We start from the raw sequence: 108872 nt of genomic DNA, 5'->3' as shown, positions 1-108872 counted from the left end.
AGGGGGACAGACAGCTGGACGTTTGCACACACACGGTCACAGGCACATGTGGACCCCCACACACAGGCTGGGACCTGAGCAGCCAAATGCACACTTATCCTGCTGCTGAGAGGGACTCAGCCCACCCTGGACTCAGAGAGTGTTTGGTGGGCAGGGCTGGTTTTGGTGCTGGGTGACCAGGGGGGTGAGACACAGATATACAAAATGCCCCAGAGAGACACCCAGTGGGGGAGGCAGACACACCTTGCTTGTTCTCAATCTGGCCCCATGGAGTTCCCATCGTGGCTCAGTGGTTAACAAATCTGACTAGGAACCATGAGGTTGCGGGTTCGATCCCTGGCCTTGCTCAGTGGGTTAAGGATCTGGCGTTGCCGTGAGCTGTGGTGTAGGTCGCAGATGCGGCTTGGATCCCGCATTGCTGTGGCTGTGACGTAGGCCGGCGGCTACAGCTCCGATTCGACCCCTAGCCTGGGAACCTCCATATGCTGCGGAAATGGCCCTAGAAATGGCAAAAAGACAAAAAACAAGCAAAAAATCTGGCCCCAAAGAGAGCGGCTAGAGAAAACGAAGAGGATGCTGGGAGAGGTGTGTGTGTGTGTGTGTGTGTGTGTGTGTGTGTGTGTGTGTGTGCGCGTGCGCACACAGAGAGTCTCAGAAAGGATACCCTAATCTAGGGCCCTCAGCTCCTCTAGGCTGCCTCACCGGTCCCAGTTCCCCTCACCACTGCCACCCCCTGATGACATGAGCCTTGCACTGTCCCCAGCCCCAGAGGCTGGCGGGGTCCTTCAAGGCCTGCTTTGTCTCCCACCCCTACCTTGAAAGGGCAGCGGCAGCTCTGTCAGTGACCCCTGGCCTCTCCCTGACCCCCTCGCTGATTCCTGCCCCCCACCCTCATTCCATCCCTGGCCCTGACCTCATGTCTGCAAGGCCTGGGTGGCGGCGAGATAAGACGGGCATTGCACACTGCTCCCTCCAGGGGACCGACAGGAAGGGCGGGCCAGGCTGCCAGCCTCGAGAGCACCCATGACTCACCAGGTGGGCAGGGCTGAGGCTGGCATCCGGGAGGAAATGCCACTTCCTCTGGATAAGGCTGGTGGCCCGCCATTTTCGCCTTACGGTTTGTGCTTTTGGGGTTTTGTTTTAAGAAGCCCCTCCCCACTCCTATGTTACAGAGATTCTCCAACAGTTCATTCTAGCAAGTTTCGAGCCTTACTTTCTATGTTTAGGTCTGTAATCCACCTGGGGTCACCTTTTGATGAGATATTAAGTAGGGATCTGGCTGTCATTTTCCTCCATAAAGTAAGCCTGTTTCCTCAACCCTGTTAAGCAGCCCATCCTTTCCCCGGGAACTGCAGTGTCTTAAGCCCTGGCTCTGAGCTTGCTGATCTGCTGTCACCCATTTGTCTGTTCTTGCACCCACACCACACTGCTTTCTTCCCAGTGACTTTGTTTTATGTGCTATTATCAGGCACGGCAAGTCCCCCTTTCTGGTTTCTTCTTCAAAGTCATCTAGCCATTCTCAAATCTGTCTTTTATATAAATTTTAGAGTAAGTTCATCTAATTCCTTAAAAATACTCGGCTGGAATTAGGGGTTTTGGTTTGATGCAGGACCCCATGGATAAAGTGACAGCTGGGAGGGTGTTTGATATTTGTGATTTTTAAGCAACAAGCAACTACATTATGGAATATACAAGGAATCCTACAAAACAAGGCGAAAAAGAAAAATGAGCTGAGGGTATGAACTGACAATTTGCCAAGGAACCAAACAACTAACGAGCATAGGAAGAGACTCAAACTCACTTATCATCAGAGAAATGCTAGTGAAAACAATAATAAGTTTTTTTTTTTGTTTTTTTTTTGGTCTCTTTAGGGCGACACCTGCAGAATACAGAAGTTCCAAGGCTAGGGGTCGAATTGGAGCTACAGCTGCCAGCCTACACCACAGCCACAGCAGTGTGGGATCTGAGCCACATCTGCAACCTACACTTCAGCTCACGGCAATGCTGGATCCCTGACCCACTGAGCGAGGCCAGGGATTGAATCTGCATTCTCATGGTTACTAGTTGGGTTCTTAATCCGGTGAGCCACAATGGGAATGCCATACAATGAGACATTTAACACCCATCAGACTGCCAGGCATTAGACAGTCAGGTAATGCCAAATGGCAGGGATGTAGGCAGAAGCATCCAGCCCTGCTGGAGGGCCATCTAGCAGGGATTTGTTACATCAAGCGCACATGAACCTTCAGACTCTACAATTCTCCCAGCTGTACCCTCAAGGCACTCCCACACAGTCCCATAAGGGGCCATCCATGGCCACACTGCTCATGGTGGCAGGGAGGGGGGCCCCCTTGGTGCAAATTGCTGGAGTGCGGATGTACCACGTGGCCAGCCCCCACCCCCAGGGGTCACCAAGTAACTGTGAGAAGCAACTAGCCTGATGGAGAGAGGGCTATGCTGTTAGATCTTAGAAACAGAGTCCAGAGTAGAAAAAAATATAGCCCGTGGCCAATTCCTCTCATATAACTAAAAATCCCCCCAAACAATGATACACATTTTTTAAAAATTGAGCTAATATTCACCTAACATTCACCATTTTCCATCTTTTTCTTTTTCTCTTTTGGCTGCCCCATAGCATATGAAGGTCCCAGGCCAAGGATCAGATCCGTTGCGACCCAAGTCACACCCACAGCAATGCTAGATCCTTAACCCACATGCCAGGCCGGGGATGGAACCCACATCCCAGTGCTCACAAGACGCCGCAGATCCCGTCGCACCACAGTGGGAATGCCACCATTTGCCATTTTTGAAGTGTGCGATCCAGTGGCATTTAGTTCATTCACAATGTTGGGCAACCACCCCCTCTATCTAGTTCCAAGACAGGTCACATACTGCAAAAGGAATCCCTGTACCTGTCAAGCAGTCACTGTTGTCCACACTGCACAAGCACACCCATGAACAAAAGGACAGGCGTTAAGACAGGGAAACAGCCTAAACATCCATCAACAGATGAATGGATTAAGAAGTTAAAAAGATGTGGTACATGTACACAATGGGATACTACTCAGCCATAAAAAAGAACAAAATAATGCCATTTGCAGCAACATGGATGGAACTAGAGACTCTCATACTAAGTGAAGTCAGTCAGAAAGAGAAAGACAAATACCATATGATATCACTTATATCTGGAATCTATTATACGGCACAAATGAACCTTTCCACGGAAAAGAAACACATGGACTTGGAGGACAGACTTGTGGTTGCCGAGGGGGAGGGGAGGGAGTGGGACGGACTGGGAGCCTGGGGTTAACAGATGCAAACTATTGCCTTTGGAATGGAGAAGCAATGAGATCCTGCTGTAGAGCAAAGGGAACTGTATCCAGTCACTTGCAATGGAACATGATGGAGGATAACGTGAGAAAAAGAACGTATGTGTGTGTGTGTGTGACTGGGTCACTTTGCGGTTCAGCAGAAAACTGAGAGAACACCATAAACCAACTGTAATAGAAAAAATAAAAATCATTATTTAAGAAACAAATGGGCAGGCATTAGATGAGGACTGCGGGGGCAGGGCACTGAAAGAGACATGCTTGAGGGCCAAACAGAAATTTAAAACGTCAAATACCAGTTGGAGGTTCAGACGCCCTCTACTCTAGGCACTCAGGGAGCAGAGACACTGGAGAGACTCTGGGGCCCCCTGGGAGCAACCCTCATCCCTTCCTGACTCCTGGCACGTGTGGAGAATAGGCTGAAGGCGGTCCTGGGGCCTGGGAAGGAGACGGCAGGGAGGAGAAGCAGGCCAGGTGAGGCCGGGGCTGAGGGCACAGACCCAAGCAGAAGTGGACCCCTGGGGGCGCTGTGTGGTGCTGTTGGGATGGTGGCTGCTGGGGGAGCAAGAACTGAGCGCTGAACGGGCCTGGCTGGTCCCTGGGCTCCAGGGCAGAGCAAGGCCTCATTCTTCAAGCAAGAAACCCAGACATATGGTTTGCCAGAGGTCTGGGTTGTGTTTGGGATCTGAGAATTTATTTATATGAAAAGTCTTACCAAGGTATAAACATTCTGGGCCTTTGCACATGCTGCAGACTTGGCTGGAATGTTCCCTCTAAGCCCCTTTCCTATTCTGTGTCCGCCTGGTGAACTCTGGCCGCCTCCTTCGTGATTTCTCTGACCGATGTTGTTCCTCCCAGCCCTGGGTCATTCGCTCCTGGGGGGGGACCCACAGCCCCTCACGTGCTGGTCACCCCCCATTTCCATGCCAGCCTTCCCTTCACCCCCACTTGGAGGTGTGACTCTGGGGCAAGATGCTACCCTATTCTTTCTCAGGTCCTGGCCCTGCCAGGGGGCTCCATGAGTGGCAGGTGTGAGGGTGACACATGGATATTTAAACTCTTGGGGGCTCATGGCTGCGGGGGGGGGGGGCTGCCTTGCCAGCATAAGTCATTGGGGTTCAAATCAAGGTGGTCTCCAGGCCTCTCCTCACCTCCGCTTGGCTACCACAGGGGGCTGGAACAAGCCTGTCCTGTGTTGTCAGAGTCCAGGGCCACAGCCTGTGACAGGGAGCCCTGGCCCCAGGCACTGGGTGTTTACTGTTGGGCAGGCAGTCAAGACCCAAGACCCAAGATGGCAGAGGGGAGACTGTGAATCAGGCTTCCACCTCAGGGGCCTCTGTGACAAGGCTTAGGGCACCTCAGCTGCCCTTGGTTGACCAGGAGAGGGCACCAAGGGTAGCTTGCTACCACCCCCTAAGACCAGATGGTCACTGCCATGCTTGGGACCCAGCAATGGGGCTACGTTCAAACCCTCCAAGGGCCCAAGAGACCCCCTCCCCGGCAGCTTCACAGGTTCTGTCTCTGTGAGGGGATCATCTGGGCCAGGCTGGGAGACCTTTCTTGAGCCCCCCTTTTGGGAACGTGAGGGAGAGAAGAGAATTTTTTAAATGCATGTACTTTGGTTTTCTGGGCTCCCCTCCTTGCTTGGCAGCGCTGCCCGCCTCGTGCTGTTGACCTTGGCTGTGGGTTTGCGGGGGCTGGAGCTCTCACACCATAAATTCCTGTCTTCTAGGAATCCAGCCTGGGAAAGAAAGGAAACACGGAGGAGAATATTTGATTAACATTTTTCCAACGTGACCACATCACAGAGACGTGTGGCCGGAATTCTCACCCTGGATGGGGCCGGGCAGGACTCGGCTCGTGCCCAGCTGTGGGGAGGGGGGCCCTGCTGGCCTGAAAGAAGAGTAGGGTCTGGGCTGGCATCGCCCCTTGGGGTGGAGGGTACTTGGATGGGAGCCACTGGGTCAGACACCTGGAGTTGGAGCACTGGGGAGAGCTCACCTTTGACCTTGGTGACTCCTGGGCTGCACTCTGGGGTCTGGATGAGCCCCAAGGTGCGGGGCTCTGATGGTGTTTTAACCATCTGCTCCTCACCTGGACAGAGTCCTCTGTGCACCTGGACTGAATCTTGACCCTAACTCCAGACTCAGACTTGGCTCAAAGTCCCCAAAGACCTCTGACCCCAACCCCAGGCCAATTTGGGGCTCTTCTCTGTCACTGAGCTCTTACACAGAAATCCCTCCTGCCCCCTTCCCGGTCCCCAAACTCCAAGCCTTCATCCTCAGCCTGAGGCTAGGTCTGTGGGACTGTCCTCCACCTGCATCCCTACGCTTTTGGCGGTCTGCCCGCCCTCCTCCTCCCCGTCCAGTGGAAGAAAGGCCATCTCTACCAAGGTGCGCCCACTGTGCCTGGCCCCCTTCCCTCCACCTGCTCTGCATCTTGGCCCATCCACCACCCTTAGGTTTCCAGCACTTCTCTTTTTATCAGTCCCTTCTCAATGGCATTTAGACATTCCATTGACAAAAGAAAAAGAAAACCTTCCTTGAACCCCACATCCACCTCTGGCTGCCCCCTATCTCTTGCTTCCCTGTCATAGCCAAACTCTCCAAAAAGCTGTCTGCACAGTTGTTTCCACTCCTCACCTCCCTCTCTCTCCTCAGCCCACTCCTGTCTGGCTCCTGCCCCCACTGCGCGCCCAGACGGCCCTCACTGAGGTCGGCGGTGACCCCACGGGGCCCAGCCCCACAGGCAACATTGTATTTTTCAACTTACTCTCCATCTCAGCTGCATTCAACACTTCGGACCACCTGTTCTCCAAGACCCACTCCTTCCGGGCTCCTAGGACCCCACTCTGCCCTCCCTGGTCCAGACAGGTAGTGTCATCTTTGCCTGGCTGTCCCTCAGCCCCTCAATATCAGTGGTCCAAACCTAGACTCCTCCTCTCCTCCCAAATTGCTCCCCCTGCAGTGCTCATGTCCCAGCCACTCAATCCCACCCTTTTATTTCCCACACTTTCCAGGTCCAAACCAGGATGTGCCCTGGAAATCTGACCTCTTGAGCACCTCTTGCATTTAACCGTTTCTCCTCCACACCTACCCCATCACCACGCCAGTACTGTCTCAGTAACTTCACTCACCCCACCCCATCACCGCCACCATTCCCACCCTCACTTACCCCGTCACCACACTGTGTCTCATCACTCCCAAACCATCCCCATTATCCAACCCTCACCATCTTCCCATCACCACTGCCCCTTCACCACCACTGCCATCCCCCTGCCCCACGCCATCCTTCTCTCACCTCCCCATCACCACCATCATCCCCTTCCTCCCCAAGTGGGTGAGAACAGAGGTGGGAGAGCAAAGAGGAGGCTGATCCAATTGAGTGGCAAGAGCAGGTCCCGGCCTGGCCCAGAGTGGCAGCTGTGGAGGCAGGGAGGGGATAGGCATGTGTTTTGCTGTAGAAACTATGGATTTGGGCATGGACTCAGTGTGGAATATCAGGTGGGGGAGGGAAGATGAAGAGTCCAGAGTTTCTCCTGGATTTGTCTCCTAGGGTGCCATGGCCTGCTGTGTTCCCTCTCAGGCAGACCCAGAGTCCTTGCTGACCCCAAGGTGCCACTGCGGAGCCTGGCCCCTGCAGGTATACATCATCACGCCTAGAGGGACTGACTCCTCCTGCCTCTCTGGATCCTGAAGTTTGGATGGTGGGATGGTGTGATGGACCCAAAGTCTAAGCTGCCGCCAGCTTCCCCCGCCTTACTAGGAGAGCTTTCCAACTCATCTACTGTCATCCACGTCTGCCTCAGCTTGATTTTTTTTTTAAATGCCAATCTTATCATGCCACTTGCCTAATATTCACCCAGAACTTCCCACCACTAGTAGGAGAACCTAAGAAATTCTTTCCATGCCCACAGGCCCTGAGCTATCAGCCTTCAGCCTTCTGTACCCGCCTCACCTTGGACTCTCTCGTTCCAACTCCACCGCAGCCACCTTGAAGGCACCCCAGCGTACAATGCTCCCCTTTCTGCCAGAACTTGGAGACCCTCTCCCTGAAGCTGCCTTATCTCCCACCACCTCTACCTCTGACTGCCCTGCTGCCCACCCCTGTCGTGTACCTGGATTAAGCACCCTCCCCCCAGGATCATTTACATGTTGATGTGGCAACAACTGAAATGACAGGAGTGGGGCAAGAGTTGGAGGGAAGAGGTTTTTTGTTTTGTTTTTTTCCCTTTTCTTAGAATACCATCAAAAGATTCTATATTTCATCTGGAAAAACAGACAGGTGACAATTTTTTTTTAAAGCAATTCAAGATGAGAGAAGTGAAATGGAACAAGACCCATGCATACTGATCACGTGAGCAGCATTTACCGTGTGCCAGGCGCTGTGCTGAGCGCCTCATGGCATCTCACCGCATGACCACTCAGACTCCCGTGAGGCTGTCACTGGAGGAGCCTCCAGGATCACCCCACCTCGTATTTCTATGTGAAGGGACTTCGGCTAGAGGACGGCTCAGTCCTCTCTCCATTCACATTTCTCCTCCCTCGGGACACTTGTATTTTCTGTTCTGCTCTATAGTAACTTTATAGGGGAAGACTCTGCCCAGCAGACACTGAGGGAAAACCTCGGGTGTCTGGCACGACCTATGATGGGGGTTCAAGTCTACCTAAGTCAGGGAGGAAGGGTTAGGATGCCCACTAAAAGGCTGTGTTTGGGCTTTTTTTCTAACCATCACACCTTTTGTTTCTTTCTCTTGCCTTATTCCAGTGGCTAGGCCCTTCAGGACAAGGCTGAAGTCAAGTGGTGACAATGGACACCAACCCACAGTAATGTGGGCAATTTTGTGTCTCTGACCGACTCCTGTAGCTCTCTCTCAGTTTGTTCTGAATTTGGAAGGGAGATTTTTTTTTATAGACATCCTAATACTCCATTTTATAGAGGAGGAACTGTGAGATAACTTGCCCAAGGTCACACATCTATTAAGTGCCAAAGTTCCTATATAAATCCCAGTCAGTCTGACTTCAAAGGCCATAGCTCAATTACTATGCTATAAAGCCTTCAATAAAACGTGTTCTGTAAGAACAATAACTTAACAGTGTGGCACTGGAGTAAGATCAGAAACATGCACCATTGGAATAGAATACAAAGCAGTGATTATACAGAAGAAATAATTATATGTAAAAATACAATACATGGTAAAGCAAGGATCATAAAAAGAAGGGAAGGGGGTCAGCACCCTGGGGTGGGCAGAAATTAGTTAACATTTTCTATTTAACACTAAAATCATCTCCAGGCAGATGACAGAGTTAAAACTTACATAAATAGGTAATAAAATTCCACAGTAGCTAGTAGGAAATATTGGAAGATTTTCTTACCCTCTGGAAAAGCATTTATACGTTTTCCTTAAATTCTTTAACTTTTCTTAAACTTCCCGAAGGGTTTATAAGTTTCCAATAGAAGAAATCACAAGGAAAAAGATGAATCTTTCTGGCTACGGGAAGGGTGGTGTGGGGGGGAAGGGCAGAGGGCATAGCCCTGGGAGTGACCAAAGGGGACAAAGCCACAGTGGCCAGGAGGGTAAGGCATCTGTGAAGACTGAGAAAACAGACCGACACGTGGCTGCTATGTGGCCGGGCCTGGAATCCTACAGCCACACTTGGGTGTTCACATAGGCCACACCCTCAGGGCACACTCACACCCTTGGTTGTACACTACATTCCCGGTTTGCACTCTCACACCCTTGGATTTCCTCAGATGCATCTCCTCTTGGCTTCATGCACCCCAGGAAAAGCGCTCCCTTGGGCACATGCATACCCATCAGAGAGATGCAGCCAGTGGCTGGACACAGACCAGGGTCCCATCTATCCGCACAGCCTGGGCCTCCCTGGGTGGTCACCTTACTCCAAAGTGTGGCAGCTGAGCGCCTGGTTAGACCCCTACCTGACAGGGAGGCTGAGGCCAACCCAGACCGGACAAGCGGAAGCCTGGGCCAACTCACTCCTCTGCTGTGCTCCAGCTCCTACTGCCCCCCAGTACCCTCACTCTGGACCTCCTCTTCAGCCCAAGCAGTACTGTGCATCTGTGACTGGCTCTCATCCGTGTCTGCAGGCCTTGAAGTGGCATGTTCCAGGCAAGGTCACAGGATCCCCTTCACCTGCAGGTTCAGTTCCACTCTCCAAGCCCTCCTACCTACCCAGGCCGGGAGTAGGCACTACCACCTGCTCGGGGGCTCCAAGGGAGCAGTGCTGACCTCCACCTGTGCTTCCCAGGTCTGCTCCTGCGCAGCAAGCCCCATACTACCCTTTACACTCCTCCAGTCAGCCTAGCCCCAACTCCCAACATCTGCCTGGGCTTACCCCCAGACTCAGAACTTCCCTTCAGAACTTGAGTTTTGCCCTGAGCTCTGTCTGGAGCTTGGCTGAGCCCTTTGTCCCATTTCTAGGCCCCTGTAAGCCCCTTGTCTGGAAAGCCAGGCCCCCCGCTCCACTTCATGCAGGGCGATTCCAGCCAGGCTGGGCACAGCACCTGGCACATAATAGGTCCTCAGCAAATATTGATCAAATGAGTCAATTCCTCAACAACCCCGTGAATACTAGTAATCTCCTTGACTCATCCCCTCAGCCTCAGCCCTTGGGGTTCCTGCTTTGGGCCAAGAAATGAGAACTTGCTTGTTGCAACTGTTTAGGCCTCCTCTCCACTGTGCACACACATGCACCCTGTTTGCCTCTCCCTTCCCTGGGAGGGTATGTCCATTTTGGTTCAAAGCGCCTTCTCTTGGGCACACAGAGCAGAGCCCTAGCACAACAGGTTCCCCAGACATCACTCCTTCTGATGCCCTGGGCTTTTCTGGAGTTGTCTGCAGGCCTAGCTCACCCTGCGCTATGATCACTGTTCCATTTGGAGGCCCAGGCCTCCCACCCTGCCCCTCCTGTGCCAGGCACCCTCGTGTTTCCTCTGAGTATGTAAATTTCACTCTCATAGTTTGACCAAGGGGTTCCAGGCTGCCCCAAGCCCTCGCCACAGGTAGTCAGTCTCTCTGGACAGAAGGACAGGTAACAAAGCCCAGGGCACCTGAGCACCTCCCCTTCTCAGCCAGCCCTCCACTTCCCCTGCCTGTGATCCTGCAACCTCATGGTTAGAAACAAATGAGGCGGTGCAGCGGAGGGTTCATCCTGTGGGTCAGTGTTACTTCAAGACTTACAAAGGGTGTTAGTCTGGGCGGGACGGGACCCAATCTCCAGATGTACCACTGAGAGCCTCCCAGCACTGCTGCTCCATGACCCCTCCAGGCCTCCCTGTCTCCCCTTGAGCTCCAACAAGTGACACTCTGTCCAGTCTGCCAACAGCTGGACAGAGAGCTCTAGGGAGCTGCCTGGCATTGGCAGACACCTCTACTCACTGATGGCACCCCTAAAACCTTCGGGCTCTGCGTCCCCAAAGTGGATGGTTAGTACATTCCCTCACCCAGGGCTGAAGATGCAAGTGGGGTTCAGGTTTTTTCTGGGCTTCACATGCATGGATGTTCCCAGGGACTTGCCCCAAAACTTTAATCTCACGAGCCTTTGCTCTGGTCCGACTGGACAAGTAGCTGGCTCTTGGGTACCCAGCCTCGTTGCTGCCCAACTAAAGTCTTCACAAGGGAAGAACATGTTTTTAAAACACAAAAAAACCCATCCTGTCTGAACTGAACATTTTCTCCTGCTTGTTCAACACCACCATTTACATTCTTGGGCCAGTCATCAGCCAAGATATTTATAGCACTGCCCTGGCACTCCATCTTGCCTAATTGGCGTGGCCTGACGGGGCCCCTATCTGTCACGGTAAGTGGGCCTTTCACCGGCCTCTAGTGGGCTCTCAGCCGGCCCGGACATTCCCAGGCCTTGGGGGAGGCTGCCCCCTGCTCCAGCCTGCTCCTTGTGCCCCTCACCAGTGGGTCGGGCCCCAGCCAGAGGAGCCCCCAAGAGTGAGTGTGTGAGTGTGTGACACAAATGCCTGTACCGTCCAGCTCCAGGGTGGCGGGGGATCCTTGACAGCATCTTCCCAGACATTCCCAGGCCTCCATGCTGCCTTCAAGCCCCTCTCTCGCCTTCTAGCTTGTAAAGTTGACCCTGTCACCTCACTGCCTCGTGACTTCATGGGCCCCCTGTGTTGTGGGAAGAAGCCTCAACGGCTTCATCAGCCCTGCAAGTACCATCACCATTCACCCCGTGTCACCTGCTGCCTGTTCTTTTGGCTCCAGCCCCAGGGAGTTACATGCCATGTCCCATGAGGGATGGTGCACTCCAGGCCTTTGCACGGGCTCCTTCCTCTGGAGGTTGGCACACTTCCCAACCTCTCGGCCCCTCTGCTCCTCCTCCAGGGCTGCCTTAGATGTCCCTCCTCCATGAAACCTGTGTGCCCTTCCCTCTCCTGCGTCCCCAGCAGGGCTGGGGTCTTCCTCCTTGCACTCCTGCGGTGTCCTGCGCTTCCTGGTCACAGCACGCAGCACATTTATCAGGCTGGAGTGTCCTTGCTTGACCATGAACCCTCCGGGGCCAAGGGCGTGACGTCGCCATGCTCCCGGGTAGCTAGAGAACAACCCTCAGCCCCTGCTGAGAAATCCCTCTATCATTTTGTCCCTAAGGATTAAGCAGTTTTCGTTCCCAAAATACCATTATTTTATCAATTCCAGAACATCAAAGGCACTGTTTTCACGTCTTTGAAATTGGGATGGCGTGTCCTAGCTTAATTATCAGGCGTTTTAACCTTTCCTAATGGGCCATAAAATGATGGCTTGAATCAATGGCTTCTAAGACTTGATGGAATACAGCAAGGGCAGTGATTACATTATGCCACTGAGACAGCACTGTGGTTAGAAGGTCGACCTCTGAGTTGACTAACCTGGGTTCTGAGCTTTCCCTATTCTGGCAGTCCATAGTGGGTGACTCATCCTAGCTCCTGAGCCTTAGTTTCTACATCTGAGAAGTGGAGAAGCACTGATATCACCTCCCTCATCAGGTAGTGGAGATGATTATATTCCAAACGAGAGAGAAAGTGAAATGCTCAATTAGGAATAGCTGCTGAGGAGTTCCCATAGTGGCTCAGCAGAAAAAAAATCTGACTAGCATCCAGGAGGACACAGGTTTGATCCCTGGCCTCAATCAGTGGGTTAAGGGTCCCACGTTGCCATGAGCTATGGTATAGGTCGCAGATGTGGCTCAGATCCCGAGTTGCTGTGGCTGGCAGCTACAGCTCCCACTTGACCCCTAGCCTGGGAACCTCCATATGCCGTGGGTATGGCCCTAAAAAGCAAAAAAAAAAAAAAGAATAGCTGCTCTTTTCATTTCAGTCATTAATTCCTTCGACAGAGATCTATCTGAGTGCCAACCAGAAGCATTGAGCAAGACAGATGTGTCTCTGCCCTCATGGATCGTAACAGCTTGTTTCCGAGACAGGGTAAATGTACCATTGTAAATTAAGGTAAATTTCTATAAAGGAGACAAACAAGGGCTCTGAAGGAAAGACCTGTGGGATACCTAGTGGGGTGTAGTGGTGAAGAAAGAGAAACACAAGCCAAGACCTGCAGAATGTAAGTGGCCATCTGGCTACAGAACTGCAGGGAAGAGCTTCCAGGCAGAAGGAACAGTATGTGCAAACATGCAGAGAGAAGATTGCACTGGGAAAGTGGAAGGAGGTAAGGTAGTGACAGGTCAGGAGGACCTCATGGCCCATTGAGGGGACGTCAGTTTTGCTCCAGAAGCAATAGGAAGCCATTGGGGAGAGGAGCAATGTAAGCAGAAGGGTGAGATCGGATTCGCATTTTAAGCCAATTCCTCTGGCTCATGTTGGAGAGTGGGCTGGAACAGAGGGGACGCGGGCAGGAGGCTGGTGTTGCTGTCCAGGGGAGAGCGGGTGGTGGCTTGGACACAGTGGTGGCAGTGGGAACAGAAGAAAGTGGATTTGGGATTTATTTTGGAGGTACAGTTGACAAGTCTTGGCAATGGATGGATGTGGGTGGTGAGGAGCAGGAGGATTCAAGGATGCCTCCCAGTTTTCTGGCCTGAGCAACTGGGTGGATGATGGTGCCATTTCCTGAGATGGGGAAGACACAGGGAGGAGCAGGTTGGGGAGGAAATCGAGAGTTTACTTTTGGACGTGTTAGGCTTGAGCTGTTATTTGTCTTGCCTGGTTAATTGCTGACAGAGCTCCATGAACCTCGGAGCTGCAGAGAGGCCAGAAATAGGGACGTCTCGGGCCCAGAAGTGCTCTGGCCACATTAGGTGTTTCAAAGTGCCGAAACTGTTCAGGCATCCTTTATCCTGCCTTCCAAGTGCTGGAGGCCAAGGAGCCTTCCCAGTCCCTACCAGGAAAAAAGTGATCGGCCCCACCCTCTTCCTTCTGCAGCGAAGAGGGACCACGGCCTGGTCAGTGGGGAGGTGTTCAATCTGTTGGGACTGCTCATCCACTGTGAGCTCCAGAATCCGAACCTGTCCCTTCTCTGTCCTCCCTGTCCAGCCCCCACCTACACATCTTGGGTCCTGTCTGCAGAATTCAGTAAACCCACACGGATGGCAGTGCAAATTCCACCTCTTCCATCCACATCTACCAGTTATGAGCTGGGTGGCCCAGGAGAAGTATTCTGCATCTGCAAAATGGGGGTGATGGCATGAGTACCCCCATCAGGGGTGCTGTGAGCTTTCTTTGAGCTGATGCTTGCAAGAGATTCCCAGTAAAGCTGATGAAAGGCAAGCACACATGTTGCTGTCCTTCTGATTTATTACTGCCCGACCCCTCACTCAAGCCCACTGTAACGCTCTGAGTGTGGGAACCCCAAGCCAGGACCCCCAGATCATTCCCTCCTTTTACGACCTGCCCCTTTGTGCACCCCAACAAAGCTTTAAGGGTGGGATTCCAGGCAGAGGGAACCAATGGGAAGAGAGGGGGCACTGAGTCACCCCCTGTTGGCACAGGGTGGCCTCTGGGGCCTGCAGGCAGGGCTGGCCTTGTCTGGTGACTGAGGCGAGAGCTGGCAGGGGGCCGGGGAAGGGGGGACAATGGGCCCTTGTCTTTGCCGAGCTTTTTCCTTCCAAGATGCTTCAACCCCTAGACAAATATGACCTCATTCCTCTTCAAGGCTCCAGGACGAAGGGCAGAAACAGGCCTGGAGTTGGACCCACCCACCCCATTTCACAGACTTGAAAACCAAGTCGCTGGAGGAAAGAAGACAAGAGGGCACAGGGGCTCTGGCTAAACTCATGCCCTCCTGGGTCTTGAGTACAGGGACCCAGCCTTCTTGGGTCCTAACCCAGAAGAGGGCCTTGGCCCAGATCAATGGTGGGTAAGCTTTTGGTCAGACAGGCATGACTGGACCCCAGCTCTGCCACTCACAGCTATGCACCCTGAGCAACTCAATCAGCTTCTCTGGGCCTCAGTTTCCACATATGATGGGGTCCTAGCAGTCCTTTCCTGGCAGAGTGTGTCCTTGGACATGACTGACCGAGGGCAAGGCTGCAGACTGGCCTGCCCAAAGCCAAAGAGGGGAAGACCTTCTATGGCAGACAGGTTTTCTTGGCAATGAGAATTAGGGCGCACCTAACCTAAGCCCCCAGGGCCGCCAACGCCCCCATCCTCCCCCCTCAGCCACAGGCACTGCAACAGGAGGTGTGGTGGGGGCCTGGCACATCCCTCTGACCAGTTTCTAAAGGACATTTTCAGGTACTGGCCCTGCTGGGTCCTCATACCCCTGCTCGAGGCTGTTCTGACCTCCCATGCTGCTCCCCAGGCCACCCAGAGGGTCTCCCCAGCCTGGCCTCCACCCCCACCTCCACCTGGGGATCTCCCCGGTAGCCCAGCGCCCCCTCTAAAAGTGGGATCGTGGTAATCCACAGAGATGTGCAGCTCAGGTGAGAGCAGGGATTCTCCAGAGCCAGCACAGGAGGGGCCAAGGGTCGGGGCTTATATTGTTCATGGCAAGAGGCATTCTCAAAGGTCATTTAGGACAACTTCCTACTCAGATGGAGAAAGTGAGACCCAGAGACAGTCTGTTCTCAGCCTGGCCACAGAGCTCAGCCATGGTAGGGCCCAGCCCAGAACCCTACCTCTGGGCTCTGTGTTAGAGGCTGCTGAATCATGTCCCTCCCTGTGTGACTGGTGCCTAGATGGCTGTCCCCGGGAGCTCAAGGACCTAGGTGAGGGATGCAGGCGACTGGGGCTGGGGCCCTCCTGGAGGCGGCCCAGGCTCAAGCCTTTTCCTTGGCCCCAGCTTTCACCACGGCTATGTTCCCAGTGAGATAAACAAGGGATCAGTGGGAGCAAAATGAATGAAGTAACAGGGAAGATATGAGTGGCCTCACCCAGCCCCCAGCCCACCCCGCCTGCTGCCCAACAAGGAGGGCTTTGGAAGAGACCGGACCCACCCACACCCCCAGCCTCAGCCAGTGCCAGGCACCAAGGGAGCTCAGCCCCAGCCAAACCTCGGCTGATCCCCAGCTCAGGACATAAGCTCCTCTCAGAGCCCCCGGCCCTCCCTGGGCTCTGTCCCTGGGCCCCACCCTCTTCCCTGGCCTCCTCAGCCCCTAGCCCTCACTGAGCAGGGATTATTTCAAGTCTGGATCCTTGGTGATTCCTTGTGCAAACTCATGGAGCCCTCGAGCTATCTGGGCAGCGTGAGGTCTGCCGTCCTGGTCCAGCTGGGTTGGGGGTTCGGCCCAGTACAGCCCATCCATGTCTCGGGGCACCCACTGAGCCTCAGCCTGTGAGTGGTGGAAAAGCCCAAGGCCTCTCCAACCCTGGTGCCAGTGTCCTGAGTGGAGCCTTGGAACTCTGGGGGCATCTCTGGGGCCAGATGGGAGGTTGGCGCTGCTGACCTGGCCTGGACACCAACCAAGCTGGACACCGACCCAGGCACCCTCCCCTGCTGGGATGCAGACAAAGAGTGAGTGTCAGCTGGGCAGGGCTCTGCCTGCTGGCTATGGAGCCGGGCTTCCTGCTGCAGGGATCCAGGCCTACAGCCCCAACCAGGGACCCCACAGGCTCACCCAGTCCACAGATGGCCTTGAGGGGGAAAAACTACCGCAAAAAGGAAAAGTTAAATTCTGACGTCAAAGACTTGCCCAGAGCCAGGGGCCTGGACATTACCTGCCAGAACAAGGGGATGGAACACAGGATCACAGGACACATGGCCAGTCCTGCATGTGTGGCACACCGGGTACACAGGTGTGAGAATTGCCAGCTCTCTCTGGAACCAGGGCCCAGAGCCCCTCTGGCCAGCAGTTTATCTGCCTTGTGGGGCTGCTGGTTCCCCAGGCTGCTCTCCCTGGAGAGTAAACAGGCAGGGGCTAGATCTCAGAGTTGATGCTAAACACACCCCACCACAGCAGACAGACGTGGGAGGCGCCCTGAAGAGGCCAGCTCTGTTTGAGCAGAGTGGCGATGAGGTGACCTCTGACTCCCTGCCAGAAAGCCACTTAGCGGGAGCTGCAGGCACACCGGAGACACCCAATCTATCAGCACCAGCCACGTGATGGGCCGGCCTCCAGCCATGGCCATGAAGGGAGCCACCAGAAGGGGGCCAGTCTCGGCTCAGTGCCCTAGCTCTGAAGCAGGAGGGGGCTAAGTTCACCATCCTAAGGGAACCACCTTGCTTGGTGACAAGCTGGAGTCTTCAAAGCTGGTTCACCAGCCACCCCAGGCTGTCTTCTCTATCCTCTGCCCAAGGAGCACCTGGGGAGGCTTACCCTGAGCATCAAGGTCAAGGTCCCAGGCCTGTGCCTTGGCCACTTATCAACTGTGTGGTGGCGGCAGGCAGCTCCACTCACTACTGACCTTGATTTTCCTTCCCCACAAAATGGACTAAAAATCACCTCTTTGAGGGATGACGATAGAGTGATACACTGAGGGGCTCCTGGGAGGAGGGCAGGAGAAAACTGGGATGTTTATCCCAGCTAGCTTCCTGCCTGGTCCTGACTTTGCCAGAGTCTGAGCTCCGGCGTGGGGTAGGGGTTCCCATGGCATGGTCCCAGCTCACGGCTGACCTTCCCTTCCCGTGCCGCTGCAGGCCTGGGGGCGGCGGGTAACATGTCGGGCCTCTGCAACCCTCTCAGTTTCCTTGCCCCACCCCCACCTCTTTCTGCACACTCTTCCTTAAAGCTGCTTCTATTAATCCCTTTGGGTGTATCACTGACCTCCTGCCAAGACCTTCCTGGTACAGAACCCAATACAGAGCCCAGGGCCTGCAGGACAAATACTGTTTACACCCAGAACCTTCCTCACCTCCACCAAGCTGGGAACTGGGTCCTTTAGCCCTGAGACCCTACGACCAGCACAGAGAGGGGACCCTGCCATCAGAGGACGACTGAGCCTCTGCTGCCCACCCTGTGAGCTGAGACTCGTGCTGGCTGCGCTGCTGGCCTTGAAAAGGATGGCCCAGGGCAGTGCTTTGTGACCTCAGGGGCCACAGGCTGATGGGATGGAAATGGAAAGAAAGTGGGGGACAGGAGGGATGTGAGGGAAACGGGGACTGTGTGGCTTCAGGCAGCCATTCCCAGCTGTGCCCTCTGGGGGAGTAGGGGCACCCTGGCCTTGGAGAGTAGCATGTCAAAGCACCGTGACTCCTTGTCAACATCAAGCCCCCTTCCTCCCAGCTGTGGGAAAGAAGGCCACATCTACACTTTCCTGAAAAACCAGAGCCCACCCTCCCACTGCTGTTTCTAACACCTCTGGGAAGCAGTTTGCCGCTGGGACCTGCTTCCCTGGTCACACCTCAGAATCTGGCCAGCGCAGACCTCAAGTCCTTGCTGCCTGCAGCTTCCCAACTCATGTTCTGGTCCTGCCCTGAGCATCTGGTCCTGCCCTGAGCCCAGGTCATCTGATCCCTTCTGTCCACCTCATATCACTCTGCACCTTCTGGCCTAGCACTTCACCCCTCCCACTGCTCCTGCTCTCCCAAGCCTGGCCTCTGGGCTTCTGGAATCTTGGTCCCTATTTCTAGCCTATTCTGGTTTCAAAGGAAAGCTGGTTCCTGCCAAACTCCTGCCTCCCAGCTTCTCAACCACCGCTTCAAACTAGAAAGATGGAGTACGCAATCTCCTTGCCTCCTGATGCCTTTTCCAAGCCATTCTTCCACCCTGAACCCAAGGCTCAGGTCTTCTGGCTAAGCCACTCTCTCCTTTGCCTCATCTCCCAACCTCCTGGTCACCCGCCCTTCCCAGGAGGTGATGGCTTCTAGTTTGCATGCTTCACCTGTGGCCCAGGCCCCGTGTCTCCTGCTGCCCAAGGACAGGATGGACAGCGTGCAGACTTCTAATCTATTTCTGCCCCCTACTCCCATCCAACCCTGGACAGTGTCACCACCTACACTGTTCCCATTCTGTAACTGTCGCCTTGTGACACAGCATCTTGACCTCTTGGCTTCCACTCCCACTCTCCCCCCATTGCATCAGGATCTGCAGTCTGTGGACTCGAATGTTTTCCACCATCTTTGGCCCTCACCACCTTCCTTCTCCGGACCAGATTCCACCTCTCCATTGCTGTATCAGACAGGAAAAGGCTGGATCATGAGTGATGGAAAATCCAAAATAAAAGTACATCAAACAAGCAGAGATTTATCTCTAAAAAGAGTTTAGAGAAATATATTCAAGGGTCACAGGGGAGCTTCAAGAGTCATTAGGATCCTTCCTTCTTGCTTCCCTGCTATCTTTAGCATCAACATAAGACATCCATCTCACAGCCCAAAATGACTGTCCAAGCTCCAGTCATCACATCCTCATTCCAGTCATGAAGACGAAGGAAGCACATCTCCTTCCACTTCAATCACCACTTCTGCTTTCATCTCTTTTTGAACATTACAAAAATGGAGTCACATAGTATATATATCTTTGTGCCGAGTTTTTCTCAGTAACATGTTTCTGACTCATCCGTGTTTTGTGTGAATCAAGAGTTAGCTCTCTTTTACAGCTGTTATCAATTCCATTGTATGGATATACAATTCATTTATCTATTCTCTGCAGATGGACATGTGGGTTGTTTATGGCTTGGGGCATTACAAATTAAACTGTCTTGAGTATTCCTTTTTTTTTTTTTTTTTGCTTTTTAGGGCCATAGGTGCAGCATATGGAGGTTCTAGGCTAGGGGTCGAATCAGAGCTGTAGTGCTGGCCTACACCACAACCACAGCAATGCCAGATCCAAGCTGTGTCTGCAACCTACACCACAGCTCATGGCAATGCCAGATCCTTAACCCAATGAGCGAGGCCAGGGGTTGAACCTGCATCCTCATGGATCCTAGTCAGATTCGTTTCTGCTGCACCACGACGGGGAACTCCTGTCTTGAGTATTCTCATTCAGGTCTTCTGGTTGGACCTGTAAACTAACTTCTCATGGCTATACACCTAGAAATGAAACTGTTGGGTCAGAAAGGAGATGCCGTCCGTGGGTGTGGCCCTGAAACGTAAAAAAAAAAAAAAAAAAAAAAAAAAAAAAGAAGAAGGTAGATGCATGTTTAAATTTATGAGAAACTGCTGAAGAGTTTTCCAAAGTGGCAGATCATTTTATGCTTCCTCCAGCATCCTGTGAGTATAAAATGCCCCATATTCTGTCAATACTTGGAATTATCAGGATTTTTCATTTTGGCCATTCTGGGAGATATATGGGAGGGTCTTGTTGTGGCTTTAATTTATATTTCCCTGGAGGCTTGGTCCCTTGTCCTCTTCTCACTCCACACACCCTCCTCTGGGGAGCTCATCTTCTCCAAAAATGTCAATTACCATCCCCAGCGATGGGTATCAACCCTGGCTGCATGTCAGAATCCCCTGGATGCTTTAGGAAAATTCCAGTGCCAAGCAGAATCCTTCCTCAGAGATCCAGCTGCTCTAGGGGTGGGGCTCAGGCATCAGTATTTCTTAAAAGCTTTTAATTTTACTCATATTAATATAAGCCAACATTGCAAACCACCAGGAGAGATGCTAGTGACTCCCAAATCCTGTCTGTCTTCACATGATGGCCCCCCAGCACCACAAACTCGGCACCCCAAGTCTGAATGCATTTTGCTCTCTCCCTTGAGACCTGCACTCTGGCAGCATTTACTTGAGCTGGAACCACAGTGGTCATTTTCGGTTGCTTAACCTCCCCCACCTCAGATATCCTCAGGGTCTGGCCACCTACCTTCTGAAGTCCTCCTGAATCGATCCACTTTTCTCCACCCCAGTGCCTCCAACAACGTGGGGTACAGGGAACTTTATTTCTCCCTTTATGGGGCTTAAAATTTAGCCAAAGATGAGTGAACATGGGCGTAAATGAGTGAACAAATGATGATGGATTTACTACTCCATCCACAGTCCTGGACATGACGCCTGGACAACACCTCTCTGGTTGCCTGCTATAATCTGTATGTTTGTTTGTTTTACAGCTTTATTGAGGTTCAACTGACATGTATTAGCAGCAATGATCTGAAATGTATGATTTCTATGTTATGAGGTACACACCCATGACACTGCCATATTGAAGATATGAACACACACATCCATTACTCACTGGTGTCCCCCTGCCCCTTTTCAGTCCCTCCATCCACCCTTCCACCCAAATAACTCGCTTTAAATTTGCTGCATTTTCTACAATTTTGCATATTCTTTTTCTACCTGGCTTCTTTTACTCAGAATGATTATTCTGAGATGGGTCCATGTTGTAGCTTGTATCAAGAGCTCATTCTTTTTTATCGCTGGGTCTTACTCCACTGTATAATTATATATCAATGCGTTTATTCATTCATTCACCCATTAATGGACATTTGGGTTGCTTTCAGTTTGGGGCTTTTACAAATAACGTTGCTATGAATACTTATGTATAATTTTTTGTGTGGATAGATACATTCATTTCTCTTGGGAAATACCTATAATTGGAATAGCTGTGTCATGAGGTACGTGTGTGTTCAGCATCTTAAGGAACTGCCACTCTTGTTTTCCGAAGTAGTTGTTCCATTTTACAATCCCATCAGCCATGAATGAGGCTTCCTGTTTTGGTCTGTTTTTCAAATTGGATGTCCGTCTTACTACGGAGTTGTAAAATTTCTCCAAATATTCTTTGTTGGGTATATGGGGGTTTTTGTTTGTTTGTTTGTTTTTGTCTTTTTGCCTTTTCTAGGGCTGCTCCCACAGCATATGGAGAGTCCCAGGCTAAAGGTCCAATCAGAGCCATAGCCACCAGCCTACGCCAGAGGCGCAGCAACGCCGAATCCGAGCCATGTCCGCAACCCACACCACAGCTCATGGCAACGCCGGATCCTCAACCCACTGAGCAAGTCCAGGGATTGAACCCGCAACCTCATGGTTCCTAGTCGGATTCGTTAACCACTGCGCCATGACGGGAACTCCTGTTGGGTATGTGTTTTTTAAAAATTCATAGTCTGTATCTTGCCTTCATCATTGTCTTAGAAGACTTTTGCATTTTAATGAAGTTCAATTTATCCTTTTTCTTTATTGTTTATGCTTTTTGTGTTGCATTTCAGAAATTTTTGCCAAGTCCAAGGTAATTAAGATTTTCTTCTAGAAGTTTCATAGTTTTAGCTCTTACAGGTAGATCTGTGATTCGTTTTGTATTAATTTCCATATGGTAGGAGGTAGGGTGACTTCTACTAATCTTACTCTTCTTCCAATAGACTCCTCTCATCGAAGGATGGTTTTTACCAAAATTCAAATCTTATCATATCACTCCTCTGCTTAAACTATTTTCCACAGGCCAACTTCAGCTTCTCTAGCCCAGCTTCATAGGTACCTTAGCTCACAGCTGGCCCCAGACAACTTCTCCGGCTTGTATCTCCTGTTCTATCAACCCCACAAGCAGTTTCTCAAATATATCAAACACCTCTCTCTTGCTTCTGAGTTTGAACATGTTGTTCCTTCTGCCTGGAAGTTCCCACCACCCCATCCCCTCTGGCACCATAAACTTTGAGAATTTCCTGCGGTTCATTAGGGACTGGCAGATGTTGCCCCTCCCCCAGGAGCCTCGATCCAGGGCAGCTGGTGCCTCCGAGTACCCATATCATGCTGAACACCTAGATCATCATTATCTAGTTACCTGCCTGTTTCCCCCTCTAGAACCAGCTCTCTCCAGGCAAGGGCAACAGCCCCTCACTCTGGGCCACCATCAAAATATTTAGCGATTTGTGCCACCTTTCCAGGAGAGACCAACTGAAAATCAGCCTGTTCTTTATCTGTGCCCTCCGTGGCATGAAGGAGGCCTGGAACAGCTGGGGAGTGAGTGACCCTAAGTGTTACCCCTGCACAGCTTCCCCTGAACCTGGACATTTAGTTTCCAGGACCCAGTGACCTCAGGTCTGTTTCCTTGGGGGCATTTGGGAAAAGGAGGAGCCAGGCTTGGGAAGGAGAGAGTAAAGGGAAGCAGAAACTAAGGGTTTGGCAAGGCAGGTTGGGGAAGTTGAGGACAAACGGGCCCAGGGCCTTAGGATGGGGTAGGTGGGGGCCTGAGGAAGGGTTCAGGGGGCAGCCCCCCGGTCAAGGTCCCCCAAGAGTTCCCACGTGAGGCCACAGGGCCCTTGGGCAGCTGCAGGACTTTTACATGGTCTAGGCTGCTCCGGCCAGGCGAGGGGGTGAACCTGAGGTCGCCCCAAGCCTCTTGCCGCACTCTCAAATAGCCAGCTGCTTGCCCCAGGAGACCTGGGAAGCCAAGTCAATAACTTGAAACCATAAAATCTCGAAGGCGTTGAATGCTTGGACGGAAGAGCAGACGCAGCAAATGGAGCCTTTTCCCAGGCAGCTCGTGTGGAACCAGCAAAACAGATTTATGAGCGTCTGGTTGAAACAGGGTTGTGGGGGTTGGGGCTAGTCTGAGACGTGAATGTTTCTAGTGCACAGGAAAGACGATAAGTGGAAATTAATTGCATGGTCCCCAAGACCATGATTTAAGATGCGTGAAACGCTGCCTCTCTTTCGTGTGCTTTGTTACGGTGTCATTTGGAGGAACATAAATGCATTTATTGGTGATTTTATGGGCTCTCCCAAGACCTTCAACCCTCAACCCTCTGTTCTCTGAAAGGCGGGTGATCAGAGAGATGTTGGCCTCTGTGTGAGTATGGGGTGGGTGGGCAGAGAGCCCGTCCTTGGCCAGGACCGCGGACTCCCAGATGGATCCGCATGGCCTGCCTTGGAGTCACAGGGCATGCTAATTGTCTCTGTAGACTCTGGACAGACCTCCAGGCTTCAAGCATGCATGGATTCACACACGTGCACAGTGCAGCCTTTCCTGAGTGGCCGGCGTGACCACAGGGAGGGATGAGGAGCTGAGCTCTCCAGAACCATCCCCGCCTCCAACCTGGATCTTGAGGAATCGGCTCATTTATGGTGACAGGGGACCCACTACAGAGCCTCCCATCCTCCACGTACCTTTCAGCACCATCCAGGAAGACGCTGACTCAATTCCTCAGGCAATCTCGGCTGGTGTGGCACAGGCAGAAGCTTCTTAGTCCAAGGCAGCCTGGGGTGGATGAGGGGAGCAGAGATTATCCAGGCCTGATCACCTCAAGCTCTGAGGGTGCCCCCTGCCCACCCAGGTTAGTGGCAATGGGTGAGCTGAGGTCAGAAGGCCCAGGAGATCCCTGTCCCCTTGGAGGCTCCATATTCCTGGGGGTGACCCTTCTACCTCCCCAGGGCACCCCTGCGCTGCCCCTGCCTCAGCTACAACCACCCAGTCTGTCAGTTTCTCATTCAGCCCCAGAGGGCTGGTCCTCAGTCTCCAGATTCCTGGTTCTGGTGCCAAGGGGAGCACCGGGGAACACAGGAACACTGCTGCAGCTCTCAGAAAGGGAGACCCTGGGAATCCAGCCATGTTGTGGGGCAGGAATCCTAGGCAGGTGGCATTGGGAACTGACGTCTCCAAGGAGTTTACAAACCTTCCAGGCCTATTCTTGGGAGCCCCGGGCAGTGGTCATTCGACCGCCACTGTCAGCCCCTAGGGCTCCAGTCCCGAGGGACAGGGGTGTGCTTGGGAAGTGCTATGCAGTGCTGCCTGGCTGTTGGCAACCCATAAAGAATGAGCAAGATCAACAAAGCTCTGCCGTCTTACACACCACCCACCTCGATGCCTGGCCACGTCCTCCCCTCATGCCTACTTCCTGGCCTGGAGAGCTCCAGGCCACCGGCCACAGTCTCCCCTGGTCACAACAGGGAGGAGGCTGGCAGGAGGCCTCAACCCATGGCTACACAGCTACATGAGCACTCCGGTACCCCCAGTTTCTAGAGATGGGGGCGCCAACCTTTGTCATCAAAGAATCCAGGTCAAGGTGTGACCTCAGGTTATCAGCTGTACCTGGCCTCAGGGTGTCTGAGATCTGCCCCCTTATTTTGTTTCTTAGTAGACAGAAGAGATGGGCCCGAGTGGCCACCTGGGTCCCTTGTTCACCTCTTGGGTCCTCGCAGTGATGACCACTCTTAGTGCACCTGTGATGGAAAACTAGGCCTGCTGGGGAGTGTTCTGTCCAGCCCTATAGAGAAGCTTTTTCACCAGAAGATGAATGGCGGTACTTCAGGGGACTCACTGAACTTTACCTGCATGTGTACGCGTGTGTTTTTCTGGGAAGAGCCTCAAAGATTAACAACTACAGCTCAGGGAAAGAGGGACAGAGGGACAGACAAGCCTTCTAGATGCCCAAAGGCATGCTGTGAGGTCAGTATCAAAATAGCCTCCCTTTTGCCCACAAGGAAACTGAGACCGAGACAGATGAGGGACTTGACCTGTGAGAGAGGGGCAGCCTGGGTGCCCGGTCTGGAGGTCTGTGGGCATTCACATCCTTAGCTCTCCAGGTCCTAGCATAACAGCAGAGACAGGGCAACAGCTGGCAGGCTCACGGGGTGAGTGAGCGTGTAAGCATGTGTCTGTGCACACACCCTCCCCAACTCTCAACACACAAACACAAGCATGCAGGTGCACGCACACATGCATATACTCAAATGCACAGAAATACACACTTCCCACCCTGCTCCTCCGATGAGCCCTTGCTGTGGGTGATAAGCCCTCCCACCGCTGTTGCAGATGGGCAAGTTTCAAGGAAATGATGGATGAGGAGCCCAGGGCCCAGAGCCTGAGCGATGAGAGAGGCCTCAGCAGGATGGCATGCAGGCCCTGTCCAGACTGGGGCGTCACCCAGAGTAAAATCATGAGGCAAACACAGTGAGGCTGTAAACATGGGCAGACAATAGGGGAGACAGGCCCTGGGGTTCCATAAAGAGCGTCCGGCCCGGCCCGGCTTGGCTCAGGGGCGGAGAGGACTGCAGGCGGGGGGCTGCTCTGGGCTTGGCTGGGACGGCTGTCTCGGGCCACGGCTGGCCGGTCCAGCTCTGAGTTGGCTGGGAGGCCTGGCCTCCACACAATAAACAACAGAGAAAGATAAATCGCAAATGTGTCTGGAACTGGTGGGGAGTGGGGAGAGGTACATGGGGGTCACCAGGGGGGCCTGTCTCCTTCCTTGGCTGCCAGCGTTCCCCCCCCCCCCCCCGCCGGGAGGAGGGCCCAGGGCTCCAGGGGAGCCTTAGTCCCAGAGCCCAGAGGACTGCTGGGGGTCAGGGGTGGTGGGACCAGAGAGAAGACGTATTGAGTACGTGGGGCCAGAGGACCTTTGAGGCGAATTTCCACCTGGAAAATTCCAAAGGCGTGTGAGGGCTCAGTGTTGAGTGGAAGGGCCGGAGGCCAGGCTGGAGGCTTCAGGTTGGGGCAAGGAGACCTTAGGGAACCCAGAGAGTCATCTGAGCCATCGGCCACTTTGGGCCCCCTACCCCAGCCAGGCCAAAAGTGTCCTTTTCCCTGCCAGAAAAAGAAACAAGCATAGCAGCAGAGACTTTCCTTTCCTTTTCTCATCCCTGCGTCCTCCCAACACAACCTTGAAATATCTCCCTCTCCCCGGCCACTTCACACACTCATGACAACTCCACCTGCTACCCGACTCCTCAGACTCAAACTTTTGCATTCTGAAGTTTGGTGTATAGTCTGTACGGTCTCTGGGCACCTCCTAAGTGCAGGCCCCAAATGGCTATCACCGTGGTTCCCCTGCCGCAGGTCCCACCTCAATTGCCCAAGCCAGAACTCAGGGGCCTGGGCCTGACTCCCCATCCTCCCTCCTCCACCAGGCCCAGCAACTCCACCTCCCCAAACAGCCCCACCTGTGCCCTCTCAACCACCCACCGCCACTCAGCAGGCTTCTGTCCCTCGTGGTCCGCACAGCAGCTAGAAGGATCTGTGAGAATCACCCATCTGACCCTCCTGCTCTCCTCTCCTACTTCTCACAATCCCCAGGACAAAAGCCCAGGCTTAGGGTGTCACAGGGCCCGCCACAACTCATCCATTATTTTCCCTCCTCTACCATTTGACATCCACCACCCTCGGGACCATTTGTAGCGTCCTTAGTTCGCCATGCTTCCCTCGCCATCACGTACTTCCAGAATGTTCTTGCAAGCATCCTCTCTCTTAGTCTGAGCAAGAGTCATTGCTGTGCCTCGTGAAGGTGGCATGAAGGAGGAGACATGGACCCACCCTGGAACTTCAGTTAGTCTGATGGGGGGAGACAAAGACTTGGCTCAGAAAGTCTAGTGTGGGGGCTGTGCAAGGTCCTGCTCTGAGAAGCCCCAGTCAGAGGAGGGAGATGTCACCTTGCCCTGGTTGCTGTGACCTGAGGGGAGAGGTAGCCCTTCTCTGACAAACCTCTATTCATCAGGCCTCCCTCAGAAAGGTCAGCAGGAGTGGGCCTGGCCCCAGGTACCTTTGGCTCTGTGCAGGACCTGCCAACACAGGGCACAAGCCTGCATCCGCCTGCAGGAAGCCAGTATCCAGGCAATGCCAGAGGGATGCCAGGCACAGGGCCAGGCCCAACGACAGCCTTGGCCCTGCCAGCAGCTGCAGGGCCAATGCTGGGCATACCCAGTCCAGGCCCTGCTGGGATGCTGAGGAGTGTAGAGGGCAGGAGCCATGGCAGCTGGTGGGCAGGAAGGGCAGGTGGGCACCCTTGGGCTGCCCCTTCTCCCAGGGCAGAGACCTCTAGGACCACTCTGCTGCCCTCACGTTCCCACCCAGGATGGCTTCTACAGGCTGAGGGATCCCAACTCCCCGATTCTTTGAGAATAGGTCCCAAATGTCCCACATAGAACCAGAAGCTCCCCAAAGAAGGAAAGGGTGGAGAGTAACCATCTATCGAGCAGCCACTATATGCTTTACCAGCACCACCTCATCGCCTAAAAACTCTAAAGGAAAATGTTATAGCTCACAGCACGTGAGCGGTTTACCTGGGACACATAGCCAGGAAGTGGGAGAACTTACAGTCACTCCCACGCTGTCCCATGCACTAGGTAACGCAAAACAAGTCTCCCTGGGATGAGAGCAGGTCTCTCCATTCAGACACCAATCATCTGTGCCTCCTTCCCCTTGCCTCTCAGGTCCTGTCAGCTGCCTCCAAACACTGCGGTTTTAAGCATAGCTGCCCACGGCTGTCCTGCTTGAGAATGTTGTCCAGTCTTCCAAGAACATCTCAAAAGTGTACGGATGGATGAATGGATGGATGAATGCACTTCCTGCATCCTCTCTCTGGCGCAGACCCTGAGCCGGGCACTGGGACTACAGGAGGAAAGAGGGTTGATTCCTGCTACTACAACGGAATATTCCTACTACAAGGAATATTCCGTTGTAGTAGGCAAGGCAGGCTAAGACCCAAATCAGTGCCCATGAGCATAGCAATAAGGGTGGCACATGAATGCGCCACATCACGGCAAGTCCCCCAGGCCAAAGGAGTCAGCAGGAATGCTTCATGAAGGGTGCGTGTTTTAGCCAAATCTGTGGGAAGAACTTTCTAGGCCTGGGACTGAGGAGGTGCTACTGAACGGGGATCAGAGACATTGCACCTGGAAGGGAGACTGGGGCCCAGAGAGCATGGATGCCTGGGACACCAGGCACCTTGACAACTGGCTAAGGAGCTGGAACTTTCTTTGCAGTCACACGGAGCCAGGGAAGACATAAGGCTCGGGGTGACATGGCCCCAAATGCCACTTACACAAGCCTACCCTGACTACCAATGGGGCTTGAGAGGCAGGTCTGGGGGAAGGGGGTAGGTCTCTGGCAGAGGCTGGTGAATGACTGCACAAAGGATGGAGAGGTCTCTCCGGGAGCAATGACCATGTGGCTGTCATTAGAGGGCTGCCAGGACTCTGGTGGGGACTGAGGAGCTGGCAGGTTCAGCCACTGAGACAGGACCTACAGAGGAGGACCAGGGGAAGCAACTGGCAGCAACCCGGGGGCCATCCAGCAGGGGATGGTTAGGTATGAGGACCTCAGACTGCCTTTTACCTGGAAATTCCCTCCCCAGGTGCCCAGTCACTGCCTAGGCCCCAGCCCCCCATTCCACCTCAGATAGCTTTCCCCTGCATGGGTGGTGGAAGGGGGACACTCCTTTGCCTAGGCAGCCCAGAGCCCAATCCTGGCCAGTGGCAGGCCTAGAGGCCCTGGGCCTCCAGTTCAGTAAGGCCGGGTGTCCATGGCAGATCCCATGGCTGGCCACACTGGGCTATAGAACTGGAGCCCGCTTGTGGATGGCACTCCAAGCATCCAGGCCCACTGGCGTAGGGAGCTGTGCCAGGGCCTCGGGGAGAGAGGGTGGCGGCCCCAGGAGCTTGGGCGTTCTGGCCGCCGGCAGTGCAGCAGGCAAGAGGCCCTGGCGAGGGAGCAAGCTGGACTGTGGGTGGCAGGGAGCCCTGGCCCGCACGCAGCTGGCTGTGGCCACAGCTGCTCATCCTGTTTTCCACTCCTCCCCAAATCACCATCCAGCTCATCCCTTTCCCCCACAGGCTCTGGTCAAGTACATGGAGACAGGGGGCTTTAGCATGAGTCTCACAAGGGGGTATCTAACAGACACCCCTTGCATCCAACTCCAGCCCTGCTCTAGCAAAGCACCTGGGTAGGTGATTTAACTTCACTGAGCCTCAGTTTCTCCACTAAAAAAATGAGGATCCTAACCTGACGCAGTGCCCAGACTCTAGCTGGGCCTCACTAAAGGGCAGATGACAATGCACCAGGCAGTGACCCCCAGAAGGATCATGGCACAGGAGGGAGAGTCTCCCGAAAGATCTGTGGCCAGGAATTCTCACATTGTTGGGTCACTCTCTTGATTGCTCTTTCTCTTTTTCTTTTTAGGGCCACACCCACAGCATATGGAAATTCCCAGGCTACGGGTCAAACTGGGGCTGTGGCTGCTGGCCTACATCACAGCCACAGCAATGCCAGATTTGAGCCGTGTCTGTGACCTACAGCATAGTTCATGGCAACACTGGATCCTTAACCCACTGAGCGAGGCCAGGGATTGAACCCACATCCTCATGGATACTAGTTGGATTTGTTACCGCTTAGCCACAATGGGAACTCCTCTTGATCATTCTCTTGAAGTCCTCGTCTAGAGAGGGACCCATAACAAGGACACCTTGTCCCTTTTGAACAACAAAGTCTAGGACGTCAGCCAGCACTTGACCACCAGACTTTGTGACATTCAACAGTTGTGATGATGATCAGAATGACCCCTCCCAATCCTTGCTCTGGCAGGAAGGAAGAATTCTGGTGACAGCCCTGATTCTGCCCTTGCCTGGCCCTTTGGCTCTGCTTCTCTTTTGAACTAGGTGGATACACTGATGGCCTCCAAGGACCCTTCGGCCCTCAGTTTTCAGGATCCAGGATCCTTTGTACTCAGTCTACCCTCTTTGACCAACACGGGCCATGCTCCCTCGAGTCTCCAATACTTGCTCAGTTTCCCTTAACTGGGATGCCATCTTCCTTGCCTCTGGTGGCCCAAGACCCCATGGCTCCCTAACATCTACCCAGCCTACCCTTTCTGGGGCACTTGCCCCAAGTTTGTCAAGGACTTTCTCCTGAGCCCTGCAGGCAGGCCTGGAACAGCACACACACTCTAGCTGGGCTCTCCTGCCAGGGCCCCGTCTTCTCCCCTCCCCAGCCCAGGCCATGGGCTCCAGGGCAGGAGACTCCATGTCCCTGTGTGGCCCTCACAGTCTGGGCAGATGCTCCCAAGTCAACAGGAACTCTGAAAAGGAACCAGAACGCCCGTGGCCTGGCTCCCAATCCTTGCTCTGTCACTTTTGAGCAATTGACCTCAGCAATTCTCCTTGCCGACTCCCCACCACCTACCCATACACTGCCAGCTCTGCATCCCCCACTGCAAAGTGGAGCAACAACACCCATGCAGGCCTCAGGCTCTGGTAAGAATCTAAACTAAGTGCTGTCCGTGGATGAGCTCAGTTAATCTTCACAGCAGTCTTAAGAGGTAAAGTCTAGAGTTTACCTCCGCTTACAGATGAGGCAATGGAAGATCTGCAGGAAGAATGAATGATTTCCTCAAGATCTCAGAACTGCTAAGAGGTGGAAGCTGGAAATGACCCAAGTGGGCTGGATGGGGTGACCTGCTGGGCAGCACACCCTTGGGGAAGCAGAGGCTGCAGACACATTTTGCATCTGTCAAGAGCTCTCCATGGAGAAAGGGAGGGTTGCTCTTGAAGAGGCGGGCCCAAAGAGAAGCAGTGACTTTTGGACGCCACGCTGAGTCCATGGCACAGCCAGAGTGCTTCCAGCTTCGGGCTCTTCCCCTACCCTGGGATCTCCTGCTGTCTCTGAGGTTACATGTGAGGACAAGCTCCTTGGCCCCAGGGCACATCAACCAGGTGGCCCTGACGGTAAGCTGCCCCTGGATTCTCAGGCATTGGCTGCACAGACTCTAGGCCAGTCAGCCCAGACCTCTACCATAACTGCACAAGATAAGAGTTCAACTCACAGGCAAATGTGAGCCACAAGGCAGCTGGGACCTTGGTTCTGGCCAAACTCCACCTCTCCAGACACAGGCCTGGTTGTTAAGAAATGTCTAGTGACATCAGGGGCCTAACCTGGGAGCTGGGTGGGTAGCAGTGGTGGTGATGGTAGAGGTGGTGCGGTTGGTGAAGGTGAAGATGGAGGTCAGGGTGGAGGAAATTACAGAGGTGATGAAGAAACTGGCACTGACGATGGTGGTGGTGACGACAGAGCTGGTGAAGACGGCAGGGATGGGGCTAGAGTGATGGTGATGGTAGATGTGGTAGAGAGAACGGAGGTGATGATGTTGAAAATGATGGGAATGACAGAGATGTGGTGGCGAGGGTGCTGGTAATGGGGATGCTGCTGTGGCCAGTGAAACTGGAGGCAAGAGTAGCCATGAAACTAACAGCCAGAGAACTGTTGCAAGGACTCTCCACCAAACACGCAAGTTCCCAGGACCCTCCACCAAACACAGAAGTTCCTCTAGCCATAACTTTATTATAGTTTCCGAAGCCCCTCTGACCAGTCAGTGTCACCAATGAGCATCTAGCTCCAGATAACAGGATGGGGAGGAAGGGGATCCAGTTGCCTCCCAAGAATTAGCTAATGTGAATGAAGCGTCAGGAATGACTCAGGCAGCTGACTGGGTAGGGGTTTCCAACTCAGTGAGAGGCCTAGTGACTGGGGTGCCAGATAGTCGGGAGGTGGCCTGGGGACAGGCCCTCCTGTTCAAGGGAGGAAGCAAGGCCCTCGCCACAGTCGGCAGGAAAGCAAAGGCTCTACTGGGTGAGTGCAGAGCAGCCCTGAGCCCCCAGGCCACTACAATGGGGAGACAAGAGCCCAGCAGAGGGTCTGCTGAGAATAACACTGGACAGGCAAAAGGGGCACATTGGGTACCAGCACTAGGTAGGTTTCTGAGCAGGCAGGTGTTGCCAGGAATGGGATAATGAAGTTGATGGAAGTATCTGAGACTGAGGGGCCTTGGGGGTCTTGCTAGCAGCAAGGGTGAAGCAATGGTGGCAAGAGGATTCCAGAAGCGGTCCGAGCATGTGTTCTGAGGCAGCCACTGGGAATTCCAGCATCTTTGGCAAAAGGTCACAAATTCCTCCTCTATTGTTGACATCAACACACGAATACTGCAGGCCCTCCATGACCAATGTTCTAGCTTTTCCATTACCCACAGGCTGTCTGCTACACCCCCACCCACGCCACCACCTCCCCCCCCTTCCCCGTCCCCCGGCGCGCCCACTTCTGGCCTCTGCCAGGACCCTGGCGAGGGGCTGGCCTGGAAGAGGTTGGCCGGGGTGCCGGCCAGGCTCCCCTGCGTGCTGCCTGGGCAGTGGGCCTTGCCAGGTGTCAGACTCAATTTCCCAACTCTTCTTGCTCAGAGAACCAAACATCTTGTCCCTCCACCCAAGCTGGGTCCTCCCAGGCCGCCTCCTTGGCAGCAAGAAGACCCCTGGGGCGGGAGTCAGACTCACCAGGCAGGCAGGGGAGGGGACAGAAAGCAGAAAGGTCATTCATATAATTTGTCACCCACCTCTCAGCGGGCCACTGGCAAAAGGAAAGGCAACGCTACAGATGAAGTGGCTCGGGAGGAGGCACCTACAGGCAAAGTGGCTGGTGGTGGCGGGAGGAACACTACACCAGGGAGTCCCGAGACCTGGCTTTAAGCCCTTGACTCACCCTTTCCCTGCGCCCCACTGGTAAACAAGGTGGGTGAGTGAAAGAACTCTGGAGGTCCATTCCACCTTCCATGAGTCACCAAAGTGCCCTCCCTCGGCCAACTCCACATCCCTTGCACAACTTTGCACTTACTGGTTTTTTTTTTTAAACAACAGCTTTATTGTGATATAATTCACGTACTATACAATTCACCCATTTGAAGTGTACACTCAATGGTTTTTAGCATATTCAGAGCTGTACCATCAACTCCACAGTCAATTTTAGAACATTTCTCATCCCCAAAAGAAACCTGTTTGCTATCAACCCCTACTCCCAAATCGTCCGGCCTCCCCCGCCCCCACCCAGCCCTAGGCAGCTACTTACCTACTTTCTGTCTCAATAGACTTGCCTACCCTGGACATCTCATGCAATCATTGCTTCTTTAAAGAAGCAGGGCACTGGGCAAACCGGATCTGCCTGCTGCCCCCAACCAGCTCCTCTCCAGGACCCATGCTGCCCAGGATCCGGGCTCCAGGCTGCCAGGGCTTTGGGCTAGTGACTCTCCCTGCCCTCTTCAATCAGTGACGCCCTCTCAGTGACTGCTGTCCTCTTCCTCCCCTGACACCCACCAGCTGAACCCCTCTCCCACAGTCCACTGTGACATCCCCACTTCTCACTGCCCCTTGGGACTGTTCTAAAGCGAAAATTCAATTAAGTCACCCTGGAAGTGTAACACCTTTCTACAGGTCCCTGTTACCCTCAGGGTTCAGTCTAGAACTTCTACTCCAAGAGTTACAGTCTGGATTCCCCCAAATGCAGTGCCCAGGTGAGGCATGAATTTGGAAGAGGATTCCAAGAGACAGGAGTGAGGAAAAGAGAAAGTACGCAAATCACCTAAGGATACTCTCTCAAGGTCTGCTGTAGGCAAGCAGGGGATCAACTCCACGGGAACCTCCAGGGCTTGTACAGAATGCTACCCAACTGCTCTGTCCGAGTGACAAAAGATGGGCATTTTCTCCTTGGCTGAGGGTTGCTTCTAGGGTAATTAACCTCCACCCGCACATCCAGAATGGCGCTTGCTGTCAGGCACACTCTGAGAAAGATGTCATGATCGAGGCTGTTGCAGGACTCCGCTCAGATCCCCTTTGTTGGCTGTGCACCTATACAACTGAGCTGTGAACATGGACTCACAGCTCCTGGCTCACAGCTGTCCCTTCCCCAGAGAATGGACTCTCAGCTGATGGGAGCTATTAGCCTGGAAGTCAAGCAGTCGACAGTCAATGACCAGCTGAAATGGGGGCCTTCTTGCCTCTAGGAAGTGAAAATGGTGGTGCAATTTATGCTCCAGAGCCTTCCCTGTAGATCAGGCCCCAAACACACTTTTCCTAAGGCCACATCCTGCCTCCCTCCCTCAGGAAATCATTGCATCTAATTCTAATAACAGACTCAGCCTCTATTTCTGGGGAACCCAGAAGGAAAACATGGCCCATAACCAAGAAAAAAAATCAATGGACTAGATCCAAAAATGACAAAGATAATCAAATGAGCTGACAAAACTTTTAAAAAGCTACTATAAATGTATTCAATATTTTAAAAGAAAAAATGAATGTAATGAAGAGAGACAGAGAGAAGACATAAAAGAGAACCAATGGAACTGCTAGAGCCGAGAATATGTCTGAAATGAAAATTTCATTGGATGAGCTTTGATGCAGATTAGAGGGGGGAAAAGATTTTTTTTAAGTTTAATAGATACTTGGAAACAACATTAATTCATTTATTACTGAAGAACCAGAGGGTTAGGAAATAAGAGCTGAAATTCTTTCAAATTTCGAATTTGATGTAAAACATAAACTGTAACATCCAAGAAACTCAAACAATCCCAAGGAGAAAAAATACAAAGAAAGCCACACCAAAGCACATCATAATCAAGTTGCTTAAAACCAATGATAAAGAGAAAATCTTAAAAGCAACTGGGGTGGGGGGGCATTCCCGTCGTGGCTCAGTGGTTAACGAACCCAACTAGTATCCATGAGGACATGGGTTCGATCCCTGGCCTTGCTCAGTGGGTTAAGGATCTGGCATTGCTGTGAGCTGTGGTGTAGGTCGCAGACGCAGCTCAGATCCTGCATTGCTGTGGCTGTGGCGTAGGCCAGTAGCTACAGCTCCAATAAGATCCCTAGGCTTGGAACTTCCATGTGCATAGGAGCGGCCCTAAAAAGACCAAAGACCAAAAAAAAGGGAGACAACCAGAGGGAGATATGATATATTATGCAGAGGAAATAAAGATAAGACTAACTGCTGACTTCTTACTGGAAGCAATGAAAAGTAGAGAACAATAAAATGGCATCTTTAGGTTCCTGACAGACTCAACCCAGAATTCTTTATTTGATGAAAAGAGACTTTCAAAAATGAAGATGAAAAATAAAGGAATTTTGGAATTAAAGGTAAGAAAATCCACTGCCAGTTTACCTTACAGTAGAAAAATATTTTTAAAGTTTTTCAGGCTTAAGGAAAAAGATACCACATGTAAATATGACATACAAGACAACAAAGAGCACCAGAAATGGTAAATATGTGGACTTAGTAGAAAATACATTTTTTCTCACTTTTATTTCCTTAAAAGATAACTGACTTTTGGAGTTCTCACCATGGCTCGGCGGTTAGCAAACCCGACTAGCATCCATGAGGATGCAGGTTCAATTCCTGGCCTCGCTCCGTGGGTTTAGGATCCGGCATTTCTGTGAGCTGTGGTATAGGTCACAAACATGGCTTAGAGCCAGTGTTGCTGTGGCTGTGGCATAGGCTGGTGGCCACAGCTCCGATTGGACCCCTCACCTGGGAACCTCCATATGCTGTGGGTGCAGCCCTAAACAAACAAACAAACAAACAAACAAACAAAAACACCAAAGGAAAAAAGATAACTGATTTTTTTTTGTGTCTTTGTTGTTGTTGTTGCTATTTCTTGGGCCGCTCCCGCGGCATATGGAGGTTCCCAGGCTAGGGGTCCAATCGGAGCTGTAATCTCTGGCCTACGCCAGAGCCACAGCAACGCGGGATCCGAGCCGCGTCTGCGACCTACACCACAGCTCACGGCAACGCCGGATCGTTAACCCACTGAGCAAGGCCAGGGACCGAACCCGCAACCTCATGGTTCCTAGTCGGATTCGTTAACCACTGCGCCACGACGGGAACTCCCAAGATAACTGATTTTTAAGGAAAAAATAACACTGTATTGTGGGGTCTATAACCTACAAAGAAGTAAAATGAAGGACTACAATAGCACAAAGGATGGAAAGCGGGAGTGGAAGTATTGTTGTAAAGTTTTTATATTATTCACGAAGTGTTAAATATACTTTAAAAGTAGAATATGATAAACTACAAATCCAAAGTGTAACTCTAGAGCAATATCACACACACACACACACACACACACACACACACACACACACGGGGGCGGGGGAAGAGAGAGAAACTAGCTAATAGGCTAGTAGTTTAACAGTTTAGTTTTCAATGGTTTAAAAATGATAACAATGTAAGGCAAAACCAAAAGAAACAAATAAACAAACATACAAATGTCAGTCCAAAGTAAGGAAGGGAAAGAAGCAAAAATGAAAAAAGCTGAGGGAACAAAGAGAAAAAAAGAAACAAGATGGTAAAGATAAACTCAAACATATAACTCTGTATTTAGCTACAAAGAGGAACAGACACTGGATTTGCCCTCCCATTTTAACAAGTAGAAAACCAAATAAAAGATATGACACAGAAGCTGTCCAACATGGACAAGAAGCAACACTGAATTGCAACCCCTAAGAGAAGGGAAACAAGGTGAATTCTAATATCTGGAAATTTTCTTAGGTATTAAGAAATCAACATACTTCTAAAAAATAACCCATAGGTGAAACAAAACAAAAAACCACATGGGAAATTATAAAGTATTTTGAACTAAATGGAAATGAAAGCACTGTATCAACACTTGTGGGAAGTAGCTCTAAAAGCAGTGCTTAGAGGAAAATCTACAGTTTTCATTGCTATACACAAAGTGAAAAGCATATAATCAATCTTCTACTTTAAAAAGCTATGAAATGAAACAGCAAAATAAACCTGAGATATAAAATGTGTGTAATAAAGAGTATAAATCAATGAAACAGAAAGTAGACTAACAATAAAGAAAACTGTGATACAAAAAGCAGTTGATTTGAAAAGTTCAAATTATTAAAGAATTTCTTATCTATTGCTATATAACAATATTACCCCAAACACAGGGGCTTTTAAGTGGCATACACTAATTTTCTCATAGTTCTTGTGGATTACGAGTCCAGGCAGAGATTAACTGGGTCTTTAGCTTTAGGGCTGCAATCAAGCTGTCTCATCTGAGACTCAGTTGGGGAAGAGGTCACTTTCAATTTACATGGTTATCGATAGAATTCAGTTCCTAACAGGATGCTGAGCTAACAGCCTCAGTCCCTGGCTGGCTGTCAGCTGGAGGCCACCCTCGGCCCCTTGGAGATAAGGCCCTTTCCAAATAGCAGCTTGCAACGTGGCAGCTTAATTCCTCAAAGCCATGGGGGAGGAGGGATCTCCTAGTAATGTGGACTATTATCTCATATAAAACAACTATATATACATAATCATGCACATTCCTTTACCTTTGCTATATTCTACTTATTAGAAGCAAGTCACAGGTCATATCCATACTTATGGGGAGAAGATCACCCAACGGAAAGAATACCAGGAGGTGGGGACCATAGATAGGGCTGTCTAAGTCTCTTGTCACAACTATTAAAACTCAGACTAGATCCCTTAAACAAAAAACAGTATACCACATGATCAATGTAAAGAAAGAAGGGCATAACTAAACTTTATATATGCATTAAACAGATAAAAAGGGGATATTATGAGCAATATCATGCCAATATATTCAATAAATTCAAGAGGAATGGACAAATTCCCTAAAGACACAAATTATCAAGACTGGTACAAGAGATAAAAGCTAAAAGGGCAAATTATAGCTGAGTAAAGAAATAAAGATGAAAGGAACATAAATAAAATAGAAAAACAATAGAGAAAATGAATGAAACCAGGAGTTGTTTCTTTGAAAAGATCAACAAAATTCACAAATCTTTAACTAGATTGAATGAGAAAAAGAAAGAACAAAGTCTCTGGGAGTTCCTGTCGTGGCTCAGCGGTTCAAGAACCCGACTAACATCCATGAGGACGCAGGTTTGATCCCTGGCCTCACTCAGTGGATTAAGGATCCGACGGTGCCGTGAGCCATGGTGTACGTCGCAGACGCAGCTCAGATCCCTCATTGCTGTGGCTCTGGCGTAGGCCAGCGGCTACAACTCTGATTCCACCTCTAGCCTGGGAACCTCTGTATGTCATGGGTGCGGCCCTAAAAAGACCAAAAAAAGAAAAAAAAAAGAAAAGAAAAAAGAAAGAGCAAAGTCTCAAATTACTAAAATTGAGAATGGACCTTACTATTAACCTTATAGAAGTAGAAAAGACTATTCAGTAATACTATGAACAACTGCATACCACAAAGTAGATAACCTAGAATAAACGGACAAATTCCTAGAAAGGTTCAAATTACTAAAATGGACTCAAAAAGAAACTGGTAGTTCCCTAGTGGCTTAGCAATTAAGGACTCAGCACTGCTACTGCCGTGGCCCATCAAAGGGTTGCAGATCCTAAACCACTTTGTGGGCTCCATCGGGAAGCCCACCCTTGATGCCCTTGGGACACCTCACCTGCAGACCCCCTCAACTGGCCCAAGTGTACCTCCAAAGCTCTACACATACAACTATGGCCGGTTCCCTGCACATGCCCGCACGGACACTGAGTATGAATCTTTGCAGACAACTTGCAAGCACATACAGAGCGCTGGCCTGACTCTAGGACTGAGGGGAAGCACGCAAACTTGAGCACTTTCAGGGTACAACCCTGGGAAAAACAAACACAACCCTCAGTTTCCAGCCTGTATTTTAAAGAATCAATAGAAGAATTCCCCTCTAAGGGAACAAGACATGTGGAAAAGGTCCGAGAGAGCCTCAGAATTCCTAACTGGGCTGACTGGTTAAAGTATCTTCCCAAAGCCAGTCAGTAAAGACTGGAGAAGGTGATTGCTTTTTTGAATGCGAAGACAGTGCAAGACATTCAAGAACACAAAAAAATCAAGGTGACATGTCAGCCACCAAAAGAATACAATCATTTTTTAGTAAATGAACCCTCAAAATATGAAGATTTATGAATTGCCTGGCAAATAACTCAAAATCATCATTTTAAAGAAGCTGAGTGAGCTACAAGAGAACACAGCTTTCTCAATGGCATAGAGGGCATTTATGAAAAACCCACTGCTAACATCATAACTGTGAATGACTGAAAGCTTCCCCTCTAAGATCAAGAATAGGACAAAGATGTCAGGACAATTAGGCAAGAAAGAGAAATAAGAACATCTAGGTTGGAAAGGATGATGTATAACTATCTCTATGTGCAGATGACAGGATCTTATTCACAGAAAATCCTAAGGAATACACACGTATACATCTAGTATTAGAACTAATAAACAAATTCAGCAAGGTTGTAGAATACAAGAGAAATATTCAAAAATCAATTGAATTTATATATCCTGGAAGTGAACAATTCAAAAATGAATGTAATGAAACAATTCCTCTCACAATACATAAAAATTAACTAAAAGAATAGACCTAAATGCAAGAGCTAAAACTATAAAACTCTTAGAAGAAAATGTTGCAAATCTTTGTGACTTTGCACTAAGCAATGGCTTCTTAGATAAGATGTGAAAAGCACAAGCAACAAGAGAAAGAAGTAAATCATATTTCATCAAAATTTTAAGCATCTGTATTTCAAAGCACTATTAAAAAAGTGAAAAAACAACCCAAAAAATGTGAGAAAATATTTACAAATCACATAGCTGATAAGGCACTATCAGCTATATATACATCTAGAATATATAAAGAACTCTTAAATCAACAATAAAAAGATAAATAACCCATTCTTTAAATTGGAAAAGGATTTTAATAGACATTTCCCAAGAGAAGATATACATAAAAATGGCCAAGAAGCACATGAAAAAAAGCTCAACATCATTAGTCACTGAGAAAAGGAAAATCAAAACCACACCATGATGTATCAAAACCACTATAATAGCTATAATAAAAAGAAAGACAATAAAAAGTGTTGACAAGAATGTGGAGAAATTGGAACTTTCATACATAGCTGGCAGAAACAGAAAATGGTGCAGCCACTTTGGAAAACAGTTTGGCAGTATCTTAAGAAGTTAAACATAGAGTTGCCAAAGGAGCAATTCTACTCTCATGTATATACCCAAGAGGACTGAAAACATATGTTCACACAAAAATGCACACCCTAATGTTCATAGCATTACATTATCCATAGCGGCCCCAAATCAGAATCAACCTTCACATCTATCACTGACGAATGGATAAATATAAAGTGGTATATCCACATAATGGAATGATATTCAACTATAAAAATGAACAAAGTATTTAACATGCTACAATATAGATGAACTTTGAAAATATTATGCTAAGGGAAAGAAGCCAGTCACAAAAGGTCATATGTTATAAGATTTCATTTACATTAAATGTCCAGGATAAGCAAATCTACAGAGCCAGAAAGTGGTTTGCCAGGAGCTAGGAGGAGGGGGACAATGAATGTCTGCTAATGGGGATGGGGTTATTCGGGGGGGGGGTGGATAAAAATGTTTATGAAACTGGAAGATGGTTGTACAACTTTGTGAACACACTAAAAAAACTGAATTGTTCATTTTAAAAAGTGAATTTTATGGTATGTGATTTATACCTCAGTACAAAAGAAAACAGAAAAATGTGAATGAGTCTATATCTACTAAAATTTATATTTTAGAGTTAAAACTTTCCAACAAGGAAAAATTCCAGGCCCAGATGGCTTCACTGGTAAATTCTAGCAAGCAATTAAGAATGAGGTAATACCAACCTCACAAAAACTTTTAGAGAACATAGAAGAGAATACTTCCCAACTAATTTTATGAGGCCAGTGTTACTCTGAGACAAAAACATTACAAGGGGGAAAAAACCCTAACAAATGTAGACAGGGACACAGCAAACCATGGCCTAGGGGCCAAAACCAGCCTGCAATCTGTTTATGTAAATAATGTTTTATGAAAACACAGCCACACCCATTAATTTATGTATTGTCTATTGCTGCTTTCATGCTACAGTGGCAGAGTTGAGTAGTTGTGACACAGATTATATAGTCTGCAAAGCCTCAAATATTTACTACTGGACTCTTCACAGAAAAAGTTTGCTGATTCCCTGTTATGGACCAAGAGTTCTCATGAATAAAGATAAAAAAATCCATTAGAAACATTAAAAAATCAACTAAGAAACATATAAAACAGACAAAACATCAAGCCAAGTGGAATTTATCCCAGAAATACAATGTTAGTTTACAAAAAAAAAAGTCAATGTAATACAACATATTAATGAATAAAAGTTAAAAATGACATAGTCTTCTCAACAGTGGCAGAAAAAAGCATTCAATAAAATCCAACATCCATTCATGTTGAAAAAAAAAAAACCAAAACTTTTAGGGAAAGTTTCCCACCCAGCATGTAAGAAGTTTGGAAGGCATCACTCCATCTTATTAATAAGTAAAAGGCTGAACAAACTGAAATAGCAACAATTCTTCTCAGATCTATCAGTGAAGCTAGGTCACAGGTATAACGGCTCTCCCCCCAAACTGCAGAGACAGGCAGGTGAATGCAGAGAATCACAGCTTACCCGAGCAGAAACTAATGGGAACCAAATACCGGGATAGGGGAACCTGAACTGCAACTGACAAACTGCTGAAGGATCAGGGTGGACAAGTCTGATAAATAAAAACTCCAAGGGATTCAGTCACAGAATGACCCTCCACACTTTCGGTGAGTTTTACCTCCTGAAGCTCTACCAAGTTCTCAGGATGAATATCAGAGAAAAATCCCCTAGTGCTTCTGGCAGGGGGAGAAGAAAACAAACCATTATGAAATATACCAGAGCATTCTGTTCTTCTTAACAAAGCCTGCACTCAGGAGCAATTCTCTAGCCAGAGCCTTACTTACAGGGGTTTTATCAGAGCCTAACTGACTTGGGGGAAAGGAAATACTCAACTCCAGCCCACTCAAGCCATCCTGTCCCACCTAAGTGGGGGAGAACAACTGATAAGCACTTGTGAAGTTCCTAGTTCAAGAGCATCGGTTCACTCAAAGACTAAGATCTAATCTGGATTGCTCCCCCACCCCCACCTTACCACTGTATCACTAAAGGGCTGTTTACAGCCATTCCTTTTACCCAGTACATCATGTTTAGCTATCAAGGAAAAAACTACAAAGCATATTAAAACACAAAAATACTCAGTCTGAAGAGACAGACAGAGCAAGCATCAGACCCCGCCTCAGATATGACAAGGATGCTGGAATTATCAAACCAGAAATTTAAAACAACTATGATCAATATACTAAAGGTTCTAAGGGATAAAAAAGACAGGATTAAAAAAAACAGATGGGCAATGTAAGCAGAGATATGGAAATTTTAAGAAAGAACCAAAAAAAAAAAAAATGCCAGAGATCAAAAGCACTGTTACTTTAAATATTTAAAGTATTTAGAGGAAATCTAGAATAACCAATCTAGAATTCTAGGTTGAGAGTATTCTTCAAAAGTGAATGAGAAATAGACTTCCTCAAACAAAAATTGAGAGAATTTGTTTCCAGTAGACCTGCCTTGCAAAAAATGTTTTAAGAATTCTCTAGAGAGAAGGAAAATGATAAAGAACAAAAACTCACTTCTAAATAAAGAAAAGAAATGCACTAGAGAAGGAATAAGTGAAGTTTACATAAAAACATTTTTCTTATTCTTAATTGATCTAACAGATAATAGCTTGTTCAAATGAATAATATCAACAATGTATTTATTCGATTAAATACATACACATATATGTATATTTATGTTTAAGTGAAATGAATGATGACAACAATACAAGGTATAGGAGAGGAAAATTAGGATTATTTTGTTATTACAAGGTTTTTGCACTACCTGTGAAGTGGTATAGTGCTATTTGAAAGTGAACTTGGATTGGTTGTAAATATATATTGCAAACTCAAGGGCAACCACTAAAAAAAGAAGTATAACTGATTTGCTAAGAAAGGAGAGAATATGGAATAACAAAAGTGTTCAATTAAAACCACAAAGGACAGGGAGGTCCCTGGTGGCCTAGCAGTTAAGCACTAGGTGTTGTCACTGCTGTGGCTCAGATTCAATCCAGCAGGCAGAAAATCAATAAGGACATGGCTGAACTCAACAACACCATCAATCAACCGGATATAACTGACATCTATAGACTACTTCACCCAACAACAGCAGAATATACATTCTTCTCAAGCTCATGTGGCACATTCAGCAAGATGGACCACATTTGGGTCCATAAAATACACCTTAACAAATTTAAAAGAACAGAAAATGTATGATGTCTGCTATCAGACCACAGTGGAATTAAACTGGAAATCAATAACAGAAAGATGGAAAATCCCCAAACACTTTTTGAGATTAAGCAATACACTTCTAAATAACAAATAGATCAAAGAAGAAATCTTAACAGAAAATTTAAAATATTTTGAAAAACGAAAATTAAAACAACTTATCAAACTGTGTGGGATGCAGCAAAAGCAGTGCTAAGAGGGAAATTTATAGCTTTTAATATGTTAAAAGAAAAGAAAAGAAGATCTAAAATCAATCATCTAAGCTTCCATTTGAGAAAACTAGAAAAAGAAGAGCAAATTAAATTCAAAGCTGGCAGAAGAAAAGATATAATAACAATAAGAGTAGAGGAGCTCCCTTTATGGCTCAGCAGGTTAAGAAGTGGCTGTGAGGATGGGGGTTCAATCCCTGGCCTTGCTCAGTGGGTTAAGGATTTGACGTTGCTGCAAGCTGCATCACAGTTCACAGATGTTACTTGGATCTGGTGCTGCTGTCACCATGGTATAGGCCTGCAGCTCTGATTCATCCCCCTAGCCCAGGGAACTTCCATATACCACAGGTGCAACAGTCAAAAGAAAAAAAGGAATAAGAGTAGAAATCAATGAAATTGAAAACAGAAAATCAATAGGGAAAGTCAATGAAACAAAAAACTGGTTCTTTAAAAAGAGCAATAAAATTCACAAGATTCTAACTTGGCTAACTAAGAAGAGAGAGGGACTCAAATTACTAACATCAGAAATTAAATAGGAGAGAGCTCTATAGATCCCATGGACTTTTTAAAAAGGATAGTAAAGGAATATTATGAACTCTATACCCACAAATTTGATAACCTAGATGAAATGGATCAATTCCTTGAAAGACACAACCTGGAAAATTCACACAAGAAGAAACAGACAATTTGAATAGGCCTGTTAAATTAAAGAAATTTAATCGATAATTAATAACCTTCCAAAACAGACAGCTCCAGACCCAGTTGAGTTCAGTGGTCATTTCTAACTATGAATTCAATTTCTTCAATCGATATGGAGCTATTCAGGTTAACTATTTAATCATTTCAGAAGTTTGCTGTTATTGAGGAATTGGTCCCATGGGCTCCACTGGGATGTCTCATACCCCTACCGCAGAGTTGCGTGGGGCTGTGGTGTGAGAGACTAGAGGAAAAAAAGAAGAAGAAAATTCCTCTCCTCTCCCTGAGCATTAGGAGGTCCCTTTCCTGCTCCTCCAGTGGGAACTAGGTTTCCCCTGGACTCCTCACTGTGTATGCCAACACCACTTCTCGGTTTCAGGCTGTGTTGTGCTCAGGCTGGAGAATACTGTAGGAAAAAAATTGGTAGACTCACCGCTGGTTTAGTGGTGCTCCAAATTCTTGTCTTCTTTTCCAATGTTCCTACTAATATTGACTTTTCAGAGTCCTCAGATAGCTGTTCCATGTATTCTGTCCAGGTTTTACAGCTGTATTCAGTGGGAGAGACAGGGTGGAGTGCACTTACTCCATTTTACCCAGAACTAGAGCCTAAAGATTTCTTTAGACATACGAAATTGAAAGAATTAATCACCAGCAGATCTTCACTTCAAAAAACGTTAAAGGAAGTCTTCCAGACAGGAGAAAAATGCTACCAGATGGAAATATGGATGGACATAAAGGGATGGAGAGCATCAGAAATGGTAAGTGTGTGGATAAATATAAAAAAGTATTTTTCTTATTTTTTAAATCTTTTCAAAAGGAACTTGACTACCTAAAGTAAAAATAATAACAATGTACTGTGGAGTGCATAACATGGAGAAGCAAAATATATGACAATAAAAGCACAAATGGGAAGGAGGGAAAATAGAAGTACAAGGTTGTAAGGTTTTTATACTGTATTTTAAGTGGTATAATGTTATTTGAGAGTAGACTAATAAATTAAAGTTGTACAAAGCACCATAAAACAATCACTAAAACAATAAAAAACTAAGAGTTATACCTAAGAAACTAATAAATGAGATGAAATAAAATTATACAAAGTATTCAATTAATTCAAAATACAGCCAAAAAAGAAGGAACAGGGAACAAAGAACAGATGGGTCGAACAGAAAACAAACATGAGGATGGCAGATTTAAAGCCAATCATATCAGTGATTATATAAAATGTGAACGGTTTACAGTATGGGTAGCAAACTATGGTCTGTAGACTAAAGCCTGCCTACACCATACTCTTACATGGCCCTCAAGCTAACAATGGTTTGTACACTTAAAGTGTTAAAAAGGAAGAAGATGGCCAATAATAACATTAAAAAATGCTCAACATCACTAATTATTAGAGAAATGCAAATCAAAACAACAAGGAGGTACCACCTCACACCAGTCAGAGTGGCCATCGCTAACAAGTCAACAAACAACAAAGGCTGGAGAGGATGTGGAGAAAAGGGAACCCTCCTATACTGTTGGGAATGTAAATTGGTACAACCACTATGGAAAACAGTATGGAGGTACCTCAGAAAACCAAAAATAGAACTACCAGATGACCCAGCAATCCCACTCTTGGGCATATATCCAGACAAAACTTTCCTTGAAAAAGACACATGCACCCACATGTTCACTGCAGCACTATTCACAATAGCCAAGACATGGAAACAAGCTAAATGTCCATTGACAGATGACTGGATTAAGAAGATGTGGTACATATACACAAAGGAATACTACTCGGCCATAAAAAAAGAATGAAATAATGCCATCTGCAGCAACATGGGTGGAACCAGAGACTCTCATACTAAGTGATATGAGTCAGAAAGAGAAAGACAAATATCATATATCATTGTATCTGGAATCTAACATATGGCACAAATGAACCTTTCCACAGAAAGGAAACTCATGGACTGGAAGAACAGACTTGTAGTTGTTGCCAAGGAAGAGTGGAAGGGAGTGAGAGGGACTGGGAGCCTGGGGTTAACAGATGCAAACTATTGCATTTGGAGTGGAAAAGCAATGAGATTCTGCTGTATAGCACAGGGAACTATATCTAGTCACATGTGATGGAGGATAATGTGAGGTGTGTGTGTGTGTGTGTGTGTGTGTGTGTGTGTGTGTGTGAGAGAGACTGGGTCACTTTACTATACAGTATAAATTGACAGAACACTGTAAATCAACTATAATGGAAAAAATAAAAATCACTTAAAAATTAATGGCACTATCGTATCTGGCACGTATCTTCTACTTAGTGGTAAAACAGCAAAAAAAATCCATAAATTTATTAAAAAGAAAAAAAGGAGGAATTCCCCTCGTGGCGCAGTGGAAACGAATCTGACTAGGAACCATGAGGTAGCGGGTTCGATCCCTGGCCTCGCCATGGGTTAAGGCTTCGGCGTTGCCGTGAGCTGTGGTGTAGGTCACAGATGCGGCTCTGATCTGGAGTTGCTGTGGCTGTGGCGTAGGCTGGCAGCTGTGGCTCTGATTAGACTCCTCGCCTGGGAACCTCCATATACCGTTGGTGCAGCACTAAAAAGACAAAAAGACAAAAAAAAAGAAAAAAGAAAAAAAAAGGAAGCAAAGGAGTATACAGCGAAGACCATATGCGGCCCACAAAGCCTAAATTATGTACTACCTGTCCTTTACAGAAAACATTCTTCAATTGTGGTCTAAATGCCTCAATTAAAAGTTAAAAGGCAGAGATTGTCAAACTGGATAAGAGCAAGACCCAACTATGCTGCCTAAATAAACCAAAATAGTAAAAGAATGGAAAAAATTTATATATATGTGATAATGGAAAATGTGTATATATATTGGTCTCTGTCCTTAGTTCCTGGCACAGAACTCCTAAAACCCTTGTAATTTCACAAATGACAAGAGTACTAGAAGTATCTCTTTAAAAATATTTAGCCTTTGGGAGTTCCCATTGTGGCACAGCAGAAACAATCTGACTAGGAACTCTGAGGTTGCAGGTTCGATCCCTGGCCTCGATCAGTGGGTTAAGGATCCAGTGTTGCTGTGAGCTCTGGTGTAGGTCGCAGACACGGCTTGGATCCTGCGTTGCTATGGTTGTAGTGTAGGCCGGCAGCTGTAGCTCCAATTAGACCCCTAGCCTGGGAACCTCCATATGCCGCAGGTGCGGCCCTAAAAAAAAAGACAAAAAAAAAAATGTTTAGCCTTTGGCCCCAGTTCCTGACACAGGCCCCTGAAACCACTGGAATTTCCCGTGTGATAGCAGTGTCTTTTGTCCTAATGAGGTGACTCCTGGATGGGAGCTGATCACCAGAAAGCCCAGGCCATGATTAGAAGTTTAGAATTTTCAGCATGCCCTCCTTCTCCAGAGAGTTAATAACTGGAAATGGAGTTAATAACTGATCACGCCTACCTAATGAAGCCTCCATAAAAACCCCAACAGTGTAGCATCCAGAGAGCTTCTGAACTGGTGAACACAGGGAGGGGCTGGGAGTGGTTCACCTGCGGCGTACATGGAAGCTCCTCACCCCTTCCCACATATCTTGCTCTACTCATCTCTCCCATCTCTGTGTCCATCTCTTTTATCATATCATTTTATAATAAACTAATGAACACTATTTTCTTGAGTTCTGCAAGCGGCTCTAGCAAATTAATTGAACCCAAGGAGGGAGCCATGGAACCTCAGATCTGAGTCAATTGATCAGAAGCACATGTGGCACCAGAATTTGCAACTGGCATCTGAGGGGGGGTAAGGGGGAACAGTCTTGTAGGACTGATCCCTTTGTTTGTGGGATCTGACTCTATGTCCAGGTAGACCAGTTTAAACTGTAGGATATCCAGCTAGCGTCATGAAAAATTGCTTGATGGGGAAAACTCCCCATGTATCTCTTGTTAAAAGTGTTGACTATGTTAGTATTATGAGAGTAAATGGAAGGACTAAAATTTTTTTCCTTTACTATCTCCTACCCTGGTCTCAAAGGCAGCCTCAAACCCAGAACTTCATACAGGATGCAGACAGAAAGAGCTCTACTTGTGGTCCAAGGAGTAGTAGAGGAGATGCCTACAGATCAGAGGATGGAGAAATTCTAAGATTTCCCACCCTACCCTCCATTTTCTCCTGGCCCATCTTTTAGGCAATACCACAGTGACAGTGGGGAAGTGGGCAGACATCACATTCTCTGCACAAGAGGAATCATCTCTATGGCAAGAGACTGTGGTTCCAAGAGTGTTGGGGCCATCTCTGTTGCTTCATCTCCTTGCCATTCAACACTGAAGGAAGACATCATCATGAGCGGTGCGTGACAGAGCAGAGAAACTAAAGCCCAGCTTTTGTTTTTCGGGTTTTGTTTTTTTTGTTGTTGTTGTTTTTTTTTTTTTTTTTTTTTTTTTTTTGTCTTTTTAGGGCCATACCTGTGGCACATGGAGGTTCCCAGGCTAGGGGTCCAATTGGAGTTGTAGCTGCTGGCCTACACCACAGCCACAGCAATGTGGGATCTGAGCTGAATCTGAGACCTACACCACAGCTCATGGCAATGCAGGATCCTTAACACTGAGCAAGGCCAGGGGTCGAACCCATGTCCTCATGGATGCTACTCAGGTTTGCTAATAACCGCTAAGCCACGACGGGAACTCCAAGCCCAGCCTTCTAATCAGAGGACTAGGAAGAGGGGTTTTGGGGAGCTGGAAATTATCAGTGAGATAGCTGAGAAAAAGGAACTCAAGGAGTTTCTGCTGAGGCACAATGGGATCGGAGGCATCTCTGGAGCATTGGGATGTAGGTTCAGTCCTCCGTCTGGTACAGTGGGTTAAGGATCCAGCACTGTTGTAGCTATTGCATGGGTCACAACTGTGGTTCAGATCTGATCCCTGGCCTGGGAAGCTCCACATGCAGCAGGGTGGCCAAAAAAAAATTTTTTTTAATAATTTCAAGAAAACAATTTGGTAGAGTTGCATGTATGAACTTCCACACTCACCTTTTAGCTCTGGGTGTGTGGAACTGGCCCTAAACCACATAGACTTTGAGGAATGAACTATGGCACAGACCACTGCCATGGTGTGAGGCTGGCCACTATGCTGTGCACACCTAGGATGTCTCTGAATAGCCCTGTAACCTCTTTGGAAAAAGAACTGTCATTGCAACCACAGCCCACAGAATATATTTTAAATGTGAAGGCATCTAACAACAGAACTTCAAATATATGAAGCAAAACTGACAGAACTAAAAGCAAAATAAACAAATATACAATTATAGTTGGAATCTTCAATGCTCCTCTTTCACTAATGGAAAGAATCAACAGAAAATCAGCAAGGACATGGAAGAACTGAACAACACCATCAACTAAAATTGATACAACTCTATCCACAATGAAATTATTTAGGAAATTATTAATTCTTATTAATGAAATTATTAATTATTTTTGAGAGCACATAAGAGTGTTCACAAAAATAGACCATAACCTCAATCAGAAAATAAGCCTTAATAACTGCTTTTAAGTTAACAACCATATCAACATGTTCCTAGATAAAAGAATTTAACTAGAAGTCAATAATATAAATCAAAGTGGAAAATACTCAAATACCTGGAAATTTAACAACATACTTCTTCTTCTTTTTTTTTAATGGCCACACCCATGGCATACGGAAGTTCCCAGCCCAGGGTAGGGTCAAATCAGAGCTGCAGTTGCAGGCCCATGCCACAGACACAGCAATGCCAGATCCAAGCTCCATCTGCGACCTATGCTGCAGCTTGTGGTAATGCTGGATCCTTAACCCACTGAGTAAGGCCAGGGTTGAACCCACATCCTCATGGATAAAAGTTGGATTCTTAACCTGCTGAGCCACAACAGGAACTCCCCATACTTCTAAATAAGCCAGTGTGAACAAGAAAATCCCAAAGGAAATTAGAAAATATCTTAATTTGAATAAAAACAAAAATACGACATATCAAAACTTATAGGATGCAGACACAGTACTTTTAAAGGGAAATTTATAGCATTAAATAATGATATATTAAATGAGCATTATATTAGAAAATAAAAAAGGTCTCCAATCAATAACCTAAGCTTTCACTTTAATAAATACTAAGAAGAGTAAAATAAATTGAAAGCAAGCTGAAAGAAGGAAAAAACAAAGATAGGAGCAGAAATCAGTGAAATTACAACTGAAAACAGGAGTTCCTGTTATGGCTCAGTGGGTTACAAACCCAACTAGCATCCATGAGGATACCAGTTCGATCCCTGGCCTTGCTCAGTGGGTTAAGGATCTGGTGTTGCCGTGCGCTGTGGTGTATGTCACAGATGCAGCTCAGATCCCACATTGCTGTGGCTGTGGCATAGGCCAGAAGTTGCAGCTCCAATTCAACCCTTTGCCTGGGACCTTCCATATGCCACAGGTGCAGTCCTGAAAAGCAAAAACAAAAACAACCTCCCCCCCCCAAAATAACAAAGAAATGATTAAGCCAAAAGCCAGTTCTTAGAAAAGATGTATTTAAAAATTCTTAGACTTCTAGCCAAATAACGAGAAAGAGAGAGAGAGCACGCACGCAAGAGAAAGGAAAGGAAAGAAAAAAGAAAGAAGAATTGGATTGGACCAACTTCTACAACCACAAACTACCAAAATTCACCCAAGGTAAAACAGATAACCTAAATAATCCCATGCTATTAAAGAAACTGAATTTTTACTTCAAACGTTCTAAAGAAAAAACCTTCAGGCCCAAATAATTTCTCTCAAGAATTTTATCAAAGATTTAGAGAAGAAAAATACTAATTCTGCACAATCTCTTCCAAAAACAAGAAGAATGATTACTCCCAAAACTGTGGTATATAATGTCATTACTTTTATACCTAAAAGCATAAAAGTATATGAATACTTTTCATATATAGAAGTATTCATATATACATATGAATATATATATAAAACACAATAACACAAGAGAAGTCTACACAGATAAATGGGCCTTATGAATACAGACATAAAATTTAAAAAAAATAGAAAACCAAATTCATCAATATATAAAACAATAATATACCACAACCAAGTGAGTTTAATCTTAGCAAAACAAAGACTGGCTTAAATAGAGCCCCCACAGAATGGAAAGCAAAAACTGAAAGAATGGGAGGGAAAAATAAACAATCCAACAATAGTACTGAGATATTTAAATATCTCACTTTTAATAATGAAGATGCTACCCAGAAGGTCATCAGGTTATAGAATATATATACCAACTAGGCCTAACAAATATCTATAGAACATTCGACCTAACAACAACAAGATACACAAGTGCACAAGGAACATTCTCCAGGATAACTGATATGCTGGGCCATAAAACAAGCCTCAAAATTTTTAACAGACTGAAACAAGGCAAAGCATGTTTTTTGACCACTAAGGAATAAAAATAGAAATTAATAATACAAGGAAATCTCAGAGTTCTCTTGTGGCAGAAAGGGTTAAGGATTTGGCACTGTCACTGCTATGGTGCAGGTTCTATCCCTGGCCCAGGAACTTCCACATGCCATGGGTGCAGCCAAAAAACAAACAAAAAATAACATAAGGAAATTTGGAAAATTCACAAATATATGGAAATTAAGCAACATACTCTTCAATAAAATGGATCGAAGAAGAAATCACAAAGAGAATTAGAAAATATTTTGAGATTAATGAAAACAAAAACACAACATACCAAAACTTCTAAGGTGGAATAAAAGTAGTGCCCAGAGGGAAACTTATAGCTATAAATACCTAAATTAAAAAGGAAAAAAACTTCAAATCAATAACCTAGTATTCTACATTAAGAAATTGGGAGGGGGAAGAGCAAACCAAACACAAAGCATGCAGAAGGAAGGAAATAATAAAGATTAACATGGAAATAAATGAAACAGAAACTAGAAAATCAATAGAGAAAATGAACAAAACCAAAAATTGATTATTTGAAAAGATCAACAAAGTTGACACACCTTTAGCCAAACTGATGAAGAAAGTAAGAGAGAAGATTCAGGAGTTCCTGTCGTGGCACAGCAGAAACAAATCCGACTAGGAACCATGAAGTTATGGGTTCGATCCCTGGCCCTGCTCAGTGGGTTAAGGATCCGGTGTTGCCGTGAGCTGTGCTGTAAGTCACAGGTGCGGCTCGGATCTGGCATTGCTGGGGCTCTGGCATAGGCCCACAGCAACAGCTCAGATTCGACCCCTAGCCTGGTAACCTCCATATGCCACTGGTGCGGCCCTAAAAAGACAAAAGACAAAAAAAAGAGAGAGAGATAAAGATTTAAATTACTGAACTCGAGACTGAAAGAAGGGATATTAACATGGATTTTACAAAAAGAAAGAGAATTATAAGAGGATACTATGAATAAGTGTATGACAACAAATTAGATAAACTAGATGAAATGGAAAAGTTCCTACAAATACACAAACTCACAAAAGTGAAAAATAAAAAGTAAATCTGAAGAAGCCTATAACTAGAAGCTGAGTTAGTAATCACAATAATTTCAACAAAGAAAAGCCCAGGACGAAATGCAGAACTGCTGCAACCTTTCTGGCACGCTGAGGGAAAATTGCCTAAGAATTCAGCTGGCACAACAGAAGGCAGAGTAGAGAGGTAGAAAGAAACTAAGTCTTTGAAGACTTTATTAAGCTGCCAAATCACACCAGACCTATGAACCTTCCAATTACGTGAGCAAAAATCCCATTTGGGGTATCATGGGATACGGGATTAAGATAGGGAGTAGAATGACTGGAGCTCATCTTCTCTCATAAAAGCAACAAAATTACAACCAACTGCTGAACAACCTTCAACCAAATAGACTGCAAACTATCAAAAAAGATATCCTACTTCAGAAGACAAAGAGGAGGCCACATCGAGATGGTAGGAGGGGCGATTACGTGATATAAGGAACCCCATACCACCAGGCAGGCAGCCCACAGACCTGAAAGTAACTGTATCACAGAGACTCACCTACTGGACTGAGAGTTCTGAGTCCCACATCAGGTCCCCATGCCTGGGGATCTGGCACTGGAAGAAGGAGCCCCCCGAGCATTTGGCACTGAGGGCCAGTGGGGCTCGTGCACAGGAACTCCATGGGGGAAATGGAGACCCCATTCTTGAAAGGCACACAAAGACTTTTGTGTGCACTGGGTCCCAGGGCAAAGCAGAGACTTCATAGGAATATGGGTCAGACCTGACTGCAGTTCTTGGAGGATCTCCTAGGAAAACAGGGAATGACTGTGGCTCACTGTGGGGAAGGACACTGGAGGCAAAGGTCTCGGGAATAATCATCAGCGTGTGCTCCTCTAGAGGTGGCTATTTTGGAAAAATCTGGCCCCATCCATCAGAGCTGAGAAGCCCCAGGCCAAACAATAATCTCAGTGGGATCACAGCCCCACCCATCAGCAAATAGGCTGCCTAAAAATGCCCCCACCCCACGCAGGCAAACAGCTGCCTCTAATCGCACCCACAGACAAAGCCCCACCCATCAGAGGGGTAAGAACCAGCTCCACCCACCAGTGGGCAGGCACCAGTCCCTCCTATCAAGCCCTCAGCAAGCCCCCCTATATCAGCTTCAGCCACAAGGGGGGTGGACATCAGAAGCAAGAGAGGCTACAACTCTACTGTCTGCAAAAAGGAGACCACACCAAAAATGTATACAAAATGAAAATGCAGAGAATTATGACTCAGATAAGGGATCAAGGAAAAAAAACAGAAAAACAGCTAAGTGATCTGGAGATTATCAACCTCCATGAAAAAGACTTTAGACTGATGATAGTGATTATGAGTCAAGATCTTGGAAATAAACTGGAGGCAAAGATTGAAAAATTACAAGAAACATTGAGCAAAGAAATAGAAGACTTAAGGATTATGCTAGGGAGTTCCTGTCGTGGCACAGCAGAAGCGAATCCAACTAGGAACCATGAGATTGCAGGTTCGATCCCTGGCCTTGCTCAGTGGGTTAAGGATCTGGTGTTGCCATGAGCTGTGGTGTAGGTCACAGATGTGGCTCGGATCCCACTCTGCTGTGGCTCTGGCGTAGGCTGGCAACTACAGCTCCGATTAGACCCCTAGCCTAGGAACCTCCATATGCCGCAGGAGCAGCCCTATAAAGGACAAAAAGACAAAAAGGATTATGCTAGCAGAGATAAAATACAATAAGTGAAATAAAAAATTCATTAGTTGGAGTTCCCATCATGGCGCAGTGGTTAACAAATCCAACTAGGAACCATGAGGTTGCGGGTTCAACCCCTGGCCTTGCTCAGTGGGTTAAGGATCTGGCATTGCCGTGAGCTGTGGTGTAGGTTGCAGACATGGCTCAGATCCCTCATTCTGTGGCTGTAGCAAAGGCTGGCGGCTACAGCTCTGACTAGACCCCTAGCCTGGGATCTTCCACATGCTGCGGGAAGCAGCCCTAGAAAAGGCAAAAAGACAAAAAAAAAAAATTCATTAGTAGCAATCAACAGCAGAATACAGGAGGCAGAAGAACAAATAAGCGAGATGGAGGACAGACTAGCGGAAATCACTGATATGGAACAGAAAAGAGAAAAAGATTGAAAAGAAAGGTAGATGGTCTAAGAGAACCCTGGGACAATGTTAACTGCACCAACATTCATAGTATAGGGGTACCAGAGGAGAAGAGAGAGAGAAAGGGCCAAAGAAAACACTTGAAGAGACAATAGCTGAAAATTTCCCCAACATGAGAAAGAAATCACTCACTCAAATCCAGGAAGCAAAACAAGTACCACATAAAATAAACCCCAGGAGGAACACCCCAAGACACATACTAGTCAAACTGACCAAAATTAAAGACAAAGAGAAAATCTTGAAAGCAGCTAGGGAAAAGAAACAAATAACATACAAGGGAACCCCAATAAGGTCATCAGCAGATTTTTCAGCAGAAACCCTGCAGGCCAAAAGGGAATGTCATGATATACTTAAAGTGATGAAAGGAAAAAACCTCCAACCAAGATTACTCTACACAGGAAGGCTCTCATTCAGATTTGAAGGAGAAATCAAAAGCTTTACAGATAAGCAAAAGCTAAGCGAATTCAGCACCACTAAACCAGTTTTACAACAAATACTAGAGGAACTTCTCTAGGTAGAAAAAAAAAGGCCACAAATAGAAACAAAAATATTACAAATGACAGGGCTCACCAATAAAGGCATACATATAATAAAGGTAGGAAATTATCCACAAATATGCTACCAAAATCAGAAAGCATGAGAAGAGGAGGGTACAAACTCAGGACACTGTAGATGCATCTGCAATTAAGAGACCAACAACTTAAAACAATCATTCATTTATATATATATATATATATACATACACAGACTCCTATATCAAAACTTCAGGGTAACTGAAAACCAAAAATCTACAATAGACACACACAAAAATAAGAAAAAGCAATGCAAATACAACACTAAAGATAGTCATCAAACCACAAGAGACGAGAACAAGAGAAGGGAAGAAAAAAGACCAACTAAAACAAATCCAAAACGGCTAATAAAATGGCAGTAAGAACATACACATCAATAATTACCTTAAATGTAAATGGACTAAATGCCCCAACCAAAAAAAGATAAAGATTGGCTGAATGGATACAAAAACAAGATCCACATATATGCTGTCTTCAAGAGATGCACTTCAGTTCTAGGCATGCATACAAATTGAAAATGAGAGGATGGAAGAAAATATTCTATATAAACAGGAATCAAAAGAAAGCTGGAGTAGCAATGCTGATATCAGACAAAATAGACCTTAAAAGAAAGAATGAGAGACAAAGAAGGACATCACATAATGGTCAAAGGATAAATCCAAGAAGATTATAACAATTGTAAATATATATACATCCAACATAGGATCACCTCAATATACAAAGCAACTGCTAACAACCTTCAAAGGAGAAATTGACAATAATACAATAATAGCAGGTGACTTTAACACCCCACTTACAGCAATGGACAGATCATCCAGACAGAAAATCAACAAGGAAAAAACAGGCCTTAAATGATGCATTAGACCAGATGGACTTAACAGATATTTATAGAACATTCCATCCAAAAGCAGCAGAATACACATTCTTCTCAAGTGCACATGGAACATTCTCTAGGATTGATCATATTCTGGGCCACAAATCAAGCCTCAGTAAATTTAAGAAGAGTGAAATCACATTAAGCATCTTTTCCGACCACAATGCTATATGACTGCAAATCAACAAGGAAAAAAAACTGCAAAAAATACAAACACATGGAGACTAAACAACATGCTACTAAACCACCAATGGATCACTGAAGAAATAAAAGAGGAACTTAATACCTAGAAGCAAATGACAAAGACACAATAATCCAAAACCTATGGGATGCAGCAAAGGCAGTTCTAAGAGGGAAGTTTATAGCAATACAAGCCTACCTCAGGAAACAAGAAAAAGTTCAAATAAACAATATAACTTTACACTTAAAGCAACCAGAGAGAAAACAGACAAGACCTAAAGTTAGCAGAAGGAAAAAAAGCACAAAGATCAGAGCCAAAATAAATGAAATAGAAACAAAGAAAATCATAGAAAAGATCAATGAAACTAAAAGCTGGTTCTTTGAAAAGATCAACACAATTGATAAACCCTTAGCCTGACTCATCAGGAAAAAAGAGAGGACTCAAATCAATAAACCTAGAAAGGAAAAAGAAGAAGTTACAATGGGCATCACAGAAATACAAAGGATCATAAGAGACTACTACCAGCAACTATACGCCAATAAAATGGACAACCTAGGAGTTCCCATCAGGGCGCAGTGGAAATGAATCCAACTAGGAACCATGAGGTTTCGGGTTCGATCTCTGGCCTCACTCAATGGGTAAAGGATCCAGCATTGCCATGAGCTGTGGTGTAGGTCGCAGACATGGCTCAGATCTGGCATTGCTGTGGCTCTGGCGCAGGCCGACAGCAACAGCTCCCATCCCAGCTTCCTAGCCTGGGAACCTCCATATGCCGCAGATGCAGCCCTAAAAAGACAAAAGATAAAACAAACAAACAAAAAATGGACAACCCAGAAGAAATGCACAAATTCTTAGATAAGCGCAATCTTCCAAAACTAAACTAAGATGAAATAAAAGAGATGAACAGACCAATCACAAGTACTGAAATTGAAATTGTGATTAAAAAACTTCCAACAAACAAAAGTCTAGGACCAGATGGCTTCACAGATAAATTCCATCAAACATTTAGAGAAGAGCTAACACCTATCCTTCTGAAACTATTCCAAAAAATTGCAGAGGAAGGAACACTCCCAAACTTATTCTACCATAAGAATAATCAGGCCACCATTATTACCCTGATACCAAAACCAGACAAAGATACCACAAAATAAAAAATTATATGCCAACATCACTGATGAACTGAGATGCAAAAATCCTCAACAAAATACTAGAAAACTTAATTAAACAATACATTAAAAGGACTGTACACCATGATCAAGTGGGATTTATCCCACAGATATAAGGATTTTTCAATATCCACAAATCACTCAGTGTGATACACCACATTAACAAACTGAAGAATAAAAACCATATGATCCTCTCAATAGATGTAGAAAAAGCCTTTGACAAAATCCAACACCTGTTTCTGATAAAACAAAAAACCCTCCAGAAAGTAGGCATAGAGGGAACCTACCTCAACATAATAAATGCTATATATGACAAGCCCATAGGTAACATCATTCTTAACATTGAAAAGCTGAAAGAATTCTTGCTAAGATCAGGAACAAGACAAGGATGTCTGCTCTCACCACTACTATTCAACATACTTTTGGTAGTCCTAGCCACAGCAATAAGAGAAGAAAAAGAGGGGAGTTCCCATCGTGGCGCAGTGGTTAACGAATCCGACTAGGAACCATGAGGTTGCGGGTTCGGTCCCTGCCCTTGCTCAGTGGGTTAACGATCCGGCGTTGCCGTGAGCTGTGGTGTAGGTGGCAGATGCGGCTCGGATCCCGCGTTGCTGTGGCTCTGGCGTAGGCCGGTGGCTACAGCTCCAATTCGACCCCTAGCCTGGGAACCTCGATATGCCGTGGGAGCGGCCCAAGAAATAGCAACAACAACAACAACAACAAAAGACAAAAAAAAAAAAAAAAAAAAAAAAAGAAATAAAAGGGATCCAAATTGTAAAGGAATAAGTAAAACTATCACTGTTTGCAGACAACATGATACTATACCCAGAAAATCCTAAAGACACTACCAGAAAACTCATCAATGAATTTGGTAAAGTCACAGAATACAAAATTAATACACAGAAATTGACTGTATTTCTATATGCTAACAATGAAATATCAGAAAGAGAATTTAGGGCAACAATCCCATTTACCATCACATTAAAAAGAATAAAATACCTAGGAATAAATCTACCTAAAGAGACCAAAGACCTGCTCTCTGAAAACTGTAAGATGCTGAAAGAAATCAAAGATGACACAAACAGATGTAAAGACATATCATGCTCTTGGATTGGAAGAATCAATATTGTCAAAATTACTATACCACCCAAGGCAATCTACAGATTCAATGCAGTCCCTATCAAATTACCAAGGACATTTTTCACAGAACTAGAAGAAAATATTTTAAAGTTTGTTCGGAAGTACAAAAGACCCATAATCGCCAAAGCCATCCTGAGAAAGGAAAATGGTACTGGAGGAATCAGACTCCCTGACTTCAGACTATACTACAAGGCTACAGTCATCAAAACCATGTGGTACTGGCACAAAACAGAAACATAGATCAGTGGAACAGGATAGAAAACCCAGAATTAAACCCACACACTTATAGCCAACTAATCTATGACAAAGGAGGCAAGAATATACCACGGAGAAAAGACAGTCCCTTCATTAAGTGGTGCTGGGAAAACTGGACAGCTACATGTAAAAGAATGAAATTAGAATACTTCCTAACACCATACACAAAAGTAAATTCAAAATGGATTAAAGACCTAAATATAAGACTAAATAGTATAAAACTCTTATCAAGAAAAACATGGGCAGAACACTCTCTGACATAAACCACAGCAGTATCTTTTCAGATCCACCTTCTAGAGTAATGACAATAAAGACAAAAATAAACAAATGGGACCTAACTAAACTGAAAAGTTTTTGCACAGCAAAGAAAACCCCAAACAAAATAAAAAGAAAACCCACAGAATGGGAGAAAATATTTGCCAATGAAGTGACTGACAAGGGATTAATCTCCAAAATTTATAAACACCTCCTACAGCTCAATATCAAAAAAGCACACAACCCCATCAAAAAATGGTCAGAAGATCTAAACAAACAATTCTCCAAAAAGACATATGGATGGCAAAAAAAAACCGTGAAAATATGTTCAACATCAGTAATTATTAGAAAAATGCAAATCAAAACTACTATGAGGTGCCATCTTATACCAGCCAGAATGGCCATCATCAAAAAGTCTACAAACAATAAGTGGTGGAGGAGTTCCCGTCATGGCTCAGTGGTTAACTAACCCGACTAGTATCCATGAGGACATGGGTTCAATCCCTGGCCTTGCTCAGTGGGTTAAGGCTCTGGCATTGCTGTAAGCTGTGGTATGGGTCACAGACATGGCTGGGATTCCACGTTGGTGTGGCTGTGGCACAGGCTGGCGGTTACAGCTCTGTTTGGACCCCTAGCCTGGGAACCTCCATATGCTGCAGGCATGGCCCTAAAAAAAAACAAAAGACAAAAAAATTAAAAAAAAAACAATAATAAATGGTGGAGAGGGTGTGGAGAAAAGGGAACCCTATTACACTATTGGTGGGAATGTAAACTGGTGCCACCACTGTGAAAAACAGTATGAAGATTCCTCACCATTTGATCCAGCAATCCTACTCCTGGGCATCTATCCAGAGAAAACCACGACTCGAAAAGATACATGTACTCCAATGTTCATTGCAGCACTATATACAATAGCCAACGTAGGGAAGCAACCTAAATGTCCATCAATGGAAGAGTGGATAAAGAAGATGCAGTACATATACACAATGAAATATTACTCAGCCATAAAAAGGAAAGAAATAATGGCATTTACAGCGACATGGATGGACTTAGAAATGATCACGCTAAGTGAAGTTAGACAGTGAGACACCAATGTCATATGCTATTACTTATATGTGGAATCTAAAGAAAGGATACAATGAACTTTTTTACAGAACAGATACTGATTCACAGGCTTTGAAAAACTTATGGTTTCCAAAAGAGACAGGTTGGGGGGGAGGAGATGGGTGGGGGTTTTGGATGGAAACGCTATAAAATTGGGCTGTTATGATCATTGCACAACTATAAATGTAAAAAAATTCATCGAGTTAAAAAAAGAAAAGAAAAGCCCAGGACAAAATGGTTACACTAATTCCAACAAATGTTTAAAAAAATTACCACTAATCTTTCTCAAACCCTTCCCATAAAAGAGGAGGAGAAAGAACACCCCCTAAGTCATGCTGTGAGGAGAGTATTTCCCAGATACCAAAACTAGAGAAAACTATCACAAGAAAATTACAGACCAATATTCCTTATAAAAACAGATGGAAAATCCTCAATAAAATATTAGAAAACCGAATCTAGCAGCATACAGAAATGATTATACATCATTACCAAATGAGGTTTATTCCAGGAATGCAAGCTTGTTTCAATATACAAAAATCAATTGATGAAACATACCATATTAATAAAATAAAGGGCAAAAACATAATCTCAATAAATGTAGAAAAAGTATTTAACAAAATCCAAAAAACTTTCCTGATAAAAAATACTCATCAAACTAGAATTAGAAGAAAATTTCCTCAATCTGATGAAGGCCATCTATGAAAAACCCAGAGCTAACATCGTATTTAATTGTAAAAACTGAAAATTTTCTCCCTAAGATCAGGAACAAGATAAGAATATCTGCTCAGCATTGTATCAGAGGTTCTAGCCAGGACAATAAGGCAAGAAAAAAAGATATAAAAGCATCCAGATTAGAAAAGAAAAAGCAAAACCAGATGTATTTGCAGATGATGTGATGCTATACACAGGAAACTCAGATCATCAAATTTACAGGATACGAAATCAATATACAAAAACCAACTGTTTTTCTATATACTAGCAATGAAAAACCTCTAAATTTATAACAGCAACAAAAAGAATAAAATACATAAGAATAAATTTAACAAAAGAAGTATGAATCCTGTACTAAAACTAAAAAACATTGCTGAAAGAAACTAAAGAAATGGATAAGAAACCATCCCATATTAGAGTTCCTGTCATGGCTCAGCGGTAACGAACGTGACTAGTCTCCATGAGGATGTGGGTGTGATCCCTGGCCTCACTCAGTGGGTTAAGGATCCAGCCTTGCTGTGAGCTGAGGCATAGTCTGAAGATGCAGCTTGGATCCTGCATTGCTGTGGCTGTGGTGTAGGCCGGCAGCTGCAACTCTGATTCGACCCCTAGCCTGGGAACCTTTGTGTGCCATGGGTGCCGTCTTAAGGAGAGAGAGGGAGAGAGAGGGAGAGAGAGGGAGAGGGAAAGAGAGAGAGAGATAGCAAGCAAGCAAACAAGCAGAAGGGAGAGAAGGAAGGAAGGAAGGAAGGAAGGAAGGAAACATCCCATAGCCAAAGCAGGAAGACTTCATATTAAGATGGCAATAGTCCCCAAATTGTTCTACATAGTCAATACAATACCTCACAAAATTTCAACTGCCTTTTTTGCAGCTGCGTAAGTTGATCCTAAGATTCAAACGGAAATGCAGTGAACTTCAAATAGTCAAAACAATCTTGAAAAAGAAGAATAAAGTTGGAGGACCCACATTTCTTGATCTCAAAACTTACTATAAACCTACAATAATCAAGACCTTGTGATACTGCTGTAGGATAAACATACAGACCAGAGGAAGAGAACTGAGAGTCTAGAAATAAACTCACATAATCTATGGTCAAATGATTTCAACAAAGATGTCAAGATTATTCACTGGAGAAAAAAGAGTGTCTTCAACACACGGCACTGGGACAACTGGATATCCACAACCAAAGAGTGAAGTTACACTTTTACATCATATGATGCACATACCTTTACTTCACACCATAATCCACAATTCAAAATGGATCAAACACCTAAATGTAAGAACTAAAACTATAAAACTCTTAGAAGGAGGAGTTCCTGTCATGGCGCAGTGGTTAACGAATCCGACTAGGAACCATGAGGTTGTGGGTTCGATCCCTGGCCTCGCTCAGTGGGTTAAGGATCAGGCGTTGCTGGGAGCTGCAGTGTAGGTCACAGACGCGGCTCGGATCCCGCGTTGCTGTGGCTCTGGTGTAGGCCTGCAGCTACAGCTCCGATTTGACCCCTAGTCTGGGAACCTCCATATGCTGCGGGAGCAGCCCAAGAAAAAGGCAAAAAGACAAAAAAATAAAATAAAATTAAAATTAATAAAATTAAACTCGCAGAAGGAAAAATAGTGATAAATTTGCGTGACTGTGGATTTGGCAATGATTTTTTTTTTTTTTTGTCTTTTGTCTTTTTGAGGGCCGTACCTGAGGCATATGGAGGTTCCCAGGCTAGGGGTCTAATTGGAGCTGTTGCTGCCAGCCTATGCCAGAGCCACAGCAATGCCAGATCCAAGCCGTGTCTGCGACCTACACCACAGCTCACAGCATTGCTGGATCCTTAACCCACTGAGCAAGGACAGGGATCAAACCCACAACCTCATGGTTACTAGTCGGATTTGCTAACCACCAAGCCACGACGGGGACTCCTGGCAATGATTTTTTAGATACAACAGCAAAAGCTCAAGAACGCAAAGAAAAAAATAGATAAACTGGTCTCTACCAAAATTTAAACTTTTTGTGCATCAAAGAATAATATCAATGGGAATTCCCGACGTGGCTCAGTGGTTAACGAATCCGACTAGGAACCATGAGCTTGCGGGTTCGGTCCCTGTCCTTGCTCAGTGGGTTAAGGATCCAGCAATGCTGTGAGCTGTGGTGTAGGTCGCAGACGCGGCTTGGATCCCGCATTGCTGTGGCTCTGGTGTAGGCCGGCAGCTACAGCTCCGATTAGACCCCTAGCCTGGGAACCTCCATATGCCATGGGAGTGGCCCAAGAAAATGGCAAAAAGACCAAAAAAAAAAGAATAGTATCAATGAAGTAAAAAAAAAAAAAACAAAAAAACCCACTGAAAGGTGGTAGAATTATTGAGTCATAGGGTAATTCTATATTTAGCTTTTTGAGTAACTGCCAAACTTTTTTACAGAGGCTGCATTTGATATTCCCACCAGTAACGTACGAAGGTTCCAGCTTCTCCACATCCTAAACAACACTTGTACTCTTGTCCCTCTTTTTGAATATAGTCATCCTAGTGGATAAAAAGTAGCATTGTGTTTTTAATTTGCACTTCCCTAAATGACTCACAATGCAAAGCATCTTTTTATGTGCTTATTGGTTATTTGTATATCTTACTTGGAGAAATATCTATTCAAATAATTTGCCCATTTAAAAACTGTGTTATTTGCTGTTGTTGTTTTATTGAGTTGTAAGAGCTAAAACTACAAAACTTTTAGAAAGAAAAAGCATAAGAGTAAATCTTTATGACCCTGAACTTAGCAATGGTTTCCTAGATGTGACAACAAAGGCACAAGAAACAAAAGGAAAAAGCAGATAAGCTGAATTTCTGGGAGTTCCCATTGTGGCTGAGTAAGTTAAGAACCTGACATGGGGAGTTCCCGTCGTGGCGCAGTGGTTAACGAATCCGACTAGGAACCATGAGGTTGCGGGTTCAATCCCTGGACTTGCTCAGTGGGTTGAGGATCCGGCGTTGCCATGAGCTGTGGTGTGGGTTGCGGACATGGCTCGGATTTGGCGTTGCTGCGCCTCTGGCGTAGGCCGGTGGCTACAGCTCCGATTCAACCCCTAGCCTGGGAACCTCCATATGCCGCGGGAGCGGCCCAAGAAATAGCAACAGCAACAACAACAAGACAAAAGACCAAAAAAAAAAAAAAAAAGAACCTGACATGGTGTCCATGAGAACACAGCTTCAATCCCTGGCCTCTAAGCTGTGGCACAGGTCACAGATGCAGCCTGAATCCAGTGTTGCTGTGGCTGTGGTGTAGGCCTGCAGCTGTAGCTCCCATTCAACCCCTAGCCCAGGAACTTCCACATATGCCACAGGTGCAGCAGTAAGAAGAAAAAAAATCTGGAGTTCCCATCCTGGCTCAGCGGTTAACGAACCCGACTAGGAACAATGAGGTTGTGGGTTTGATCCCTGGCCTCACTCAGCAGGTTAAGGATCCACCCTTGCTGTGAGCTGTGGTGTAAGTCGCAGCTGTGGCTCGGATCCTGAGTTGCCTTGGCTGTGGTACTGGCCAGCAGCTGTAGCTCCGACTTGACCCCTTGCCTGGCAACCTCCATATGCCATGGGTGCGGCCCTAAAAAAGACAAAAAAGTGGAAGAAAATATTTTTTAATCATACATCTGGTAAGGATCTAGTATCCAGAATATATAAAGAACTCTTAGAACGCAACAACAAAAAGACTTGATATAGACACTTCTGAAAATAAAATATATAAATGGCCAAAATCATTGAAAAGATTCTTAACATCATTAGTCACTAGGGAAACAAAAATCAAAACACAATGAGGGGAGTTCCTGTCGTGGCTCAGCAGAAACGAATCCGACTAGTATGTATGAGGATGCGGGTTCGATCTCTGGCCTCATTCAGGTTAGGGATCCGGTGTTGCCATGAGCCATGGTGTAGGTCACAGACACAGCTTGGATCCCACATTGTTGTGGCTGTGGTGTAGGCCGGCACCATAGCTCAGATTGGACCCCTAGCCTGGAAACATCCACATGCCATGGGTGCGGCCCTAAAAAGAAAAAAAAAGAGGAGGGAGTGGGGTGGACTGGGACTCTGGAGTTCATAGATGCAAACTATTGCCTTTGGAATGGATAAGCAATGAGATCCGGCTGTACAGCACTGGGAACTCTATCTAGTCACTTATAATGGAACACGATGGAAGATAAAGTGAGAAAAGGAATGTATATATGTATGTGAGACTGGGTCACTTTGCTGTACAGCAGAAAATTGACAGAACACTGTAAACCAACTACGATGGAAAAAATAAAAATCATTAAAAAAAGAATATAACTCAAATTTTAAAAATTTAACTTATAAAACTAAAAAAAAAAAAAAAAAAAAAACTACAATGAGACACCACTTCACAACCACAAGGATGACCATCACTGAAAAATGGAAAATAAGTTTTGGTGAAGACATGGAGAAATGAGAACCTTCATACTTCGCTGGTGAGAATGTGAAGTGGTGCAGCCACAGTGGAAAACAGTCTGGCAGTTTCTGAAGAATTAAACATAGAGTTATGCTATGACCCAGCAATTCCATCAGTAGGTATACATTCGAGAGAACTGATAACATATAAACTTGTACACAAATGTTCAAAGCAGTACTATTCACAATAGTCAAAAGATGGCAACAGCCCAAATGTCCAACCAGCTGCTGAATAAACAAATTGTGATACACTCATACAGTGGAATATTGTTCAGACATAAAAAGGAATGAAGTTTTGATGCTTTCTACAGCATGGATGAACCTTGAAAACACTATGCTAATTGAAATGAGCTAGATGCAAAAGACCAAATACTGTATGATTCCATTAATATGAAATATCCAAAGTAGTCAAATCTGTGGAAACAGAAAGTAGATTAATGGTTGCTAGGGGCTGGAAACTGGGAGAATGTGGAATGACAGCTTAGTGGGTATTGGGTTTCCTTTTGGACTGATGAAAATGAAATTAGACAGTGGTGATGGTTGCACAATACTGTGAATGTACTAAGTGCCACTGGATTTCACATTTTAAAATGGTTAAGAGTGTAGACTCTATGTTCTGTGTATTTTATCACAATAAAAAAGTTACCAATAAGAAAATAAATAGATAAGTCACGAACTTGAAAATCAATACCTACAAAATGTATATCTGACTAAGGACTTGTATCCAAAATATATAACGCCTACAAATCAATAATAGAAAAATAAAAACCCAACTTAAAAAACAGACAAAACACCTAAACATTAGCTACTTCTCAAATGAAATTTTAAAATGTTAAGTTCAACATAATCAGTCTGCAGGAAAATGCAAATTGAAATCATAATGAGTTATCACTACATATTTATTACAATGGCCAATCTAAAAAAGGATCCATACTGTATGCTTCTACTTTAAAGGCTAAAATTAGGAGTTCCCGTCGTGGCGCAGTGGTTAACGAATCCGACTAGGAACCATGAGGTTGCGGGTTCGATCCCTGCCCTTGCTCAGTGGGTTAACGATCCGGCGTTGCTGTGAGCTGTGATGTAGGTTGCAGACGCGGCTCGGATCCTGCGTTGCTGTGCCTCTGGCATAGGCTGGTGGGTACAGCTCCGATTAGACCCCTAGCCTGGGAACCTCCATATGCCGCGGGAGCGGCCCAAGAAATGCAAAAAAAAAAAAAAAAAAAAAAAAACCAAAGGCTAAAATTAAAAACTTAGACTAACAATACCAAATTTTGGTGAGAATTTGGTGTAACAATCTCCTTCACTTAGGAAGAACATAAAAAAGATGAACACTGTGAGAAAAGTTTTGATCATTTCTTGTTTGCTTAAACACATACTTCCCTTGGTAGTCCCTGGTAGTTCAGCGGGCTAAGGATTTGGTGTTGTCACAGCTGTGGCTCGGGTCACTGATGTGATGCAGGTTCCATTCCTAGCCTGGGAATGTCTGTATGCCGCAGGCACAACCAAAAAAAAAAAAAAAAAAAAGGGAAAGAGAGCCATCTGCATGCCAGGAATCCACTGGCACCTTGATTCAGCCTCCAAATGGTGAGAAATAAATGTCTGATATTTAATCCACTCAGTCTATGGTATTTTGCTACGGCAGCCCAAGCTGACCAAAACAACCAGGCTGAGGGTAATTCGAGTGTATGCATTGGTTAAAACTCATCAAATTATACACTCCTAAGATTTGTATATTTTCTATACTAAATTTTATCTGAAGGAAATGTAAAGAAACATTGGAATCCAGTTAGTAGGTTTTCCTGTTAAGGCAGTACAGGTCACCAAGATTCATCCATGCTGTAGAAAGCATCAAAACTTCATTCCTTTTTATGTACACAAGGTTCTTGGATAGAAGTGGTATTATTAGTACGAACTCAGTTTTTAAAGTGCGTCCACGTGTCTGTGTGTGTGTTTGTGTGTAGATAGAGATTAAATGATAAAACAAACGGGGCAAAATGTAAACAAGCCATTAATCCAGTTTAAAAAATTGCATGGGAGTTCCTTGTAATATTCTTGCAGCCTTTCTGTAAGTTCTAAATTATTTCTAAATAAAAAGTTTCAAAAAACAATAAAGTGACTGGGTAAAGGCAACCTGTGGGGATGCAGAGAGTAGAGATGATGTGGAGAATCCCCCCCAGCCAAGGATGCTTAGGAAGGGAAATCTATGTGCGAAGACGTGTGAGCATCCACACGCTCGCTATATCATCCTTTGCAGAATCAAGCAGAAATGCCACGTGGATTTTCCCATTTGGAAGAAGCAGTGGTGGTGGCGGCGGCGGCAGCGGCGGCAGCAGCAGCCTGACAGAAAGAAAAAAGGCCAGGCCAGAAGCCAGGATACCTGGGCCCACTTTCCAGCTTGCCGTAGCCGCGGAGGATGGCCCTAGTCCTTTGGACTTCACTGTCCTGTCCACACCGTGAGGTGGCCAGAATCTCCAGCCACTCTGTTTTCACCACTCTGGATGGGCCCCAAGCCAGAATGGTGCTTGCCAGCGGCTCAAAGACCCGCTGCAGCCCCCGTGGGGGTTTCCACTTTCCAAGAATTAGTCTCTCCTCTTGCACAGGCCGCCTCTTGGAACGCCAGCCCCTCAGCAATTTCCCTGCCTTGTGCTAAGGCCAGCCTCGAGCTCGTGATGTGATTTTCCAGGCCAAAGCATCTCCTTACCCTCAGAGCCTCCAGCTCCAACTCACCCCTACCACAGTCTCAGGACTGCCCTGCCCCCAAGGCCACAAATGTGCAGCAGCTGGACTTTCTGATCTCCAGGGTAGTGGCCACAGACAGACACATGACCTCAGGCCGCTGGACTCAATGGGCTACGACTCTGGGAAATGGAACTCACCTGCTGGCCCCATCTGCTCACACCCAAATGTCTACCCTGGAGGCCTGGAGACTTCCTCTGCAGGCTCCAGCCTTCCCAGGCCAGAGAGAACATTCCTTCATTCACGGAACACATTTTTATTGGGTGTTCTGGGTAGGGTGAGCACACACAGACGCAGAGAGCTTACATTCCAAACAGACAGGAATGTACACTTGTATGCTGGGAGAGGTGGTCTCCAGTTAAGGAAATAGGGGCTGCTCCCATTTTCTAGGCCAAAAAAGAAATGAGTTTTGGTCACTCACATAGAAAAGGCAAATGCCCTGAGGCCACGTCAAGTTCAAAGATGGAAAGAGGTCAGTGTAACTGGTCAGCAGGGGCCAGATGTGCAAGAAAGCCAAATGTGCGTGTCTCTCACGGGGTGATGTGAGTATGTCTGCGTTCGCAAAGGTGCCTCGGCTAGGGAGTGGAGGGTGTACAGAGGAGAGGGGGCTCCCTCCTTAGGAGTACTGCAGACAGGTAGGTGATGGAACCAGGGGCTCAGACAGGTGAGTCCTCCCCATGGTTTCAAGAAAAGGTGGGTCTGGAGTTGGTGTCACAAGGCTCCAGCCTGCCTGGGGACATGACAGTGAACATCTGAGCCACAGCTGCCTCTAGTCCTCGGAAGGGGCCCAGCCAGCTCACAGGAGAGGCTTATACCTGTCTCCCAGCCAAACACTCTGTTTCTGTGACCTGTACCAAATGACATACTCTTCTAAAAACAAGAATAACAAGAAGTAAGACGTAATTCACATACCATAAACTCACCCATTCAAAGTGTACAATTCAATTGTTTTTAATATACTGACAGATGTGTAACCACCAGCATGGTCCATGTTACTATTTTTTGCTTCTTCAGGGTTTTTTTTTTTTTGTTTTTGTTTTTTTGGTTTGTTTGTTTGTTTTGTTTTCGGCCACTCCATGGTATACAGAGTTCCCGAATCCGACTAGGAACAATGAGGTTGCGGGTTCGATCCCTGGCCTCGCTCAGTGGGTTAAGGATCCGGCGTTGCCATGAGCTGTGGTGTAGGTCGCAGACGCGGTTCGGATCCTGCGTTGCTGTGGCTCTGGTGTAGGCTGGTGGCTACAGCTCTGATTAGACCCCCTAGCCTGGGAACCTCCATATGCCGCAGGAGCGGCCCAAGAAATGGCAAAAAGACACACACACACAAAGGGAGAGAGAAAGAGAGAGGAAAAGAGAGAGACAAACAGACCTGGGAAGCGTGTGGCACCAGGCTGGATAATGGTGCTAAAGATAAGTGGGTCCTTTCAGGACAGAATGTCCCACAGTGATCAGTTCAGGGATGGGCATGTGACCCGGTGAGATTTGATATTTGGCAGCTGCAAGGAAGACTGTCTCTCTTCCTTTTGTACTGAAAATTCTAATGATGATGCTTGGGGCTGCCAGATACCGGTCTTCCCAGCTCATGGGACATGAGCACACAACGCAAGGCAGAGCCAAAAGCTGGACAGAGAAACTTGGTGAAGTAACAGTCATCCCAGGACCTGGCCACACCCTTGGACTTCCCAGCTACCTGGGTCAATAAATTCTTTTTCTACTTAAGTCACTTGAGTAGAGTTGCAGTCATTTGTCACCAGTGCTTGCTAAGCGGTAGAGGAGGAAGGATTCTGGCATATGTGGAAATTGGGTTAGGTGGACTTTAAGGCCCCTTCCAGCCAGGAGCCTGGACTGTCAGGGTTACCCAAGGCGCCACCCTCAGCGCTCTGCTGTTCTGGCTCTGCTCTCTGCAGGACCAACCCATCCACGCCAGCTGTGGTGACTGTCAATGCACCGTGGACTTGGGGAGCAGACGATGTGATGCCTCTTTCCCACTGCAGAACCCAGTGACCACACCGCATTCCTGTCCTTGGTAGGCTCTCCTATCCAACAACCAACTCGTGGCCGTTTTTGGAGGACTGCCCTTGGGCTGCTGGAGGCTTCCCTGCACTTGCAGGGAAGCTAGATGCCAGGAACTGTCCCAGCCCTTGCTGCCACAGTCCCCAACCACTGGCTGACACCCACAGGGACAATCAACTCAAGAAAGTCCAACTCGTCTGCCCAGACCAGGAAGCTTAAGTACCTCCCAGAGTCCCCAAGGGTCAGGCTGCTGGGGCTTGTGCCTGAGATCACACTTTTTCATCTGACTTCCTCCCCTGCACTGCCCTATGTTCCTGACCACCCCTTTCCAGCCTCCCCTGGAAGCACTTCCGTAATAAATCATTCGCATAAAAACTCACATCTCAGGGTCTACTTCTAAGAAACCTAACCTCAGACAACTGCCAAGCCTGAAACTCCAAGTCTAGATTTTTACTCCAACCTGTTTATCCATCTCCACTCCTCTGGACATATCCAGGTAGCTGAGCCCCACGCTGAGAACATCCTTTTCTGTCTCAAGCCTACTGCTCCTGCTCCCTATCCACTGTCTCCTGATCCCAGAGTGGGAGGATCATCTCCAAGCATCACCACCACCCTCCATCTACAACACTCACCCAGTTCCCCTAGATTCTCCCTCCTAACTTGCTTCACTTACTTTAAGGACTATCGCACCCAATCTTCTTCTCTGCAGCTCAAGTCCAAATATCCGGACTTGATATTCATAACCCCCCTCCACGGCTCCCCATTATCCTAACAACTTCCTGGCCGTGGTGTCTGGGGCCCTCCAGGATCTCACTGACACTTGCTCTGGACTGTGCTTCTGGGTGGCACAAGGAACACAGAGGGGATGCAGCCCCAGTTCATCCTGGGTGTGGCCCTCAGGAAGACACCCTCTCTCCCTGACCCCCCCACACAAGGCAGCCTCTCTCTCTTTCACTTACAAAAAAAGAATTTTCATAATTCAATTATTTAGAATTTTCTGGCACTCTACTTCACAATCTGATTGCTGCGGCTCTGTTTACCACCGGGTGTTTGTATTTTGACTGTTTCTAGCTGGGCTCTGGGCATTCCGATGTTTCAATGATCAGATGTGTCCTCTTGCGTCCTCTGGTTGTATCTCCTTGGACCTCTCTTTGAAGCCCTCCTGTCTAGCAACTGGCTTTCTGGGTAACAATGTCAAGCAAGCATCTGGATGTCTTTAGATGGGGACCAGAGCCGGAAATCACTCCACGCGGTTGCCACTACCACCTCCCTGCTCCAGCACTCCTGTGGGCCATCTGGGTCCGGCAGGTCCGCTGGGACACAGGGGCCTCCCCATGCGGGGTCTAGCAGGACTGCTCACTGGGCACCTGCCTGGGAACACTTTCCCAGCTGTCGTCCCAGCCCTGCCACCCTGGCTCAGTGAGACACAGGTCTTTCCTACAGGAAACTTACATTAAACTGGAAACAGAAAGAAGCAACATGACCAAGTGCTTTTTATAGTCTACAAAGTGCTTTCACATGCACGCATCCCACTGCACCCCATAAGAAGTCTGCAAGGTGGGCGTGATTATAACCATCTCCACTTATAAATGAGGAACTTGAGGCTTGGAGAGAGGATGCAGGCTGCCTCCCCATCTCAGCTAGACAGCAGTGATGGAGCAAGGGACTCCAACTCAGACCTTTAGGCTCCAATGCTCTGCTTTTTCTGAAATACAGATATTTATTTAATGTGTGCACAGTAAGTGCTGAATGGTACAGAGCGCAATAACGACATGGCATCTGTGGGGGTTGTAATGGTCCAGGGATGTTTCCTAGCAGGGTGGCCCAGACTTGGACCATGAATTGCAAGGAAATGGAGGAGCAGAGATGAGGCTCAGAACTGGAGACGGGCCACCACTGTGGTGGTAACGCATACGTGTGCCTTCCCACATCCCCTATAGGCACTTCTGCCTCACACAGGTGGTCATTCTCACTCCCTCCACTTTACCCACCAGGAAGTCAAGGCTCAGATAAGCAAGGACTTGGCCAAGGTCACCCAGGCTATGGAGGGGAGGAGCCAGGGTGTGACTCCAGTGGGTCAGGGAAAACCTGGCCTGGATGCCAGTCAAACCACTGGGGAGAGGACAGGGTGCGAGAAGGAACAGTGGGGACCTGGGCCAAGGGAGAAGGCTGCATAGTGTGGACCTCACAGACGAAGGGCAGCGGACAGGTATCAGCACTACTAAGCACAAGTGTGGCTTTGGCCCAGTTCCAACTTTGGCTTTGCCAGGCCATCTGTAGCCTCCCTGGTGAGTGGGCAGGATAGAGAGATGGATGGGGAGTATGGCTTTGGAGAGATGGTCCAAGCTGGCTTCCACCCATCCAAGAGGACATGGTCACTGTGCTCACTGCAGAAAGTCGGGGTCCCAAGTCCCTCAGCCATTTTGTTCTGCTTCATTCAGCCTTGTTCTGCCTTTTTTTTTTTTTTTTTTTTTTTTTTGTGCCTCCAAAAATGTTGGGGGAGGGGCAGGGAGGGAAGATTTGTTTCCAATTGGTTTCAGAAAGCTGGAAGAAGACCTCTGTTTTTCCCAAGCACAGCGGAGACTGCCCACATCAAGACAGGGAGCGTGAAATCCACTCTAAGAGGTTCCGTGTGTCACCCGGATGGGGTCTGGTCCTCACTACCACCATCTCACATTTGGGCCCTTTCCCTGGACCAGAGTGGGGACCCTCACACTGCCAAGCTCCCCTGGCCCCGAAGTGGCAGCAGAATGGCCCAAGACAGATCATGGAGGCACCAGCTGGCAATCCCACAGCATTTGACATCTGTGGAGCCAGCTAAAGCCAACTTGGGCTTGTCATGTTTGCCTCTCCTCCTCCAGGAAGTCTGCCCTGACTGCTGCCACCCACAGGATCTCACAACATGGCAGCCCAACAGCCATGGTTCCAGGAAGCATAATTGCCATTTATGCTTGGTCAGACACTACACTGTACCTGCCACATTGTATGATTTTATGTCTTCCATTATGTTTTCTTATCATGTGCTATTAATTCTTTCAGTTACTTATCCAACACAAAGTTATCAGATGTTTATTTAGGACTAGCCCTAGGGACATGGGGGTGTCAGGAACAAGGAAATAGTTTAGACAACTTGCCCTCAAGTTGCTCACCAGCCAGACAGGTAAAGGGATGTTTAAAATTAAAAAGTACAAGTGCTGATCCAACAGAGAAAAGGATCTAAGAGCTTCCCAAAAGAGGTGATTTTTTGAGCTGGTCTGAAAGAGGAGTAAAAGTTCCCCAGCACAGACACAGGGGGCCAAAAGTACCACTGAGGGGCTGGAGTAGCAAAAGCAAGGAGGGAGGATGTGGAGAGCTGGGGAAAGTATAGTAATAACAATGCAGATATTTGCTGAGTATCTACTAGGTGTCAGGTCTTGTCCTAAATGCTTCACTGGTACTAATGCATTTAATGATTACAAAAATCTGATAAGGTAAGTAGGTGGGTACTATTATTGTTACTGCCATGCCATAGATGAGGCTATAGATGCACAGAGAGGTTAAGCAACCCACCTAAGGTCACACAGCTAGCAAACGGCAGAGCTAGATGTTGGCCTCAGTCTGGCTTCAGAGCCTGAGCTCTTAACTTTGATAAGGTACTGTCTCTCTGAGATGTATTACTGTGTCTCTTCTAGAGGGTAGTGAACACATTACAGCACAAATAAATTAGCTTTGCAATCTCAAATGATCAACACCATCTCCCCCTGCAACAAAAGACATCCTACCAGTCTTGTTCTCTCGTTTTTTTATGACTCTCCTCTCCCTAAAAAAGGCACAAGCCCCTTATAGTAGGGTCTGCCTCTCAGGGACCTCCCCCCACCCCGCCCGTCAACCTAAGGCTCCCGTTTGTAAACCATGTAGAAGTGGCCCCAGCCCCTGCAGTACTTGCTGGAGGAAAGGGTTGACTGAGGCCTCACCACAAGTCACCTGAGCTGCCAAACAACCAGAGGCCAGCCAAGTGGCGAGCCTGAGTGTGAAATTTTCCAACCCACCACCCCAGCCGGCTCAGCCCTGAGCCGGGCCGCCCCAAGAAAGATGAGCTCACGCAGGGTCTACCCAGCGTCTCACAGGCTCTGAAGTGCAACCAGTGCTGGGGTCCCTTCCAAATCCCTAACTCAAAAAACCTGTCTGTGAGCCCCGGCCACAGAGCATGTCCGCCACGCACGATCAGTGCTAAGGAATGGCACGCAAGGCTGGCTGGCTTCAGCCTAGGCCCCAAAGCAGGGCCCATTGCGTGGCCTCGCCACCAAGGCAGAACTGGCTTTGGGGACCATGGATGGAGCCACAGGTCAAGTTGATTAGCAAAAGCGAGGCTGGGGGCTGGAAGACTAGCAAAGATACTGAGAGGAGATGCTCAGGCCTGAACTGGGGCAGCAGCCACAGGGCTAAAGAGGAACAGAGCCCCCCACCCCAAGACATTGGGAAGGTGGTGCGGATGGTGCTTAGGTTTTCCAGCTGGGTTGCTGGGGGAGAGGAAACAGAGTGAAGGAAATGGGGGACCCAGACTGTGTGCCTGGGGGAAACGTGGAGAAGTTCTTGAGGTGGGCAATGCAGAGGGGAGAGAATGAGCTGAAGGATGATGGAAAGGGCAACTGGGAAAGTGTGGATTGTGAGGGGTCTGGAGCCACCCAAGCAGAGATCTTCAAAAAGCAGTTGGCCATTGGTTCACTTTTAGAAGGGAAGGCAGGGCTGAAGGTCAAGCCTTGGATTCCATATTCACTGGATTGAGGGTCAAGGCTTTGGAAGGAGATCAGATGGCCAAGGTGAACATCTAAAGCCAATGAAGAAGGGGTCCAGAAGGGTCATGGAGGGAGAGGGCTCCAGCCTGAGCTTAAGAGAGTTAAAGGACTAACAAGCTAAAGTTAAATGGAGTGGAGAGAAGCCAGCAGAGCAAAACCCCAATCCTTGGGAGGTGTGGGGTTCAAGAAGCAAAAAGCCAAACCAGAGTTTAGGCTGGGTGGACACAGAGAAAAGGCCACTAGGTGTAGAGAGTGGGGCACCCCCAAGAGCAAAGTGACCTAGAGAATCTTCTCCCAAGCACATGCCAAAGAGAAAATGTCCATGCATCATATCGACCAAAAGATGTGTACAAGAATGTTCACAGCAGCTCTATTCATAACAGCTCCAAAGTGGAAACAACTCAAATGCCCATCAATTGATGAACAGATAAACAAATCATGATATAATCATACAGAGGAATTGTTTCAGTAATAAAAAAGGAATGAGGATTTCCTGTCGTGGCGCAGTGGTTAACGAATCCGACTAGGAACCATGAGGTTGCGGGTTCGGTCCCTGCCCTTGCTCAGTGGGTTGACGATCTGGTGTTGCCGTGAGCTGTGGTGTAGGTTGCAGACGCGGCTCGGATCCAGCGTTGCTGTGGCTCTAGCGTAGGCTGGTGGCTACAGCTCCGATTTAACCCCTAGCCTGGGAAACTCCATATGCCGCGGGAGCGGCCCAAGAAATAGCAAAAAGACAAAAAAAAAAAAAAGGAATGAACTTCAGCTACATGTAATAACCTGGATGAGTCCCAAAAACATCTGGCTAAGCAAAAGTAGCCAGATTCAGAGCGGTACCCACTGCTTGATTCCATTTATGAAAAATTCTACAACAGGCAAAACTAACTTGCAGTGATAAAGGTCATAATAACAGTTACCTGAAAGAATGGGTAACTCTCTTGAAAGGGGTACGAAAGGGCCTCCTAAGGAACTGAGAACATTTTAGGTCTTGACCTGAGTGGTGGCTGCATCAGTGTAGACATATGTAAAATTCATCAAGCTGTATAACGCTGTTTGTAAATTTTACCTCAATCAATGTGCAACGTAGGAAAAAGCAGAGACCAGGTGACATCACGAAAGACAATGAAGTAGGACATTTAAAGAATCAGTCCCTCCACTGAAATAACCATAAATTGGCAAAGACTAATTTAATCAGCTTTGGGGGGACCCTGGAATCTAATCCTAAATCTATAGCAAACAGGAAGATGTTTAATGAAGAGAAAGGAAAGCTGTATTTCAAGCAGAGAACATGCACCTGACTCTCGCCCCTTATTCTCCAGCACTGTGGCAGCTATGGGGATGACAGACTGTGTTCCTGGTGTAACGTGATGATACCAGGGGACTAATACAGACCTTGTTCTTAAAAACTGTAATTGTGTGTTTTGACCTTTCTGGTAGGTTTCCTGAAGAATGGCTCTGAGGCTGACTCTTTTTATGCCCTCCCACCACCACACACACACACACACACACACACACACACACACACACACGGAGTGGTTTTCCAGGCAGCAGCAGCACCTGTAGAAAGATTTAAAGTCACATACACTTCATGCCCTCCTGGGGCAAAGGATGGCAAGCGGGACACATGACTGACAGAACCCAAAAAGCCTGAGAAGGAGGAGACAGAGAAGGAAGGTTACGGGGGAATAAGGGCCCAGAAGAGCATGGCACATACTGGAACAGAATGCAGTGTGCATGCCCAGGATGTAATGAATACTCAGAAAAGACCTGAGATGTCCCTAGGTTCCACCTCTGATGGCTCTGTGGGCTCTACACAAGCAGAAGGTGAAGGTTAAGGTAGAGTTGTAGGCAGCATGGCTTAGTCGTAAAGCAATGCCCCAGGCTCAGAGTCATCCTACCAAGACTGAAAGAGTACTATTTTTTTTTTCCTTTTTGGCTCCAGGCATTTAAGGAAATCTCAGTCAGGTTCACCTGCTGACCACTGAGATAATAAAACAGAGACTTTAGAGACCACACACAACAATGAATATGATACCTGCAAAAATAGTATGGGAAAGTCACTAAGCAAATGGATGTCAAAATCAACCAAAGCAAACTTTGAAGAAGAAAAAAATCTGATTCCCAGAATTACTAGAATATTCAAAATTCCCAGTTTTCAACAAAAATTATAAGGTATACAAATTATCAGGAAAGCATAGCTCATTCACAGGAAAAAAATTAATCAACACAAAGGAAGTCTGAGGAAGTCCATTCATTAGACTTACTAGATAAAGACTTTATTTTTCAGCTTCCCTTTGTGGCACATGGAAGTTCCTGGCCCAAGGACTGAATCTGAGCCACAGCTATGACCTAAGTCACAGCTGCAGCAACACCAGATCCTTAACCCACTGCACCACAGCAGGAACTCCTAAAGACTTTAAATGCATTTTTATGACCCACCAAGGTCATATGACTTTTCTGTTAAACTTCATGGTAATAAGATGAGAGAAAAGTTTATTTTTATTTTTTATTTTTATTTATTTATTTATTTTTGTCTTTTCTAGGGCTGCATCCACAGCACATGGAGGTTCCCAGGCTAGGGGTCTAATCAGAGTGGTAGCTGCCACGCTATGCCACAGCTACAGCAATGTGGAATCCGAGCCAAATCTGTAACCTACACCACAGCTCATGGCAATGCCGGATCCTTAACCCACTGAGCAAGGCCAGGGATCAAACCTGCAACCTCATGGTTCCTAGTTGGATTCATTAGCCACTGAGCCATGACAGGAACTCCAGAAAAGTTTTTTAAAAATAAAAAAAGGTAGGTTGCAGACACAGCTCGGATATGGCGTTGCTGTGGCTCTGGTGTAGGCTGGTGGCTACAGCTCCAATTCGACCCCTAGCCTGGGAACCTCCATATGCTGCAGGAGTGGCCCAAGAAAATGGCAAAAAGACAAAAAACAAACAAACAAACAAACAAAAGAAAAAACAAGCTAACAAAGAGATAAAAATTATTTTAAAAAGGAACTGAATAGAAATTGTAGGGCTGACATGTATGGTATATATATTTAAAGCACTAAAAGAAGAAACTGCCAACCAAGAATTTTTATACCCAGGAAAACAATCCTTCAAAAATTAAGGTAAAATTGAGGCATTCCCAGATAAACAAAATTTGAAGAAGTTCACTGCTAGAAGCCCTGCTCTGTGAGAAATGTTAAAAGGAGTCCTTCAGGTTGAAATGAAAGGACATTAGACAGTAATCTGAGGCTACATGAAGAAATAAACTCGGAGTATCCATCGTGGCTCACTAGTTAATGAATCCAACTAGGAACCATGAGGTTGCGGGTTCCATCCCTGTCCTCGATCAGTGGGTTGAGGATCTGGCATTGCCATGAGCTGTGGTGTAGGGTGGAGACGCAGCTCGGATCCAGCATTGCTGTGGCTCTGGTGTAGGCTGAAGGCTACCACTCTGATTCAACTCCTAGCCTGGGAACCTCCATATGCCGTGGGAGCAGCACAAGAAATGGCAAAAAAGACCAAAAAAAAAAGAAAGAAATAAAAAAAAGAAAGAAAGAAACTCCACGAAAGTTAACTACGTGGGTAAATATAAAAGCCAAAATTTTTTATAATTCATTATTTTTAGACTCAAGGACACAAGTAAAAGGAAGAAGAAGTAAAAAGATTTTCCATGCAAACTGCAAACAAAAGAGCTGGGATGGTTATACTAATATAAAACAAAATAAATCTTAGGTTGAAAAACTGCTACAACAGACAAATAAGGACATTATATATTAAGGGTCAGTTCATCAAGAAGATATAACAATTATAAACACTTATTCACAAAACAGAAGAGCCTCAAAATATATAAATCAAATATTGATGGAACTGAAGCGAGAAATAAACAATTCTACAATAGAGTTGGAGACTTCAATACTCTACCCTTTGTTTGTTTTTTGTTTTTTTAGGGCCGCAACCCCAGCATATGGAGGTTCCCAGGCTAGGGATCCAATTGGAGCTGTAGCCACCAGCCTAAGCCACAGCCACAGCAACCCCGGATCCGAGCGGCATCTGCAACCTACACCACAGCTCACGGCAACACTGGATCCTTAACCCACTGAGTGAGGCCAGGGATCGAACCTGTGTCCCCGTGGATGCGAGCTGGGTTCCTTAACCACTGAGCCTCGACAGGAACTCCAATACTCTACTTTCAATAACGGATAGACCATCTAGGCAAAGGATCAAAAAGGAAATAAAGAACCTGAACAAGATAAAACAATGGGACCTAACAGACCTACACAGAACACTCCAGTAAACAACAACTGCAAAATACACGTTCTTCTCTAGGGCACAGAGAACATTCTCCCAGATAGAACATACATTGAGTTACAAAATGAATTTCAGTAAAAAAAAAAAAAAAAGGGGGGGGATGTTCCTTTTTTTTATTTTTTTAAAGTTTTTGACATCTAATTGTTTTACAATGTTGTGATAATTTCTTCTGTACAACTGTGATGCAGTTATACCTGTACACACACCCATTCTCTTTCAGATTCTTTTCCCACACAGATGACCAGAGAATACTGGGTAGGGTTCTCTATGCTACAGGGCAGTCGCAGGTCCCTGTTGGCCAATCATCCCATATACCTCAGTGCGCATATGGCGAGCCCAAAGCCCCAGTCCATCCCTCGCCCGGCAAATTTTAAAAGACTGAAATCCCTTCTCTCACTACCACAGAACGAAGCTAGAAATCAATAACACAACGAAAACTGAAAAATTCACAAATATGTGGAAAGTAAACAACACAGTCTTAAATAGCTGATGAGTCAAAGAAGCAATCAAAGGCCAAATAGAAAACACTTACAATGGTTGTGGGGATGTCCTGCTCTCCCGGGGCAGGGCCTAAACTACGCCAGACGAGGGTTAGCTGCTGGCAGCGGGCGAACTAGGCGCTCTTCTGTTTCTGCCCCGGGGGCCTTGCCTCTGCTCCGGGCTGCCCGTTGGAGGCGTGCGGAGGGAGAGGGTGCTGCATCCGGCCTGACCTTGTCTCTGGCCTCCGGCCTCAGAGTCAAGGGGACCAGCGACCGCGGACAATCTTCCCACTTTCTCGAAGCGGGTCTCGCGAGAGACCAACTCCGCAGCAGACGTTCTCACTTCTCGCCTTCTCCACATGAATCTCGCGAGAGGTCCTCCCCTTATTGGGGAGGGCCGTCCCCCCTCCGGACTTCCATTCCCAGTCTGCACGTGAACGTGCTCAGGACTGGTCTCCTGCGATGCCGTGGAGCACTCCAGCTGGGCCCTCAGGTGCCTGAGGTCGAGCTGTGGCATGGTTTCCCTTTCCCAGCGAGCCCCTAGGGTCCCCACTGCGATGGTGCGATCCCTGAGCAGCTCTCTGGGGATCAAGATGGTAAGGGGACACGCCTGCCAGGCTACACCTCATCATGGTCGTCCTCACTGCATGTGGGGGGCAGGGTGGGGTGGCTGGCCAGGCACACATGTTTCCCCTTTGCCAGGGTCGCAGGAGGGTATGGGAGTGATTGTGGTGGGCCAGGCAGTTTGAAGGGGCACACACACACACACACACACACACACACACACACACACAAATTATGGAAGCTAGTAGATACATTCAGTAAAGTTGTAGGATATAAAATCAACTCACAAAAATCATTTGTCTTTCTATACACTAGAAATGAACAATACAAAAAGACATTTAAAGAACGATTCCATAAAAAATTAAAAATTTTTTAAAAATTAAAAAAAATTTTTAAACTGAAAAAAAATAATAAAGAACAATTGCAGGAGTTCCCACTGTGGTGCAGTGGGTTAAGAATACGACTCCAGCAAGGTACAGGTTTGATCCCACCAGCAAGGTTGGTTAAAGGATCCAGTGTACCCCACTGGCCGCAGCTATGGATCAGATTCAATCCCTGGCCTGGGAACTTCCATATGCTGCAGGTGCAGCCATAAATAAATAAATTTTTGAAAAGAGAGAAAGTCGGCCCAGTGGCTGGGAGTACAGGTTGGAGTTCAGGCCCTGTGTGAAATCCACATGTGGCATTCGGGCCACATGCAAAGACGTTGCTGAGCTTATCAGGACACAGACCTCCTTGGATCCTCTGCTAAGGCTCCTACAGATACCTGGGACCCTGGACCCCATCTCCCACCCACAATTGCCCAACGGATGTGAGGGCCTTAGCAGTAAGAAGAGGCATCTCCCATACTCTCATTCATCGTTCGTTCAACAAACCGTTTTTTGTGGGTTTTTTTTTTTTTTTTTTTTTTTTTTTTTGTCTTTTGAGGGCCACATCTTCGGCATATGGAAGTTCCCAGGCTAGGGGTCGAATCAGCGCTATAGCTGCTGGCGTACAGCCCAGCCACAGCAACTCAGGATCCGAGCCGCGTCTGTGATCTACACCACAGCTCATGGCAATGCCAAATCCTTAACCCACTGAGTGAGGCCAGGGATCAAACCTGCAACCTCATGGTTCCTAGTCGGATTCATTTCCACTGCGTCACGATGGGAATTCCCTCAACAAACATTAGTTGTCTGCTAGGCGCTAAGTCTGGCACTTAGATTCTCTATTAAGTAAACAGAAACAGATCCTTCTTCCCCCCAAAAAGGATATTAATAAAATAATTTTAAAATGTGATTTAAAGCTGTTGAAATGAAATAATGATGAGGGGGCAGTTGGTTTTAGGAAGATTGAACAGGGCTCCTCTGAAGAGGTGACATTGACACCAAGGCCCATGGTGGAGAAGGGACAGCAAGGGGCCTTCTCACTGCTGCTTCTGCAGGGCCCATCACTGGTTCTGGACCAGAGCAGGTGTTTGGTAAATGTTTAGAATACAAAAATACCCTGCTGAATAAGTTAACTGTTAGGAAATGTATCGGTCAGGGTTCTACAGAGAAACAAAACCAATAGGGGAGACAGAGGCAGAGACTGAGAGATTGATTTTAAGGGACTGGCTCTCGGGACACATGGATCTGGATCACCCTGGGGTGAACAGGGCCATGGCAGGAGCAGAAAGCCGCCTTATTAGACTCAGCCACAGCTCTGGGTGCCGGCAGCCCTGCTGCGGGCCCCTCAGATGGAGCAGAAACCAGAGGGAAAGGAACTGTGCTCTCCCCCTGCCCAACAGATTACTTGTCTGCCCCCGCCTGAGAATAAGGGGGCAGACCAGAGGCTGCAACAGTCACCCTCAAATCCTGGGTTATGAGCCGTTGGCCAGTGGGACATGTCCTGAGTTCCACTGCTGCTGGCGAGCTCCTGGCACGAGGTTGGCTTCCAACCTCAAGCTCTTGCCTCTTTCTTCTTCTCTACCTGGGGGCTCTCTGACACCAGGCAGCTTAATGGGTGCCACCCAGAAATGCCCCCAAAGAGCAGGTAGGTGCCCTGGCCTCCCCAGGAACGCTCTGCAGTTAATTCAGAGTAAAGGAAAGTGGAAATGCATTTCTTCAGTTGCATCAGCCACATTTCTAGTACCTAGTAGCCCCCATGCAGCCACTGGCTATCATACTGGACAGGATAAATTTCAAACATCCCCATCAGGACAGAGGGTTCTGTCGGGCAGCACTATCTCAGAGGGTCGCCGGGGGGGTGGAGGAGCCCTGGCTGCCTGCTCATGTTGGCTTTTCTCCTTCCCTGTCCCCCTCCCCACCTTACCTGTGCTTCCTGGGATCTTCTCCCAAATAAAAGACCTGCCCCCAACACATCGTCTCAAGCTCTGCTTTCTGGAGAAGCTAAATCAATGCACCTGTGACATCAGTATGAGGGCAGCTGGGGTGACTTGGCCACCACCACCCGAGAGCCCCAGAAGCATCTGAGGGGCCGTGTTCCTGACCCCTGAGCTGCTCCCGCCCCCCATCCTCAAAGGTGGCACGTGGAGGGACACCCAGAAACCAATATGTAGGGAGGTCAAGAGCCCTGGAACCAAAGGGTGAGCATCCCAGCCCCTCGTGCACTGAGTGGTGGCAGTGCAAGTCAGAGCTTCTGGGAGTCCCTTCCCCCCAAGTCCCACACAAAGTTCCCCTGCCCTGCTGTAGCCGGTCACTCAGGCACTAGCACTGCAACCCAGTGGCTCAGGGATGGGTGTTCCTTTCTAGGGGACGCTCCCCATTCCCAGGGAGGACCTGAGGCTCAGAGAGGGGAGGCAATGCCTAAAGGCCACACAGCTGCTGAGGAGCTGAGCTGGCTCCCGAAGCCAGCTCTCCTGAGACCTCGGCCCCCACTGCTGCTCTGAGGCAGACATGGGGATGATGGGAGTATGGGAGATGCAGGCTCAAGACAGAAGAGGCTGGCACTTCCCAGCTCAGGGGCTTTTTTGGAGCCCCAGGCCCTCCTCTGGGAGGCAAAGGCAGTGAGCAACTGGTCTCCCCTTCCCTCATGAGCCGCCTTCCTTCAGCCTGAAGGCACATGGCTCTCGAAGTCCTGAGCAGGCTGTTCCGTGGAGGGTGGAGTGGGCATAGTGACAGGGAGTAGGGGGACATCATGGGAGAGGGGGTCCTGACCATCTCCCCCTCACCCCCCCGACATTCCCTCGATCCCTGGAGTCTCCAGAGCAGGGCTGGACAGAGTGGCAGTCAGAGCGCTCAGAGCCATGAGCGTTGTCCCCAGGGCACTGTCAAAATTAAATTAACATTTTTTCCATTTCCCCTTTATTGCAAACATATTGAATGCTGTTGCACAAACTCCATTTCTCCACTGGCTCCTCCACCCTGGGCTTCCAGGACAGGCCTGGAGAGGGTGGGGGACAGGTCTCAGGCACCCTCCCCAGCCAGATCCTCAAAGTCCCTGGTCCGCAAGAGTCTGAGCCAGTGCCAGCCCAGGCATGAGCCCATGATCCCATGCCACCCACTCCTCCCGGCCCCTGCTTCCAGCTCTCCCGGCTCCCAGGCACCTACCCCGCTCTGTCCCTCTCCTGTGGGGTTAGAAATCCCAGAGGAGAATAAGTTTCCACACAGCAGCCCTCAGCAAAAATGCACGGAACTCAGACCTGCCAGTGCCCAGCGCCGCAAGTGCAGCTGGGGCCTCAGATTGCAACATCTCAGCGAGGTCCCCGAGGAGAGGACTAGGGTCTCCCTGGGCTCATTCATTCGTTCAGTGAGCTGGTGTTGAGCACACCTTCTAGCCCAGGCCGTGGAGAGAGCCAGAAGGACTGGGCGTGGCCCTGGCCTCAGAGTTCACACCTGGGCGGGGACACAGCCAGGCAGTGATGCATTTGCGTCGTGGTAAGAGCAGGTGCCGCAGGAGCGTGGAAACCACCTGGGAGGACTTTCAACTTGGGCAGACGGCTTGTCAAGAAAGGGAAGGGGTGACAGTGGAGAAGATTAGAAGCAAGGGATTGATACGGCCTGGTTGGGGGTGATGGGCCCTTGGTGGTGGACAGAACAAGAAGGGGGGGTCAGGCTGGAGGGATGGTCAAGGACCTGGCCACAGAGGGGCCTGCGGGGCCTGCGGGCAGCGGGGAGCCATCGACGGGCGTGGCACTGGGGAGTGGTGGGGTCAAGTTTGCGTTTGAAGGAGCTCCCTCCAGCTTCCTGTGGACGGCCAGCGGGGGGGCGGGGGCACAGACACCAGTGTGTGGATGTTGCAACAGTCTGAGCCAGATAAGATGAGCTCAGAATGAAGGGAACAGCAGGAGCGAGAGAACAAAGTCACAGGATGGTGTGGCTTGACCTTGGTTGATCAATGGAACCGAGTGGGGTGGGGGTGAGGGAAAGCGGGGAGTCTCAGGTGACGCCTGCACCTCTACCCAGGAAACAGGTAGGTGGGGGGCCCTTCCCTGAAAGGGGGAGCCCTAGGGAGGAGCGGGGCCGAGGGAGCCCAGACAGCTGTATGTGAGGCTTGGTGGGTCACCCAGGCAGGTGTGTCGACTTGGTTGTGGACATACCAGTCTGGAGCCCCGGGGAGGGCTGGGCTGGCCAGCCGATCACGGAGAACTATGACAATCCATCAGCCCCATCCGCTGCTGGCCGGGCAAGAGGACGGTAAGAAGAGAAATGGGTCTGGGCTGACCAGCAGCACAAGGAGGAGCTCAGAGGGAGGCTCTGGGGAGGACTGAAGAGACCAGGGTGGGTGGAGGCTTCTTGACAGGTGGCGTTGGGGGGCAGCGGAGTTGGGGGGCAGTGGCCCTTAGCAAAAAGAGCTCCAGCATCCATCCCTCTGTCCGTGGAGGACTGGGGACAGAAGCCAGACTGGAGAGTGTTCTGGAGAGGGTGGGAAGTGCGGAAATAGGGCTCAGGAAATGCAGATAATGCTTTGAAGAAACTTAACTATGACTGGATTAAGCGAGAAAGCTGGGGGGGCGACGAGGGGGAGGATAGCTTGGAGAGGGACTTTTTTGATTCCAAGATGAGAGAGAACTGGAGTTCTTGTCATGGCTCAATGGTTAATGAACTAGCATCCATGAGGTTGCGGGTTCCATCCCTGTCCTCACTCCGTGGGTTAAGGATCTGGCATTGCCACAAGCTGTGGAGTAGGTTGCAGATGTGGCTCAGATCCCGCATTGCTGTGGCTGTGGTGTAGGCTAGCGCCTGCAGCTCTGATTGGACACCTAGCCTGGGAACCTCCATATGCCGCGGGTGTGGTCCTTACGAAAAAAATTGAGAAAAAAAAACACCAGATGAGAGAGAACTAAGTGTCGTGACGTGCTAAGGGCTAGGAAGCATTTCCAGACACCAGAGGGCAGGGTGAGCGCTGCAGGGAGGTCTCTGTGTCTGGAGGACCCCAAGCACTCAGTAGGCAGTTTTTGGACAAGTGTGCGAGCAGGTATAGATGGTGGGAGCAGGCTGGGGCATCAGAGAGGCTCCTTCCATGCTGGGAACAGAAGGGAGGGAAAGGCCAGCTGGGCAGGGGGACGTTGCAGACAAGGAGGCAGGCGTCTCCATGGGAGTGGCTTATGTGCTTGGAATCATCAGGGAAGGGGTGGGAGGAGAAGGAGGTCCTCCAGGACCCGTGCCCCCAGCTGCTCCCAGCCTCTCCATCAGCCTGGAGTACGTGGATGCATCGGGAGGGGGGCTGGAACAGATGCTGCTTGCCATTGCCGTGGGGGGCTGGAAAGGGCCTCAGATGGAAGGCAGGAGGCCTGGGGTCAGTTCAGCCCAACTCTGACTCCACACGTGACCTGGAGCAGAGCGCTCTGCCCTCTTGGAGCCTCCGCTTCCCCACCTGCAGAATGGGGCCTTGGCGCCCACGAGCTGTCGGGGGCGCGGGGCGGGGGTGCAATGTGACATTCCATGCATCTCGCATTTCAGGCCTGTGGAATTCCGAGAAGTCGATATTGCATGATTCCAGGCTTCTAAAATTCTATAACATAATTTCTGTGTTGCCACCAGGGATGGGTCCAGCAGACAGCTCCCCCTAAAATTGCTGTCTGCCCATCCCAGCTGCCAGCTCTCCTTCCCTCCCTTTTCCCCATCAACTCTGGGCACAGCTAGCCTCGAACACGTCCCAAGTGAGCACTTGGCAGGCGGGGGCCGTGATTCATGCCCCTCCAGCAGGCTTCGTGGCTAGCCCGCCCGCCAGAGTATGCAAGACATTCTTGGCCCCGCTGCCGATTGCTCGGGATTAGCAGGGCGGGGGCGGCTGGGGCTGGGGGAGGCAGACTGTTCTCTGTCCTTGGCGAGGCGGGGGGCATCCAGGCACGAGTGTGTCTGAAGTGGCCGCCAAGCTGGCCAGGGAGGGAACATCGCCCCATAAGCCGAGGCCACGTCTGGGACCCAGACGGCGGGGCTGGGGCGGGGACATTCAAGGAAGGCTGCCACCTGCTCCGTGTCCAGGGAATGAAAAAAGGCCAGGAGTCCGGGGCAAGTGAGGCTGCTCGCCCCAACCCCTGGACCCTCTTTCCTTCCATGAGCCCCTTTCAACCCCACGGTCCTCCCTCCCTGTGGGAGCCTGGCCCACTCCATCCCCACTGCCCGGACCCCAGGCTTGGCTGAGAGCCCGAAGCTTGCTCCTGGACAGTCAAGGAGCAGACACACTCGGCTGCCGCCTGTCTCTCCTCGAGTCTACTTCGGCATCCTCCCCCATGCCTTCCCCAGGGCCATGCCTCCACCCTCAGACCGTCGTTCAGAGCAAGACTGTGTCTCCCTAAAAGGAAGCCTCCCATGGCTCTGTACACACACACACACACACACACGCACACACACATTGAGACCAGTGTCCTAGGACAGAGCCTTGCCCCCACTCAGACCATCATCCCAAACCAGGGCTATGCCTCCCTCATCAGATCAGAACCCCCAGGTCTTATCTCTCTCTCACTGGTGACAGGAGAGGACAGAATCAGGGACCATGGGCCGCCCAGAGGAAAAAGAGATGAAGGAGGTTGCCAGGTCCCCCACCACCCCCAGGCTCATCTGGAGGAATCTCCGTGCCAAGGACAGGTATAAACAGTTCCCGACTTGGCGCAGGAGGCCCCGGCTGGACCAGTCAGGGAGGGAGGGGTCCTGGGAAGGTGACTTTGGAGGAGGGTCTCTAGGCCAGGAGGGCTGACAGCCCTTTTGCATCTGGTGAGGGGCATCCCTCCCCCCCATCCCGAGGGTGGGGTTGCAAGGCTTCCCCCTCCTTCTCCAGGGCTCCAGGGGCTATCCCAGAGCAGTCTTCACCCCTAATCCCGGGGGCGCCCTTACACGACCCCTCCTTTCCAACGCCAGCTTCACTTGTCCGGAAAACACAGGCAGTCACCCTACACTGGGGGTCCTTGTGGTCAGCGACCACATTTGGGCGGACCCCTGGCAGAGACACAGCCGGCCTGAAATCCACCACAGTTCTTTCCTTCTGTTGGCCATAGGTAACCCCAGGTGACAGCAGGGCCCAGGCACAGGAAACCACAAATGCAGGCCCATCCTGTCCCTCCATCGCATGTCCAGCTGCAGGTCCTCCAGGAAATGGCTGAGACGCAGCAGAGTGGCGGGGCGGGGAGAGGGCTGGCTGACCTTGGAGGGATCACCTCGGTGGCCCACGGGGGAGGACCGGCGCCCTCCAGCAGGAACAAGAATCCCGGCATCGACAGGCTTCCTCAAGGGTCCGTTCGCTCCCAGGATCTAGCTGATCACCTGGTCAAGGCCTCCCTGCCCCGGGCAACACCAGGATCCAGGATGACCCAGGCAAGGTCACCCTTCCTGGAGCCCTGGGACCAGGGGGATCTCAAACCCCACAGTGCGGTCACGCCTGGGAACCAGGGACCCAACACCAGCCCAAAAAGGATGGGGGCTGGGGAGGCCATTCCCAGGCCCTGGAGAAGGGCCAGGCCTGTCAGGGGTGGGCGGCCCGAGGTTCAGATGCGAGACCTCAAGTGTCACATCATGTTGACCAGAGACAAAGGACTGGGTTGAAATCCTCGCTGTGCCATCAACCAGCCAGGAGGCAATGGACAAGATCCGGAATGTGTCTGAGTGTCAGTGTTCTCATCTATAAAATGGGAGTGACGATAAAACACAGGGCCATTGGCTAAGTCAGGAAAGGGCCCGACCTGGGACACGGCACCATAGCATTGGTCGACTTCAGGACCCTCTGAGAAGCACCCAGAAGTCCCAGCTCAGGGCGGGCAGTTCAAACCAGAGGCCTGGGTTCCAGGCCCAGAGCCCCTGTTAGACAGGGGCTGGGGTCCCTCAGCCCTCAGCACCACCCGAGTGGGGACAAAGGCAGTACCAAGGCCCAGCGAGAGCCGGCATGATTCTGCCCTGGTCCGTCCCTGATCCAAGCGCTGAGACCTCTCCCCATCAGGGCACTCAGCCAAGCCCCTCCAAGACGGGGCCAGATCCGAGGACAGCTCAGCCGGGCCAGGGACAGAGCTCACTCCCCATCCAGTCCTTAAAAGTCCACCGGACTGAGCTCCCCTCCTACAGCGGAGGGGGCCAGCACACGCAGGGGCTGCATTCCCAACATGCCATGGAGGGGGAGGCAGCCGGAGGTCTCCCCAGAAAGCGCCTCGCTCCAGGCCAGATTCTGGGAAGAGGCCACCGCCCCAGGACCTGGATGGGCCCCGGCTGCCTGCCGTCCCGCAGCTTGGAGCTCCAGTGCACACGCCTGGCAAAGCCAGCCCCAGAGCCGGGGGGAGGATGCAGTCAGGATAGGACTTAATAAGAGGGAGGCGGACAGCGAGAGGAAGGGGCTCAGACAGAGGAGAAGGGACTTAGTGATGGGGGGGCTTCTCGTGGGGTATGCTTAGCAAGAGACCAGCCCTCCCTCCCTCGGCATCCTACTCCCTCTTACCTAGTTCTGCCCACACAGCTCTCCCGGGCCACCCATTCTAGGCCATACCCTCTGTCCCCTTGCCTGCCTGGCCCTGCCTATCCTGCCATGTCCCTCTCTATCCAGGGCCTAGGGAATTCCAGGCCAGAATGGCACAAGGTCTGGGCCCTCTCTGAGGACATCTCCACAAAGACCTGGGCAGCTCAGGCAGAGAGCTTCTGGGCTCCAAGCCCTATTTGGGCTCTGAGGCCATGGCGTTGCTCTGGGGCTGGAGGTGACACAGGCTGAGAACGAGGTCACTGCCCACACAGAGACCCGGGCTACAGTGGCTCAGCTCCAAGTGTGAGCTAGCGCTTGGAGCAGTGCTCAGCTCCCTCTGGCAGCCTAAGGAAGCCTGCCTGGAAGAGGGGGCATGATCCTTGAGCTGGGCTAGAAGGAGGGGGCCAAGTAAAGAGACTTGGCTGTGGGGAGTGGAGGGGCCTTTCCAGGAACAGGATTGTGGCAGGCGTGGCAGGGAGAAGGGCAAGTTAGGGCCGAAGAAGTGGAGGGGCGCTGCCACACACAGCCTGGCAGGTGTGGCCATGAGGGTAGAATTTGATTTTAGAGGTCGCAGGGCATACAGAGGCAGGTAGTCAGGGACTGCCTGGGAGAGGGTCCCCCGAGGAGCAGGAGGAGGAGGAGGGGACCTCTTGGAGCTGTTCACTGCAGGGTCACCCCCTGCCTCCTTAGGCCAAGGAAACTTCTGGACCCTCTCCCCTCTCCCCAGTTCATCCACGGAGGCTGTTTTGTAACAGGTGGGAAGAGGGGTTCAGGAAGGCATCCTCGGGCTCAGTTGGAGATCAAGGGTGAGACGGGCTCCCAGGTCCCAAGTCCCATAAACCCAGAGGGTCTGTGGGTCACAGGGGGGCGTCATAGCTGACCCCACCCCCCTCTTCTCACCACCCACCCCCCAGGAATGCAAGTTGCCCTGGAAATACTGTTTAGGTACAAACACTTCTTCAGGAGCTATCCTGGGGGAAAGCGAGAGGACCAGGCCAGCTGGGAAGAAGCCAGGGTGGGTGGGGACATGCAGAGACCCTTCCTGGTCACCAAGTAGCCCTGGTCCCTGGGGAACGGGTGGGGCCAGGGCTGAAGCCGCCTTTCTCATGGCCCAAAGGGAAAGCTGGGAGTTGAAGGAGGAGGGGTGGCAGAGGGAGGAGAGCCCTGGCCCAGGGTCCCAAGGCCTGGGTTCTACATCCAGCTCTGCTACTGGCTCTTGACCTCAGTTTCCCCATCTGTAAAATAGACAGGTTGTCCCGCTGGCTCCTTTGACCCTGGTTTTCCAGCTCCTATGTCCCCTGCTGCTGTTAGGGCCGTCTATGGGGGAGAGAGGTCCGGAGGCCCTTCCTGCTCAGCCTCTCACAGAAGCCCGGCTCTGGCACCCATTTCCCTGCTCAGTGTGGCCAATGTGAGGAGGAGTAGCTGCTTAGGGTTTGGGGGTGCCACCGGGGGGCCAAAGCAGGGGAAACAGCCTAGAAGGACAGGGTGGGGAGGAATTTGGAAATGTTTAAAACCTTGACAGCTGGAGCCCTGTGAGTCAGTGGGGCAGATGGAAGTGATTAGATGCTGGCAGGAGGTGCCGTGGGGCGGAAATGGGAACCAAGCTTGAGGGCCCAGAGCTCAGACCCCGGCGGGCAGCATCTTCCCAGCCGCACGGTCGCCACGGGACTGGGGCTAACGTGCATGTTTGGAGGCAAGGCTGTGCAACTAGTGCTGGGGAGCAGGAGGCTAGAGGCAGGACCCTCAGGGAAGAGAGAGGACCCCAGGGCAGGAGAGGTACCGGACATCAGGTGGGGGGCCTCCTGCTATTGGATCCATGATGCTCACAGTCCAGAGGAGGGAGGGTTCTCAGCACCTGCTCCTCATATCCAGTCCTGCCTCCCAGAAGGTCCTAGGACCTCCCTTGGGGCTAAGGCAAGCATCCCCCCAAAATCTAATCATGAGCACCCTCCTTAGGAGGCTACTTTTTTTTTTTTTTTTTTTTTTTTTTTTTGCTTTTTAGGGCCACACCCACAGCATATGGACGTTTCCCAGGCTAGGGTTCCAATTGGAGCATGGGAGCTATGGCTGCCAGCCTACACCACAGCCACAGCCATGCGGGACCCGAGCCATGTCCGTGACCTACACCACAGCTTACAGCAACGCCAGATCCTTAACCCACTGAGTGAGGCCAGGGATCGAACCCACATCCTCGTGGATATAGTCGGATTCACTTGCACTGCACCACAACAGGAGCTCCAGGAGGCTACTCTCATGTCCCACAAATTGTATCTCATCTCTGGATAAGGGGCAAGCAGAGAGGAAGCCATTTCCAAATTATCCCTTTTTTCATTTATTGAGCCCTTCTTGGGCTAGACCTGTGCTGGGTTCTGGAGATTCTGAGAAAACTCAAAGTCCCTGCCATTGAGAAATGTCTGGTCAAGTGGTGGAAACACTTGGCCATGGAGCAGAGTGCCTGAGAAGGGCCCAACAGAGCCTGTGTGGCAGCACACACGACAGGGAGGCTGTGAGGTGGGGGCCGCCAGGACCCAGACCTGGTCCTGGAGAGATGCTGAGGATGAGGGAAGCTGGGGGTTGCGGGGGGGCAGGGAGGGGGCACTGCATCCCGCTGTTCAGCCCCTAAGACTGATGAGCAAGGAGGTCTCCATGGCGCAGTAGGGTGGGAGCCAGTTTGGAAGAGACACAGGGGTGAGAAGAAAGGGAGGTGGAGGTGACCTTAGCCCAGCTGTGGGGGTGGAGAGGGGCACGGCTGGCAGAGGTGAGTCCTGAGTGGGAGGTATTGGGAGGGTGGGGGACACCTAAGCAAAGCCTCTCTCAGCACCCAGGGCCCAGAGTCCTCCCGGCGCAGCTAGAGCTGCCTCAGAACGGTCCCTTCTGCCTCCCCAGACCTCAGCCGTCTCATGAATCCAATGGAGGCAAAGGATGCTGGCTTTAGCAGCGCCTTGCCCCACAGACCACCAGCGACTCCTCAGATCATCGCGGCACTCAGACATGAACAGGACTGTGAGGCCCCAAACCCATCCTTTTCCAAAGCATCTTGCGGCTCCATTTCTCCCCAAGCACTCTACCCATCCTCTCAGTATTTGGCAAACCTTGGCTGATGGCTGCTCGGTTCCAGGCCCATGCCAGGCTCTGTGGGGTGGAAGAACACCAAGCATGGTCCTGGCTGAGGGAGGGAGACAGACACAGTGTCCTGGATGCCATGGTTGACATCTGGAAGGAGGGATTACTCCCCCTGGGAGGTGCGGGTGCAGTGTTTTCAAGTCAGGCCTAAGGAGCAGGTAGGCCCCGGGTGAGGAGCTGTCAAGAGCATGGAGTTGGCGGGGATGCGGGAGGTCTGCAGGGGACCTCACAGAAGGTGCAAGGCAGGCCTGAGAAGAGGGCAGAGGTGGGCAAGGTCAGAATGTCAGCACCCAGGCCCTGTCCCTGGAGGCCATGGCGGGTTAGCAAAGGTGTGAAGGAGGGAGGATCCGTGTCAGAGAAAGATCGCTCTGATGGTCTATGAGCAGGCCAGGTTAAAGCCCAAATTTGGTGGCCATGAAGAAGAGAGACACAGGGGAGCGTAGTAAGTGAAACCTATAGGATTTGGTAACAGCATGGAGGGCACTGAAGGAGGGAGGAGGATATGTCTAGAAAGCCAGGAGGATGGCCATGCTGCAGGTGGAGATGGAGACCACAGAGGAAGTGCTGATCTGGCACCATCCCTGAGCTTCTCTGGAATCTGAGGGCTTTGCAGCATCTGGGCCATCTCAGTAGAGAAGACCTCCAAGGGCTATCAGCACAGAGCTGGTGATGAAGGATCAAGATGCTTAAATAGAAAGACAAAGATTTCACAGTTTTCTCCTGGATAAGATGGGAGCCTCCAGAGGCTTTAAGCAGAAAAGTGACAGAATCGGATTTAGAAGAATCATTTGGGCAGCAGGGAGGAGGCTGGCCTGGGCAGAGGGAGACTAGAGGCGGGGAAACCCAGGATGAGGATAAAATGTCCCCCAAGTGGCCAGGGCCCCAGCAGTGGGTCCTAGGTCAGATGCTGAGAAACTACTGATCTAGGCTAAAGGGTCACAGGTAGGTCTCACTTTTTACACAAGTAAGGTCTTGACAAGTGGTGGTAAATGATGCTTCAGCTGATGCTTCATGTTGAATCAGATTTTAAATGACTCCCTTCAAAAATTTCGAAAAGAATTTCATTTATGATAGAGGGAGAAAGAATAAAAAGTTCAAATAAATTTCACAAAAGAAGCACAAGCCTGGTACACCCAAAACTACACAGAAAACATTGAAAGAAATTAAATATCTAAAAAATATGGTAAGATAGTTCATGTTCATGGATTGGAAGACTTAATATTGTTAAGATGACAATATTACCAAGAATAGGTTCAATATAATCCCCATCAAAATCCCAATGAATCCCAAAGGAAATGCAGAAATGAAAAAATTCCGGGTTCCCATCGTGGCGCAGTAGAAACGAATCCAACTAGGAACCATGAGGTTGCAGGTTTGATCCCTGGCCTCTCTCAGTGGGTTAAGGATCCAGCATTGTCATGAGCTGTGGTGTAGGTTGCAGATGAGGCTCGGATCTGGCGTTGCTGTGGCTCTGGCGTAGGCCGGCAGCAACAGCTCCGATTAGACCCCAAGCCTGGGACCCTCCATATGCCATGGGTGGGGCCCTAAAAAGACAAAAGACAAAAAAAAAAAAAAAAAAAAAAAGAAAAGAAAAAATTCATCCTAAATTTAACTGGAAATGCAAAGAATCTCAAATGGTAAAAACAGTCTTGAAAAAGAACAAAGTCGAAAGACACACATTTCCTGCTTTCAAAACTGACTACAAACTCCACTAATCAAGACCTTGTAGTGCTGCCATAGAGACATATCAACCAGTGGAGTCGAATTGAGAAATAAACCATTACGTTTATGGTTAATTGATTTTTGCCAAGGCCATTCAATGGGGGAAAGAATAGTCTTTCCAACAAATGGTGCTGGGGTAATGGGATAGACCCCAACCTCACACCATATGCAAAAATTTACCCAAAATAGATTGAAGTGTAAGAGCTACAACTATGAAACTCTTCGAAGAAAACATAGAGATAAATCTTCATGACCTTGAATTTGGCAATGGTTTCTTGGATATGCTACCAAGAGCACAAGGAAAAAATAGATAAATTGGACTTGACTAAAATTAAGAAATGCTGTGCTTCAAAGGAGGCTATGAAGAAAGTGCAACGATAACTCAGAATGGGAGAAAATATTTGCAAATCATATGTCAAGTGATTTAAGAGACTGCGGGGTCTGAAAGGCTCCGCCCTGGTGGGGGTGGCGGGGGAAATCCCTTCCCTGGTGTACAGCGCGCGGGCCACCTGGCCTGCCCTTCGCGGATGAGTTTGCCCGAAGGGCACCTGTCTAGCTCGGCAATTAAAGCAAGGAGAACTGGGGGAGGGTGGGAAGAGCCAGGGACCCTTGCCCCCAGGGCAGCCGCAGTGCTCTGGGAACTCGCTCACAAATTCCCCGAATTCCCCCATCTTAATTTTAGAACAGTCCTCGAAGAAACCCGGGGAGGCTGGGGACGGCCCGGCGCCAGTGCGGGCAGCTTTCAGAAAAGGGACAGTGTGAGGGAGAGGCTGTCTGGCCCGGCCTCCTCTCCCGGCCAGGCCTCGTCCGTGGGAAGGTCACGAGAGGCACTAGCGGGGGCCAAGCCCCGTGCAGGGCGCGGGCCCAGGCGACAGGCCAGAAGGTCCCGGGGCCTGAGGCCTCCGTTCCCACTGACATCAGTGCAAGGTGTCAGGGGGCCTGAATCACTGGGGCCTGGGCCAGCGCCCTCCCGGGGGGAGAGCATAGCAGAGGTATGAGGCAGCCCCGGCTAGGCTGGCCGCCCCGGGCTGGGCTGGCCACAGTGACTGTTTTATAGAATTAGTGAGTGGGACCCGCCGCAGGAGGAGGTGGCGATGTCATCGTCCTGGATTCCAACAGGCTGCCCCCCCCACCCCCAGCCCCTTCCGATTCACAAAATTAATTCCAACGGCTAAGCGAGGGGAGCCTGTCGCCGGGGCCAGGGGGGTCATAAACACGGGGAATATTAATAGCTCCAGCCAGGCTGCCCGGGGGGCTGGGGGGCCTGCCAGAGGGGCGGACTTATTTAGTCTCCTTATTAATGATGCGGAAAGAAGAGCCTTCACCCAAGCCTGGGGCTGGTGCTGACCTACATCGGGCGGGGATTGCCCAAGCCTAGGAGAGACCGCAGGGGTCGGTGCAGGGCGCGTTTTTCCCTGAGGGGATGCCTCTTGGGACCACCAGGAAGCCCTTGCCCCACCGCCCAGCCAGGTGAGAGCTAAGTACACAGAGCGTGTCCCCAGGCTAGACAAGCATGGATCTCCTTCCTGACCCCGGGGGCTCAGGAATGACTCACACGTGCACGCGTGCACACACACATTTGCACGTGTCTACCGGCGGGATCGGCCTCTCGCCAGTCAGGTGGGCCCAACCTGGGCACGTGAGACCAAGGCGGGTTATAGAATGTCCAGCCACACAGAGGTGCAAGCTATCCAGGTAAGGATGGGCTCCTTCCTGAACCAGACCCCTGACCTCCCTAGAGTCCTTCCCCCAAACTTTTCCTGCAATAAATCAAATCCAGGGATACTTAAAACTGGAAACTCAAAAAGACTCCATGCACGTGCAAATACACACACACATATATCTTTTCACATCCCTGACACCCATGCCCCCCACGCTCTTAGCAGGAACTCACTGTGTGCACAGCCAGAGTCCCTGCTAAGGGGATCACGAATCAGATGGTTGGCTCTGCCCCCTCCCAAGTCCCTTAGGTCCTGAGAACATGATTCCAAACAGGCCTCCGGGCACCAGTATCAGGGGGTCACGGGCAAAGGAGTTTGTGAAGAGATGCAGCTGGAAAGGGTTTGCAGAGAACGGGTTCGAGGCATGCCCAGGGCCCACAGCAGACAGGCTGGGAGAACTGCCCCCCTCTCCAGGAAGGCCCCCCGACCCCGGCTCCCAGCTGCATGGCTCCTGGCTGCCAGCTCTGGGACAGACAGACAGAGTGGGACTGGCAGCAGCTGGGGCTGGGAGCCTGCCGAGTCCCAAGCCGGAATGAGGGAGAAACCTGTCCAGCGATGAGATCAAGGAGATGGCACCGATGTCTCCCCAGGGATCCCAGCTCGGCGTCCCAGGACATTCCAAACTCTGCAAACAAAACATGGGGTGGGAGGCCAGCCAGGCTGGGCCAACGCCAGGTGGCTCCCCCACCCCTCCTATCGGCAGGGGCCAGGGGGGCCTGCCCAGCAGTGGGACCAGCTGGGAACGGAGCATGAGCCACCGGGAACGCTGCCCGCACAAGTCGCCTGGGGACGCAGCATCCAGACACCTGCCACGTTCCCTCGGCAGGGTGCCACGTGGGGATCATCCGCTCTTCCCAGGCCCTGGGAGGAGCGCTTGCGCGCCTTGGGACCTGCGGAGCCACCTGCACGGTGCTGTTCAGTTCAGCAAACACCTTCCGAGCCACGCTCGCACTTCATAACCCCTGAAGGAAGCCAAGCCTGGCGGGTTTCCCCACTTCTTCATAAACGAGGGCCCAGAGTGGAATTTGCTCGAGGCCACACAGTTATTGAGAGGTTGATGCAGATTCTCACCCAGGACTGCTGCCTCCCATTCCGAGTTCCTCCAGCTACACTTTGTCCTGACGGCAGGAGGCCACCAAGACCCTGGGCTCCACCTGACTGAGCCTCAAAAAATCAGCCAATTCAGGGAGTTCCCTGGTGGCTCAGCAGCTTAAGGACCTGGCATTGTCACTGCTGTGGCTCGGGTTTGATGTTTGATCCCTGACCCGGGAACTTCCTCATGCTATGGGTACAGCCAAAAAAAAAAAGAAAAGAAAAAAGAAATTCAGCAAGTTCAATGCCTTCATTCTATAAAGATGGAAACCGGGGCTTAAAAAAAAAAAAAAAAAAAAGGCAAGGGCTTGCCCATGGGCAGAGGGCAATAAAAGTAAAGGCGAGATTCTGATGAGGGGGTCAGGGGTACCAGGCCAGGTCACCAATGCTACGGCAGCTAGTCAGCAGCCCAAGTCTCTGGCTTAGAGGATTGGGGAGGAGGGGGAAGGCCTTCTGGAAGGGGTGTTCTCCCCAACAGTCCAGTCCTCTGTAAAGCCCCTCAGGTGACCCTAGGTAGAGACAGAAATAGATCCACGGAAGGATAATTGCAAAGAATCAGAGGGTGAGCTACACTGCCCGAGTGACCCGGGGATGGTCCCTTCCCCTCTGCAGGCCTCAGTGGTCTCATGAATACAGTGGGACAAATGCTGGCTTTCGCCAAATTACACAGTGATTTACACACTCAGCTCAGACACACAAGGCTCAGCGCTCAGAGGACTAGCCCAGGGCTCCCAGACAATGACCATACTTAGGCGCCCTCAAGTTCTAGTGGGGCACCTGGAGAGGGCAGAGGTGCAGGTTGCCCCTGGCTTAGGTGGGATGCGAGCCCTGAGGAGGGACCAAGTAAAGGCTCCGACGTATGAACAGTCCTGGCAGGAACTGGAGGAGTGATGAACGGACAGGCACGGAAAGGATGGGTGTGGGTGGCCGGCGTCAGCAGCTTGGACCATATTCCATTAATGGTAGGAAACCGAGGGATTAAGTAAGGTAGGGTCATGGTCAGGTTGACCAGGCTCTGGGGAACACTGGCCCACGGAAGGAGTCATCCTACAGCCTGGCAGTGGCCAGGAGGCTGCAGCAGAAGTCGAGAAGGCTCAGAGAGAGAGTCGGAGAGTGAGGCTTTTTCTCTCCCTATGCATCCTTGACTGTGGGCCTCTTGATGTCGAGGGGGGCTCTGGTGCCCAGCACAAGCCTGATGACCATGTGCTGACCCTGAAGGAGCCTGGCCATCAGATCGCCGCATGGAGGAGCCACCCCGGGGCCGGACCAGGTCATGCTGACCGAGAGCACAGCGACCATCTGGCTGCCCGGGCTCCTTCCAGCAGCCCCTGCTCACAGCGCAGGATGATTCCCAGAGAACGGTGTTTCAGACATCCGCATCGAGGCGGAGCAAAGCATACTCGAAAACAGATTCAAGGAGGACCTCACCCGTTCTGAGGCAGCAAAGCTCAGGGCTGGTGTGGGGCTGGGTGGGGAGGCACCAAAGGGAGGGGGCACCCTGAGACCCTTGAGCCAGGTCACCCTGAGGGGGACTGGGCAGTGGGCATTGGCATGAGAAGGATCTGGAAGATCAGGCCCTTGGCCGTGGGGAAGAGCTGGGAGGAAGGAGAAGCGGCAGGAGGGCTGGGGCCAGAGATGCTGCGGGCAGAGGGCTGGGGCCAGAGATGCTGCGGGCAGCAAGAGAGCAGGGGATGCTGGGTGAGTGAGTGGGAAGCAGGCGTGGGGGAGGGGCTGGGGGAGGGGACCTCAGAGAGGGGAAGGGACTCACCCACCCAGCCCAGCCCTGGTCTAGGACCACGACCCTGGAGCCCACCTTCCCCCAAAGTGCCCAACATGCCAGGTTTTGATGGAGACACAGAAGCAGGGCTATGGGCCACTTTCACCTTTTAAAAACCACAGACATCCACACTGGGCACCAAAGCCAAATTTCTGGGAGAGACAGAGGCCCTGTGGGCGCTTCGCCTGACGTCAATCGGGGCTTCTCTTTTGTGTCTGCGGCTTTGACAGGAGGAGGCCAGATTAGGGGCCGAGCTGAGAAAGCAAGAGAGGGACCAGAGGCCAAGGGCAGCCACGCCTTCTGACCTGCCCTCCTGCCTGCAGAGCACTTGTGGGGGCGTTTGAGGGCCTGCTGCCGAGCAGGGTAGGTGCCACTCACCAGGCAGGTGTCAGGGGTGAGGCATCTGGAGTCCGGCGCCTTGATCTGGGCTGGTCAGGACTCTTACTGACCCCAGTCCTGAGCCCTAACATTTAAGCCAAACTTGGGGTGCGGAGGCACCTCGACATTGAAGGAGGCCCTTGGACTAACTACAGAGATGACACTATAGGCCACTAAGGGACAGTAGAGGCCTCCTTGGTCATAGGCCCTCCCCCAGCAGACTCCCAGGAAGGGCCGTCCTGCCTGCCCCTCCCCTGCCCACCTTCCCCGCTAGGATCCTCTTGACAAAAGCTGCCCAAGCTGTCAGATCTACATTAGTGCAGCTCAGCCCAGCTCCCCAGTACACAGCCTCTGAGACAGAGAAAGCAAGGCCCAGGGAGGGCTGGGGGACCATGTGGGAGCCCCTGTGTCCCCGGGCCCAGCCCAGACATCAGGACACGTTTTGCTGAGGAGAGAGCTGGACTGGATGCCCTCTCCAGCCACCAAGCCCAGCCCAGCTCCCTTTCTGCCTCTGGCCCCCTTTATGAGGCTTCAGGAGTCAGGGAGCAGCCAGTGGCAGGGGCACGGCGGTGGCGGGGTGGCAGGGAGATACTGGGGAGGGGACAGGGATCACCTTTTTTTTTTTTTTTTGTCTTTTCTAGGGCCACTCCTGCGGCATATGGGGGTTCTCAGGCTAGGTGTCCAATCGGAGCTGCAGCCGCCAGCCTATGCCAAAGCCACAGCAATGCGGGATCCGAGCCGAGTCTGCAACCTACACCACAGCTCACAGCAGTTGATGGATCCTTAACCCACTGAGCAAGACCAGGGATCAAACCTGCAACCTCATGGTTCCCAGTCGGATTCGTTAACCACTGCGCCACGACGGGAACTCCAAGGGATCACTTTTGACACACACCTGTCTCAGTCACCCACCCTAGGCCCAACCATGACCCCAGACAGCCTGACACGAAATTGAACCCCAACTTCCAGACTCCCAGACTTATCTCCAACCTGAAACCCAGGCCGATGCCTGAGCCCAGCCCAAACTGATCTCGGCACTAATCCTAACCCCAAATTAAACCTTGAACCTCACCCCAAGGCAGAGGCCTGACCCAGCATAAACGGCCCAGGAAAGACCCCAGGGAGACCAGGATGTGAGCTCCCAGCTTCTCTGCTGCCAGGCTGGGCAGCAGGTCTCTCTGAATGTTAAGGTCACCCAGGTGTGGGGAAGAGAAAGGCAGTACAGGCCACTGACACATTGTGTCACACTGGCCAGCAGCATCCGTCCCCGTTTCGGAAGGGTGGGGCACAACCCGCCTGTCTCTGTGCAAGGTGACCGTGGCAGGATGAAAGAAAGCCTGGGCAGGGCTATCCTGAAAGAGATGCTGAACCCACACATCTTAAAAGCACAGGGACTTTCAGGAATGGTGGCCTGACCCAGGGGAGGTCCTGTTCCAGAAGGGAAGGCATGTGGGAACAGACCATGCCCGGGGCCAGCTGGACCGGGGCCACACTCTACAGAGGGTGGCTGTGCACGGGCCCCCGGTGTCTGGTCCTTGCATAATCGCAGGAGACACAGGGTTGGGGAGGAAGTGGTCCAAGTTCCCAGGGCTGGCTGGGTGCTGGGGAAGCCCCTCCTCCTCCAGGGTGCCCTCGGGTCTCTGAATGCGGGTCCAGGGCCCCGGGGAGGCCCGCCAGAGCCCCCTTCCGCACCACCCCAGGCCCTGGCCTCCCTTCTCGCCTCACTGTGAGAACGTGCACTTGCAGCCGCTGGGAAAAGATCAGCACGAAGGAATGTGCTGTCCGGGGTCCAGCGGACAGGATGGGCCCGCTGGAGAGCCAGCGAGCGAGGAGAGCTCAGGGAGATCGGGGCTGGGAGGGAGGACGGAGATGTGCCAGGCAGCTGGCCAGGCAGCGCCGGTCCAGCCATCGTTCCCAGACCCCAGGGTCAGGTGCATTGGGTCCACAGCGAATCGCAGCCTCTGCTCAGCCTGGCCCCAGGCTTCCTGGGCCTGCTTGCCTCCCTCCTGCCCGGGACCCTGGCCTCCAGGGCGGGCCCAGCCAGAGAAGGAAACAGACTCACCCTCTGCGCCCCCGACCAGCTTACCAGGCTTCTGTCTGTCTTACAGTTTGTCTCCCCTCTCCCAGCTCAGGCCCAGGTTGTTCTCCAGTCTCACTCCGTCCAGCCCTCCCTTGTGGGAAGAAGCTTCTGGTTTCAATGGCCTGATAAACTCATCTGCAGGTGAGCTTTGATAGCTGATCATGGCTTGGCCACGCCCTCCCCAAGTGTGGTCCCCAGACCCACAGCATCATTATCACCTGGAAACTTATTAGAACGGCCACCCACCCCAGACCTACGAGATCAGCAATCCGTTTCTTAAGAAGCCCTGCCTACTCACCTTAGAGAACCGCTGACTTAGAGTGTGACCTTGCTGAAGTCCCGCAAATGCTGATAGAATTTGTAAGTGATTCAGTGAGTGAGCAAGTGAGTGAAAGCGTTTCAAGAGGCCTGGTCTTATCCCCAGTCTTGGGGAGAAGGGTTCCTTCTTGCCTGGCTGGTGTCCAGAAGAGCTGGTGTCCCGGAACAGGGAAGGACTGACCAGCTGGTCTCTCTCCGAGAAGACGTGGGCGCTAAGACAACATTCCCTGCAAAATGCCCAACCAGAGGGCCTGGGGCCCAGGCAGAGGCAAGGAGGAGCCCGTGTGCTGATGGGAGGAAGGGGTCCAGCAGGTCAACAGGATGTAGCATCAGGAATATGGGACCTGGGAGCCAGAGATGAGGGCAGAGTTGAGGCCATTCAGTGGCAGGCCAGAAGGTCTCCAGCATATGGTTGGGGTTCAAGACTCTTATGGTGGGAAAAAATTGACAAGAGGGGCTCTGGGAGCAAAGCCGAGCCTCTGTGATTAGAACCAAGGTATAAGATTGGACACTGAGCACCAGGACACTGAACTCGGCTCCATCAGAAATGCCCTAATGAAGGTCAGGCTGGGCCCCAGAATCTGAGGCAGAGCTGAGCCTGCCAGGGGGGTCCAGGGACTCCCACTGTGAGGGGGTGGCAGAGAGCACATGGTGAGAACCCAGCAAGTTCTTTTCTTTGGGGGGGGGTCTTTTTAGGGCTGCACCCGCAGCATATGCAAGTTCCCAGGCTAGGGGTCAAATCGGAGCCATTCCACCAGCCTGCATCACAACACCAGTTCTGAGCCGAGACTGACCTATGCCACAGCTCACAGCAATGCCGGAACTTTACCCCACTGAGTGAGGCCAGGGATCAAACCTACATCCTCTTGGATACTCGCCCTGTTAACCCACTGAGCCACAGCGGGAACTCCAACCAGCATATTCTGAGTCTTGGTAACTCATCTCAAAATCTGGCCTTGGAGTAGTCAGGTCTCTCCTGAAGCTGGGATCACCCTTCCCAGAACTTCACACCAACATGAGTGAAATCCTCCCAGCTTCCCAACTGCCTGGGTCTTGCCCGGCCTTGGTCACGACTCGCACATTCAGAATAAGTTCGAGAGATGAACAAGGTCTGCCCTTACCTCCTGGTTCTGCCCATTCAGCAGCTCCTCTCCACTCCGTGCCAGGAAGAGGGGGCAGATCGTGAGGCCAGATTTCCACACTGGCTTGATTCCCGTGGCCAAGTTCATCAAGAGTTAAGAAGGTGATCTGCCACTCGATATGAAAAAGGAAGCATCTTTACCCACGGTCACCACCTCTGCTGGGTGACTTGACGTTTCAAGTCCAAGAATCTCTGAGGTGTCCTCAAAACCTGCAGGGCCCAGACGATGTCCCACTTGTCCCCGGAAAAGAGTTCGTGAAGAAAAGTAGCACCAGTATTAAAAAAGCATGAAAAAAACACCAGAGCCCCTTCTTAATAGATCAAAGTGCCTATTAACAATGAAAGGCTCTAAGAAGTCCTGCAAGAGAGGAGCCTTGCTGACCTTGTCAAATTCAGTGTTTCTCCAGCTTATCGAGTCCAGAACCACGTTTCTCCCAAAACAGCATTCGCAGAGTGTCACTTGGGATGCACATCCAAAATGCAAAATGCAGAATTGCCCGCCGCCATCTTGACACAGAGGAGCTTCTTTCTGGAATATTCCAGGACGGAAATGCAAAAGTCAGAGGCACGACCTGTTAAAAGGCCCCAAGACAGAGAGCGGGGGGCCCCGGAGACCCACAAAGGCAGGTGGTCTAAGTGTCGGGACCTTGCAGCAGCAGAGGGCTCTGGGCTCTCCCAGCGTGCAGCTAACTGGCTGAGCCACAGCTTCCCCATCTATAACTCAGGCATTTTTTTTTTTTTTTTTTTTTTTTTTTTTGCTATTTTAGGGCTGTGCTCGTGGCATATGGAAGTTCCCAAGCTAGGGGTCGAATCGGAGATGCAGCTGCCGGCCTACACCACAGCTCACAGCAACACCGGATCCTTAACCCACTGAGCGAGACCAGGGATCAAACCTGTATCGTCATGGATCCTAGTTGGGATCGTTAACTGCTAAGCCACGAGAGGAACTCCACTCAAGCATTTGTTTTTTGAGACTTAAATAACACGATGCATGAATATCTTTCGCTCCATCAGGAGGCCCCATCCTCGGAGCTATTAACCCCGGAAACGGTGCCATTGAACAAAAGCCTCCAAGGAGAGGAGAGCTTAGCCAGAAGGGGAGGCTGGCTATCTGCTGCAGTGGAAGAGAAAACCACAGATGGGCTGGAACACCCAGCCTGCTAGGGATTGATGGCATCTCCCAGCATCCCCCGGGGCAGGTACAGCCTCCTCCTTTGGCTGGACTTGAAAGGAAGACCAATCCACCTGACTCCTTAGCCCAACACAGCCGGGCTCCCCATTCTGTCTCCTCCTTGTTCCTCTGCATCCCCCAGGGCCTGGGGTGACCTGCCCCAACCCCCACCTGTGTGCTTCAAGGCCCCAGTCTTCTTAGGGGTGGAGGGGAGAAAAATCCTGCTACAGCTCCCTCCCCCTGCCTAGACTTTTGGCTGCCTCCCGAAGCCGGACAATACAGGGAAATGTTTGCACCCAAACAACTCCGCTGCTTCAGGAACTGCCTGACCCTGCCCAGGAAAGCAAAATTCTGCAGCTCCACCCTGCTGCCCCCTCGGTCTGGGGGCCAGAAACCAAAGCTAGCTGGGAGGCCCAGCAGAGAGGTCACCAGAGCAAAAGCGGTCACAGGCATCCCCGATGTGGCGAGAGAGAGTTCAGGGGTCACCTCTCTCTAGGGACCAAGTCTTTCCTCCCTGCCCAAGTCAGAATGGGAGCACTGTCCCCGACCAGAACATACAAAAGCCAGATTGTCAATATTTATCTGGAGAGCTGCGGCTCTGGATTAATCTGGCCTGAAGATAATGCAAATAGCCCTTTGATGTGATTTGAGAAATGTATTAATTCATTCAACAAGCATTTGCTGCACTTGAGTTCAGGGCCAAGGCCCAGGCTGGGCACTGGGGATATGGGGTGAATCAGCTCCCACCCTGCCCTGAAGAGGCCCACGGTCCAGGAGGAGAGAGAGACCCAACGTGGAAGAAGAGGGCAGACGGGGGCTGCTCTGCCCCAGCTGAAGTGAATCCCGAGGAACAGCGTGCCCGTGCCGGCTCAAATAAGGGCTCGAGGTGCAGGTGTGCATGAGACCGGCCGGGGGATCCATTGCCAGACGCCTTCTCGGCCTTGGCCACCCGACTCGGGAAGCCACAGGGTCAGTTCAGTTTGTAAAAGCGTTGGATGAAGACTAAACGCCCTCCCAAAGGACCGTCCCCGCCAGTCTGATTCTCCCCTAAGGCCCAGAGGGCTCAGGTGCAGGACACCAGGTGCCAGCCAACAAATGCTGAAGGTAAAGCAGACTGAATGCTCCTGTGTCTTGGCACAGACACACCTGCACGTGCACCCTGCCTCGGGGGGACCTCCAGGTGTTCCTGTGTGCAGACCTTTGGGGCTCATCAGCTTCCTGTATCCAGTGGGGGGCCGTCAGTGACCCCAACACAGCAGCCTGCCTTTGAGGAACCCAAGGCTGAGGTGGAAGGAAGGGGAAGAGGCAGGGGCCGGCTGCCGGGGGCAGCTCAGGTCAAGACAGCCAGCCTGCTTGTCACAGCCCCTCACGCCGACCTCGCCCGCGTGCCAGAGGCTGTGTGTTTTTGTCTTTCTCCGGAGGGGGGAGGGGTGCGGCTCAGAGCCTTGAGTGATGAGTTAAGTGACAATGAATTTGCACCACATGGAGCCGGGGCTTAAGGGGAAAGTGTTTTGGTGAAACACAGCTGGGATTTCATCAGCCCCCACCCCCGAGACAGTACAAAAATAGTCCGGGCCAGGCCGGCTCTGACCCATAGGCCTGGCCCAATTTCACGGCCCCCCGTCCTGGAGAGAGGCTTGGAGTGGCCTCTTTCCCTGAATCTGGGTTTCGTAATCTTGTTGTTTTGGTCGCCTGTTTGTTGACGGGCCTGGTTTGTCTGGGAGGACCCACTCCCGGACAAGCTCCCTGCTGCCTGGCCCCCACCGAGAGGGAGAGGGTGAGGCAGGAAGACACGCTCTCGTTGTTGGTGACAAGTCCCACCAGGCTAGAGACTAGAAAGACTGCCAGGGTCGCAGCCTGGGGACTGGTTGGGGCACCCACACCTGAGGGGTGCAGGTGGGTGACAGGCACTGGACTCAAAGGCGAGAGGTGGGCTTCACTCTAGCAAGAGCTGGAAGGCCCATCAACATCTCAAGTCCAACCCCAGCGCTCGGAGGGGAACACTGAGGCCAGAGGCAGGAAGTGAGGTGTTGGGCTTCAAGGCCTTTACAAGGAGATGGAAGTTGGCCTCTGGCCAAGACCAGAATGACCAGACCCTTATCCTGGCCCCACCTCTCATCTTGAACGGCCTGGCCTGCTCCTTCCTACCCCCAACCAGGAAAGATATGCGGTCCACTTCTCACCCCTCTCCTATAGGGCATTGTATGCCCGCAACTAACCAGCAAGTGTATCGTCTGCATCCCTCTTTCTCCAACCAATCAGCAGCTCAGCAGGTGTATCGCAAGACCTCTCCTTTCCCTGGGTTGTAAAGACAGACATAAGGACACTCTCAGCTCATGTTCGGCTCTTCTTGATCATCAGGAAGTCGTCCTGCAGTGCTTGCAGCATCCTTTATCTCAAGAAACTTTCTTTCCATCTCACCATGCTCAATAAAGTCTTCTTTTTTTTTCACCCTCTTATGAGTCCGGGAATTTTTCTCCGACCTGTGTGCACAGACCACGACGTGAGAGACCCAAGGCACTAGACCCTGTTAACAGCACAGCAAGGATGCACCCCAAGCACCTGGCCCTGAGGGCCTGGCACCAAGGAGGCACCCTCAGTGTTGGGGGATAGAGGGCCTGGTCGGAACCCTTCATTCCAATCCTTGTCTCAGAGGAAGGAAACAGAGGGGGAACTGGGCCCCTAGGCAGAGCAAGAAGGCAGGCAGGCCCCCACCACCATGGGTGTCTATTAACTATAATCTCCTCCCCCCAGATGTGAATGGGGGGAGCTGCTCTTGAGGGCCCCCCCGGGGGGGGAGGGAGCAGATCCCACAGGACAGCAGCTCCCAAAGGGACAGCCGCACCTGCGATGAGGCCACCGGCTGTTGGAATGGACAGCAAGGCGGGGACACCCCCAGGTGAGGCTGGAGACAGCCCTCGGCCATGGCGACCCCCAGACCAGCTGACAGAGGCAGCTGACCTGACAGCCCAGAGTCACAGGTGGAAAGCTGGGCTCAGCCTAGACGTCTACAACGAAGGGCCGGACCCTGCCATCCTGAGAGTCAAGGTGTTGGCCCTCGGTGAGCGAGGCTGCAGGGTCACAGGTGTTCAAAGGCCACTTGGAGAACCCGCCTCCAGTCCTGGGCACTCAGGACGCTAAGACAGACCTGGTCCTGGGGACTAGGATGCACACAGAGCCAGTGGTCCCGGCCTTGGGACCTTGGCAAGTGGCAGCAGAGGGGTCCTGGGCTCCGACTGACATGGGGTCTCCCCCGGCGAGTAAAATAATGGATGTCAAAAGTCTGGGGAGGGGCGAGCCCCCCCCAGTTCCCCCGCAGGGGTGAGCCTGCGGGGGAACTGGGCCCCCTGGGGGCTGAGCCAGGGCCTTCAGGGCAGCCCAAGGCGGGGGCCCTGAGCCCACCTCCCTCCTCCCAGCATCCTCAGTCTGCCCAGTGGGGCTTAAGGGGAAAGTGTTTTGGTGACACTTTGGAGCGGTGGTCAGGGCAGAATCAGCAAGCGTCCTCCTCGTGCCAAACTCAGCAGCATAGAGTCGAGTTCATCCGGGTCTTCCCAGGAGGCTCCTCCACTTTCTCCCCAGACCGGGGTCCCCCAGAGGGAGCCAAGACCCCTGAAACCACAGGTCCTTCCCGCCTCAGTCCCAACACAGGGTCGGGCCACCTCAGACACACACAGGACGCATGGCCTGGACACGCCAAGCCCCACTACTGCCCCCTGCCCCGTGGACCGGGGGACCCAGCCTGTCCAGAACCCACTGGCTTCCCTCCTCTCTCTCGTCCAGGGGATGTCCGCTCCCTTTCTCTCCCATTGTTTTCTTCACTGGCCCCCAGCCGGTGCCCAAAGGCCAGGCTGAGCGCAGCAGAAACCAGCCCACCTAGGGAATGGGGGCTTCGGGCTGGGCTCTGGGAAGCCTGGCCCAAGCCCAGGAGTCAGGGCGCGGGGGGACTTCTTCCCAGGCCTCTTGGCAGGGGTGGGAATTAGGGGCCCGTTGAAGGAGGGGGGCAGGTAGGCCTGGATTTGACTCACTTGTCAGCTGCATAGGGAAGCGATTTACCTTCTCTGAGCCGCGGCGTCTTCCTCTGTGAAACAGGGATGATAACAACACATTCCTTAGTGTGGGGACTGAGTGAGATATTATATTACGAAGTCCTCACGCAGTGCCTGGAACAAAGGAAGCACCCAGAGGGGGTGGATGCCATGTTCCTGCCCAAGAGTGCCAGGGGCTCTGGTGGGAGATGCCGCTAGAAGGTACCAGTGGAGCAAGGAAGGTCAGTTTGAGCTCTTCAAAGATGATGCCCAGGGGGAGTTCCCAACGTGGCTCAGTGGTAATGAACCCGACTAGTATCCACGAGGACGTGGGTTCGATCCCTGACCTCACCCAGTGGGTTAAGGATCTGGTGTTGCTGTGAGCTGTGATATAGGTCACAGATGCAGTTCAGATCCCGTGTTGCTGTGGCTGTGGTGCAGGCCAGCAGCTGCAGCTCTGATTCGACCCCTAGCCTGGAACCTCCATATGCCTAAAAAGACAAAAAAAAAAAAAAAAGTGATGCCCAGGGCCCCGGTATGCCCTTTCCTCCTGCTTGCTGGAAGCTCTGAGTGGCTTTGCAGGCAGTGTCCCCACCTGAGGAGAAGATGTCCCTCCAGGACACTGGGCACAGAGCAGGTGGGCTCAAGCCTGACCCTCACAGCCCCGGCAGCCCCAGATTCCTGCCTTCCAGAGGAGCCGGGGAACTGGCTCGGACCCTGGCAAAGCCTGTCCCTGTCTGACCTTGGAAAGCTTGACAAGGCAGGGGACTGCCCTCAGATGCCCCACACCTCCTCAGAAGGCCTGGGAGACGGGACCGGATGGCTCCTGTATCTCAGCTGCTCTGCCTCTCCTCCTGGGCTGGCGACGGCTGCACCCTTTCTCAGGGGCTAGGACCCCCACCCTGCCCTGACCACCTCTACAGCTGCTCTCTGTCTCCCCCACCCACCCCACTTGGGGACTGGCAGTGAGGCGCAGCGGTCAAGGACACAGACTTTGGAGGCCAACTGTCAGGTTTGAATCCCAGCTCAGCCACACAATGGCTGAGTGGATCTTAAGCCTCAGGCTCCCCATCTGT

The 108872-nt window shown here is 49.5% G+C and overlaps 3 long non-coding RNA genes across 4 annotated transcripts; 1 reads left to right on the top strand and 2 right to left on the bottom strand.

Annotated features, from left to right (window-relative positions):
* Positions 4026-106041, bottom strand: LOC102165419. Of its 2 annotated transcripts, XR_002342322.1 has the most exons (4): positions 104970-106041; positions 102581-103129; positions 23701-23791; positions 4026-5070 (listed from the first exon to the last, which is right to left on the bottom strand). It is a non-coding gene; the product is annotated as an uncharacterized LOC102165419 (long non-coding RNA). The 2 variants fall into 2 exon arrangements; XR_002342323.1 differs by lacking the exons at positions 102581-103129; positions 104970-106041 and adding an exon at positions 79879-80168.
* Positions 95920-101230, bottom strand: LOC110259898. Its single transcript, XR_002342325.1, has 2 exons — positions 101148-101230; positions 95920-96439 (listed from the first exon to the last, which is right to left on the bottom strand). It is a non-coding gene; the product is annotated as an uncharacterized LOC110259898 (long non-coding RNA).
* LOC110259897 lies at positions 104525-106227 on the top strand. The gene is made up of 2 exons (XR_002342324.1): positions 104525-104875; positions 106034-106227. It is a non-coding gene; the product is annotated as an uncharacterized LOC110259897 (long non-coding RNA).

This window comes from Sus scrofa, chromosome 3, assembly GCF_000003025.6.
Source record: "Sus scrofa isolate TJ Tabasco breed Duroc chromosome 3, Sscrofa11.1, whole genome shotgun sequence".
Classification (NCBI taxonomy): Eukaryota; Metazoa; Chordata; class Mammalia; order Artiodactyla; family Suidae; genus Sus; species Sus scrofa.
Note: the sequence above shows the minus strand (reverse complement) of the source record. Positions and strands in the feature narration are given on the sequence as shown.